The sequence below is a fragment of the Lissotriton vulgaris genome, chromosome 7 (genome assembly GCF_964263255.1).
Source record: "Lissotriton vulgaris chromosome 7, aLisVul1.2, whole genome shotgun sequence".
NCBI classification, from domain to species: Eukaryota; Metazoa; Chordata; class Amphibia; order Caudata; family Salamandridae; genus Lissotriton; species Lissotriton vulgaris.
Window position 1 is genome coordinate 1,627,120,664 of NC_141695.1, and position 144,179 is coordinate 1,627,264,842.

Consider the following 144,179-nt stretch of genomic DNA (forward strand, 5'->3'; position numbering starts at 1 on the left):
AGGGATGCATCGCATAGAATAAGCACCCCGCAGAACGGAATCAACATGCGCCAAATGCCAGTGTCATCATTATCACAACCCCAGTCCCACCCCCCAACAACCCCAACATTTGAAACTTTGACTTGAACCCCCTCAACCCCCCCACCCACGAGCAATAGGATAGCAACAACCAAAACCGCCACCCCGCCCTCCCCCTGCCAGTGCCAGGACGTGCACAGCCACCCCATACAACACACTCCACACACACTCACACAGAACAAACCAACCCCACCCACCCACCCTCCCAGCTCCCCGAAAGACCCAGTGGATCTGAGATAAGAACCCGGGCACAACTCCCAGCCGTGTCAGCAATGCGGGAAGGACCTCTGCCCACCCCACCCCCTTCCCCCCTGCAGCACATGATCCAAATGCCAATCCCAGGGTACCAACCAGTGTTCAAGAAGGCCCCAACAACAATGGTGTAGTGCGTCAGATCAAAGAAGTGCAGGACCAAGGAGGGTCACACAAGTAAGGACGGAGTCACAGAGTGGCCATTGAAATTAGAGCAATGTTCATTCCAACCCTGGTGCCGGTAGGGCAGTCTCCGGGACCACCGGGGCCGTAGAATCTGTGTTTAGCGGGGTTTCCTGCAAAGTATCCGGCACCAATACGTCATTAGGAGCAAGCGCCCCAGTCGAGCTCGAGCCAGGTCTCGACGGCGAGTCGTCCATAAGGATAGCCCCATCCGGTCCCACCACGGGTCGGGCCTCAGGAGAACCACGGGACCCAGAACGGCGTTTCTTCCTGCCACGCCGCCTCCTCTGTGGCCTGGTCCCCCAAGTGTCACGCGTGCCACCTCGCTCACCCGGGGGCAAGTCATCCCCCCTGATCTCAAGCCACTCCCACACCTCCGCTGGTGTCTCAAAGAAATGTGCTCGGCCTTGGGAGAGTACCTTGAGCTTGGCAGGATAAAGAAGCATGTACTGAAGCTGCATGTCCCGGAGTTTTTGCTTGACTCCCAAGTAGGACTTCCTTTGTTCCTGGACATGCTGGGTATAGTCAGGGTAGATCGATACGCGACTGTTCTCAATCATATGGGGCCCCGACTCCCTCGCCGCCCTGAGAATACAGTCACGGTCTTTATAGTTTAGGATTTTCGCAATGAGAGCCCTAGGAGCCTCCCCTGGTCGCGGCGGGGGCACCAGAGCCCTGTGTGCCCGTTCCACCACAAAGACGCCGGACAATCCATCTGGACACAGATGTTCTCGGATCCAAGTCTCTAGGAAGCGCTCAGGGTTCCCCGCCTCCAGTCGTTCCGGTACTCCCAGCACTCGTATGTTGCTCCGACGCGCCCTCCCTTCTGCGTCCTCGGCGCGCCTCTCCAATGCACGGGTAGTAGAGGTAAGTTGGGCAAGAGACTTTTGCAGGGTAGCGACCTCCCCCTGAAGTTGGGTGATATTGCCCTCCGCATCTGAAACTTTGTCCGACACTTTGCGAAGGTCTGTCCTCAAAAGGTTGACATCAATAGAGACCGTCTCTATCTGGCGTTCCAGGGCAGTGTGTGAACCCTGAATAGCCTTGAGGAGTTCCGCTCTGGACGGCTCCGATGGGCCCGGACTTCTAGCGTCAGGCTCCGTCTGCCGCGTGATCCTTTGTGACGGCAGGCGAGGAGTAGTGTACTGCTCGATTGTGTTGGACTGGGAGGCCTTCAACCCACGGCCCGTGCGGGCCGTCATAGCACCAAGCTTGCGTCCGTGCGTCCCAAGACGCGCACCTCAAGGGCAACCGGCCAGGGAGGGCCCCCCCAACCAATCCAGATCAGGTCACGGAGGCGCAGACCGTGGCGCTCAGATGATGCTATATCATAGTATGCAGCGAAGGTAGCACCCAAGGCCGTCCAGTCAGGCTGAGAGTTAAGGCAGCACAGGAGCAACAGGTATCCACTACCCACCGGTGGGGGTCTAGAATTCGGGACCCCAGCAAAAGCAGGATCGCGGGCACCACCACCTCCTCACCTCCTCACCTCGTGGTTCCCACTGCGTGTGAAACAGCAGCACAGGATCTCCCAGGCCCCGCAGTTCCAGGCAGGGAGGGACACAGGTTGACTTCGCCCCCAGCAGCCCCGGACGCCCTGGAGGCCGTCCGGTACAGTCCTCAAGATGGCGGGCACGTGGGGGGAGGGGCACAGGTCGGTTTCAGCCCCAGCAGCGCTGCCCTTCAATCTCCCTCGGTGCTGCAAGGCAGCGACGGGCAAAACCAGTGTCCAAGCCGGAAGGTGGTGGGGGGAAGGAGCAAGTGAAAGATCTCCGCAGGTTGCAGCGAAGGGGCCGGGTCCAACCAGGCACGCAGCAGTCCGGGACCCCCGCAGTCACCCCGCGCTAAAATAGAGAGCCAAGGCAGGCAGTACTCACAGCACTCCCTGCGAGGTGTAGTCGCTCCGATGTCCGGGCCCGCAGTCCCCAGTAGCCCCTCCGAGCTCCGTCAGGGGATCGGGTCACAAAATGGACGGCGCCTCCGTCCCGTCTCCCTCGCCGCCTCTCAGCAGTAGGATCTCTGCGCCGCCGTCTCCCGATCCACCGCCTACATTCAGGGAGCCCCGGTCAGGCCACAGGCGCTCAGCAGGTAGCCCGCTCAGATCGGGAAGCCCTGGGTGGTATGCCCGCAGTCCGGCCCCACCGTGCAGGCCCAGTCTGCGGTGTCGCGTGAGTCAACGCGACAGCGCCGCCCCCAGGAGCATTAGCTTTGCCGCCTACAGAGGAGCGCAGGTCGCGGGTCCCTTCATTCGGGCTCAGGGGTACCGGCGGGGTTACCGCTTCCCTCGGCACGCTTTCCGGCTATCGGGAGAGCCCGGGCAGGAGAAAGTACAGGATTTTGCTGGTCTTCGGGACGGAGCTGGTGGAGCTCACGTCCTGTCGGCCATGCTGCTTGGCCACGCCCCACTGTGTCTGAATACTTAACAGGATCTGTAATGTTGACAGAGGAATAGGACTGAGAAGTAGATGATTGGTGATAGTTCGGGCACAAGACCATCATCTCTATTTATATTTTGTTCCATTTAAAACCATCAGTTTCCATCCACTGCAGTCTTTGCTAGGCACCAGCCGGGTCCAACACCTGCAGATGGAACAGAGTATAGTCCTTGTAAGATGGAAATCTGAGACCTTCTTCGTGAATCAAATAAAATCATGGCCTATGATAGATATTGAATAAAAATGCTCAAATCGACGACTCCTGATGACCGCCAAGGTCAACTTTCTGTCACTATGAAAAGATCCAAACTGTACTCTTTAGGGGGCCTTTCAGAAATTAGGAAAACTCTTTGGTGTCAATTCAGACATGCTGGCACTGTCTACTAAAGGAGCAAGTGGGGAACAGCATTGAATATTTCGAACAAATATAGCATAATTGGCTGGTGATTTTCCCTCATCTGCAATGTCCAATAACTCATCCCGAAGCCATCTTGCTGTCCCATGTCTCGGGCGAAAACTTGGTATGGTTCTTCAAGATCTTGATTGCAGATGAATGCAGACTGCATTTTCTAAGATCATGGTGAGTCAGGATAGTCCCACACTGGGCCAGGGGATCATATCCAATTCAGACCTAGAGAGTTGTAGTTCTTAAATATGGCTTTGATACTCTTTGAAAAGAAGTCCTAGAGGGTAAAGGAAATAAAATGAAAATGTGTCCAATGCACTTCTATCCAAAGGTTTCTAGGTGCCTGAGAGTCTGGACTGAGAGGTGAAGACAGTGATGGAGCCTTAGTTGTTAAACAGCCATGTTTTAAAACATTTGCAAAATGACAAAACATCGGTTTTAGTTTTAGGAAAAATTGGAAGAGCATTCCAGATCCTGGTGGTACCAACTATGAAACTCCTTCAACCCAAACTGTCCGTTTTAACTTTGTGGATGACAAGATTGAGGGCCGAAGAAGATCTGAGTTGCAGAGGGGGGCATATCTGTGAAATGTATTCTTAAAGCAGTCGTGGCCCAGGCCTTGTTATGCCTTACAGGCAATGCAGAGAGACTTAAAGTGAATTCGTTTTTTCATGGGGATCCAGTGCAGTTGTGGTAAGAGATGAGAGACTGATTGAAATTTCGGAATTGCCAGGAGCAGACGAGCAGCTGCGTTTTGCAGAACCTACAGTTTATTGAGATTTTTAATCTGAATGTTTAAAAACAAAGCACTACAATAATCCAATTTCCATAGGATTAGAGCAGAGATGACAGCTTTTCGAAGATCCAAAGGGATGAATGTAAAGATTTTCCGGAGGATCTTTAAGGTTAGATAGAAAGAGGAGGTTATGGAATTAATTTGACCTTCAAAAGAGAGTTTGTCGTCAAAAAAGACTCCTAGATTTTTTTACCTTTGCTACCGGTGAAGGGGGTTCTCCCATCTCTGCAGGCCCCAACCTTGGTGACCAAAAGGACCAGTCTTTCCCAAACAAAAGGACCTCTGTCTTCCCAGTATTTAACCTAAGACAGTTTCCTGACATCCAATTCCCCACTGTACGCATGCAATTCCGAAATCTGACAGCCGTAGTATCTGGGTCGCCAGTCAATGACACCACAATCTGTGTGAAATCGGCATAAGAGACCACAGAGAAGCCGAAAGTCTTAATGAGCCTAGCTAACGGCGTCACGTAGATATTGAATAGCGTAGGGCTCAAAGACAAACCCTAGGGAATTCCGCTTGGGAGAGAAAAAGCCTCAGACCTAAACCTGTTAATTTCTAGAAACTGCTCTCTATCTAAAAGAAAGGAGGACAAGAGATTTAGCTCCCTATCTCCGATCCCTATGGCTGAAAGACGGTCAATGAGGATAATGTGGTAAACCGTGTCAAAGGCTGATGACAGGTCCAATAAGATTAGATCAGCCCACCCTCCCTTATCCATGGTTAACCTGATTTCTTCTGCCACCGTGATCAGGGCAGATTCTGTACTATGTTGAATTCTGAATCCATATTGGGATGAATCTAATAGATTATTGTTTAAGATGAATGTGGATAGCTGAGTTTATGGCCTTTTCTACTAGTTTAGCTAGATGGGGAAGGCGAGATATTGATCTGTATTTATTAGGGTCTTTTGCGTCAAGGTTAGCTTCCTTTAGTAGTGGGAGGATGGAGGCCATTTTCCATTCCTTGGGAAAGTAACCCTTACAGAACATCCTATTAAAGATGTCTTTAGGATAGTTGGTAACCGTCCCTGATACCAAATAAAGAACTTTCGGTGGGCAAGGGTCGAATGGTAAACTGGACTTGGCTTGCATAAGCAGGGCCTATACCTAGTCTGCCTCCAACGAGCTAAACTCGTTGAGACCGGATGAAGATTTAGAAGAGTGAGAAGTTATTGGACTTTGCCCTTTTTGCATCGTCTTCCCAGAACTTTTTGCCTTCCTCTTGGTATTTTTTCTGACCTAGTGTTGGTGGTTGTAGGACTCTGGGCGCTTTATCACGGCTGTTCAGTGTTAAAGTGCATGTTCTGTCTATGGTAAACTTGGTAAGATTGGTCTATATCTGTTTGGCGTATTTAATTTACCTATCAGTTCCATGTAACGTGGTATCTCATATACCCGGGGCTAGTAAATTAAATGCTACTGGTGGGCTTGTGGCACAGGGTATATTTGTGATTACGTTCTATGGTGTTTTATGGATAATACAAAGGCTATTTTTACATAACCTTGTGTGGAGTTTCTTTTGTGGTGTGCCTAGTGTGTTGCTGCTGTATGAGTGTTGCATAAATGCTTTTTACCTTGCCTCTGGGATAAGCCTGACTGCTATGCCAAGCTACCAAGGCGTTGAGCAGGGGGTATCTTCAGGGTGTTAGTCCCTTGCACTGACTAGAGTAGTGGGTTCTGCCTGGCGTAAGCGCATGCCCTAGCCAACCAGAAATCCCAATTCTAACCGAAGGCAATGTAGCTTCCGAGGAATTAGAGAAGTCATCTCGAGCATGCAAGTCCCGCGGATGGGGATTGAAGAAAGATTTACTACAATAAGAGGTGTGGAATTTATATCTTGATTTTGACTCACACTAGGGTGACAAGTAGCCCAGGAGTTAAAAACCTATTCAACCTCTTGATTTATGTCAACAGCAACATGTTTAGGCTGTCTACTTAACTTTCTTACTGTTTTAAAAAGTTATTTGGAAACGTTTACAGATGCCTGAATTTCGGCTGTGAAGTAATTAACTTTTGCATTGAAAATTGCAGTTTTGTAATTCTGGTGGGACTTTCTGTAAGGTACTTTATCAACGGGATCATATTAGACTTGCCATTATCTTTTCCGCTTACGACACTCCTGTTTCAAACTTCTAAGGGTGTCGTCAAACCATGGCTCAGTCCGTGCGGACCTATTGCTCTTAGAGATCTTGGGAGGGCCAGTTTGTTAAGAAGGAAGGAAGGAAGATTGAGGACCTTGGCCTCAACTGGAGCAAAAGACTCTGCATGAGTTTTAGGTGCTATGACCAGCAGGGTATCTTCTTGCTTGCAGAGACTCCATGCATTCAGGAACAGATGTCTTTCAGCTGAAGTGTTGGAGCCTAGCTAAGAACAATGTTATATGTTGTGCCGTATATGCGGCTTGCACCATATGCCAAAAAAATAATACTAGTCTGTTATTACACATGCATGCATTACTTAGGGTGTTAGGATTCGGACTTGAGGGATAAGTAAGCCTCTTAAATATAGGTGAAACTCTTGGACCAATGGTAAATGAGGTGATGGAGTAATTCTAGAAGGTCACATACCCACACACGTATGGGTCTTTGCAACACGCAATTCAGGAGACAAAGGGCATGCCTTAATCATTGGCTGTCCTTTACCACAGTTATCAGGCTTTCCAACACCACACATAAAATCAGTTGTAGCAACCTCAATATAGGGCGTTTTTATTGGCACTAAAGATTCTAAGTGCTTTAAGGCAGAGGTTCATCTGCCTCTAAGCAATAACTTCATTCTCTTCCCCCAACCATATAACATTAGTCGTATGCAGATGGGAGTTGTTTCTCCTCCGTTCGGAAGGAATTCCTGTGGATTGGTGGATTATCGCGAGCCTGAAACCAGATTTTATTTCATCAAGTTCAAGGAAATATCTCTTGCTGGCCTACAGAGAACAGATAACACCCATTTACCACAGCTACTGGAAAAAGTGGCAACTGTTCTAAGCAAAGGTTCATAGAAGAGGAATCCACATCAGAATGGCGGAAAGAAGTATGTTCTGCATACATTCTCATACCAAAAAGGGATGGTTCACTACAACTCATCAGGAAATAACTAGGTGCATACTCTGCCTTTCAGGATGTCTCTCCAAGAAGCATTTCCTTCTATGTGGCATGGGTCTTCAGAACAACACGTGTTTTGAAGGACACATATACCCTTTCTGATTCATCATGCTCATTGCCAGTATCTGAGGTTTGTGATGAGTAGAAAACATAAATTTACATCTTCCCCATTTGGGATAAAGTCTACTCCAAGAGGCTTTACAAAATGTCTGGAGTTGTGGATCATTGACAGTGGCAGCCTATATCTGCATGAAAGGTTGGCAGAGCTAAACATAAATGCAAAAAGCTATTAATTTGTTCCACTGTCTGGCTAGAGGATAAGCGGTACAAAGTTCCACCTTCAATCACAGAAAGTACATGAATTCCTGGGGGGCAACCCGAAAATGTAATGTAGCAAAAGCATATTCTACAGAAGTTTGAAGTTAGTCATTTCTGAAGATGTTTGCTAGATGTATCAGTTTCTGACTGTAAGGAAGGATACAACTGTTGGATGTGATAGCTTCATAAAATCACGGATGCCATACATGTGCCCACTGCTAGAGTGGCTCTCACAATAAAAGTTACACACAAGAGGGTCTTGGTAGGAGCTAGTTTTGGTATCTCCAAGGTTTCAGCACAAATGAACAGGGTCTTACTGGCCTACAGGTCAATCGGACAGTGACCGACAGGCTGGTGTGACCTGTCAGTCTATGGGCCAGTTTTTTAACTGTTGTGGGCCAGTTGCACTATTGATTTCCCTGATAATAAAACAAATATTCCCTGCAGCAATCTCAAATCCATGCATTCTTCCATACCTTTCAAAACACATATACAGTGTATCTTTATAAATGTAAAACTGCCTCAATTAGGAAACAGAGACCACATTTTTAGCTTTCTAATTCACTAATGGGGACTTGGTTTATTTTGGTGCCCGGGCCTATTTTCTATCCCAGTCTTACCCTTGAAATGTACAATGTTTAATATATATATATATATATATAACGCTCCGATTCCTCTTTTCTTCAAAAGAAGACAACAGCACTCGAGAGGTACTTTCAAACGTGCAGGTTTATTTCATGCAGGCACTCTCCACAGACGCGTTTCGGCGTGTTGCCTTCGTCAGTGTGGTAACAGTGATTTTTTACTTTTGGATGGATTAAATACACCATTTTCACTTTCTTACTCTGTACATAGAGATAGATAGAGGACAACCCCACTATACACGCTATAGGCGCCATCTTAGAGTGTGAAATGTGCAACCTAAAAATTATCACAGATTGTACAATAAAGCCCATTGATGGGCAAATCCATACAAGTAGTGGGTATAAACAATAGATTATGAGTTTCTGATGTAAACAACGAAAATATATATATATATATATATATATATATATTTTTTTTTAATATATTTAATAACCTTGTCCAACTTTGTACACTGATTGCGAGCAAATATCATGTATCACATTGATCTATTTTCCCACTGCGGCATGCTCTTTGTAGGATTATACATCATTATGACGGCTCTTCGCATTTTTTATTATTCCCCGCATCTCATTATCATATTCTTCTTTACTATAAGAAAGGTGCTGTTATACAAATGTACAAGGGTAGAACAGTCGCGGTCTGTCGATGGTCAGACCATTTACAGAGCCACAGGTGACCTTAGCCACAGATGCATTCCATATAGGGTGGGCGGACATATGCATGTCTTTTCAATGCTAGCCAGGTAGTCCTTGAAAGAGACACAAATATGAAATCCAAGATGTGTGCACTTCTTTGCAAATGGCATACAGATATGGTCCGAGATAATTTTGAAGTTTTTAATCAAGCCTTGGGTGTTTTATTCTTGGACCCCAAAAATACTGAATCCACATACCTTTGGAGTCTCATCAACATTGCCTACAACAACCTGCATTCACAATCAACTATCTACTCACTGACACACCCACACTGTTACACAATATTCTCTCTCAGTAACAGACTGCATCCTTCGTTTAAGTCACAATTAGAAGTGAATCGATGGATATACTCTTATTTGCGCCACCTCCAACCACGTAAGCACTCTAGACCCCAACAATGCCGTTCTGCTCAGCTCACACACTTCGCAAAGCATCACCCTCCGAGCACATTCCCCTTAATTAAATTTGCAAATCCATCATGGGCGTCATTCGACACTTTCTAACTTCAAACTATCACACCTCTAGCTCTCTCTACCCACTAGAGGTCTCTGTAGAAAATCTTGGTCTAATTACAAAGGCAAGCCTGTCTGCGCCCGTCCGTGACCCGCCGTGACCGGCGCCAGGATCTCTGGACCTCTGCCTGCCATCGCTACGACCAAGCAGCACTCCATGCACTCAACCCAGGCTGCAAAAACAACTGCAAGCCAGCATTACCAGCAGCCACCCACGGATCCTTCAGCTGTCACCGCTGCCGGCACACCTGCAGCACCGCCAAGAACACGGACCCAGCACAACCCGCCCACAAGAACAAAACCAAACTGAAGACCCTGCAATGCATCCTCAACTTCCGATCCCTCCACAAACACGCCACCAAAATCTGAGACCTCCTCGACAGCACCACCCCAGACGTAGCGGTCTTCACCAAAACCTGGACCACCTCCTCGGGACCAGACATCGCCATTCCCAAAGGATACAAGATCTCCAGGAAGGACCGCCCCACCTGCCCGGGAGGAGGAATCGCCATCATTCACAAATCCACCCTCCGCCTGAGCACACTCCACGACGAGCCCACAGACCTGATGGAACACCTTCACTTCAAGATACTGGCCAGCCCCACCGCCGCCCTCCGAGGAACCTCATCTACCGACCCCCTGGACCCTGCCGACCTTTCGCCAACTCCATCACCGACATCATCTCCCCTCAGGCCATCACATCCACCAACTACACCCTGCTGGGAGACTTCAACTTCCACCTTGACAACCAACTGGAACCCAACACCACATCCCTCCTGGACAACCTCCACAACATTGGACTCCGGCAGATCGGGGCCACGCCCATGCACTCAGCAGGACAAGCCCTCGACCCCCTCTTAACTACAGGAAATTCAATCACCTTAAGCCACACCACCAAACTCCCATGGACTGACCATTGTTGCGTCCACTCCACCTTCAGAATCCCCACCATCCACAGACACCAGCACCTGCTCCCACAAAACTGGACCAAAATCAGACGACCAGCTCACCTCCTCACTCAACAATTCCACCCCAACCATCGCGGAAAACGACAACCCAAAAACCACAGCCCGAACCCTACATAGATGGATCTCGGACAGCGCCAACACCTTAATCCCCTCAAGAAAAACAACAACACCCACGCCAAGAAAGCCAGATGGTTTACCACCGAACTTTAAGAGTCCGGACGCACTTGCCGCCACCTCGAAAAGGCCTGGAGGAACACCAAATCCACAGAAGCCCACAACACCTTCAAAGCCGCCACCAACGCCCAACACCAACTCATTAGAGAAATGAGGAAAAAAGCGATTGAAGACAGAATCTCCACACACGCGCACAACAGCAAAGGACTCTTCAACATCATCAAGGAGTTCGCCAAACCCACCAGCAAGTCTACTAACATCTCTCCCTCACAAGACCTCTGTGACAAACTCAGCACCTTTTTCCACCACAAAATCAAGAGCATCTATGACAACGTTGAGGAAGACAACCAACACACTGAACCCTCACCAACCACCCCGACACCCGGAAGCCAGCGATTGCCAACTGGACAGCCCTCACTGCCGAAGAGGCACTGAAGACAATGAAGTCAATCCACTCCGGGGGCCCCACGGACCTCTGCCCCCACCACATCTTCAACAGAGAAGCCAACACCATCGCACCGTTGCTCTGCCACACCATCAACCGCTCCCTGGCGACCGCCTTGTTCCCCGACGACTGGAAACACGCCGAGGTCAACCCCCTCCTTAAGAAACCCTCGGCAGACCACACAACCTCAAAAACTACAGACCCATCCCCCTGTTCACGTTCCCAGCGAAAGTCATCAAGAAAGCTATCAACAGCCAACTCACCACATTCATCGAAGAACACAACATCCTCGACTCCTCCCAATCCGGCTTAAGAAAAAACCACAGTACGGAAACCGCCCTCCTCGCCGCAACAGACGACATTGGCATGATACTGGACAAAAGAGTAACAGTAGCCCTCATCCTCCTCGACCTCTCAGCGACGTTCGACACAGTCTCTCACCGTACCCTAATACGCATACTCCAAGATGCAGGAATCCAGAACAAGGCCCTCGACTGGATCCACTCCTTCCTCTCCGGCAGAACACAGCGGGTCAGACTCCCCCCTTTTTTCTCAGACCCTACACCTACCACCTGCGGAGTCCCCCAAGGTTCCTCCCTCAGCCCGACGCTCTTCAACGTCTACATGGCTCCCATCGTCAGAACCTACAGACTCAACAATGTGTCATACACTGAGGACACCTAAAGCATCCTCTCCCTATCCAACGAACTCAACACCGCCAGACACAACTTTCAAAAAGGCATTGCACCTGTTGCCAAATGGATGAAAACTACAACTAAACACCAACAAAACAGAAGTACTCATCATGGGCCCAAACCCCGATGCCTAAATCGACACCTGGTGAGCCCCGCCCTCGGAAACCTGCCAATCCCCACGGACCACGCGCGCAACCTCGGAATCATCCTCGACTCAAAGCTCAAAATGGACCGCCAGATCCACTCCGTCTTGTCCTCCTGCTTCCACACCCTCTGCCTCCCAAGTAAGACCTTCAAATGGGTCCCCCTTGAACACAGAAAGATCGTCACTCACTCCCTGGTCACCAGCAGACTCATCTACGGCAACGCACTCTACGCCGGAATAAACAAAACCTCACCCGCAAGCTACAGAACATCCAGAACGCCACTGCAAGACTGGTACTCAACCTGCCAAAACACTGCCACATCTCCCAGTACCTGCGCACACTCCACTGGCTCCCCATCGAGGCTAGAGTCACTTTCAAGATGCTCACCCATGCACACAAGGCCCTCCACGACACCATCATACCTGAACAGCCAACTCAAATTCCACGCACCCAAAAGGACCCTATGATCAGCCCACCTCTCCCAAGCCGTGGTCCCCCTCACCAGAAAGACCAGATCGGGACGCCGCTCCTTCTCCTGCCTCGCGGCCAGAGCCTGGAATGCCCTTCCGCTCACCTCAGACAGACATCACTCCCCATCTTCGCAAGAAACCTCAAAACCTGGCTCTTCGACAGATCCTTGATGGGCTGGAACCTGCACCCCAACCCTAGCACCTAGAGACCCTTATGGGGGAGTAGTCAAGTATAACAACGCCTGATTGAATGATTGGTTCTCCCAGAGATTTATTCTTGGGCCTTTTCCTTTTTTCTCTTCACACTGCCTTTCTCTGTGTCATTACTGGATTATGGTTCTCCTACCATCTAAATCTAATGATATCCAAATAGGTTTCCCATTAAAACCTTCACGTATTTTACCAGTAGCAAATATCCACTTGTTTTACTGCTGTTCATCACTGGCTGGTACCACCTTCCTTCATGCTGAACTCACTTAAGACCGGCATGCCCTCCCTTTTTTGTGCTATAAATATCACCTAGCCTAAAGCCACCCACCACTTGCCTGATCCCCAGACTTTTCCCTCCTGTGGTAGAACCATAGGCATCCCGTACAGTCACTCCAGGGGCATGGAGCCCTAACGTACTACCACATTTACTGCTGCAAGGTATTACATTTTTAGTCTTTTTTTAGGGAACTCCAAAGCACAACATGTAATAAGAGAATGTAAATTAAAACCAACTCAATTGAGCAATAACTCTGAATCAAAATACTCCTCTTCCACCCTCATGGAGGTGGAAGATGGGTAAGGGTTCATGGACGCAGGGGAAGGTGAACACAATGCTAAAATTAAAGGGAATCCAATGTATAATTATTCAGAAGGACCAAGCTGAATATGGACACAATGTAATACGACTATCTCGAATTAATCGAAACTACAATGTGAGTTCATGTGTGGTCCAGCTTCCCACTTCTCCACTTTTAGCAACTAGGAAGCCCCAGATAGACTGAAGCTATATGAAAATTTAAGTCTTGCCCTCCCATATCACTCTAGTCTTAGCAGTGATCCACAGTGAAGCTTCAAGACGGTTTGCCAACTTTTAACTATCTGCAATGTGTGCCATCTCTTGTGGGTCAAGCCTTTTTTCATAGTGTCCAAGCAATCCACCTCTTGCATTAATCTTTAAAGGTATATCACAGTGCAGTTCTTGAAATCCTTGCATTCTCAACCATTTTTCCCTGTGGCCTGACCTACGTCCCAAGATTGACAGCTTCTGATCCAGATGCCTAACCTATTTCTCAATGTGTTCAACCTTCCCTTTAGTTTCATCCTAACTGGTTTGCGTCATTTAAACCTAATGGTCCATGCTTTTGGTGGAGGTCCTTGTTTTTTTACAACTGGTTGTGGACCGGAGATTCAACCAGAGTAAAAGAAGCCAGCCAGGAAGAGTCCCATAGCGTCTCAGGATCTTAATGGCGCTGTTGACTAGAGGATAGGCGCGGGGGAAATAAAGGGAATCCAATGATTCCCTTTGGATTTCTCCGTATATGCTCTTAAGGAGCTGTGATTGAGACTTAGGAATAGTCTGCGGATATTGGAAGCGAGGCCTGTTCTGCTAGCCACACAGGCCTCCCCACACATTCTTTCTGGACACAGATAACACATTGGGGTCATATGGTGGGGCAGTCAAAACAGATTAATTGATCCTTACACCAGAGATACACAGCACTGGCTGCACCAACAAGGGTGAAAAACTAAAGCCTGTCTCCAAAGAAAGTGTTATCATGCACTGCATTTACCTTGATGCATCGGGGCAAACTGAGTTTTGGGATGTGAGGCAGTGTGCACTCACCATCCTTCTGTTTGAAAAGGCTCCCTTGGCCTAATGAGCTGACAAGCTCTGGTTGATGTACCTGCGCTCAGCGAAGACTTTGGGCATCATTTCCAGCACCCCCAAAAAGAATGTGTTGCTCTCTACTGAAGAAGGACAACTATCCTGAAACGCATGTCTAGAGATACACAGCACTGGCTGCACCAACAAAGTTGAAAAACTAAGGGGCATATTATCAAGGGGGTTTATCTCCGCTTTTTTGGCTTTAAAAGCCAAGAAAGCGGAGATAAAATTATCTCCCTATTACCTAGCTGTCGCTAACACCAGTTAGTGACAGCTAGTAGGAGATAGCAACCATTCTGGGCTCCACTTTGCATGTCAGGGAAATGTATCACTAATGACATGCAAAGTAGACGTGCCAAGATGTTAGCGACTGGAAACAGTCGCTAACATCGCGATCTCCTATTACCAACTTTTGGAGATATTCGCGCTAAACGCGAATATCTCCAAAAACTAACACCTGCCCTGAGCAGTTCTTAGCCATGTTATCCAATGGGAGGTGGATAACATGGCTAAGAGCATTAGCTCGGTAATGCATGATTATCGCTAACTTTTCAGCGATATTCATGCATTGCGGCCGATTTTTATCGCATTTGCGATAAACCTTGGTAATACCAAGGTTTATCTGTGATAAAAATCGCTGCAGCTCAGCGGTAAATTTTTGTCTCTAACCAAGCAATAGCGATAATTATCGCTATTGCTTGGTAATATGCCCCTTAAGCCTGTCACCGAAGTAAGTGTTATCATGCACTGCATTTACTATGATGCATTGGGGCAAACTGAGTGCTGGATGTGAGGCAGTGTGCGTCCACCCTCCTTCTGATCCTTACACCAGGGTTTCCTGCTAGAATAACTGGTCACACCAGTGGCATGGCTAGTGGCTCCAATTCAACTTTGTCATATTCGACCCACCTCCAGTTTCTCCCAAGTCTAGATGACCTGAGGGTGGATCATCCAGATCACCAACGCTCCACTGCCAAGCTATTCAGGTCTGAAGCAGTCTCCACGTTGCTGCTCATTCCGAAAGGAGGTATGTGGCACCGCTGCTCTTCCAAAATGTGAACTCACAGGTTACCATAGCATCTAGCAAAATTCATGTCTCATTGGTTTTGTTAGTCAGTTCTCCACTCTTTCGAGTCTACCATCAGCCGCAGAAATGGTGCAACAGTGGAGATACAAAGTAGGCATTAGCACAGTAGCTCAGCAAGGTATATCCTATGGCTTCTTGTTATAAATATTGCAAAGATCCTCCAGTTTGTACTTTGCAACACAGCCAAAGCATTGAAAAATGTATTAATGCTGACTAAACTAGATTTGTGTTCACAGACCTTCCTCAACATTAGTTCTCTCCTTTGGATAAGTTCTTACACTTTGCTACCCGAACTTCATACAGTAGTCCAATGCACGCACCCCACATTGCTCATGTTATAGTAACCAAGCTGCTTTACTTTGCAAACAAGTCCATTTTCAAGATAGTGATACTACTATTTAAGTCTGTCCGTGACACCCTAGTTACCTGTTGATACCTTAGCCTGATATACTCCCATCCTCAGTTTAAGATAGCTAACCAGAATGTTAGTACTTCTACGTGCCAAGTGTGGATTCCAGTACTTTAAAAAATGTTGCTGTCTCACTGGGATTCTTTTTCATCAATTATGCAGGCAAGCCTGTCTCTTATGGGGATTACAACAGGTTTTAAGAATTGGTCCTAGATGTTAACATTGAGAACCTCCTCCTTTGGCCCACAGATGTGTAAATATGTATATTTGTGCACATATATATTTTATTTAGTAATGCTTAAAATAACTGGATCTCCTCTGTGTGATTTTCACACTATGGACTCTTAATCCAAATTCCTAATCCTCACTTTCCTTCATGTTAACCACCCCTGTCTGTCATGTGCTGAAACTGTCCTTTTGTACAACAGTTCTGTTAGAAAAGTTGGAACTTAAATATAATTAAAGTACCAATGTCCTGTAACTCAAGGCAAATGCCCTGGTGGGGGCAGTATTTAATAACCCCTCCTTCAAAGGGGCTGAGTTAGTACACACAGAAAACGTTAAAGCTCTGTACTATTTAAAGAAACAGGTATACATGCACTCCCTAGGAGTATTTAAGAACCCAGTGCATGCTTATAAATCTACTGTCACAAAACATGCCAGGGACAGACCATGATATTGCAGAAATCAGTGTACACACAAGAAGGAAATAAAGTGCACACTATTTCCTATCTGTGGGATGTGAAATATAGATCTGTTTGCCACAAGCCTAACTATGAAAAGAATCTTCGCCTCCAAGTACCGGCACTCCCAGTCTCAGGGAAATGCTGTGTGGCCTGACTGCCGAGGGACACTTGCCAATGGTTTTTCTTTTCCACCTCATAATCCATTTGTGGTCTGATAAATGTGCCAGGCCTCAGCAACTATGGTTTTCATACCTCATGGAGCTATCCATCCATCTGTTAATAAATCTAGACGCTCATTATAGATTGTTCAGTTAGCAGGCTTGTGAGGTCTTACATCCCAGCGCGACCTGTAGTTGTCATGCTTTTCCAAGCTCCCATTCCACATGCAAAAAGAGAGTAAAAGCGTTTAAGGCATATACCTTTAGCTGTCATTTGGAAAATAGCTACATTGACCTCTGAACATGTATTTACTAACCATTACTATGTTGCAATAGCAGCTAGAGTGTAGTTGTAATCCATCATCTGCGATAGGAAACAAATGTTAAGGAACCGCCTTATTGTGTGTGCATAGCATATGAATCTGCAGTAGATTCATTCTGTAAAGAGCAAGTGTTACTTACCTGTAATAATCAGTTTGCAGCTTGTTTTGTAGATTTACACTTGACACTCCTACCTCCCTGGGCTTAAATGAAAGAAAAAGTATACTTTTTAGCATGGGCACACACATCACAATATGGAACAGATGAACATAGTCTGAAGTGGGGTCTGTTTCTCGGTGCACTGTGGCTTTCAGGGAACTTGATCTCAAGGTTCTAGTCTTGCCTGAAGCTGAAAACAAAGACTCAATACTAAATTGTAATATTCCAGGCTCATCACTACATGGCAAGGCAGTACATAGCATTTGAATCAACAGTAGCACATTTGCAAATTGAAGGATACAATTTCCATAAATTACAGCATCCCGATTTGGCAAGGATGATGTAGCAAATAGATGATTCCATGATTGCATCTGCATTTTATGGCTAAAAGTATAAAAAAAAGTCTTTGACATCCGGAATAAACCCAAGTATATCAATTCAATTCAAATAATCTTTATTTCGATCGTTGAGATCATAAAAGATGTACAAGTAAACGAGCATTAAATCATTACAAATTTTTTTTTTTTAAAGATTCAGCAATTTTAAAATTCGAGAAATCATAGTTCATAGTTACAAAATACATTTTTAGATTAGATTAAGAACTAATGGATCGTGCCGCATTGGAGTCCCTTATAATTCTTGCACGTGAACTCCACATTGCCGTCAAACATTTCGCCATTACGAACACAGTTGGAGCTGTAAGGTCTGTTTTAAGCACTCTATAGGCTGGGGCATAAGTTCGAAAGCCCAAGTTCCTTAAGTAGGGGACCAGCCAATAGCTCCTGGTTTTACTGTAGGCTTTGCAGAACAAGACCACGTGTAGGTCACTTTCCAGCTTGTAATTGCACGCTGGGCAGTTGCCCGAGTCTAGGTTACCGTCCCAAGTTTTGGTGAAGGACCTCAAAGGGAGAGAGCCGTATCTCCATTGCAGAAAGATCTTTCTTACGTACACTGGGGGCATAGCGTCTAAGACATATTCAGGACTGTTAGAGTCTTTTGCTTTGGTGAATATATCAGTTAAAGAACCTTCCCGGATTAAACTCATCGATCTTTGTAGCATAAGGCTCTAGAACAGTTTGGAAAGTTCTTTCCTCGGGAGCCTTACAGACATTAGTTCTGGGTTACACCGTAGCTCTGGGACTCCGAGGGTCGTACACATGTCCCTAATGTACTTGAGCCATGGAATTTTAGTCACTTGTATTGATCTGAGGAGCTCCTGTAGTTCGCTTCTGTAGTGGCCCAGGTCCTGGCTGCTCCACAACCGCCTCCAGTAGGTCAAGGGTTTGAGGCTCAGTTCTTCGGTAATTGGGCGCAGTGCCAAGTCCATTCTCAAGGGGAGTAGGGGAGTACTCAGTGGAAGGGCCGCCAATTGTCTGATAAAATTGTTCTCTGTGACCTGTATGGTCTGTAGCGGTGTGTGTCCCCATAGCTCAGCCCCATAGGTGATGCCCCCTCGTGCTTGGGCTTTATAAATGTGTATTGCAGGTGCCAGTGGACGAAGGGAGATTTTTTAGCAATTCTTGTGATAGCACCAGCCCTCTGGATTAGTTTTGTGGTTGCCTTTGTTTTGTGTGGCAACCAAGTAAAATTTTGATTGAGGGTTATGCCTAGATACTCAATCACTTGGACTCTCTCTAGGGGTGTAGATCCCAAGCGGGGGTTTGGGCAACTTTTGGGTTTATGGCTGAGGATCATGAATTTAGTCTTCGAGGGGTTTATTTCTAATCCCCTTTCATTACAAAACTCCAAGAATCCGTCCAGAACCCTCTGTAGCCCCATTGGTGTTTTTGACAACAGCAGGGTGTCGTCTGCGAACATAATCGCTGGCACCCTGCTGCTGTTCAATTGCGGCGCATCAATGTTAGGGATTCTGCACAAGTGCTCTATCACTCCGTTCGTGAATAGACAGAACAGGGTCGGCGCCAACACACATCCCTGCCTTACCCCGCGTTGGACAGGAAACCTATCTGTCAGCCTACCCCCCTTTCCATATCTTACACAGGCGTAGTTGTCTGTGTGTAGCCTGATGAGAATCTGGAGAATGTCTCCAGGGACACCCATATCCCCCAGTACCGCCCACAACTTGGCCCGGGGGACCAAGTCGAAGGCGGCACGGAGGTCCACGAAGACCGCATACAGTGACCCCCCTTCTAGATGTGCTGTCTTCCAATATAGGATATTTAATCTGAGTATTTGATCCACTGTTGACACTCCCTTCCTAAATCCCGCCTGGAGAGGGCTTAAAATATCAGTCTCTTCCATCCAGCTTTGGAGCCTATCCAGGATTAGTCTTCCAAACAACTTTTGGGTTACATCAATGAGGCTGATTGGGCGATAGTTGGCGGGGAGCAGGGGCGACCCTTTTTTGTATATCGGGACCACCTCCGCTCCCAGCCAAGTATCCGGTATTTTCATTCCCCCCAGCGCTGCATTGAATAAAACCATCAAGAAGGGTGCCCAGATCCCAGGTTCCTGTCTAAAAAGGTCACCTGGCACCCCATCCAGGCCCGGGGCTTTTCCGGAAGCAAGACCCGCTATAGCCACCTTAATATCTTTTAAAGTGAAAGGGGCAGATGTATATGTGGTGAGGCTAATAGATGTTGGTGTTACTAACTCATCGTTTTCAGGGGCATATAGTTGTTGGAAGTGATCCTGCCAAACATTGGCAGCAATGTTGGGTTCAATTGCAGAGGGAAGATCCCCGCTCCCATGGTTGATTATTCTCCAGAATCTACGGGAGTCCCTTTCAGCTAGGGACTCCGATAGATTCTCCCAGTGCTGTACGTCCCACTCTATTTTAGCATTAGCTATAAGTGATTTGTAGGCACTCCTTTTAGAGCGGATCTCCTCCCTGGCGCCTCCTTCTTTTATGGTGGATAGGAGGTCTCGTTTTGCCAAACGACAAGTGCTGTTGTACGAGGTGTTTTTTGTTTGTCCCTGTGCTCTTGGTCGGCCTGTGCTGAAAAGGTCAGCTTCGAGCTTCTTAATTAGATGTGCATGTACTTGAGCTAGGTCCTCACTTCTATCTGTTGGGGAGTCTAGATTCCACAGGTCAAAAGCCTATTCGAGGATGGGAATAATCCCAGCATAGAGAGAGGCAAGCTTTTCTCCACTGGAGGCAAGCTTTTCCCATTTTATCCGCCTCCTGTTGTTCTCCAAAAGGTGTACTCCTTTCAGTTTCTCCTCGCCTGTCACAGTCTCCCAAGGGATGGTATACTCCAGTTCCAAGGCATTGTGGTCACTGTCGTGCCTGGGTATTATTTTAAAGTCCACCACCCTTTTCCATGCCTGCAACTGTACCAGGAAGTAGTCTGTTCTGGATTGCCTCCCTGCTTTATTAAATGTACATTTGGACAGGATGTCGGACCTAATGCGGCCGTTACAGGCTCTCAAACCATAGGTGAGATTTAAAGTGTTTATCTGTACGGCAAGGGATGTCCATGCTCTGGGAGGGGGTGCTTCAGTCTGAGGGACCTGCCAACTTGAATCCTCCTCTAGGGAGGGTCCATCAAGTAGACCAGGTAGTGGCTCAAAGTGTGAATTGAAGTCCCCCCCTATTAGGTAAGACATATATTCGCAGGGATGGTTTCCAGAAGGCATGACAGAGCCTCTATGGTTTTGGAAGTGGACGCTATTTTGACTGGCCTGGAATAGATGTTTATAACCAATAATTTAAAAGGACCCGCCCATTCAAGTAAAACGGCCAGTATGTCTACCGAGTCCACTGGATATCTTGAGGCTCGGCATCCTAAGTCCGAAGCCACCCAGGTTGCTAAGCCTCCGGAAGGTCTGCCTTTTCTACCCCAGACAGCGGGGATTGAAAATGTCTGGAAGCCCCCAAAGGAGGTCTCATCCCTTGTCCAGGTCTCTGAAAGAGACAGACGCTTTTTGGTTGCGTTAGATCGGCCCATGTGTCCGAGTCTATTTTGTTGGTCAGGCCAGCCACATTCCAGGAAAGAATTTTTAGGGTTTGTGGGGCATTCTGAGTTTCAAATTGTTTGGCCGTGGGTCTTATATTTTCTAGCAGAGGAGCACTATCCATTTGCCCTTCATCCATTGGTGGGCCATCTAGGCTAATTTCCCTTTTATGTAGCTCCTGGGATAGGTCTGAAGTCCCAGTAGTGGATTTCTCCTGCCTGCGGATAAGGGGGGCATAATTGCCACATTCATACCCTGCCGATTGCGCTTGTGCCCCATTTATGGAGGCCAACTGTCAGTCCACCATTTCAAGGCAGTCATAATGATTGAACAGTGGTAGAAATGGTGGCTGATAAAATCTCGGGGGCCATGGCTCCTCTCTATCAAATCCACCCCTTCCCATCCCTCTTCTCTGGACAGTTTCCCATCCCTGGGGATCACTATATGTGTTTGGGCGGAAGGGGGGTATTCGTGATTGGTTAAAGGGAATTCTCCTCCTTCCCTGGTTACCCTCCCAGTTATCCTGTGAGTTCTGATAATGTCCTCTGCTCTGGGCATTAGTTGCATGATCATTAGGTGGGTAAAAAAACGAGAGGGGGACTGGATGAATAGTGCTCCCTTCATCTTCCAGAGATGGACTACAGATGAATGAGACTGTTCTTGGTTCTCTAAAACTCACCAATAGACAGTCGCCACTGATTGTTTTAGGTCTCTTGCCTACCCACGAGACTCTTCTTACCATGCGAATATCGCTGGTCATGCCTCTGGGGAGGGGTCTATGTGTGGAGAGCCAATTGATGACTTTATTTTTTAGAGACTCCCCTGTTTCATATGAGTCCAATTTTAATTCGGGTACCCCAACTAGAATAGCAGTATATGGAGCAACCTCAGGTGGAAGATTGACAGTGACTGTTCTTGATGGTTTTACCTTTGAATGATTCGAATTGTGTGTATCTTGATTGGTGATCAAGGGGGGTATGGGGGAACTCTTATGTTGTGAATTCAGCTGCGCGTTATCATTGACTAAAGTTGGTCGCTGTTGCGTAATAGGGAATTGTTTGGTGGGGCCAGAAGTCGCTAGCATTGCTGATTTGGGTTTTGATTTTGGTGGTTGATTACTATGTAATTTGGTGTTTTTGTCACCCGCTGTAGTTGTTATTACTGCCTCATTAACTTTTGCAAGTTTGGGAGGAACCGAGTTACTGTTATGTTTTGGGTCAATGTTGGGAAGCGTGGGGCGGGAAGCCCCCGGTTTCCAACAGTCCATAATCTGTAGGGCGGTTTTCTCGATTTTGATTAATCTCGCCTCCATTTTCATCAGGCGTGCTTCTAGAGGGCTTATAATTGACTTCAGAAGGTGACCTATGTCAGCTAATGTTATGTCCTCTTCTGCTGACTCAGAATTGTGTTCCATGGTGGGAGTTGGCTGGTCAGTGAGGGTGTCAATGGGCGGTTGCTGGGAGGGATCAATCGCTATCACAGGTGGGGATCTTTCCTGGTTAGTATGGTCTGAGCTGGCTGTGTTGTGTGTTTTCCCTATTTTTTCATTTGCTTTTTTTGTCTTCCTTTCCTTAGTGCTCTGTTTCCCCGCTATCCTTTTTTGAATGGCACCCTCCCTTAACCGCCGATTGGCACTAGGTGACCCTACTAAATTTGGGGTATCAATTGTTGTGGCCAATTCTTCCCTGAGTAAGGTGGGGCATTGGATGGTTAGATCAGTATCCTCCCCCATATTTATTAGGTTAGGTGGTTGGGTGATTTGCGTTAGAGGCAATGAGAGAAGACTCATGTCCTCTAAATCACTTATTGTTCCCTCAGAGAGATTTATGCTAGTGGGTCGTTGTACCCCACCACAGGCACCAAGTTGTGAACTATCTATGATCCGCCTATCTTCAGGAGTTTTTGCAATCGCTAGAACACCCATCGATGACCTCCTGACCCACTCTATTTCCTGCGAGATTCGTCTTTCTAGAAGGGTGATATCATCTATCAAGAGAGAACCTGCTTTCAGAAAATAGTTGTCTATTTTACCTTGATTTGGGGCAGTTTTTGTGGGGCCATTAGCTACCAGGTTGGCTTTACTCCTGGTCTCCATTTTGCTCATAGTGGGCAATATGGCTCAGGGGCGACTAAGAAGAGGGCGGTGATATGAATTTTGCCGAGAGGTGGGTTTTGGGGTAATACCTGATGTAAATGGGGTGGCCCAGTCCAGTCTCTAACGTTCTCGAACGGCCTCAAACGGCCCGCTCTTTGCCCGGTCTTCGCCCCGTGCTGCGGGAGTCTAGAACTAAGATATAGGGGGCGTGATGGGCGGGGGGAGGGCCAGCAGGGAGAGCAGACCGGAAGCTGGCTGTCGGTCTCGCAGGGACTCCTGGTTGTTGGAGTCCCCGCACGCTCGCAGCCCCGCTGATGCCTCTCACCCGGTGCCGCCTTTCCTCGTCACTCCGTTGATAATGCTGCCCTGCACCCAACAAGGCGATGCGGCACCCGCAGAGCGGGTGCGGCGAGGTGTAGGCTGGGTTGATGTAGGGAACGCCGCTGTACTCCTGTCCTTGCTGATAGTGCCTCCGTAGGAAACAAACTAGTAACCCCTTTACACTCTGCTTGGAAGTAAACACCTAATTGATGAGTTTGTTGCTATCCTATAGCCGTGACCGTTCTCAGGATTATCCACTGTTAGGGTGGTTACCCCAAACCCATAGGAACTATACCAAAAAGTTGATTATTTTAACAAATGTGATCAACAATGATGTAAAAGGGAAGGCACCTATGGAGTGGACCATCTGTGCCTCAACCTTCTGCTAGTTCAGTTCCGGAATATTCAAACATTTCAGTGGCGACAATACGTTTTAAATTCAGGATTTTTCCACATCAAGCTGCCACTTTTTAATTTACAGTTGCAAGATGGTAGCTGCCATCTTAGAATGGTAAATGTAAAAAAAAAAAGTACACAAAGTGTACAAAAACGAATTTTGTGAAAGTAGTGGCCCAGCTGAGAATTGAAGAAGCTGAACTCTCATTAAAAGAAAACCAAATAAATACAAGAAAAAAAAAAGAATTGAGAAGAGCGAGGGACCAACAGAGGAGCCATGAGTGTGGCAGTGGCTTGAGAAATCAAGTAAATGCTGGAAAAGAGCTGCGGAGAGGAATGGAGGAACCTTCAATTAAAAAAAAAAGAACAGATCCAGCGCAGAGTGCCAAAACGTGTTTGTTATTACAAAATATCTCCTCCCAAAATGTAGCAATACCATGAACAGTCTGCAGCCTTTTGAGAGAAATTAGCATCAGAGGTGACACCTCTCTAAGGCATGCGAAAGACAATTGCAGGCCTTTCTGGAACACGCCTCTGGGAGTGTAGTATATTCTTGGCAATAAACTCAAAATCTGAATAAGGCTGTTGGCAAATGTAACTTAACGCACCAGGGATGTGAGAGAAGTGAGGTGGGAAGATGAGGTGGGGGGTAGTACTATGCACCATTTCTGAGAAAGGGTGAGAGATGGGATGGTCAGAGAGGTCTGAGGTTTAGTTTACACCAATCTTAGCCTTCAAGGGTTGGTTTCGCAGTGTCTCAACAACAGGTGGCCTTTAGTACCAGGGTTTCTAGGTCTTGGTGGTCCCTTTTACCTGAGCCCTGCAGGCTGCATGGTAGAAGTCATGGGATGTCCCTGCTTGACTCTAAGTGTTCAGCCCTCTGGGTCATCAGTGAGCAGCGGACGCCCAGATGAGCTCTCCACGTTTAAAGGTCTTTTCAGTTGCACACATATGTGATCGCCTCTTCCAGAGATAGGTGAACAGATGTGGACGGTAAGATTTTAGATAACCGAACCATGCTATGTGGAAATGTGGGCATGGATCACGGGCAGAAGAGTGGTTGAGCTGGACTAGATTGGAGCATCAGTCTTGGATCGGGAAGCAGGTTTCTTCTGAATCAGGTTGCTGCTGAGTTGCCATCATCAGTGGTTTACATGCCAGCCACGGAAGACGAGGAGCCTGGTTGCTTTTGAAGTTTGATTGATTTCTCTTGAACCTGAATCAGGTGACCTGCAGAGCTTTAGAAGTTGGCATGGAAGTTTTATGGTCCGAAAACTTGGACCAGGCCAGGGATGCTTTCGTAAAGTGTGGACAGCCGGAAGTTCTGGCATCAGCAAGGCTTCCAGGGCAGCCATTTACGGAGGCTAGGTGGAAGTCTGCCATCCACCTATGGAATTTACAGAAAGGGCAGAGTAAGAACAGATTTTTATTTGCTGTGTTTAGTTACCGTACGGATTATCGGATTCTCAACCAGGCTAATCTATCTGAATTTGCCCATGTGTATGTAATACATGTACTTTAATGCCACAATTAGCCTATGCATGCTTGCAATTACCAGACTTGGGGGAGAAACAACATTGGTTGCCCTGTAGGTCTTAGCTGTGACATTGCAAGAGGTACAACAGAAGATGTGACATGTACAACAATAATTGAGATGCATAAAGTATCAGGTTTTCGGTAATTACTTCAGAAAACCAAAGGTGTAAATTGAGGTTGGGAGGAGAGGAGCCTATATACATGGATGTACAATACAAAGGAGATGAGAATCAGCCTTGAATCAGGAATTAACGCCGTTGGAACCTAAGCAGCCAAGGAGGAGGTCTGGAAAGATCATTGTATTCAGTAACATTTATTGCTTGTAAAGTACACAACTATGCATTTGGTACATGGCTCTCAATAGCAATGCTTGAAGCATCCTGGATAGAACACACCTGGGAAAACTAAAGATATTTTAGTTATCAAAAAATGGCCATTAGACAAATAACTGGCTAACGTTGAAGCTGGCATTGTGATGCCAGGAACAGAAAAGTGGCACATAGTGCCCGAACAGCAATATACATCACAGAACTAGCACCACTCAAATAAATAACATGGTAGTATGAAAAGCGAACATTCCTCAACTCCTTCCTCTTAAACACACTACATTCAACTCCTTCAGACAGAAATACTTTTTTTCAGAGGTGCAGTTTCAAGAGTTGAGAGATCTTTCCCATTCCTGCTGTTTCTGCAACAGCTCCTAACAAGAATGTATTAACCATTTTACAAAAAAACACAAAAATATAGATTTTAACAGTCTCTTCATATGAGAAGTCCCTTTTACTCCCAATCCCTTCATATTTTTTTTTGGATACGTGAAGTCCCTTTTAATCCTAATCGCTTCAGAAATGGGTTTGTGGGTTCGATCGGTGCTAGTGCTATTTTGAGATGGCAGTGCAAGTGCAACAACTGTTGACACTGGTGTCCCAGCGGCATTTGTAACACTTTCACTAGGGAATATAATGCCAGAGACCCGAGAATACAACCAGTAATATCACTAGGAAACATCAGTGCAAAGAGCATATTGGAGTATTGGTTTCATGGAGCCACATGTGATGCTCTGGATACTAATGACAGGAAGGCCAGGGGCTAATGTTTTCAGTCGCACATACACCTTAATGTAGCACTTCTGTAGCACTTCTAACATTTTCTCCACCCGGCTGTGTTGTACAGCCGGGTGGAGAAAAGCCACAGGCTCCCAGGCACTGGACTATTCCCAGCAGCGCTTCTCTCATGCTGGGAAAACAATACCCAGCATGAGAGAAGTGCTGGGATAGGCATCTGGGAGCCCGCGCAGTGTGCACCAGCGGGCCCTGGAGTCGAGGATCGGGGCAGGAGCAACGTGGAGACTGGTAACGTTTTATTTTTTGTATGTGCTTATCTTGGTATCCTTCCTCCATCGTCGCCTCACCACTTTGGACCCCGAGCAGCCGCCACTGACAGGAGTTACAGGTGTTAAGAGGCATTGGTGCCACAAGCACCAAGCAGTGTGGCATCAGAGGCCCTTGGTGCAACTGGGGGTTAATGATAGTGGGAAATTGGTACAGCCAGAAGGTGGAGTGTTTGGGAGTCATTAGTGCAAACAATGCCAGAATTGATGTGTCAGGACTGGAGTAAGTGCTAACATTGAAAGTGGCAGAAGATATGGGGCAAAGGAAGTGTTAAGGCAACCAGTGCGATGAGGTATCATTAACATCAGGGCCACTGGTTAAAGGGTAAGAGAGTTATCTGGGAAACCAGTGCAAGGCAGAGGTCATCTTGGGGGAGGTATTACATTGACTAGCATCCGATGGACCCACAGGGCATACTGCAGTGAGATATAGCGATTGTAATATCTGGTGTGAACTATTGCAACCAGCTCTGAGGATTATAGTTCAAGAAAGGTAATGCCACTATGGTAACTGGCGAATCCAGCACTACTGCCACAAAGGCAGTATTTTTAGCTATGGCAGGAGATACACTAAGAGAACTGCACAACAACAGTGGAGTGCAAGGCCAGCAAGCCATTATGGCGAACAGCACCAGAAAAAATATTTAATCTCTCTACTCTTTCTTAAGTGCCCTTCATGTACATCAGACTAGACCAATCTAGTTGACAGAACTAAAAAAATATGCCAGACCTACAGGGTGAAACCAAAGGTGCATGTGCGTCCGTCTGTGCACGCTGGTCCTGCCACCACGTGCAATCCCTATACAAATCAGCAATCGGTTCCGTAACAACCACGACACGACAAGCATGTCTGTGTTGTGGTTACAGCTATGGAGAGTGGGTTGTTGCAAATGGCAGGTGGTCAAGATCTAAGAGTAGGAGTTACTACATTAGCTGATCAAATTTTTACTATTTATTTCTAACTTAACTTCAAATTTGGCAGATGAATTTAAAACAGGAAAGGACAAGGCCTAGAGATTTCAGACAAACGACTACAAAGCAGCATTTGTGCACGGCCACTTAAAAGGGCCAGTTAAGGCAAAATAAATCAAAAAGAATGTGCGGTGGTTGAGAAAATTAATTACACAGCAACACCTTTAAAGTGAGTAGTTAGAAGGGCTAATGTGCTTACATCTCACTTTCTGATTATGTCAGAGATAATGAATACAAAAGACATCCTTCTTGTGTAGCATGAGCGCTCCAAAAAGGTATTTTGAAAACACTACAAAAAATATTTTATGATCACGCGCTCTATGGGGCCATTTTTCACAGGCTGAACAAGAAGGGAAACGACCCTCAAAACGCTTTTTGATTACTTTGTACAATGATATCGTTCTTTTCTGGTGAGTTTCTGTAGTCTCAGTGGTGGTCGGTTAGCACTTGCAGGCTTCCCTGAACACCCCCTCCAGCAACACGATGACCAAACAACAGGACCTGGGAGGGTGACTGATCTTCCCCATCAGTGCCCAACCAAACCGGCTTGCTTCTATACTGTAATCGAATGAAGTGTCCCATAACTGCTTCCGTTTCATTTGGTTTTAACCTGAGGAACCAAGCAGTGCAGCAAAGAGGTGGAAAACCTCTCTCCGCCTTGGGAGAAGACACTCCACTATTGAGGTAGCTGAATTATCCGCCTATTTACAAAGGCAGGGGTGTTAACTGCAGTGTTGTGCTTCTGCTCAGTTCCAAAGTCTATTGCACACTTGAAGAATCATGGCACAGACTTCATCCATGGCTGCGGGACCTTGCTCTTGGCATGTTCACACTAGGTAAGACCATTCTTGATGAGATTCTTCAAGAGAACCATCAGTCATGCAGGTCCCCTAACAAATGCACCCGGTGTAGCAGTTTATTGCTCTGCGATGGGCACAGCAACAGATGGTGGGTTTTGTGTATATTCTGAAAGTTGTTCTATCCTGGTACACTTTCGTTTTCCTCTTCGCTGTGCCTTTATGAATGTTGTGCCCAGCTAAAAAGTATAGCCTCCGGAGGAACCAAATACCCATGCTGTTAGGCCACTCTGACAAAACGTACTTGTGGCTTCACTTATCAAGCGTACGGGGACCTCCTCCACCGGTCTTCAAGCAAGACATGGCTCTTTGCCAATGGATTGAGTCATGGGAGGCTGGACAGGTCGATGATCCAGAAAATCATTCTGAATTTCAGTTCACATCTGTAAGGGACCCGCAAAGCATTTCCTCTCCACATCTAGCTAAAAAGACAGAGACAACCGACATGAGGTGGTCCGCTGCAGTCCCAAAAATCCTAGGCTAGCTTTCATCGTTGGATGGATTGTATGTTCTCCTGCTTGTATAGCAAGCACCTTACAGTGGTATCAATTCTGCATTTTTTGGGAGAAATTGGAAACATGTCTTCGCTGCCAAGTACATAGGCTCCCAGATGATGACCCGATTAAACTGGTCTTCGGCTGACTACTGAGGAGGAGGGATGTCTCTCCCTAGTAAGTCTGCCATGGCCCGCCCCAGCTGATGAGCTGGTGATAATCTGAGCCTGGCAAACAAGAATGCATAATATTTCTGCTTCAGAAAGGGTTGTACCGGTGCCTTACGTAACAAATTGAGAAAAAACAAAGATGGAGGGGTGAATTTGTAGACGTTTGCAACCTTATCTTTTTAGAAACGCAGCTGAAGCTGAAACTCTCACTTTAGCCTTGCTAAGCCCCTAATATAACCCCTCAGGCCACCTAAATCTGGAAATAGTGCATGCTGTCACCCAGAAAAAGCCCAGATCACTGCAGGGTTTGCCTTGGCTTCAAAAACATATTTGGCTACTTCACTTGGACCATTGTGGAGAGGAGAGTGTACCAGAGCAGGCTGTGGAGTATAACTTAATAGAGACTTTGTGGCCAGCAAAAACAGACTGTACATGTATACCTTGACGGGCACGAACCGGTTGAAGACTCGTACACTTGCATTTAGGCCAGAAGAGACAACTTTACATTAGTAATGGTAGCCACATGCCATAAAACTGAAGGTTTCTGATGGTTTTACAGTAAGAAAGCACCTTTTCTGAGGAGAGAACTGAACTGACTGGACAAGCTCACAGTATTATGGAACATTTTGAAGGGGTGACAGTCGTCCCCTTGAGAATGTTCCCCGTCCTAAACTATTCTTTTTATAGAGATGCAGTTGGACACTGCAGCGTCTTGAGTTCCACCGCGAGTTTCTCCAGGTGGAAATCTTCCATCTCAATGGGCCTAAAGGGGTGGAAAGCTTGTTACACCCACCACTTTCAACTATTGCATGAAGGCAGAGCCCCTCGCTGATTCAAAGCTATAATCTTAGAAGGGCCACGCGAATGAATAAACTGAAGAGGCAATGGAGTTGTGTGTGTGAGAAAACAAAGTATACGTGTGGAAATCTGGAGCAGCACACACAGAGCTCCACAGAGGAGTGTGCACATCCTGTAGCTGTACTTTGGGGGATTGGTTGTGAGACATACACTGATCAAGCTGGCTGATGGAGCAATTTACTGGAACAGGGGCCTTGATAAAGGCTTTTGGAGTTATAATAAGTTTTTATAGGTTAATTTCAAGAGGTACTCAAGCGTAAGCTTTGGAAATGTTCTATTGGTTCAGTCACATACTCTATTTTTACTGGGTCTGGGTCGCACGGACCATGTCTGATGCGCAGACCACTGGCCCTCACACCATCCTCCTGCAACCGATGGCACCATTATTGTGACCTTCTTTTACTTCATTCCATCATTTCTCAATGAGCCTGCGTGAGAGTAGAGTGTCCATTCCCCTAAAATAATCTCAGTACTGATTAATATTTTGTGTTTTGCCTTTCTTGACCTCAAGAGATGTCCGAAGGGTCTACAAGTAAGTCTACTGCATTCAAGGAAATACCCTGACGATGAGCGGCGATCCCCAAGGCTAGGGACCCCATTAGGATGGTTGGAAAAATAACAGATAGCATAATGCAAGAACGTATTCGGGACGTTGGGGACGCAGAAACACCTTTGTTGTCACTAGATGTAGTGCTGGCATATTTTTACTCGTGTCCCTAAGGTAGACATATGTTTGAAAATAGTAATGATGTACTGAAGTGAAGAATAGTGAGAAAGAGGACACTGTTCATCCCCAGAGGACCTACTGTCAGCAGTAACTTCATAATGTAGTATACTAGAGTCTGACTGCAATGTCATAAATGGAGATTATCATTGAAGACTAAACTTGCAAACCTGTCATAAATGGAGATTATCATTGAAGACTAAACTTGCAAACCTGTCATAAATGGAGATTACCATTGAAGACTAAACTTGCAAACCTGTCATAAATGGAGATTACCATTGAAGACTAAACTTGCAAACCTGTCATAAATGGAGATTACCATTGAAGACTAAACTTGCAAACCTGTCATAAATGGAGATTACCATTGAAGACTAAACTTGCAAACCTGTCATAAATGGAGATTACCATTGAAGACTAAACTTGCAAACCTGTCATAAATGGAGATTACCATTGAAGACTAAACTTGCAAACCTGTCATAAATGGAGATTACCATTGAAGACTAAACTTGCAAACCTGTGTAGGTATCTACTCTTCACAGACTTAAGTACTGCCCCTTGCTGCCATTTACACTTTAATATGAAATACTGGCCTATGCAGCATGTACACAAGTCTGGAGTGTACCTTGTGCTGACTTTTCAGTCTAAGTTCAAGGTATAGGCCTGCACTCGCATTTATACCTCTGCAGTATACTGCTCTGTGCTTTCAAAGTTTGAAGTAGTACCCTGTACTGGCAATTACCCCTCCTAGCTGCAGTTAAGTTATGTGCTATGTCTTGTACAAGTGTACGTGAGGTTCAAACATATATTAGGTATACAGTTGGGTGTCGGGTATATGAATTCCAAAGCTGTGGTTTCTTGGAGTCTCCGAGGTTCGTGTAAAACAGTGAATTCCGCAGGAGCTCAGCTCAAGGCCTCCTTGATAAGAATCTCCTTTAGGCTAGGCCCTTTCTGGCTGGCGACCTCTGAGTCTGTCAGTTTTTGGAGTTTTGCCTCCGACTGGCGCTTGTCCTTTCCCACCTTCCACGACAGGTGGATGTGAGCCCTCAGAAAGGCTGGTAGTAGCCGGTGCCTGTCCTGAGACTCCAGCCTCTGCACCGCCTCCTGGCAGAACTCCTGCGCTTCCGGCAGCTGGTCCACTTCCTGGTGGCAGACCGTGAGCCCTGCTAAGTTCAACAAGACGTGGCTGCCGGCGCCGCTCGCGCCCAGCTTGTCCTGCAGGTGCCAGGCATTGGTCCACATGGCCAGAGCCTCCCGGTACAGCCCCGTGCGCGTCAGCCGCTGCGCCACCTGTAAGTCCCGCAGGTAGAAGAACTCCAGGAACTCTTTACACCGGCAAATGTCTGGAATGGCGGACACCTGGGACAGGAAGTTCTCAAAAGCGCGGCTGCGCTTCACAATGGTTTCGGCGGCAAAGTTCTTGCGCATGCGCTTGCGGGGAAAGACAACCTCGTGCATCTCTTCGTGGAAAAGTCTGCGCAGCCGGCGGTTCAGCTTCTCGAAGTCCGAGTAGCGGCGGTAGATGATGCCAGGGCATTGGTCAAAGCTACCCGATTTTATCAGGTAGATGGTGTAGACCTAAGAGAGAGAGAGGGCACATTGAGTAATTAGCAAGTTAGATAAAATAAGATAAGAACAACAAAATGGGTGCAAACACAAGTAATAAAAAGGGAAATATAAAATGGAATGGGTGGGAAAGAAAACAACAGAGCCATGCTAAACTAATAACCAGACAAGCAGTCACAGTGAGACATGCACATGCTAAAGTCACCGCAAAGCATACTAGTATCACAGCAGGACTGGCTATACTCATGACACAGCACTCCACAACTACTACCAAACATTCTATGGTCACTGCCACCCAAACAAGCGTAGACGCTATATTTCTGTGTGACTCCCAGTGCTTTAAATGGGCCGGGACTCAGTACCGGCACTTCTCATTTTTACCACTCTGAGCACCGGTACTCACCAAAGGTATGCTCATTGTTACTTTGGCTCATGCGCACGAACGAGGCTGTCTGACAGCCAAACAGCCTTTAGCCCAAGCTGAGTCACCTCTAAACAATTCAGCAGGGCTCATCTGCATAATGTCCGGAAAGGGGAGGAGGGGATGGGGGAGGGGGGGGGGGGGTTAAATTCAACACCTTCCCCACTATTGCACAGATTGGAGTTGGGATAGTAAATTATACTATTCCAAATTCCAGCACCCCCACCCCAAGTCATTGTAATGACTCGCATTGTAATGGTATGCGGCGTAACAACGCAGTCTTTGTAATGGCATGCATTGTAAATGCATGCGTTGTAACATGGCCTAGTCTTGAAGCACAGATGGGCGCGGTGCAGTAAAGATTAAGCTGCCTTTGTGGGATTGTAACAAGAAAGATCACCATCTCGAGCCTTTCATATAGAGCTGAAGCCCTTTGAATGCCTAGAATGTTTGACAGAAGTTAGGCAAGAGCGTCATGTCAGTGAAGAGCAGGAAATGAGCGAACTGGAAAATGTGACTGCGGCGAGAGGAAAAGGAATTTGGACCTTCGACAACTGAAATGACGTTTATGGAAAAACTATGAAGCCATAATGTTAATTGCCCATTCCCTGCACATTACATGTATTTGTTTCTGTCACAGAAAAGTACATAGTGATGGATGTTAAGTTCACAAAGCCTCAGGATTCACATAATTCTATAATTTATGTACCCATGCATAGGCATAATTTAGTGGTTGCTACAAGAAGGAGTACACGAAAAGTGTAGTTTTAGTGTTTGTGAGTCAGCGATGATGTTAGGTGTTACAGCTTAATTGTCCTATGACAAATGACTGATACCGACTGTCAGAAGGCCTGCAGGCTCCAGGAGCAAGGACTGTGTGTGTGTAATCAGAGAGAATGGCCAGAGGGTGAAGTACAGTAACACGTAAGATATTGAGTCAGAGACCAAGCTGGGAGGTTGTGCAGCAGCTCCCCAAGGCTCTTCCGGGTGGAGCCCTGGGCTTTAGCCATTCTATTCTTAGAGCAGGGGAGACCTGAGTCATTTGCTATAAACAGATATTGGTTTTGGCACATGGTACTGTAAAGAGGCTGCGAGATAGATCCGAGGAATATGGCTCAGCTCTATGGATTCCAGGACGCCAGTGTAAAGTTTTTAGGTGGTAAGCGGGAAAAGACTGACTTATCTACAGTGGGGCAAGTAGCATATACGCGAGTGACGCTGAAAGGGACAATTTGCAGTGGGAATTTGCCCACAGCAGGGAGCCCTTGTGACTGTAGGTAACGCCGCAAGGGTTTCTTCTAAGAATACATAGATCAACATCTGCCCAGTGATTATTGCCAATGACGAGAGAGATAATTAGAAGCCTTTTCAAAATGTGTAAAAAAATAAAAAAGAAAGAAAATTTGGAAATTTGCTTTACGCTCTCTTTAGTAAGCGTTAAATACGTAAATGTAGGAAGCGGTGAAGCATTGTGGCTTGTCCAAAATACATAATAAAGTGTAGGTAATAATGTAGGTGGTCTTTGGCAACAGAAATGAGGTGATGAAGTTCACTTATGACAGAACGCGGTCTGAAACAAGCGCAACATAGTTGATTCTAGCTCTGCTGTTACATATGTAAATTACAAATGCCACCAGGAGCACCGATGTCTCTCCTGCACAAGGCAAGGAGACGAAGGGCCTCTGTTGCTAGAGCTGGCCAACACCCAGCTACCCTGGGGGCCATAGCAGTCCACTGAAAAGCAAGGACACCCTGTGCAAAGCACAGTAGCATTTGCAGGAGTGGAATGGTTGAGCAAACAAAGATTACTATAGGAGGTGGTTGTACGTTTGTAAAACACATACGGTATATCATTAACAATACATAAACATACATTAATGTACAGTCCCTTCAAGAACGTACACTATTAATAGCTAATGCCTTTAACTATGTGAAATATGGAAGAGTTAAAAGAAGAACCTCCAAAAAGTCAAATCTGTCACTTTCTGGGGCTGGGATAGGACCCGGAACATCACTCCAGTTGTTAAAAAAATCTCTGCAGCCTTAACAGTTGAAACGGGGCTCACTTAAGTGGTAGTCTCTACTTGCAGTTACTGACACAGGTTAACTCCTACTTACAAGGGTATGGCTATTACACTGTAGTCAAGGAGTGGGTGCAGGTATAAATAGTTGGATCTGCTTTATTGTTCAACTCAGTAGTCAAGTTCTCTCCCAAAACGTAGCTGATACTATGACGTATGTCATACTAATGCGCTGCCTTTCTGTTATTGTCAGTTTTCCTTAAGCTATATAGATCAATAGAAAGTTAATGTAAAAAGGAGTGGGTACAGATTGCAGGTTACTTTTTTCATGAGTCTGACTGGGGCGGTCCTGCACAGCAATCTACAGGATATGTGGGCGATTTTAGAGACAGGTGGCATCTACTGTGCTCAGGGCACAAGTCCTAAAAAAAGAAGTGGCGGGACTGAACTAGTTTGGCAGTATGCAAGCGACATCACAGCACACGACATCATGGTGTGCGACATCATGGCACTCGACATCACGGCGCACGACATCACACATGGAATCACAGGAATTGACATCATAGAAAGTGGCATCACAAGCCACTACTTTACAGGAAGTGGCATCACAAGAAGTGACATCAGATTTAAAGCCCTTACATATATGTTTAGCAGGTCTATCCATATGTATGTTTGAACGCATTGCGAGGATATTAGCACAGTGAGCTACGGAAGATGATATGCGACTACTACACTTTGCAATCCCCCAGTTTTATGTAACATATCTTGTACATTCATTTAGAAACGTATATATTTTATTGTACATGTAATATGCATGTGTTGATGTAAAGCGCTCTGACACCCTGCATTGGAATGAGTAGGGCTATACAAGAAAAAATAGTGGTACTTAAATTATTTCAACCACTTCTCCAGGAAAGTAAGCTCTATAAAATGCAATACTGGGAAAGACCTAGACATCTGATATTCTTACAGTCATGCATATCTCCTAAACAGGGACTGAACAAAGTGAAAAGCTGCCTCTCTTAAGTATGTGTGAAGTGCTAACAAGGTGTGAGTCTTTGTTTCCCCTCTCCTTCCTTTGCTTCAGGTGAGGCTCCCGACTGCTCCCAGCCAAGAGACTCCAACAAAAGGAGGCCTGATGACCCTTCAAATTTGGCCTTTGTTATGGGCCCAGCAAGAGTCTTAAATAAGAAAGCCTTGTCCCCGCCTGCACGTTGTTGCTTGATGCAGACGGAAAGCAGACAAGGTGCAGGTGCTGCTGAAAGTGTCCCAGTGTTTGGAAATGACACCAGGATGAGTTCAGCACATTATCAGTGAGTCCCAAATTCTTGGCGGGGTGGACGATGTTCACCCTGTGAAAAAAGTGGGTGGCCGCCGTTCACCCGTGTGCACCCCCGACTCGTAACCTGATAGTGCCTCAAAGTTCTTCTACCATTTGTGACATGATCATGTTTTTCCAGTGCGTCACCGAAGGGACCCCATTGTAGTTTAAGCCTACGGAGGTTGGGTAATTGTTTTCTTGCCCTAGCTTTCAAGAAAGCTATAAAAAACATCCACCAATGCTGTAACATCCGTTCAGAAGTTGGGCTCCGTCTTCTGAAAACGTTAAACCATGATAAAAAGCTTCTTTGTCTCTATAGCTACCATGTAAGACATCATTTGTCCAGGTGTGTGCTCTGCATGTTGAAGCTACAAGGTCCTCAACTGTACACATGAGTGATCTGTCGCGACGAGCAAGAGTCTCTTTCCTTTTTGGCATGGACAGACTTCTCTGAAATAGACCATAAATGATGAAAGGGGGTTTGCATGTCTTTTTTACTCCTTTTATCAACTACAGAAAGTTATCAGATAACTATGGTGCTAATCATGGGTTTTGTACCCCCTTTGTGTGTGTAAGGGGGTGGGGTGTGTGGGTGTCTCCCTATGAGTACACACAATGTGGTCCATACATTTTTTTCCTCCAAATGTTTTCTAATTTAGCAAAATAAGGTTGTCGTATAGGTGGTGCTATGTTTTTTTCTTTAGCAAATTAGACAGGTCAGAACTTTGAACCTATCTGCAGCTCTAAGGAAATGGCAGGTACAAGGGATGAAAACGGTTTGACCACGTGAATTGAGCGACAGCACACAAACCCAAATATTTCATTTACGACAAGGTAAAGCGTTTGTCCTTGCGAGCGGGAGTTGATATCTACCAAAGGTTTAAAATGCGGACCAGGGAGATCTCCCAAAAACCCAGAGAATTTTTTTGTCAGGATATTCACTGGTTTATTAAAATCTCTATATAACGAGGATTAGATACTGACCTTGGGTTTTGGTGGTTAGGTGACTGAATATATAGGTGGGGGATGGACTTAAGGCACGAGGTCTGCAGCATAGGTATACAACCTTTACAACAAAACTTTTACCACGCACTACCATTACAACGCAGTCATTACAACGCAAACCATTACAACGCATTGCGCTGGGGGGCGCTCTAGGATAGGGAATAAGTTTAATTTACTATCAAACACCTTCCCTAGTGTCCACGGGGACTGGAGTTGGAATAGTAAATTAAACTTTTCACTATCTAGCACCCCAAAGCGCTATGCTTTGTAAAGGCATGCGTTTTAAAAACTGCATTGTAAAGGCATGTGTGGTAAAAGTATGCGTTGTAACGTCATACATCCGCAGCATAGCACCATTCAAGTGTTTTTAGGCTCCAAAAAATGGGTGGCGCCAGACCACAGGATGGATGGGCCTACGAACATAATGGCTGCCTCTGCCTTCTCTTGTTGTGCAATAGACTCAGACAGTACCCTGAAGGTACAGTGTTTCCAAGGCGACTTGTGTGTATTTAGTCATAAAATGGAACACTTGGTACAATCAACTGACATTAAATAGGAGTTTGTTCAACGTGGAAACAAACTTAATTTAAATGTGTGGTTTGACTGGCTGCCAGGGTTTAAAGTCAATAAAGTTTGACACACAGTAAAGGAGAAAACATTTCCCTTTCATCTCGGATGCAGTGCAACCCAAAATGAAGTAAGTGTTTGCCTTGGTGAGCAATTATACATTGAGCGAGTTCGCCCATTTCACATGCTCTTGTTTACACATCAAGGGAGCCAGTCATTTCACACGGGATCTTTAACGTGTTCAAGTGCTCAGAGTTTTGTGGGAAAATTCAGCACAAACTGCACAGCACGTACAGCTGTACGCAAAACAAAGCTCTGCAGGCATGGCACCGTGGACACAGCTCAGAATTAGAGGCGATAACCCAGGATCTACAAATGCCCACAGTTGTGCAGAAACATCACGGATGATAATTCACTAAAATGCCATGGGGTATCGTATGTGACATGTTGCATCCTGTCAATTCTAATGACCTAGCTGAATGGACCAAACCCATGTCCCAGCCTTAGCCCCTCAACATACCCCAATTTGCTGCTTAGTGGTCAGGAGTAGAGCAAAAGGCTGGACATACCAGAGGATAATCGCCTTCATGACCACTGAAACCAGGGGTAGCAAGAGCAGCGGCATGGTTACCAGCACAAACGTGGGGTGGTAGCCGCTGCACCACAGGGTTGCCCCCAAATGACGTGCACTGGAAACAAGACGTAACAGCATACACTATTCTCCACAGAAGGCTTTGCCAAAACTGCAAACAGAACCCTACAGAGACATCTGAGATCGCTCTGCAGAAGCAACAAAATGCTTTGAAGAAACACACAAACTAATAAAAAAAAAAAAAAGCTGAAGGATGCCAGCACAGCCGGAATTCAAGGCAGGAAACAGGAAGCAGCAGTAGAACATGAGGATTACCTGAACAGCTTCTTCTGTGGCAGCAAAAGGAAAGGACGAGAAGAAGCATGAACCCCCACATTGCAACTTCTTGGCACACAAATACAGGTACAAAGGCTGTTCATGCTCCTCATTGGCCATGGAGACCAAGCAGTGTGTAACAGTTCTCAATTAAAAGCACAGAATTGTCCTCTCAAGTGCATAACTTTTCGTAAGGTGTGTCCTCCCTGGGCCGTGCTTTAAATGGGCAGGTACTAGGGAGTACCCAGTACCTGCACCTCTTTAATTTGGAAGGGATTGTACCAGCACTTCTCAAATGCTTTTATTGGGGCATTACCCACACTTCTCAGCAACAAACAGATACTCTGGGACAAGGAGTACCTGCGCTTCTATATTTCCATTTCAAGCACAGTTCCCAGGGGCTCATTTTTTCGATCAAGGGCCTGCGTTTACACCTTAGTAAGGAAGGAACAAGACTCAGATCCATACATATGCAAGTTCTGTCACTCCTCTGCGATGGTCAAGATTCAGGGGGGTGTCTCTCTCAAACCCCATCACAGGCAGTGCGTCCTGCGTCCATTTCTCCACAGTGGATACACAAATGTTAATGGAGCATCATATTGTTCTATATTCTATCGACTGATTTGCGCCAGTGACACAAACAACCCTGCCCACCCATGGCCCAGTTATCGACGTCCACTGTTTTAAAAAAGGATGTGGTGAGCACCTGGCTGAAGAACACCTTTGCGCATCCCATGAAAAGCAACATTTTACTCACATGATCAGTGCCTCATGCAATGCGTCAGGAATGAAGCTGTGCTCTTGGTGGAAATGTGTTCAGAAACATCATCTGTGATGGGACAGGATTCTAATTCCTGGCTGACAATACATTCTACACGTAACAGATACATATCTCATAAGAGAGTCTGCAGCATTTGCACAGTAGACTTGCGTCATTCTGTGTGAATACCGCAAAGTTTACACTTTGGTCACAGATCTCTTCTGGAGGCATTCTCTAGCTTTTAGTTGGAATGCACAGCTTCGGAATATGTCCTGCATTGTTTACACTATGGATTCAAATCAGCTTCGAGGTTATTCTGCATTGTAAATACTGGATGCAAAACGACTGTAGATTCTGCATGGGTTACGTTGCAGAAGGAAGCTCTTCTTGAAAAATCATCCAAATTGGACCTTCTGAAGATTGTACTTTTTTTTCTTCACTATGCATGAGGGATTCCTAAATGAAATTGTGCATTTTTTGGCAACGTGTCTAGAGAGTTCTTCTGTGCGGTTTTAACAGGGTTTACACTATAGTCTGATATCTGCTTCATGGACTAGGCCATATTTTCTCTGGGAGCAGATCCTAATACTGGATCGGCTGGGTTAAATCCGTTGACACAGATCCTCTGTAGGGATATTGCAGTATTCAAACCAACGAGGCAGACTTCAGCTCTGGAATTTTGCAGGGTTGACACTGGATTGATGTGTCCTTGGGAGAACTCCCCTGTGTTTCCACAATGAGGATGGATATAGTCTCCTAGGGCATTCTGCACTATTTCCAGATTGGGGATGATCCTCTTCTACTGAATATTGCTGTTTGCACTGACAGAGCAGTGCCTCCCCCTAGGAGGGGATATATTCAGGTGTTTGCACTAACCTGCTCTGCCGGGATTTTACAGGGTTTACGCTACTGGCCTTATAACACCTCTGAAGGGAATCGCAGTTTTTACATTGTCAATGTGGTTTCGAAGAATTTTGAACCGTTTGCACTTTAACCACTTATTTGATTTGCTAAGTTTGCAAGCTGGCCATGTAGAGGCAGAACACTGCCGAGCTGTTTTTTGTCCCAGAGTTTACAAATCAGATGGGGCCATCTGTGACAGCATATGCAATGCTAGGATTCTTTCAGCCTGATTCATCAAAGATCCGTTTTGCGAGTCTTCAATAGCGATTCATAAGGAATCGCTATTACAGACTCGCAAAACGGGATTCATGTAGGAATCGCAAAATAAAAAGCGATTCCAACACAGTCCTTATTTGCGATTAGCAAATTGCTAATCGCAAATAAGGAATAACTCCCCATTCATTCCTATGGGCCAAAAGGCCCATAGGAATGAATGGGGAGTATTCCTTATTTGCGATTAGCAATTAGCTTATCGCAAATAAGATAGCGATTTAAAGGGTGCCAGGGGTGTCCAGAGGACACCCTGTAGCACCCCTTAAATGCTAATTTAAACAGGTGTTGCGCACACACATGCCCAAAGGACATGTGTGTGTGCAACATGCAACTTAGAAAAATGCTTTTAAAAGCATTTTTCTGAGTTTTCGCTATTTACCACGAGGTTTGACCTCGCGGTAAATAGCGGGCCGAAACTGCGATTTCGCAATTTGAAAATGGATGATGAATTGCATTTAAGGAATCTCAAATGCAGATTCCTTAAATGTAATTCCTCGCAAATTTGCGAATTCGCTATTACCGAGTTTTGCATTTGGGATGATGAATCCCAAATGCAAAAATTGCGCTCGCAAAGGGCCAGATTCTGAGATTCTGGCCCTTTGCAAGCACAATTCACCTTCATGAATCTGGCTGTTTGTTGTTTACACGTGAAATGCACATCTGCTCTTCGGGATTCTTCAATGTTTACACTGTCTATGTGGAGTTCCTGAAAAGATTCTCTAGAGTCTACGAGAAAGGAGACAGAGGATATTCTCCAAGGGTTTCACTGTCAATGCTTTGCGTTTGCTCTGAAGATTCGGTAATGGGTGCAGATCTCCTGAAGGAATCCTTCTTGATCTACAAAATGGATGTCACTTCTATTGGAGGGTTAAAAACAATGTTTACACTGTGGATACACACCCTCTGAAGGGTTCTTGAACCATTTATACCTTGGACTTCTCTGTTGTTTTGGACAGCCGTCCCAATAGCGTTGTTCTTTTTTTATCATATCGACCATTGGCATGGCCTGCCACAAGGCGCTTTTATAATATACAATAGGAATTTCTCTTTAGCCCCATAACACAATTCAGAGTCACAACAGGCGTTAAAATATGCATTTGGTGACACCTTGTATAAGAAAACACCCTCGCCCCCAACAGATATTTTGTTAGCGCTGATCCATCAAAACGTGTGATGTTCCCCGGCTAGACGACCAAGACCAATCTACTTATAAACAACAACAACAAACCTGGCTACTTTTAGTCTTTATTTTTTCAAAACACCTCTTTAAAAGGTATGCTCTTGAATTTTTCGCACATTCTAAACCCAATGAGAGTGAAACAGACCGAACAGTAACTGACTGCCCCTGCTTAGGACACAGGAGAAGGGATGCTCACCACATATCTGGAGGCCTTGTCACGGACCACGCTGGCATCAGTCACGTCAAAGGCTAGCCTCTGCGGCATGGTGCGGATCTGCGATTTCCTCCACGACTCTTGAAGCTGCTTTGTTAGCATGGATGCCTGGCTACATTCCTCACCTGTGCTTTGCTCTGAGGAGGAAAAAAAAAAGTATAAAAAGACTATCTTGTCTTCTTTACAAAATCTTAGATGCCCGCACTCCCCAATCCCCCCTGACCAGTTAAGTGTGAATAAGTTAGCACCGTAAAGGAAGGGCCTTTTGAACAAGAAAGCTTTCGAGCAGAAGCTTCCTGTGCAGTAATCTATGTATGTATCAAGCCGCGAAGGGTGTCGGATACAGGACTTTGGAGTCCAAAGCTGCACAGCATAGGAAGGAACTCTGTCCATGCGAGTGATCGGACAGAACTCCATTGCATTCAAAGTATCCTATGTGTGACAGCGTAAAAACACGACTACCCCCACTAAGGGAACTGCGAGATGGCGGCAAGCGTACAATAGCTTGCAATAATTTGCTTCAAGTGGAGAACATTGTACCTTGAAAGAAGGCCACATAGACACAATGAATGTCGTTTAACACCACAGGACCCAACACCGTGTACTCAAGAGTGCACACGTACATTATGAACATAAAAAATGCACTTAAAAGGTCTCAGACGTCACAAGAGGTTTCAGACGTCCTTCTTATAAGAAAATCTTCTCTTTGTGAGTAGATACACTACACAGGAGACATCACACACACACCAAAGTCTGTGTGGAGTCACCGCACAATCTCGCACCAGTTTACTTTTAGAAAATTGTGTTTTGAGAAGCAAATACCTCATTTTAACTAAAAACCATTCAAACCTCCTCACCATATATAAAAGGGAAGTGAATGGAAACTGCACACCACACAACTTCCTTTGTGTGCCGTGCATGGCAAAATACAGACAAGAATATAGGCAGAATTCCGTCCACCAGGGCCTGGCCTGGTTTTTAGGGGATCCATGTAAGGTAATCTTGTATTCAATGCATACGGACAGCAATTATTTACATTGTCTGTGAATAGCCAGACAATGTGGCATAGGTCTGGCCCATTTGCGCAAGCTTTTAATCGTTGTTAGGGAAACAGTGGCTTTCTCTGCTTCCCTCCATTTACGTACTTTTGTACACTGTATGGTGGCTGTACCAAAGAACTAACAAACTTACCAATGCGAGCCTACGGTTATTACAGTCCTGAGAAAGTCTATTGGATGAAACACGCCTTGGTTGTTCACAGATGACATAATGTACAGAGGACAAACAAAGCGACAAAACTAAGAAGAAATTCAGAAGATCTTCTAGCCTTTTGTGTAGAGGACAACACATAGTTGGAATAATTTAGCTAGTGCATATGCCTGTAAATCAATGGTGGAACACATTAAATATATCTAGTATCCACTCCAAGGGTTCGATATCGTACTACAGAGAAATATTTAAAGTACCCTTCTGTGGGGGACAGGCAGAGAGAGGGATGTGGCTGGTGGAGAATAAGGGTTTGCAGTTAGACCCCGGATCATGTGCCAAGGCAGGAGGAAATTCAGACTTACAGGAGCTGGGATCATGCTGCTCTCTGAACTTCCTGGCCCACCATCCTAAACATGGCCTACCTTTTCTCATAGTTGCTGGGTAGTAGACTGCAGCGTGCATGCAAGCTTCACGCCCTAGATGGGGAAAGCAGCTGTGCTGCGGTCACCAGGCTCTGCAGTAAATAGAACCTAGCTCCTTCAGACGAGGGAGAAAGGTGTTGGGTGACACTGTGGAGCCAGCTATAAAAAGTTAGAGTGCAACTCCAAAGATGTAATAAAATGTAGCGGCCCACAGGGCAGACAAAATTTATAAGAATTTTGAAGTGGGGTTCCCTCCCTACTCTCACATACAAAGATATTAAGTTAAAAATATTTATATCAAAATAACGCTCAAAATAAAAGTCTATATTCTATAGAAACATATAGCAGATCATTTCAACTTGTTATTACCAAATCATTATTTTCAGATTAAAAAAAAAATCTGTAACATTTTTCTTTGTTTTTACAAACATTCGATTGAAGAAGCTCCCATCTGCAGTAGTTGCCAAGAGTAAGAAGTGAACCTCATAGGTTGAAATGAAAATGCCATTTATACAGGAGCAGAAAGCAGAGAAACAGATTTTCAAACGCTCCACGACTCACAAAGGGAAGAAAGAGTTGTAAAACAGATAGGGTACAACCGAACTAGTTCAGGAAGATTGTAGAAAGAGACATACTAATGAACAGAATGAAAGGAGACAGTGCTTTGGTGACTAGGTCCCTTTTCACTCCCTTCCTGGGAAGCAAAATACCATATCTATATGCAGAGGTCGCACCATCTTTATACCTGCTCCCTAGCTGCTGAACTAGCATGTAGAGACTGGATACACACCATAGCACATTGTTAAACAGTACACCAGCTGTTGATTAAACAAATGTGTCCTAATACACACAAACATAAGCACACTGCAACACCTCGACCACCCAGGTTCCTTCATCAGACAAGTGTCAGGACCTGCTATGTGTGTACCCCAGAAATGCATGGTGTCTGTACCCACTGTCTCCTTGTCGGCCTCGGAGTCTTGTGGGAGTTCCAGGTCACAGGACGCTTCCAGGCTTGGACAGTCTAGTCCCTCGTCTTCTTCGTCTTCTCGGTCACTGTTGAAGCTGAGTGTCCCGCTCAGTCGCATGGACAGACCGTCGGTGTCATCCACCAAGTCCCGGCTCTCAGGACATTCCTCCAGCACGTCTGCATCGAGGCCCCCAGTTTCAGCCTTTTCTTCATCCTTTTCTTGCTTTGTGATGGTTCGACGAAGCCGGTGCAGGATCCTGGACGCCATAACCTCTGGCCCAGACCTGTGAAAAGAGCACAGAGCAATAAACAACAAATGGAGAGAAGCACTCTCGCATCCACTTCACCCTCTCGCTGATGGTAAAGGCCACGTAAAAGGCTCTGGGAACTAGAGGAAATTGGCACAAATTCTACTGGATCCAGTAAGAAATCATCATTTACTTTGTAGCCAACACATCATAGCTCACGCCAGGAAAAAAAAACTTCTAATAGCACAATGATCCAGTCTCTCCCTAAAAACAACTGTTAAAGGCTGAGTTTCTGCATACCTTTTGCAAAATTATTCCCACAATATAAGAGGTCCACATTCTGCCCACTCACTAAGACCTGCTTCACACGAGACCTGGAATTGAAAGGAATAAGGGAATGAAACTGCAATACCTGGAACACAGCCCCACCCAAACGATAGAAACGAGACAGACTAGGCGAGCGAGTCTGGCACCTCTGTCCGGTGCTCATAGTACGAGCCGCCATGTCAGCAGCTTAAAAGGTGAGAGTCCAGGTTGTTTGCCGCCAACTTGGAAGTAAGAATTTAGCTTTCTTCTTACTCTTACGGTGCAGAGATCAGAGTCTACACACCTCTGTCTGCAATGCAATGTTCCATGCCAGTTTCCACCTCCCACTTGTGATAAGTTGAGAGTTTAACCTGTTTTCCCTGGCACTGAAGTTAAGGTGTCCTTCACCCTCATACTTCGAGATCTGTAAGACGTTATCTTCCCAAATGCGCTAGGTCACCTTTGACTGGCCGTTCCATGGATAAACCACAATACATATCACTATAATGCCACGTTTTGCTGAACATAGACATTCCTAGATACAGGATTGAGAAAGCCATCCAGACTCAAACAATTGTACATGAAGAGCACTTTCTAAAAGATCTTACGTATTCTGCACCTCCAGTCTTACCGGTGTACCCCTAAACTGGCCTGCAAAGATCTTACAATCTACTGGATGAACTTGATTCACGTTTATGAACTGCCTATACTGGTTTGTCTGAAAACCACACCACCAGGCTGTGCCCAGGCCTTTGACCGTAACAAGAATCACAATTAAAAAACGAAAACAAACCACTTGTACCAGTATTAATTCCAATCACCCCTACACTCCGGTCTCAGAGGCATGTAAAGGCCTTCTCCTCCCCCGACATGGTGGAATGTGGCTCCCTCCGCCCCCTGCTCCGATGTTACATTGCAGCTCTCTGTTTCTCCTTGGAGGTCAGAGTCCAGACTCCTCCTCAGGCGTGAGATTCCTGGTTCTGGCCTTTTTCCTTAAGTTTTAAGTTCAGGGTCCTGTCTCCTGTAACCTCAGCTTAAAGATCAGTATAAGGCCTCCTCTCACTCCAACCCATAAAATAAATTCCTGTTTTCTTCTGCCTCAACTCGGACACCAGAGTACAGCATCCTCTCCTTGCCCCCTCTGTACAAACCTACTCATCACTCCCTGGCATAAGTCCTGGTGGACGCTAGAACCAGTCTGTACAACACAGCATCTGAGATGGGTCGCCATCTCTATGATGGGGGTCAGCGAGGATTTACAGTACTCGGCTGGCCAGCAGCAACATAATATTTGTCTAAAATAATGGTATTAAGGTCCTTTGTTGACAATTACAAAATTAACATTAAGAATAGATTATCACAAATCTTCCTTAAAAAATAATTCTTCGGTTCTATTGTTATGTTGATCGTTTTCATTATTTGGACAAAAAATTGTCTCACTGGGATATTGGATCTTTGTAAGCTGCTTTTAATTTTAATGTAATTCGAGAAAGTAAAGGCCTTATATCCCCACTGCTGAGCATCAGGGGTGTCCGGCCTTCAGTCTGGGAGGTTCTGATCCATGCCACATTAACAGGACAAACACTGACTATGTAAATAACTTGCATTTAGAATCTGAATATGAAAATGTGGTGGATCATGCCCCTCTGGACCCTTGTTAGACACTTCAACTTTGCAGAACTATCAACATTTCGCAGTTCCAAGTGCAAGTATCTCATTCTTTCCAAGGGTTTTATGTAGCATTCTGGGATTTGTAGTCCTACTTTATCCCTCAATACAATCGAGACATCACCGAATGTAAATATAAAAAACTGGTCGGGATGAGCTACCCACGCATGGGCTGGGAGACACTGTTGTTGCATAAAAGGGCAGAGTAGGTGATGCTTGCTGCTCTCTGGTACCCTCAGGTGAAACCTTGATGGAGACTCAGTAGATTCACAGCTAGCATACCACGTAGGAACCCTAATCAAGGCGTATAGCAGACACAGCAATGCTGAACTTGAGCTCAGGTTAGCTTTTAACACCCAACAAGAGATGCCTGGGGAGCCTTAATACCTACACTCTGGTGCAGAGGCCCGAAGGAGGCTTATAGGGCTGCTACTCGACCCTACACCCGTGACCCGGGGAGCCTCACTGCTCCCTTGCAGTCTGAACGAAACTCACTCTTCAGTGACAAACCCTAACATAGGCTGATACTCAACGTGAACGTACTGCTCACCGGTACCATAAGGAGGATTCCTGAGGGACTCTTTCAAAAGACTTACTGCCTCCTAGCCTTATCTGAAACTCTCCAAATCATTACAATATAGCTCCCAATATTCCCAGATCCATGCACGAGTAGCACATCCAATTTTATCTTTGCCGGGTTCTTGTAATCCTGATTTTACAATACGACTAACAGGACTTCAAATCCCAGAATGCAGTGAAAACATCTGGAATGGATGAGCTACTTTCAAATACACCTTGGAAATATGAGAACTGTACTACACTAAATGGTGGTTCTGTGCTCCAAGAAGAACGCGTAAGGTAGCGCGTGGGGGAGCCCCTACGTTTAATTTGTTCTTCAGGGGCATCAAGGTGGTTGTGTTCAGACTGGTAACTGGAAAGAAAGATCTGAGCCCGAATTCAAAGTGGTTGGGGTCTAATATAAAAGGTATTCCCACGCTTCCCCACCACCACCATTTTACCAAAATAATTCCCTTTTTTTAATTATTAAAAACACAACTGTTCCCTGATCTGTTTATGTGATCTTGAGTTGCCTCAAACTGAAATGGAAGGAGGGTTTCTCCTGTGCTGCCAAGGCAAAGAAGGGACAGACAGCTGTCCTCTCCAGGGAGAGAAGCTGCTTGACAGAAACTTAATGACTGCAACAGGTTAATCAGCTTGACAGCCAATGTGAGCTTTAATTGATGGGGCCATTTGAAGATTCAGGCGTCAAAGAGTAATTGTTTTTCAGAGGTGCTGCCAGGGTGTTACCAGTTTTGGAACTCGACCTTTTAATTGAAACTCAAACAGTTTTGCAATAGTAACGTAGGGCTGTGTATTACTAAAAATATAAATGCACGTGTAATATGTGGGATGGGACAGCTACCATGTCAGGACCTTAGTTTTTGTGTGCATATTTTGTAGCAACTTCTCTCATATTGTTCGCCGTCTATGGATTCGTATTCTGTGTGTAATACATTTTTAAAACTGGCATTTTTTTATGATACTGTATGGAATACATTTTTTTTAATAATTACAGTGTTTTTTGTCAAAGACAGGGTTTTCCTAGCATTGTAAATACACATATCACTATCACCCATAGAAACAACCATGATTCAAATCCGTGACCCTCCCGTTACACGCACGGATATAGGAAGTGATCTTATTAACCAAAGTGGGTTTACCTACAAAAAGCAACACATTCACACAGATTAGTTTAACTCCCTCCCCCCCCCCCCCCCCCCCACCCCACCCCACCCAACGCGTCTCTGGGGTCGTCTCAGAGTGGGGAGATTTGCACGGGGGTAAACAAATGAGGAAAAGAGGTTGTGTTCAGAGGTCACTGTGGGGTCCGATGATCAACTAGCAGGGGGTGAATAGGTTAAAGGTGAAGGCACTATTAATAGGGGAAGGTCTATGCTCAGTGGAGTCAGTCAGTGTTTCACCTCAGAATAAAGTGCGAAGTAGCCAATAAAGTGAAGGGGCACGCGCCGTGTGTTGAATCTGTATGGAATGATATATCAACACCTGTAGCGGAGGGGCGAGGAGCGCACCTGCTGAGCTCCCCCACCAGTCCCCCGTATAGGGCGAAGCTATCAATTGTACCACATATGCGGTGGCACCAACGCCCACGGGTCCCAATGTACCCAAGTTACACTTGCTTTTCACTGCTCACCCAGGTGATGGGGTGTATTTTCAGGGACTGGGCTAGGGCCCCAGAACACCCGTTATTCCGCGAGTCTGACCACCGGTCTCCCCTCCCTGCACCCCGGATCCCGGCTCACCCTCACTCACCGGTGCGGCGTTAGGCCGCCTCCTCGGCCGGGGACCGGGACTGCGATGTTTCTCTTCCCAGTCTCTCCCTGTCTCCCTCCTCCCTTTCCGGGGCGGCCGGCAGCTGACACGGCCGAGCCCGCCCCTTTCCTCCACGGACTCGGAGGGACAGAGCCCGGGAGAAGGGAGAGGACGGGGGCTCCCAGCTTAGGCCGGCCGGGCCCCTGTGACGGGTGGGGCCGGTGTTAAAGGCGGGAGAGAGGGGAATCTCGAAATGATTCTGGGGCCAGCAGCGGCTGAGAGGGTGAAGGGCCCGGAGAGGGGGCAACATGCCAGTATTTATTTATTTATGCGATTTTATATAGCGCGAACTTTACCCGAAGGTGTCAGAGCGCTTTACATAAGAACCAGTTGAAAAACATACGGATTTAGGATTACATGCGTTACATAAAGGATACCAACAGAAAAAAATTGCAAATGTACAAGATGTAAAGTCACACAAGGAGGAGATACAAATGGATATACTCTAAGAGTCACATAGGAATGGTAGATTGTACAACGGTCTACTGCATATACTAGTGATTAGAGTTATCTCTATATACATAGGGAAGGGATACAAATGGATATACTCTAAGAGTCACATAGGAATGGTAGAGAGCACAACGGTTTACTGCATATACTAGTGATTACAGTTATCTCTATATACATAGGGAAGGGATATGACTGGATATACTCTAAGAGTCACATAGGAATGGTAGATAGTACAAAGGTCTACTGCATATACTAGTGATTAGAGTTATCTCACATACATAGGGAAGGGATACAAATGGATATACTCTAAGAGTCACATAGGAATGGTAGAGAGCACAACGGTCTACTGCATATACTAGTGATTAGAGTTATCTCTATATACATAGGGAAGCAGGGATTTAAGTGGGATGAAAACACTGGGGTGCGGCGGTATCTCAAAGGTGCGTGGCCTAAGTAATCAGGGCGTGGCTAAAGTACGCAAAAAAGTCTGTACTTAGCATGCTGCTTCTGTCATTGCATCCAGATAAATAATACAAGTTACATTACACCGATAACAAGCCAGGACTATTGGCTTTGCTAATGGTTGTTATTTACATAAGATAAATAAACAGCAGCTATGTCTTCGTTCTGTAAAATATTGAAAATGCTTCAGTTCTGAAATGAGACTGTGAAAGAACTATAACAAGTGCTTTAAATGGGAAAAAATAAGTGCAGGTACTCATTAAATTGAGCTAGGGGTGTGGCTAGTGGGCGGGGTTAGAGGCGGGCGAGACATAATACAACATTTTTCCCTTTCATTTCCTGGATAGTGGTCTCAAACTTTCCATATGTGCAGATTAATAGCAGCTAAAATCCTGAATGTGCCAAGCCATCAACAGTACTTTTAGCACTTTCAGGCTTATAATCAATATGCTCTAGGGCAAGAGAGACCCTGGCACTTACATTGGTTGCAGGACAGAGCAAAACATGAGAAATGTATCAATCTAAACAAAATGTTTTAATTCATTACACAAAATGAAGGCCAAACACCAAATGTTCATGTTTCCTTGTTTTGTAATATTTACAGCTCCTTAAAATAATAATTCTAATGTTCCTACTTGCGTGCATCTGGCGCAATCCTTATACATACAAGAGTGCACACACACAAACAAGCATTCCTCGCATTTCTTTTCAAATAGTTCCTGATTCTGTTCCTCTCAAACACACATCTCAAACCTCGCGATCCCTCCCACACTCACCTCTCTCCCATTTGTAGCTAATTCTGTCCCCTATTGTATCCTATCACTCTCTACCATCACTCCTTCTATTTCTTTTTTTTGTGTTCAAAATATTTTACTCCTTCTAATCTTCCCTCTCCGCGCCTCTCTACCGCAATCCATAACTGTTTGGATCTCTTACTTATCTATGTTTGCGCTTACCCCTTCTGCCTCTCTACCTTTCCCTACTTTAAGCTCTCTGCTCCTTACCCTCTCACTCTTCACCTTCACTCACCCCCACGTTCCCTCCTCTCCCCTACGTTCCCTCCTTTCCCCTCGACAGAAAGCTCCAGGGCTGGAGAGCTTCCAGTGGCAGACAGTGAACACTGCAGGGTCCCCAGAGCGAACAGAGTCTAGCAGGATAGAGGTCAGGGAAAGGTACAATACTGGCCTCCCATGGAGAAGTCATTTGACCCCCCACCTCATCTGGGCGCCAAGGAGCCCACCACCTCATCCTCGCCCATCAAGGACTTAATGTCCCAGCAGGTGGGCAGGGTGAGTTGGATTTGCAGGGGAAACAGAGAGGAGAAAGAAAATCAGACCCCACTGGGAGGCAATTGGTGAAAATGGCTGCTTGTACCAGCGTTATTCCAAGGCACTAACAAGACGACCCAGCGGCAGGCCTCCAATTAATTGGCCATTCAGGCCTCACCAAGCACCCTGCCAGTTGTCACAACTGAATAATACAGACAGCCACCATGCTGACAAAAACCGTCACTCAGCTGGCCCTCGGCACCAGTCAGTGCCCACGTTATCAGTCAGAACCTGAGTACCGCTACTCTCCTTGACAGTGGAGAAGTGCCGGTACTCGGCTTGGTAAAAATAAAAAGTGCCGGTACTCAGTACCGGCGAGTACCGGCCCATTTAAAGCACTGACTATAACTAATTTCTTTGGAGTTGCATAAAAGGTAGGGAAGAGTGGTACTGTTGCAGAATTAATATTTTTTTCTTTCATCCTGAGGATAAGGGCAATAATGGAGCGCCCGATAGAGACACATCTCAGCCAGTACCGGCCCGTTACAGGAGTTCCGTGGGGCGGAAAGGGGGGCGGTTGGGTAGTAAACACCGGAATATGGATGATCGGAGGTAAGGAAACAAATAAATAAATAAAACAAATTTCGTAGCGCGCACTGCAACGCAAAATGCGATGCAGTGCGCGCTATGAAATTTGTTTAATTTATTTAATTGTTTACTTGTTTAACTTGTTTCTAGAGCCTCTATCTGTAATAATTCATCATCTGACAGCCCAGAGTCCTGTCCTTATTGTCGAAAACGGTGTTCTTTGGGTAATTTAACCTCTTTTCCCAGTAACTCTTCGACCCAGCACAACCTGTATCCTCCACCTCCATTCAGCCTTCTACCCCTATGGACATCTCTAACCCAGTGGATCCTTCCAGACCCAAGACCACCCCCCTGAGTGCAACACCACCTGAAAAGATGACTGAACAACGGCAAAAATGTCCTGCTCTGTAAATATGTAATCTATAATTGTCTAAGCCTTATCGCTGTTAAAGTGTAATCCTGAGTGAATTTGCAATTTGTATATATTTATAACTCTAACCACTAGTATATGTCGTAGACCTTTGTACTTACTACCATTCCTATGTGATTTTAGAGTTTATCTGATTGTATCTCTTCCTTGAGGGACTTTACAACTTCTGCATTTGCAATTTTTTCCCTCCTTTCACTCCACTTGTGTATATAACTCTCACCACTAGTATATGTAGTAGACCTTTGTATTTACTACCATTCCTATGTGATTTTAGAGTTTATCTGTTTGTATCTCCTCCTTGAGTGACTCTTTTACTTGTACATGTGCAATTTTTCCCTTCCCTCGCTCCGCTTGTACATTTGCAATTTTTCTCCTGTTTATATCTCTTATGTAACACATGTAATCCAAAGTCCTTATTTAATGCAACTGGTTCTTATGTACCGCACTCTGACACCTTCGGGTAATGTTAATTAAATAAATCAATCAATAAATAAATAAATAATGGTATATATTGCTGTAGTGAATGCCTCCAGATCAGCGAGTCCTGTTCTAATTTGGTCCGTGGAGGAGCAATCTACCGTCCATGCCATAATTCTGAAAGGCAGAACACCCGGGGTGGAATAAATGATGATTCCATCTGATTCAAAATTAATGGTCATATTTAATTTGGCCATCGAATCTCTTCCTAACAATGTAGCTGGGGCAGCTGGAGAGAACAGCAGACAGCCATCAATATGCCGCCTTCCTACTTCCATCTCCACTGGTTTGGTAAAAGGAACCCTTATAACTTCCCCAGAGAATCCTTGTGTGTCCATTGATTTGTTGGAGATCGGAAGGCCTTCCTCTCTAATACAGAATTTGGTTGCTCCTGTATCTATGAGGAATGCATATCTCTTGTCATTGATGGTCACCATCACAGTGGGTTCCTCAGCTGGCCTGTGCATTACTGACAAAACTGGTCACATAGAACTACGCTGTGGGCACCCTTATTCTATGTATCCGTCCACAGAATTCATTTCGAAAGGATTCCCCTCATAACTACACCTCCCAGTCCACTGTGAAGTGGAGTCCCCATGGGGGGGTGCTTTGTTGTTTTGCTGAGGCAGTTCCTGCTGTGCTTGGGGCATCACTGGTGGCTGCACATTTTGCTAGGGTGTCCTGGGCATGTATATGATTTGGGGACTTGATTGTGGCTGTACTGTCATATTTCCTGATTGATTATAAAGCCCTACTCTTCCATTTTGCTAATCCATCTTTTAGTGTTGTAGTCTTTAACAAAATGCCCAAAAGTCTGACAATAATATCATGCAACATCCCTTCTTGGTGGACCCATCCTACCTCTTCCTATTCTTCATTGTCCTCCTCTACTACTTTCTTGTGTCCTTAGGGTGGTCCCTGGGGCTGATCCCACATACATTGCAGTTGTCCATTGCTACTTTCTTCGCCAGCTTCTACTGCACTAACTTGCCCACTGTTTTCTTTGCCACTTCCTGTTTATTCTTTTCTTTTTCTTGCAAAAATAGATTTTGCCCGCTTATATTTCTGTCCAGGGCTTGGCTTCTAATGTCACTATGTTATCTAAGCTGCCCTGCACGTCAGAAGGCAATTCTTTCTTAACAACATTATAAAATAATACAGAATTACCTCCTGTCAGCTACCAACCCTGACCTACTTTCTGGGTCAATTTTTCTTTTATCTCATTGTCTATTCTGCGGAATCTTCATTTGGCTGCATAGACTGAGTCATGAAAGATCCGATGTCTGGCCTGTCTGGGTACATTTTCCCTAGCTGATCCCATACAACAGTTCTGAGCAAACTAAATGGAAATCCACCACATCTGGTTTCAGTGAGGGTAACATTCCTTACTCCAGCCTTTTGAAATACTGTGTCTGTCTCATCCCCTATGAGGGAACTAAGCAGGCTCTTTACGTCCCATACTGCTAGGGTGATACCTGCAGTTTGTTTTTCAGATGCCCTGAACTATTTCCCTGCGTTTTCTGTAAGCAGCGGCAATTGTTTTTTGTCCATCTGTGGCCTAGGAACATAATGTGGTGCCTCAGGTCCATTACGTATCAGAGGCATCTGATGCAAAGGGGTGGTGGCATGCTGGAAATGGTGTTGTCTGATGTACTTGTGACATATACGCAGACATGTTCTCATGTACGGGTAATCTCAGTCTGGATCACTCTCACAACAGAGAATGCAATCTTCAGCATTTGCCATGTCATGGGGGTCAAAGGATCCTTTTTGTGGCCATGGACTCATATGTGGAGCTAACCATTCAATCTAATCTACTAGATTATCTATATATGGTACAGCACTCTACCAGATATTCTCTCCCTCAGCAATGATCTCATTTGGAGTGTGATCTACGCTGCACAAAATAGTTTGAACAATCATTTGCTGTGCTGGTCTGTTGTGGGGTGTCAATTGTCCCTTAACCTCCCTGGATCCAGTTCTGGGGTCTAGCTGGCCATGGGTACCTTGAAACTGCTATCGCTCAAGTTCTGCTGCTCGAAGTTTTCTACTTCCAGAAAGCACATTGCGCTCTCTTGCCCTATTGCCAGCAGGTTTAGGCAGTCACCATGCGCCCCTTGTGTGGTCCAAGTCAATAAGTGGTCTCTCTTAGATATCATAGGTGGGCTGACTTGCTTCTAGGGTTTAAAGCCGTATCCCCATGCTCTCCATATTCTGGTATATAGATTCTATCCTACCCGTTAGTGTATCAAAACATCTCTGAGCTTGTTTCAGCAAGTCATCATTATATCCCTCTCTCCTTACCTCACTTGTGTCTCTCCTACTCTCACTGTGTGTTAGTCAGTCCTGTACACTCGCTGGTGAGACTATCACATTCCCTTTCTCTTTTTGCCAATCACTGGCAAGCGCACCCTCCCAGCCCTGATACACTATCTTCAGTTCTTCCATACTCCTGTTCTCTTTCTTGAGATGTTGGTCGCTGTGTCATGCCTACGGTCCTATGCATGTAGACACTCCACCTTGCATCGTCCCTTCGCTATGGGGTAGATAATTGTTCTCTAATTACCCATCCTGTGGTATCCCTTTTCTGTAGCAAACGCAGCGTTGCTGATGATATATGTGATAGGTCATTGCTAGTCCCTATACGCTGTTCTTCACTTCTGTCCTGCTAGGGAGAGGCTGGATCAAGATGCAGGTCAAACTGTGCTTCTAGTTGGCCTGAAAATTGGGAGTCTCCTACCCTTGCTTGCTACCTAGGTGTACTTGCATGTTTGGGCCTTGTTGGTCATCAGGTGACCTTGGGGGCGGCTCTCGGGAAGTGTGGAGGGATTCCAATATCAGGGTTCTCAAATCACACTGTGGCTTCTTCTAGCTGTATCAGTGGGTACATGCTATGCGCCTGTTGGAGAGCGTTTAATCGTTTCATATGGGGGTGGGGGAATAGATGTGGTACGCGAGGTATCTTCTGTTGAACTGTCTTTTGCCTTTTCGCAAAAGGTCCTCCACAGTGCTACAGTGGTTTCCCATTTCTGCAACTTAGTTCCTGCATATTTACTTCATAGGTATGTAACAACATATTCAATTATATTATCGTTGAAGGTTCCTTCTTTTTGGCCAGGGAAATGTGTGCTTTTGGGTAGCTTTAAACCACTCCCAGACTATACTTTTGTAATTTCTTCTTATTATTTGAGAATACCTTCTGCATATACTCTAAGAGAATCCTAATTATTAGACGTATTTAATATTTTTTTACTTTAACCTCTGTTCCAATTTGATCAGATATTACTTAGTTTCTAATAGGCTAGCATGAATCTTAAAAATTGGAACATTTTGTCTAGTATACCGACTTATCCCTTTTGTGATATACAAGCATCTTTTAAAATTTTGTTTCACCAATTATACGGAGCATATTACAATACAAACCTTTATGCAATGTATATTAAAAACAAAATTGCATAGTATACGATATTACACAACATACATCATACTTTGGCTACTTTTCACTCAAACCCACACACGCTCATCTTCAGCCAAACAATATGCAACAAACTTCTATTCTAAGGCCATAATCTCATCTCTATTCTACTTTTCGGTAAATGCAACTAGCAACCCCTGCCCACTTCCATCCACACCCCAGAGGAGATTCCTTTCAAACCGTGCATCTTAGAGACCATGGAGTGGCTTTCTGAACATTAGGTCCAAGACCATGAGGTCCAGGACTGGTAATTTGAGTGTTTAGATTTTAACTGGAGGTAAAGTTTAGCGACACCAAGCTTTCAGCTGTCCCTCGGTGTCAAATGGAACACATATTTGCACCTTTCAATTTCAAATAAGCCAAACTGATCACTTCCAACTCGTCGTTGAGAATCACAGGTTAACTAGTCAGGTAGACGCCATAACGTTTTGTGCTTTACATGTACACAATCCACAATCTTACATGAGGTACACTTCGGTCCCTTTCAACCTTGTATCTTATATTTATAACATATCTACATCTGTATTTAGCAATGCCAAGAAAGACACATTTAATGCTCAAACAAGGATAGTGATATGCTCTGTCCTCATTTTTAAAGAGACTGTAGTCCCCGGTTCCTCCCCAACCCCGTGCACAGGCATAACTTCAGTTAAAAAAGTGTCTGCTTACCTCATCACTAAGTGCGCATTGGTCTCAGTGGGAGGTAGGTGGTCTTCTGGTGCCCGCAGTCACGTGGGGGCAAAAAAGTATCTCCACGCTGGCTCACCAATGGCTGCAGGGTGACTATGGACCCTTCAAAATGGAATAACCACACATACTCTTTGGCAATGCAAAGACAGTATTTACTAACTACCGCAACTGGGAGAAAGACCTTTAGCACACAACACAGACTGCCCCTCAGTCCTACTCAGACTTTCTCACATTCCTGCTTGTAGGCAAGCTGTGAGAGGCCGGCCTGGTATATGCTGTCCACTAATGTGAGTGGAAAGGGAAATAGACAACAGGAGTATAACCCATAGACCAGAATGAGATCTGGGTGTACATGTGTGAAGAGCAACAATATCTCAATAGGATTCACTTTAGTAACAGAAACGTTTATATGTACAGGACATTAGAGACTCAGATTTTTTGTTTATTTGGAAGTGCATATAGCATCATATACTTGAAGACATATTTATGCAAAAACAGTCAAAAAACAGGTTACGGTATCAGCACTAGAGGCATATAATGCATTTGGAAACCCAAGGGGGCTTTGTGCGCTACGTGATAGTGAGACAAACAGTGACGGCACAAGTGACATATGGGTGAAAAACAGAGAAGGACGCAAAATGACAAGAATGAAAAATACAAAATATACAAAGTTGCTGGTTCCTCCTTGGTGAATGGGTATTTACAATTAGTTTGAGAACCAGAGGAAGTACTGCGCCATGAGTCGTGCTGTATTGGGGGTCGATGGCGTTTCAATCCTATTGATTTGGGTTATTCATCAGGACCGGGTTGCTGATTGACGGTGGTGGTGAGAAATTGCAAGAACGGAGCCCCATTCTGGGAAGGTGGTGATTGAAGGGAAAGTTAATCAGAGAAGGCAGGGTCCGGCGATCCACTACCCGACTCTCGGTGTGGGAGCGTGGATTAGCACAAGAACAGAGCCCCGTCCTGGTAGGACAATGTAGGGACTGAACTCAGGCAAGGCAGGGTCCGGTGATCCGATGCCGGACTCCCGGCGTGGTAACCGCGGAGGCGATGATTGATTCCGTCAAAGTACGGTGATCGTGAATCGGTGGGGCGGTCTGCTCAGTAGACCGCGATCCGCTAAGATGCAGGATTCCTGCATCTTAGCGGATCACCGTACTTTGACGCCAGAGCGGGAGCCAAAATAAAACATAAACAACAACACAAATGCCAGTACTGGACTTAATAACTACTTTTTATATATCAGGTAGTGGTACGAATGAAGCATACCAAACCACTTCTTACTTACGTCAGTAATTTTATTTTAGTCAATTCGACACGGAGTGGACTGAGCGGAGATGCCGTTTTACATGACTAGAGAAGAGAATATATCAAATCATTACCTCCGTGCACACAAGTTGCGTGACTCGCATTGACCTCCAGCCCGGGGGGCACACTTTTCAAAACCGGAAACGTCTAATACGGATAACATGGCGTCCAGACTATTGTCCACACCTTCCCTTTGAGACACTAATACTGCAGGATTCACAAGAATCTTTTGGTCCTGAGGAGAATCCCATAATAGGGGATTTCGAAACGCGTCAACCACTTCAGTCTCTCTGTCACTGATTAATGGTTTGGGCCTAAAAAAAGTTGTCTAGATAAGATAGGACTTAATCCTTGACGAATTTCACTTTCACAATGTCCAATTTAAAAGACTAGACAAACACAATTCATGACCGTTGTTGATTTAATAAGACAGTGACAAAGGGCTTTACTCCAAAAGACTCAAAGTTTCTTGGTTGGGTATGTAAGATGTATGTTTGAAGAGTGAAAGTGATATGTATATGTGTTGGTATATTGTAAATTTGTAAACAATTCTATGTAATTGTTTAAATATTGTGTCTCTGTATTTTTTTGTATATAATGTTTATATGCACAAAAAAACTGTCTTGTGGAACAAAATGAAAATAATTCAACTAGTGACTCGAATTGACTAAAATAAAATTACTGACGTAAGTAAGAAGTGGTTTGGTGTGCTTCATTCGTACCACTACCTGATATATAAAAAGTGGTTATTCAGTCCAGTACTGGCATTTGTGTTGTTGTTTATATTGTTTATATTGTTTATATTGAATTGACTCAGCCTTGCTGGCAAAGAGTCAGGACCCTGTGTTGTTGCTCAGAGCGGGAGCAAAAGGCTCCCAGGACTGGTTTGAACTAGACTATGCACAGGGACACTAAATGTGTCCCTCATGCAGACTTTCAATCACTGGCAAGCGCACCCACACAGCCCTGATACACTAAATCCTGTCTGGGAGGTGGTCACACCTCCCTGTGAAAGGATGCCTATTGTTCTGCCTTCCCCTGCTCGAGCATGGCTCAGCAGCAGGAGGGCAGAAATGTTTCTCTGGTCGGCAGCAACCACTTTCTGCTATCCAGAGCTAGAAGGCTGGTACCGGGAACACCAGGGGCCCCACGAAGGACACTTCTGCGGTGTGGAATCATACGTATGATTCCAACATGTTTGACACCAAACATAATAGGGTTTGTTTCAGCCATTTTAGAGTTGGTCATCACGCGTTCGCATAATGCCCCTCTATAGTAGTCTATAGCTGATTCACCCGTAACCCGTAACCCGGGATAATGGACTCCGTAGGCTGCAGGGGTGTCCTTTTCATGCAGGGGCACCCTCTCACTTAGAATCAAGCACCCTGCCATCAGGATTGTAAAGGCCAACTAAAGAGGTGACTTACAGGTTTTAAGTGCAGTGACCCTTAGACATAGTAAAACTATATCGTAAGTAAGTGGTGCATGCAGCATTTTACACAGGCTGCAATGGCAGGACTGTAGTTTCATTTTGTATGGCCACTCATGGGTGGCATAATACATGCTTCAGCCCATGGGAGGCCTCTGGGGTACCTATGCCTTATACATGGGTTCCATATACTAGGGACTGACAAGGGTACCCCAGTATCCAATCTGGAGTGTAACTAAGTACATAGCATAATAGTTGAGGGAGAATACAGATAGACTGAGGTCCTGATTAGTAGGATCCCAGTCAGACTAGTCAATAACAGCATTACATCCAATTTAAGATGGAAAAACACTTGAAGACAAGTGACCTCATAACTCCAAATTCCGACCAAATCTGTTACGCATTGTTTATTATTCTCTCAACAATGCTTGGCAAAAGAGCGTTCTTCTGTTGTGAATGCATGTGTGCTTTATGGTAAATGTACTTTAAATGAAGTGTATGCTTCCCGCATTGCAAACCTAAGATCTCCATGTGCTCATAACTTATTTACTTCCCTGCATTCATTGTCTAATGAGGCACATTAGATCTCCGTGTGCTCTGTACTAATTTGATTACCTTTTCCCATTGTTTCATGGGGCCACGATCTGTTTGAAGGCACGGCGTGTGTGCCGGTAGACTTGTGTTAGAATCAGAAGTGCTTATAGGGCTTTTAATTATGAGTTGGCCTTTAACTTTATATCCTTTTAAGTTTCCTACTCCATTGTATCCTTAAGCAATCTTTTCACCTTACTTGTGTCAAAGGAGGATTTGGGCCTAAACTGTTTTTTAACCATGGACAGCTGTGCTGATTCTGCTTGAGCTTTTTGTCACACTATATTTTTGTGTTTTATATTTTCTTCAGTGTATTTATCTTTTATATTTCCTTCAAGAAAACCTTCAAAACAAAGACTATGAAAGGCTCGATTGAAATGTCCATTCATTACATGTACAGTATGAACACCTTTGGTTTGGGACAGAGCACACTCAATCAGTGCTTTAAGTGGGCTGATACAGTCAGGTACTGAGTGCTTAATTTTGAGAAGTAGAGTACCCGGTGATGCCTACTGTAAATTAGAAATGGTGGAGTGCTAAAGCGTTTGGCTCAACATAAATTCAGGAGCTCGACCGGTGACCCTCCACTTACCTTTCCACAGCAGGAAAAGGAAGGACTTCCTTCCTGCTTGTGGAAGGCTTCGTCAACCAATCCTGAGGCTGTTATCATGCTGAGAAAGCAGCTCCAGGATTTGTGGGAGCAGGCTCACCCAGCGCTCATTTTGATGCTTTGAAGTGCTGGTGTTACAGTGCGCATGTCGGATAGGACGGCTGTAGACATCTGCACTATAGACCAGTGCTGCCTTCCTGCGTTGCTGGATTCAGCCCTGCACCCAACCCTCAGGCTGTACACAGCGCGGGCCAGTATGGTGGCAAATAAATAAAATGACATGGACATGCCATTTTATTTATTTGTGTTTGACTGCTCTACTCGCAGGAGGTGGGGCGATGTTCCTCCGCTCGCGAGAATGAGCCCCCTGTCTGCAACTATCAGCTGAGGTGCAATACTTTCAATTGGGGACTCTCACCACTTATCTGAAGCAAGCAGGTACCTTGGTACTGTGTACCCACACTTCTATTTCTTCCATTTCAGGCACAGCTCTTAAAGATGCTAGCTTGTTTGTGATGGAGTAGCAGACTACAAGTTATCTCGTTCTCTCAATCACTGGGTGATGGTGGGTCCTTCTAGAGGTGGGCGAGCCAACAAATTAACAGGGAGACCCGAGCCAAGGGCTGACTCTGGCTCTAAGAGCTTGAGCCGAGCCTTGAACATATTTAGCATGTTAAGTGTTACACCAAAGGGTATGGATTTTAGCATTGCATTCTCCAACTAATGGAGGGAAAAGCTCTCGTTCATTGTAATGGCAATTGCCCTGATCATAAAATGCCAGTTTACCTTGTACAGAAAATCATGCTGTCAAGAGGAAACCGAAGCACCAGGAGCAAAGACGATCTACTTCTGAAACAAGCTCGTTTTCGCTAGAAAATAACTTATGATCGAGTGTTCTCTAGGGCAGCACCACGAATTTGGAACACACTCCCCCCTAGCATTAGAAGAATTCCATCCATCGCAGCATTCAAAAAAGAAGCAAAATCGTTCTATATGAGAACATTTCTACAATAAGACCTTGCAGCAGTACCAATGGAAACAATCTTTCCATGTTCACTTGCAGTCATCCGCCAGCCTCTCACTTCCCACACATGACTGGGTATATATGTAGCACATGTGGTGGTGTGATTTAATGCGCTTTGATACTAACTCAAATGTTGATTGTTATATATGTTTATACGCTTCCCTGAAGTGTACTGTTGTAAAGAGTTTGTGATTTGCAATTTATGGTTCTAAATGGTTCTAATGTTTAAATACTGCTGTAAAGCGCTCTGATACCCCTTGCAGGGTCATGTTCGCGCTATAGAAAACACTAAATAAATAAATAAATAAATGATGCGGCAAACATCATGTACGAATATAATAACGTGTCTTTAACATTTTTAAAAAGGTGAATTTCTATAACACGCAGAAAGCTTTTTCCTTAGTACATCAGATGAATTGATAAGTATTTATTAAAAGTGAGGTTTTTAAACCTGAAGTGAGAAAAATTCGTGCCCCGGCCCAGGCAATAAAATTAGTGAACTAAGAGGTAAATCAACTATCAAGTACTAAGAAGTGTAAGTCAGTTTTCACGTACGTTTATTATAGATGGCCCAACATTATAGGCTATTTAATCAAACACAAGGGTTTTTTCCACAATGCCATCACATATTTTAAGTGCTCAAATAGGTGATAAAGTGATTTGCCCAGAATCACAGGTTGTTGAGCGTGGTTGCCGAGACTCGACCCCGGTTCTCCAGCTTTGACATCGACTGCTCTAGCCGTAAGGCTACATCCTCTCCCTTAATTGAGCTCACATTTTCCAGTTTCACACTGTAGAATTCAGCCATTAGATGTATATTTCAGACAACAAAGGTTAATTAATAAGGTTAATTAATTCTTTGTCCTGGAGGCTGAGCGTGGGTGACAGGCAGAGTCTACATTTTATTTCTGGCTGCTTTACAAAGTGGGAACCTTGCCCAATGATATTACAGTGCTTTACAACCGATACAGACTAAGTTACACATATTTTTTCAGCAAAGGGAGATTTACCCAGCTTCACAGGATGCCAAGTGGAGACTGTGATTCAGACTGCGTTCCCCATGTTACATGGTCAGCAGCTGTAGCCACTTAGCCACATCACCTACTGTGAAATCTCAGCTCGTTTTGGGCTCAAGGTTCCAAGAGGACCTCGAGCTGAGCCAGAGCCAGGCATCTGGCTCGAGCTTTCAGTGGCTAGCCCACCTCTATGTCCTTCCATCACTTTGTTCACCCAGATGGAACTAACACCCAACACTGGAGATGGGACCCCTTTCCGCTGAAAAGGATAAAATGTCCTGATGGTGGCTTAAGCAGTGGCAGCAACTTACAGGGGTATTATAGAGGCTTCGGATGGGATTCGAGCAGTCAGCGTGCCTAGGGACGTTGGGGGATTGAGCTATCAGCGCCAGGACACCCCCGGTAACCGCGCGCTCTATAAATATAATTAACATAACAAGCTTAGGGCTACGGGCAGCCAGGAAGCTCGGACTAGAACCAATATACCTTTAAACCCTTACTTGGTGACATTTAAATCAGTCTTATTTGGTCAGAAAAAACTAAATAATCATACCTGTCAGCACTTCTTATTTAAGCAGTAGACTTAAAAGCTATAAAATATGCTATTTTTGCTTTCTCTTATCTTACAGTAGGTTCCTAAAAAAGACTAATAAAGGGAACACATTACTGCTGCATGCACCTTCCTAAAATGGCTGCCGATTGAGTATTGCTCCACAAGGAATACCTCCTGCGTCATGGTGGCACTTTCCTAATATGAAGATGGTTGATCTTCTGTGTAAGGCATAATGGAAGAGATGTTCTAAATTTTATTGTGGGGTTTTAGGCAAATGCTCTACTGCCACAGCGGAGTTGGTGGTCCATGGGTAGAGGCGTAACACAGCAGGCATAGAGCAAAGATGATGACACGCTGATATCAAGCAAAACTGTTGTAGAAAGACTACACCAAGGCTATATGAGGCTTTGTGAAAAATGGTCAGAGCCTTGAATATGACCCTTGATAAATGTAGAGCTAATACAGATCATCAATTCAATAGGCCTAAAATAAATCAGACTGCAGCATTTTGGACCATTTTCACTTATGACATTATACATTTGGGGAAACAAGGCCAGACAAGCTGATATAATAGCTGGGTGATAGAGGTTTAGCATTTTTAAGCAAGAGAAGGGGGAGAATCTTCTCAAATGGTGCAATCTTTCTACATATGAGAATCAAAAATAATGTTATGTTATGTTATCTTGGCTTGTGAAGCGCGGCAGCTGCTCCAGCAAAGGGGCGTCCCGGCGCTGATGCAGGAAAGATAAACACAGCAAAAGGCAAGCAGGGAACTAGAATGCAGGGAATAGGTAGGTCTTAATGGCCTTTCTAAATGCAGTATAATTGTCAAGGCCGCGAATCTGCACCGGGAGTGAATTCCAGAGGGTGGCGGCTCTGTAGCGGAAAGAGCGGCCACCAGCCCGGACTCTGCGGGCCGAGGAACCACCACCAAGTGCTGACCCTGTGAGTGGTTGACCGTGTAGGGGCATAACTCAACATGAGATCAGCCAGAATGGAAAGTGAGGCCAGTTTCAAAACCTTGAAAGCGATACATAAGGTTTTGAATTCAATGCATCTGGCCACCGGTAACCAGGTCAGACGGCGAATAGCATTAACCACAGAGCAGAATTTGCTTAGACCTAGGAGCTTTCTAGCAGCAGCATTCTGTGCCCTTTGCAACCTCGAGACCTCCGCCTTATTGGACCCTAGATAAAGGGAGCAGGCATAGTCGAGTCTCGATAAAACTGTTGCCTGAATAATGACCTGCCGCGTAAAAGCATCAAAAAAGCCCAACAAGGGTCTGAGCCCCCGAAGGAGTCCAAAACAGGACCCAGCTGTTTTTTTCATTTGGACTCGATAGTTTAACGAAGAGTCTAGCCAAACTCCTAAGTTCTTTACAGCCTGTTTGGGGGAAGGGGGTTTACCAATACTGGTTGGCCACCAGAGATCACTCCACCGACCATGGCCCCTACCTCCTAACAGTACCTCTGATTTGTTAGAGTTCAATTGGAGGCAGTTGCTATTCATCCACTCGGCCACTGCCGCAAGGTCACCCTGAAACTTGAGGGCGTCCTGCTTGATGTTATTAGAGAGTGCCACCACCAGCTGAGTATCGTCAGCGTAGGAAACCGAAACCATGGTCAAACCCCTGCTGCTTGCAACTGCCGCTAATGGTTGAACATAAATATTAAACAGCAGGGGACTAAGGGAGGAGCCCTGAGGCACCCCTTGTCTAACTAGATGTTTGCCAGAGGCAAACGGGGGGGGGGGGAATAACCGTGAAGGACCTCTCATGAAGAAATGAACTCAGCCACTCCAAAGCCGAGCCCGTAATTCCAGCCTCCGCAAGACGCCTCTGCAGTATATCATGCGACACTGTGTACCAACATTTCTTTAATAGTAGGACAAGAGAGGCACTGCCAGGGTTATCTTTGAACAGAGTTGAAGGGCCATCCGTGTGGCTATAAAACGAGATATTCATGCAAAAGAAATTAATAAATTAAAACTGAATGAACAAATCAACATAGTCAGTGGCAGAACATAGACATTGAATAAAGTGGGGATCAGGAGGTACTGTGGTTGAAAGTGGTCTGTCAGAAAAGAGATAAACCATGCTAAGGCACTTCCCAGCTTCAGCTAAGAGTTGCAGGGGGATGGGATAAAAGACAATGTCAAAAGCCACTCGGAGATCCAACAAGATCAAAGTTGAGCACCCCATCCACCAAAATACTGATCAGAAGTAAATCATCTAGGGCAGAAGTAGAAACTGATTCAGTGCCATGTCTTGGATGGAATCCTTTCTGTGCGGGCTCAAGCAAGGAATTGGATTCAGGAAAGTCAGACCGTTTTCCTATAAAATGTAGATGTTAGTTGCAGAAAAAGAAATAAGGTGATGGCTTGACTGAAAGGATGGATCTGCAATAATTCTTTTTAGCAAAGGTCATACTAAAGATTTCATTAAAAATAAGGGAGATGGTAGAGGAGACCATCTACAGTACGCTAGGAGGACAAGGCGGTAAAGGGGAGCTCCATTTTTCATTGGTGAGCTTAATAAGCATAATTCGTCTTTGTGCTAAAAACGAGCTATATCTGAATTAAAAAAAAGTAGAACAACAAAGTGGTACAGTGGTTCCAAGAGCCCACAAGATACAAAGGAATCAAATACTAATTAATTAACATAAAGGTAATCAGAAGTTGCAAGGAGTGCATGCTGAGCAGCAAGGCTGCGAGACACCCACCAGCAGAGGTTCAGAAATCTCCACCACCGGTATCCCGCCATTCCGTGGTGGCTGGTCTTGGCTTGCAATGTTCGGCCAGTTATAGCTAGGCCTGGAAGGACTGTGGGGTGCTTGTGACTGCTGAGACAACACAGGGGTCAGCAGACGCAGGAGAAGTAAAGAAGTTTTGGGGAGGTCTACAAGAAAGTGCAACTGTGCTCCAGGTGTGATCTGAGCTTCTAATTGTGCGTTTCAGTAGACTTTTGGTTGGTATCGGTGGCAACTGTGGGTGCTTGAGCCCGGTGGGAGGCCAGACTTTGTGGCATGGGTCCACCTGATCCTTCGACCATCACCAACTCGGGGATCCCTCCAGGCCTAACATTACCGCCCGTGAGTGCAACAGCACCTGAGGCCTGGCTGAATGTGCATCGCAAGAACCCCCGCAATGGTGAGAAGATCATGCTGTGTAAATATGTAATATATATTTTTCCAACGCTAATCGCTTCAACTCTTTTTAAAATTTAACTTTGAGTGAATTTACAACTTGTATATATGTAACTCTAATCCCTAGTATCTGTAGTAGACATGTGTAATTACTATCATTCTTAGGTGAGTTTAGAGTTTGTTTGTTTTGTATATTTTATGTTATTCATGTACTCTGAAGTCCTTATGTAATTTAACTGGATCTATTGTAAAGTGCTCTGACACCTTTGGATAAAGTTTGCGCTATATAAAAACGCATAAATAAATTAATAACAAGACCTCTCTTTGTACTGGGCGGACATTGCTATACAAAATGGAGAGAGCAGAGAAAACGGATCTGTTTTGTACTGCGGTCTTCCAGGGTTGAGTAGGGCAGCAGTAGTGACACTCCAGTCCCAGTCAGATTCCTATCTTCAGGCAGTGGGTCCTCGTGACAGTACTTCTCAGCAGCGGAGTCAAGTGGTCTATTAGGTGTGTGCAGGCAGGTTCTCAGATTCTCCTTTCCCTCAGGTGCAAGCAAAAGCTAAGTTGTCATCCTTCATCCTTGAGCCTGGTCCTAACTCCTGCAGTGAGACAGACAAGATTCCTGTTCCATTTTGCTGGCGCAGAATGCTTTATTGAGTCAAAAGATTGACTGATAATTTGGCTCATGAGGTCAGCTCTAGCCTTTAAAGACTAGTTGTTGAGGCTAGTCCGTTACGCCACTGAAAACTGGTGCAACACACGAAATTTGCAAAGGAACCAATTCAGACCTAGTTCGACAGCAACCAGCATCCCACGACAAGTCACAATGTTCCTAACGATATGGCAGATGCCTATAATGCTTACAGGGAATGTGCACCTCTTCTCACAGTCCCTCAACCAATCTATGAATGTTCCTCCGGCTTTAGCCCTTCCACCAGAGTTGGACACAAAGTAGGGGAGAAGGACAGCTAGCAGATATCTTTTTTCCAGTTAAGAGCAGGCGCAAGGACTCTGGCTATAGTCTTTGTAAGGTCTTACCTGTCTCAGGCCGCAGGCTGGCCGATATGACCCGCTTGCCCTATTGAGATGAACGATGTTCTTCCATGTTCCATTGAATGTTTTGTTGATCTGAACCAGACACAAATAACTGGCTAGTATACCGCAACAAGACGTGGGTGGTGGGGGGGGGAGCAGGTCATTGCCATGCAGGGGGACAAAAGGAGAAAGCTACCTAAAGATCTACACTGTCTATCATAACAACACAATTTCTAGGGGCTACACCCATACCCTGGAAGTTTGGGTACACCAGCACATCATTTACTCCACAGCTCACTTAGCACACACCTCACTCACAGGGGGAAGGGAGTGGCCACAGTCATGACAGCCTGGCAGGTTTACAAGGAAGTGTCAGTTTGCACCTTTTCCAAGCTTGAATCCAGGTAAAAAGCAGAAAAAAACACAAGGAGATGATGGACGGAGTGCTGAAACTTTTCAGACACTCACCCCCAGTCACAAATCTGGCTTGAATCCATCACCGTTCTTTAGCCCACTTCGCCACCCCAGTTCGGACCCAGCCGTATGTAAATCAGTCTTGACCCTGTGCCTCGTGGGAACTGTCCAACCCGCACTGCCAAGCCAGGTCCTCCCTGGACTGGAAACAAGCATCCTGGGACAGGTTTCTGGGTAACACCCCTCATCAGCCAGGCTAGCTTGAATCCAGTGGCAAAGTCAGCAAGGGACCCACATTTGGGCATACCCTGCCAAATTAGGGCGAACAAAGCATACACAAAAAAACCAGAAAAGACCTGTACTCTGTGATTATCAGGCAGTTGCCACCGACGTTTACGCTTGTCGTAGCCTGGGCATGCAGATGGTGGGTGATTACCATATTAAAATTTACATCGGTTTGGAGGAAACTCATATCCAGAAGACTTAAGTACTCTGTTGGAAGCAACTTACTGCAAAAGGTAATGTAGAAATCTTAAAAGTGCACGTCACTGGAGTTCCTGTATAGGAAAACATACCAAGACAGTCAGAATATTGACACGAAGACCACGGCAGCACAGGTATACTGTGCCAGGTACTTTAGAGCCAAGAGCCTCATTTATTCACATGAATCATCCACAAAAACCTACACAAATAACATTGCATTACAAAATAAGCTTGTGACCTTACATGAATGTTTGTTCCTTTTTGCACCTATGCTTTAGGGCTTTACCTGGAATCCACACATTTTAAAAAGAGATAACCTTGAAATGAGGCTCCTAATACTGTTTTTCTAGCTTGGATAAACATACTCAGTGGTAGTTGACTGATAGCTTTCATTGGTGAGAGTCCGCCTCTGAGGAGAGACTCATAACAAAGGTGCATGTGCGTCATTCATGCTAGGTCAGTCTGCCTTCATCCAGTTTAGAATGTATTTACACATGTTTTGAAAACAGGTTAGGGCGAGAGAAGGATATGATGTGAGCTTAAATATGAGTTGCGTGTTATTAACAATCCGGCACAGATCTGTGTAGGTGTTAAAGAGAAAAGCTAGGAGGCCTAACGGGTGCACCAAGAGAGTAGACAACAGTCTTATGGAAATCAATCTCTGGCATTTCCAAGCACAGTGTTATCCCTTCCACCAATCTAAGAGCAGTTAGTGGTTAACAGTGTCAAAGGCAGCAGACAGGTCTAGCAGCATTAACATTACTGCTGCCCCTCGATCCAGTGCCACAGAAGAGACCACTCTGATAATCCAACAGAGTGACCTCTCTGCCACTTCCTGGCCAGAATCTACATTGGGTTTCAACAACAGGAGAGAGAGGGAAGAAGGACACTCTCTGTCCCCCAGGTAAATGTATTCAAACAACAAAAGAGTGTCAGTCTTTAATGTGTGTAAGAACAGACACGTGAGAAAGGTTATGAAAAAATAAATAAATAAATCACATTGGATTTTTCAGGAAGCCCTCACCCACCACCCTGGTTGGTGACATGCTTCATCATTGGGCCCACCAGGAGAAGCCGAATGCCTCCCTGGTGTGCTACAACGCCAGGATACTGCGGAGCTGGATTTTGTGACAATAGTGTGAAAAAGTTAATTAAAAATGTCAAGTTTGAATACCACACAAAAAAACTTTAGTGGTCAGCCTGACATATTAAAAATATGTGTAGGGAAATTACCAAGTAGATTGATTGGATATTTCCACTTATAGTGGGGTCGACATGTTTCTGCCCGTTATGTGTGATTTACTGGGCATTCTTCAGGACCATGGGGAGTGTACCTCGGTGGTATGGACATGCTAAGGCCCACCCTAACCAGAGGACGTGAAAGTTAAAATCGTGTAAAAACTATTAAGTGCAATGAAAGAGAACAAACCAACAAGTTGTGGGATTTACCTCGAAATCAGAGGAACCTGTATAGTCTGAAAAAGAAAAAGACATACAAACATGTAGAAAGACAAACACTGAGTTAATGAGGCCTGTCTTTTGCGTTCTCTAAAGGACCGATCTTAAAGTAAACGTGCTAAAGGTTACAATTGCGTGACCTTGGTGTAATAGTAAGTATTGTTGTGCCTGATCTATCGGTCTGCAATGCAGACAGATGCGTGGACATGCACTATGCCTGGAGGAAAAAAGGCTTAGCCGGTGGCCCTCCACACCTATTAGCCTCGCTTTCAACTACAGCCGCCCATTGGCTGCGAGTCACTGTGACGACGCGAGGCACCGCGAGCGGGCTGGCCCTCCTCCAAAGGCAACTACTTTAGCGCTACACCACCGGCCAAACGCTATCCACGAGGTCTGGTAGAGAGGCTGATCGTAGGTACCAAGAGGGTGCACTTAATAGTTTTTACACGATTTTAACTTTCACGTCCTCTGGTTAGGGTGGGCCTTAGCGTGTCCATACCGCCGAGGTACACTCCCCATGGTCCTGAAGAATGCCCAATATATCACACATAACGGGCAGAAACATATCGACGCCACTATAAGTGGAAATATCCAATCAATCTACTTGGTAATTTCCCTACACATATTTTTAATATGTCAGGCTGACCACTGATTAAAGTTTTTTTGTGTGGTATTCAAACTTGACATTTTTAATTCACTTTTTCACACTATTGTCACAAAATCCAGTTCCGCAATATCCTGCAGTTGTAGCACACTAGGGAGGCATTCAGCTTCTCCTGGTGGGCCCAATGATGAAGCATGTCACCAACCAGGGTGGTGGGTGAGGGCTTCCTGAAAAATCCAATGTGATTTATTTATTTATTTTTTCATAACCTTTCTCACGTGTCTGTGCTTACACACATTAAAGACTGACACTCTTTTGTTGTTTGAATACAGAATCTACATTGGTAATCACCATGCTGCTCAAGGTGGGCTTGAAGCTGGATAGTGGCCACAATGTCTTGAAGTTTCAGCTGGAATGAAAATTAATTATTGGCCTATAGTTAGCAATTTCTGTGTGCCGTCAAGAGAAGTCCTGCTAAGCGACAGAGGGCTCAACGTGTTTTTTTTTAGCATGTTGTATCCTTACAGCATGGAAGGAGCCGATCACCTTCCACACGAGATAAAGAATGTCACCCGGCTCCCTAATGCTTGATATGTAAAACATGACATGGACCAGAGAGGGCTGACTGCAGTGATTGGTTCCTTAAGGAAGATATCAACAAAGTGAAACGTGTCTTAGCCTCTTCACTCAACTCACTGGTAAACGGGGATGACGGCACTAGTCTACTAGCTAAATCCAGGTCAAACTATCAATGAAATAAATTATCGAGCCTCGTGTTACCACTCACTTCATCTGTGGTCTACAGATTGTTCATGTTGATTTTGTGTATATAATTTATCCCGTTATGGAGGAAAACAAGCCTACATGGGGGATTTAAGATAAACTCATCTAACCGTGGCTATTTTCATGTACAGAGGATATTCCTGGATTTGACCTAGAGTTTAACATTCCTATATTTTGATTTTGACCATGTCAGAAGTTGATTATACCACTTGTTTAGGTATTACTATGGATTCCACTTATTTTCAATCTAATGGAATAATACATTTGTGGCCTTTGTTAAAGTGTTATCTCAGCGATAAATTCAGGGGAAGCTCAGCGATAAAAAAATTGCTAATCCTATTTAGCGATAAATATCGCTACTTGTTGGTAATATGCCCCAAAGTTTTTCAGAAATGTGCGAAAAATTGAGCTAGGATTATAGATGAACCGGCCTGAACTCTCAAAAGACCTTTCGTTGTAAGACTTTTCAACTGTTGGAGGACGCTGCCCAGCATTTAATCGAAACATATAAACAGGATAGCATTTTGGTGAGAACAGCCAAACCAGTGACACAGCTACATGTGTCTAAGATCCTCATCTAAGGTATCCACCTTAATGGGGGCAATCTGCTGAATTGTGAGGCAAATGCAATATTGTCTATTCCACTACATTACGGGCAATTCTGTCCTCATTGACATCATACAGAAGACATAATACAAGCAAATTTAGACTACTTTAAATAGGAGGGCAATACATTGTGTCTCCCTATTAGTTGTCAAAAAGGTATACCAAGGGGTAGTTTGCTGAATTCGGTACATCTACCAGGCATTTTTCTGTTTGACCCCAAAGTGAATGCTATGTTGAGCTTCAAAATGAAAAAGATCAGTGACATGGCCGTACAAGGAGCGACGATAGGCCGATGCACAGGAAGTCCCTCTAGCTGTTTTGTGGCTGACATTGGATAGGGTCCTATTATCAGGATATAGCTCCTCAAAAACTTGAAGACCAGCTCTGTGTTATCAGCAGGATATAAAAGGGGTGCTCGAATAGTTATGTTGAGGGTGGCTAAAGGTTGATGGAGGGATTCTGATGGTAATGTGTCCTGAGCCACTACGCAAGGATGAACAGTGAGTAAACCTATATTTGTCTGCTATGCTGTGATCCGCAATGCTATCTTGGCATGTCATGTTCGCTGAGATTGAGGCCTCAGATGAATCTCCAGTGTTCTCATAAACAAGTACAGAAGGGGGAGCAATAGAACAATTTTATCTTGGTAGTCGAGTCATGGCCAACATCTCCATCAGCACAGGCTATGCGGGCTGTGGCAAAATCATGGCCTACAACTCAATCAGTGAAGGCTATATGGGCAAATGCCAAGGTCAGCTACTCCATCAAAGAAGGCTACAAGGGTTGTGGCAAAAGTCACGGGCAACAACTCCATCCATAAAGTCTATGTGGGCTGCGGCAAAAAAAAAAAAAAAAGTCCCCAACTTTTCATAATTGTATATGATGGCCCTGGGGTATGTTGTAGGACTCCTACAACATACAACATACCCCAGGGCCATCATATACATTATAGATGAAGAAGTGATTAGGCCACCACAATGTACATCGCTTTCTGCACGGTGGGAAACCTACACCTCAAAGCTCTAACTCTAGGACAATGAGCCATATGACACCTGCAACAGATGTCATCCTCATATCACATCTAAATGGTTTAGTCGGAAAGTATGCGAGCCTTTGGAAAATTGCACACCCCATCCATTCCTTATGGCGGATCCCCAATTAGATAAGCCATTCTCTGCAACCTGTAAATATTTAAACGGACTGGTGGTGTGGCAGGCTAACAGGCCCGTAAGCGCCTACACAGGCCTAAAGAGGTAAGCGCTTAGTTGCTGCATGTTACCCGAGACCCATAACTGCAGTGAGGTAAGATGGCGGCAGTGACGCATCAAAGTCGGCAGCAGCAGGGAGACGCAATTCCCATCTGCGCGCGCTGTGATTCCAGCAACTGAAGAGCCAGTAACCGAGTATTTAATGTAAATTGTCAAGAACTATAAGTAAAATGAGTAGTTAAACGCTCTTTAATTCCACAGCAATAAAAACGTGTTTTTTTTCCAGGAAAAGCATGAATTGAACAAAAACAGACCCTTGTTTACTGAATATACACTAAGCCTGAATACGTGTGTTTTTCTTCATGATAAACTTTTTTTATTTTTATAAAAATTTAAATGCGTCTATGTTTCAACACAACTCACAGTGGTTCTGAAATATGTTTTTGCGCAAGATGAGCATTTTTTCTATGTTTTTAAAATTAAAACACAGTAATTTTTTTATGATTTTGACCACAATGGATACTGGGCCATGGTGGCCCAACCATCTTATCCCGCTTCCCAGCTGCTCTGGTTCCATGGCGTGACCCGGGCTACATCCCTGCTCCTCCCTTGACGCTGCGTTTGGCCTTCTTCCCTTTGAAGTGCCATGTTAGTTTGGTCACTCCTTCCCTTCCTATGCTCCTATTCACATTCTTACCCTTCCTTGTAGGGCTTCCATCAATGGCAGCAAGGTTAAAGAGGTCTTAGTGTGGTGTCATCCCTGACTGGGCCTGTGAAAACCTGACCAGCACAGTGGGCCTAATCCTCTACTTTCCTCCTTCTCTCCACTCACTCCTTGGTGTCTTCAGTGGGTTGCATCTCTTTTTCTTCTGAGTGGACTCGATACTACGCTCCCCAGTTAGCTTATCAGTTCCTGCAATGGGTGGGTGTAGAAAGTGTCCTTTTTGACATGGTCGTCCCCCAGTTATTTGCTCGCTGGTACTGATGTTGTTGATTGGTAAGTGTACAGGGACCCTGCTAACCAAGCCCTAGTGCCAGAGCTCCCTCCCTAAAAACAAGAAACCTGTTCAATTGTAAACCAATTGGCAAATACATTTGCAGGCTAGTAAGTCCCTCGTAAATGGTACCTTTGTACCAAGGGTGGGGTACTAAAGAAGGTCCCTATGGCCTGCAGCATGTATTATGTCACCCAAAGGGAGTCCTGCAAATACTGCACCCAGACTGCCATTGCAGGCTGCGTGAATTGGTTTATACCATTTTTTTAAAAAACAACAAAGCATGCTCACTGTGTGCCATGCCCAAAGACACTGCCTATACTAAATGTAAGTCACCCCAACAGCAGGTCTTGGACCCCTAAGGCAGGATGCATTATATTACATGTGAGGACATATCTGCATGAGCAGATATGCCACTGTGAAGTCTATTTCAAAAACTAGATTTCGCAAGTGATCAGGACGCCATTTTAAAGGCATGTACTGGGCACTGGTCATTGCAAGGTACCTAGCTACACAATGGCTTCACTGAAACCTGTGGTGTTTGGTATCAAACATCTTGTCTTGATAAATCTGTACCGATGCCTGGATTTATGAAGACAGGCACTCAGAGGGCACCTTAGGGTGCCTCCTGGAACCTACTAGCCCTCTGGTGTATTGAGTGATGGGCATCGCCCACCCTGCCCCCACAGACAAGTTTCAGAACCTTCTAGGTGAGAGGCTGCTCTGTCAGAGGCAAGAAACAATGTCTGCTCCAGAGGAAGGTGTTCACATCTCGCCCACCAGGATGGCTAGTGATTTAGCATATCAGGGCCAGAGGCTTTAAAGCCACTGCTGCCTTTGATATGTGACCCTGACTTCCCCCAGTCCTGGGAAATGCCCCCTTTGCCCTGGTGCCCAATTGGCACCAGAGCAGGCGGGAAAATTAGCTGGTCGGAAGGCGTGTCCCACTTACAGGCTTTATTAATAACTACAGGAGACACTGTAGTCCCAGTCGAGGCCTGGGTTATTGCAGTAACATGCAGCAATGTCTCCATGGGAATCAATAAAGGGATATCATTTGAGAAATAACTTAATTACATTGTATACATTAAATGATGACAAAAAAGTCCCTGGGACATGACTAATGCAGTTGTAGACAAACAGATTGGATTTACATAAATCAAATTGCAACATCAACTGTGCTCTTGAGGCTGTGTACTAAGTGAACAGGTGAACACTTTGTGCTCGTGAAGAAATATTAAATGGCGCACGTGGAAAAAGTGAGAAAATAAAAAAGAATGCAACAGCATTTTGGACCAGAATTCAAACCGAAGTTATGCATGATTTAATACAGGAATGAAGAAGTTTATAAAATCATGTCATAATTTAGAGTCTAAATTTGGCATGTGCAAGTCGACAAAGTTTCGACTTTCATGACTGGAGGTCATCATTAGGACATAGATAACACAACATTGGGTGTTAGCTGCCTGGAAGGATTCATAGGTATGTGGAAGGATTCTGGCATGGCTCAAGAATCCAAAAGCCTGGGAACCGGTCACCAGCGCACGTCCTAAAAGGCATGGATGGATATCTGTGATCCATGGGTGACAGAGTCTATTCTCACACTCCCTGCCTATCATGTGACAACTTTCAGAGTACCACATGCAAACCCCTGATTACATTTGTGCCAGTAACATCCTCATCTGAATACAGTGTCAGTCCAGCCCCCTTTATGAATATAGACAAATCTTTGCCAGCCAATCATAAATATTGTGCCAATCAATCAGCCTTGCACCTCCTGATCTTGGGAAAACCACTAACAGCCAATCATGCTATTTATGAGTGAAACAGGGCCAACCACCCATGCTTACAAACATTGCCAGACTCCTCTGACAAGCAAAACCCACAGTCCTCGTATAACAATTCTGCCAACCCCACAACCATTATAAGCACTGGGGCAGGATGTTACATTGAAATGCTTGTATGCTAAACCATTGAAGTGACAGATACTGATCCACACTTAATCGTTTCCGGAATATTAACACATATCATATTGTCGTGGTAAGCATACAGCATACATCAGTATGGATGTACTATTCTTAATTCCACACCTTCTTACCATAATGATAGGGCTGTATTGTGGAGTCAACCGTCAATAAAAAAAATGTATATTTTTATATGAAACCCAGGTCAAAACAAGGCGCCACCTAGTGTCGTTTCATGGTGTCCTAAACATAATTTATGAAAATATAGGCATTGGTAGTAAATAGAAAATCTACACCAACTGGAACAATATTTTTAGAAGCAAAATTTAGGACACAATATTTTTGTCAGATGATATTTTTGCTAACAGTATTCGGACATACAAATCCCTCTAGGAGTACTATGGAGTCAAGACAGAACTTAAAACCCGATGGCTACCCGCTGTGAGCTCTTGGACTCATCTGTCCTCAGATATCATAAAGGCCCTGCGTGTGAACACGCAGGGTCCCACAACCGGATCCACACTCATTGAAGCACTTTGGAATGCAAAGTGGTGTCCTTGCATCGCCAGAACCATTCACAGAATTACGTTCAGCGCCTTTGGACAATCGGCGCAACTCCTGTTCAATTTATAACTAAAACCATTACTGTGTAGCAGGGGTGTCCAACGTGGGTACAGGAGGGCCAAATCCACTAAGCTATGCAAGTAAGTACCATTTAAATGGATGATATGTAAATTCATCTTATTTAGTTATCCTGTAAGTCTGTGACGACGAGGTCCTCCAGGACCTACTTTGGACAGTCCTGCTGTAAAGGGTAATATTAATAGCATTGATTCCTATGGAGCATCTATTTTTCCCCAAAAAATAGTTTATAAAAGATTCGAAATGTACCCTACACGTACAATCACGACTGTGACCATACTTCAGCATGTACATCAGAAGTCACATAACATATTCACTGAAATGATGCCCTTTACATTGACCTACTGAGTCAGATAGCATTTAAAAATCAAAGAACAATAAAAACAATTCAAACTATGAGCCTGGTCTCATAAGTCGGGTGAGAGCATGTTATTATGTGCGCAACTTTTGGGTGACTGTCGGTGTATGACTAGCACAGTGTTACAGTGGTGAGTTGTATCATGACCCATCAAGATGTGCATAGCACAGTCTATCCACAACAGCGTAGCAACAGTAGACGAGTATCCTCCTCAAGGTGGCTCTGGAGCGTGTGTAAGAGATAGTCCCAGGATGTAGCTAAGGGTGCTTTCGTAGGCCTCTCATTTACACCCTACGAAGTCCCACTGATTCCACCATAGCCTAGTGTGTCACAGATATCGGCCATTAAGGGGACCCCAGGAAGTGACATTGCCTTCCATCTCCTTGTAATCGCCATCTAGCCAGCACCTTCGCCAGATCAATAAAGCGTGTAGTGGCCCCTTCTAGGGGCGTAGGAAGGGAAGTGCGGTGGGCGCGGGCCGCCCCGGGTGTCATCACTGAGGGGGGGGGGGGGTTGACAAAATGGCAAAAGATGTGTTTTAAACATATGTTTTTGCCATTTTGTCAAGCCGGGGGTGACAAGAAATGTTCCGCACCGGGTACCAACTGACCTTGCTATGCCACTGGCCCCTTCCGCCCTTTGATGGCCGTGGAGTCCTAGTAGGCAAGTTTCTAGCCTATTTAGATCTAACCTAACAGTAATTCTATGGAGGAATGTGCAAATCGCATCCCAGAAATGTCGCGCCATAGGACAATCCCAAAACATATGTAGTATGTGACTGCAGCAAGGATAGGCAGAAGATGCAGTGGGGTAAATTTTATGTATTCTAGCCGGTGTCAGGTAGGCTTTACATAGGATATTATGTTGTATGTACTGAAAGCAAGCATGGCGCAAGGCCATAGGCGGGAATATCAGCACCCACTTCCACTCCTTTAGGGTCAACTGTCGTCCCAGATCTCGTTCCCAACAGGCCTTCAGGCCAGATAAGGGGTCTGTGGTGCCATCAGGGGTGGCTCTCACTGTCCATGTAATGAGCCGTCGCCCTGTTTCCAGGGTGAAGAAGGCCTGCGTCAGCGGATACCTGATTGGCTTGTGGGTCGACTCTCCCTACAGGCGTTCCACCTCTGCTGTCAAATGTCTATGTGATGAGAATTGCCCCAGTGGTAAGTCAGTTTGAGCCGACAACATATCAAATGGGATTAGATTATGATTGAGTTCACGCCAGCGATTTCCCTTATCCCATATCCCATATCCCTATCCCTCCATACCCACTGCCCTGCGAAAGATGACCAGGGAGCTCAACAGTGCACCCGGCGCGTACGGGAGCATGTTTGCAGTAAATTTCAGGTCTCTGCAATAACTTCTGTGAGCAACTCTGAGGAGACAGTTACAATGGGTTGGCGTTGGTAGTGGCGCGAGGAACATAGCTCGTTTTCCATTCAAGGTGTCATGTCCGAACACCGACGTCACCTCTGATAATTTAAGTCCCGTCAGCCAACAGGCAAGCAATTGCAATTGGGCCACAAGGTAGAAGTGCTCAAAGTTAAGGGCGCCAAAGCCCCCAGCCTCCATGGGTAACTGCACGTTTGCCAGAGAAACCCAGCGGATCACTGAATTCCAAATGAGGTCTCCTAGCATTCAGTACAGCAGATGGAACATCCCCCGGGGAATAGGGATTTGGAGGTTAACAAAGCAAAAAAGCAGTCTTGGCAGCATTATCATCTTTGATAGTGCAACAAGCCCCTGTACCGTCAGACGGAGAGATCTTCAAAAGGCAATCCGAGCCCACAGGGCACAGATAGCTTTTCATCAGGTTGCCTTTGGGGACATGGCACCCAAATAGCAAAATGTGTGGGTCGCCTACTGAATGTGGTGGGTGTCCATGATAACTGTTTGGGCAGGGCAGTCTGGATGCATCGGGAACAAGCACGTCATCGCCCAGTTTATTCCCAGACCTGAGGCTGTCTTGAAATCAGGCAACCCTTTCAAGTATGTCCCTAACATAAACAAGGTCATCATCCGCATAGAGGTAAACCGCACGCCACATCTCAAAGTGGGATGCACCAGATCTGACATGACTGGCACAGTCACTGTGCAAGGGGCTTAGTTGCCAGGGCAAACAACAGTGGCGATAGAGGGCACCCCTGTTGTGTGCCACAATGTACCAAAAAGGGGCAGAAGTCAGCTGATCAATTTTTACTCAAAAAGTTAACTCTGTGTACAGGAGTTTGACTAAGTGAAGCAGTAGGTCTATCATGCCCACTTTCCGTAGCACTGCGAACATATACTCCCAGTCGAGCATATCAAACGCCTTTTCAAGGTCTAGTACCAGGCCCACAGAGTAGAGTAGTTATAAAGGGGCTTCCTCAAGGATTCAATGGAGCCCACGCAAATTCAGGGTAGTGGACTTCCTGGTTATGAACCTATTCAGATCAGCATGAATTAGCAGTGGCATGCTGTCCAGGCAGTGCATAGCAAGAACTTTGCTTACAGTTTTATTCCTATGGAGCGTGTAACCATATGTTTATGTAAACACTGAGCGAGATCATACCTAGCGAACTGCTAGTTTTATTTGAATTTGCACTATTCTTTTCACCTTTGTAATAATTTCCCTATGTGCTGTTCATAAAGTAATTTAAGAGCAATTTTTTTTATTTTTTTACAAATACATCTGATTGGACTATTTTGAACTGTTGACTGTGGCGTTGTTGTGTACACTGTGTGTCACTCCACTCCACCCTCCTTCTCAGTGCTTGGTTTGTAAAATAATATAAGGGCAGGGCCCAAATATTCCTTAGAGTCTGTCGCCTATCCTGCCAAGTGCCTCGATAGTTGAAAACCAAGGCTGCCTAGTCTTGACTCCACCTCATGCCTCTTCCACTGCCCCATACTTCCCACCTCCTTATCTCACTTTTGCAGGTTCTTTCTAAACCATGCTCTATTCCTTGGTCCAGAGTTTTTTGGCACTCTCTTGCTCCTCCTTTCACTATTTTCTGCCTTGCTGTGGTGAAAGTCTTATGATGAAAAATGAGTCCTGCTCCTCAAAAAGAGTTCCAGTGCCCACCTTCTGCAACCGCCGCCCCAAACCAAGTATTGGTGTAAACCATTTGTTAGGTCCTATCTCAAAAACTGATAATTTTATTTGAATACAAATAACCATTTTTTTTTGTTTTTACTGTGAGGGATTCCACTGATCTATTCATACAGTGGTATTTATTTTCTGCTGGAAGAAATGCCTCTGACAGGATGGTGTTGGTTTGTTGACTTCAATGTTGTCTTACACATTATCTCAATCGACTCCAACCTCCTTGCGTAACAGGTGGCCCTGTGTTCGACAGCGGCTACTGTAGGTGAGTTAGGCAGCTTGGAAGTGCGGTCGTACTGTCAGCGGTGGGTAGCTGCTGGCAGCTATTCTGGAGTTCTGGGGTGGTGCCAGATAAATGTTGATTTTTTTACAAAGAACAAGGGAACCCGAAGAGTAGCTAAGGACCCCGGGTGTCAATTATTATTATTACATTTCCTCTGTTCTAATTCTAAGGACCATTGTTTCTTTTAATAATACATAAATGTTGATGGCATTTATTTTCCTCCATCCTTCTCAAAAAACATTGCTGTATACCTCAAACTTGGGTCAACGATGCTGTCCAACCCCTCAACCAGGGGCTCTTAAACACTATTACCCCCAAGCTAATAAGAAGTTTACCTCCACGGGTGCACAGTTTAGAAACACTGTGCTGCCCTCACCCTTTTTGTAAACACAGAGCCATCTTAATCTCAAATAATACATACTGTTATCCCTGAACAATTAGAAGTTCTGTTCCCCAGGTACACTGTTTAACCCCTTCACTGCGGCGGCTATACCGCCGAAGTGCTAAGGGGCGGGGCGGAAATGCGGCGGGCGCATGCTGGTGACGGAACCGCTCCGTCACCAGCGTCGGTTGCGCTGTGCTTATGACGGAGCGGTTCCGTCATGGCCCCGCCCGCTCAATAGAACGCTCAGAGCAGGCGCGGAATTCGCGCCGCGCATGAGCGGCTGGCGGGCCATGACGGAACCGCTCCGTCATCAGCACAGCGCCACCGCGGCTGATGACGGAGCGGTTCCGTCATCAGCAGGGGAGTGGTTAAGAAACACTGTGCCACTCTCACCTTTCCCGTAAACACTGTTGTAAGAGCTGTTTTCTCTGTCCATTAAACGCATCACAAGTTGGGCTTACGCTAACCTAGGTTGTGCTTTTTCTCTGTCTATTAAACGCATCACTAATTGGGTTTATGCTAACCTAGGTTGTGCTTACGTTGTCCTCCATCTTGCACTGACATCACAAACTATCACGGGTTAATCGTGTTGTTGTTCTTGTTCTAAATAAGGAATAACAAGACTCACACTAACAGAGCGATCTTAGAAACGTCTCTCCCACCGCACCCAACCAAGGACATTCCAACTGTCCCAGGGTTTTCCTGTACATTGTATCAATTGAATAGCTTGAACAAACTGTGAGAACATCTGCAGACTCAATGTAGTACTACCATGAGAGAACTTCAAATGTGTTCTGTGATAGAATGTTTCTTCTTGCTCGTTCCCTATTGGTGCATATCCTGAGAACCATGTGTTCACGTAGAACGTATGAATGTCTTTGCGAAAGTCCTAAAAAAGGACGAGTACATTTCTATATATAGGACACTCTTTCCCCACCTGTAGAAGGCAAATCTATGTCAGATTTCACTTAGAAATGTACTAAGTTCTTTGTAGTTATGACTTATATGCTTTGCTGCTAAACTTACTCCTGGGATGTCCTATGTAAACTGCTTAATACTTTTTATATAAAGCTTTGAAATGTCTGTCATTCTACCAGACTGTATATTAGTTGCTACTATACTTAATCTATACAGAAATTGACAGCTCCAGTCGCCGCTCACCAAAGTCCGTATCAGGACTACTACATTCCCGGTCCTAACCGTTGGCATGCCCTATGAGTTGAATTTCAGGATAGGTTTATGCACTGGCACTGTGCCACCCTCCGTCTGATATCATGAACACTGTGCCACCCTCAATCCATTCAGGTCTGTTTCATGCATGCTCTGCTCAGAAACAGTATGCCATGTCCACCCTTCCAGTAAACACTGTGCCACCCTCACATGTTTCTCTGCACCCCAGTCAGAGACACTGTGCCATCTGTGGATTTAAATTCAGTTTTCACTCTGGAGATTTTTATACCTGTTTTTAACCCCTTCGCTGCGGCGGCAATTCTGCTGCAGAGCTAGGGGTAGGGGGGGCCGAGCGGCGCTCACATGCTCGTTACGGAGCCGCTCCGTCACGAGCCGCGGTTGAGCTAGGCTCATGGCGGAGCGGTTCCGTCATGGCCCCGCCCGCTCAATGGAACGTCCAGCACAGGCGCGGAATTCGCGCCGCGCAGGCGCGCCGAGCGGGCCATGACGGAACCGCTCCGTCATGAGCACAGCTCAACCGAGGCTCATGACGGAGCGGCTCCGTCATGAGCATGGAAAAGGTTAAACAAGGTGTTGTTTTCAACAATTTTGGGTAAGATCAGAACGATTCCCTTTTAATGACTGAAATACAAAGCTGTCTAAACCGCAGTTTCCTTCTTGTTGCCAGCACGTTTCGTTATGCATTGTCACTGCCAATGGCATGGAAACTATGACACATTCAGAGACTGGCAGCGGTTTTGCAATTTTGTAGTCATTTTTTTTGCAAAGCCGTTCTGCGCATGCTCAATAACACCTAATACCAAGCTTGAAACGGGTGTTACTCTTGCTACAGAATTTATCTGACAACCTGTCAGCATTTGTAGCTGCCTATGCCTAGCAAAAGGAGACGTGTGGGTGCAAGGGGGAAAACACAGACATACCACAGACAACAGCTTAAGCTGCGGTCAAAATGTTTATTTATTTATCAGCTCTATAAAGCCTCAACATATCACATTACACCCACTCCAGAGTCAATGTTAGTACGCTGCCACTACAAGCAAGCATTGGCAAATCAATAGGTCTTGCCATTGGGATGTACTGGCTTCTCCAATATTTTTTAGCCACAAATGTTACACCTTTTAATTTTGAGTAAAGATGCCTGGGTCATCAAAGTGTGCCGTCTTTCGAACCATACATATGCTTTAGATATGAGTTGCAACATTTATTACAACAGAATTAAACTGAAGAAGCTCTTCTAGGCAAGACCGAAACGCATTTGCTGCAGCATGGTGCTTGTTAGAAATGCTATATAAAAATAAAGAATATTCTTATGCACTACCGTATGGGGAGAATTCTTTGAGACTAAGGGCCAGATGTACCTAGGGATAGGTTTGAGAATTCCAAATAGCGATTTTTTGTGATTCGTTATCTGTTAACTGCAAACACCAATGTATGAAAGTGTGTTTTACACTTTCTGTGATTCCCAGTGTGTCGCAAATAGACCTACCTCATTAATGTTCATCAGGTAGGTCTCGGTTTGTGACCCCATTAGGAATTGCAAATACCACAGGGATGGTTACCTGTTGTGGTAAGCAGACCACCATGTCTGTAATTGCTTTTAAATAAAGCAATGTTTTTTTTAATTTGGCCCGTTTTCATTTAAAGAAAAAAGGATGCATTTCGTAGGCAGTGGTCTGTGGGTCCACTGCCTCCTCTTAAAAAATGTTTTTACAAACATTCACAAAGGGGAAGGGGTCCCTTGGGTTACTTGAAGTAGGTGGTTAAATAGCAATGTTTTGCGACCGCATTTCGATCGCAAAACGTTCATTCATATTGCTGCGATTTGCTATTAGGAAGGGATGCTCTAAACATGCCCCTTCGTAATACTGGATTTCAAATCTAATTTGCGATTCAATAATAGGTTGGCGAATTCCAAAATAGGGCTTTGTACATCAAAAAATGCTTATTTGCAGTCGCAAACAGCCCAATTCTGAGAATTGGGCCGTTTGCGACGTCAATATTGCTTTGTACATCTGGCCCTGGATGAATGGAGATGGAAAATTCCAAATGAACGGTGATACTATGAGTTAGTGACTCTTCTACATTTATATATCTGAAAGTTAGGACTGAGGACAATCAGCTCCTGGACGTGAGCACAATAAAAAATTAGGGGAAACTTCTTTGGATCATGCAGTATATAGGCCAAGAGTTGTCCTGCTGTATCTTGGTGCATTGCATCTGATAGTGACTGGAATTGTGTCTTATGTGTACTCTTGTTGTCGGATGATGTGTAAGTGTGGTTTGCACTGAATGCACTGCTTATCTAGCAAACAATGCGCTATCTAGATGGCTTTTAGCCGATTGGTTGCACCAGGAGTTGTCTTCTCACCCACAGGCTTGTGACAGTACCCCAAGATGCAATGACTTGAAGGGAGGTAGCAACAGTAGGGTAGATGGATCAGGCTGAGGCAGGAAGAGGATAAGAGACACCAAGTCCAAGTTAATACCCCCAACGCCACCCCAAGCACTGCAGATTATGCATGGCCTTTGGAGGGACGCAAAAGGAAAGCAGCAAGTGAGGGAAAAGATCACACAAGGATATCTGTAACAAAAGCCTCTAAGCTATACTAATTATACCTCAAATGTGAGATTTAACCTTATTTGTAATGCTCTGGTGCAGGTACATTCATCAAGCTACTTCACGAGAATTGTTCTAGCCAGTATTTTCCTGCCAAGGTAGATTTTTAAAAAATCACAAAAATCTTCAAAATTCCAATATTTTCCCATTTGAAATATAAACAAAGCAGTAACAACAAAATCAATCACGTAAAAAGTATTTTAGAGCTGCCAACTATTCTCAATACCTTTATTGAAAGCAGAGGCTGAATTACAATGTTAAAGAAAAATAATACAGAGGGTTTTACACAAACTGCTATTTCCGCACCATCTCATGGCCCTTTCATAACCTCAGAGTACACAGAAATGTCCAGTATTTTCCTACGTGGAGGTAGCAACCCTCCCGTAGGTCTTTAACCCTTTCGGTGCTGATGACGGCTCCCAGTCGTCAAGAGTCACGGTGGGCGTGTGCTGATGACGGCTGGGAGCCGTCATGACCACGCCCGCGATCGGAATGTCCAGCACCGGCGGGGAATTCCAGCCACAGCTAAGGTGTTAAAGACGATGGGGGCACCCACTGGATGCTCACAATCATGGTTAGAATCCACAGTCAGGTGCACCCCCATGGTATCGACCGACAGATACACAACAGTGAGTGTAATTAATGACCATGATGCTGGTACGTTTGGAGCTGCGCCACTTGTGCGCATGCTGAGCTGGAAATAGGGGAAAGGAGTTGGACTAACGGCTAGGGCAGTCAACCTCAAATCTGGGGAACTGGGTTCGAGTCTAGGCAATGACGCTGAACATCCTGTGATTCTGGGCAAATCACTTACTCTCCCCATGCCTAACAAAAATGAATGTGTGTCCTCATGTAACGTAACTGGCGCTATGTAAAGCACTCTGATACCTAATTCGGGTCACGTTCGCGCTATATAAAACTGCAACAAAAAAAATAGGGGTTACTGACTTTGACGGGCAACAAAAGCACAATAAATCTGTGTGACGGGGAAGCACTGTTATGGAATCTGATCAAGAATCTTGAAACTGGAGGAGGAGCTACGACAGCAAGCAAGATGGCCGCATAGTCTCCCGGCTCCGCTGACCTCCGTCTTTCGCTTGAAGATCCTGTCATCTATCCTGATTTCCCTCCCCATATCCGGGTATATGAACTAATCTGCAGTCCGATGGAGCGATCCCGAGACTTTTCCGACATTGTGGAGTGGAGTAATGTCGAGGTTTGATTTGAGGCCTAACCCAGTCTGGAAGCCGGGGTCTCGAGTGCTGGTCCAGCCGGGTCCTAGTTGAACAACAGCGGCCGGTGAGGGCGGCAGGGTCCGGTCCATGGAACTTTCGACATCTTTTGGATTGCTTTGCTGCCGATCTGCTGCCTGATACCGTATCGGAGGTGAGGAGACGAGGGACGCCCGAGGCGGTGTGGCGGGGGTCCCTGACCCGGAGGCCTAGCGTTTGCATCGCCGGTGCCTTTGGGTTGGAGACTTGGCGCGCACTAACGCGTGTTGACGGTCTGTCCCTCACGGTTCATTCCTGCTCCGACTAATCTTACCCCGGGGAAGGCGACTCTCCGTGGGGATCACTATGCCTGATGTTATGCGGAACCCGGCGGAGCGGGCTAAGTGCGGCCCGTCATTGCGGTCAGTGCTGGCAGCCCTCGAGGCACTTCAGGTGACTATGGAGGCCCAGGTCTGGAATCTGATGTCGGCGGCGGATGGAATTAGAGGGTCGGGACCGGACCCCGACTCGTTGCCCGGGACCGGGCGGCCAGCTCACCTCCCGACAGACACCCTAGCGGTGCATTCAGACCCGGTGCTTGGAGCTGTGCCTGCCCCTACAGAAGTGGAACTGTTCGAACATGCTGAGATCGGCGTTTCAACTATATGGTCGGAATCTTTGGTTTCGCAGCCGGCGGAACATTTAACTGCTGTTCCGATTCTGGAAACTTTTGGTCGGAACTGTGCACTGTGTTGGATTGTGTCGCACCCCCTTCCCAGCTGGTCCATCAAGATGGCGGATGGGACAGTGCCTGGCCTTGGAGTCGGGGAGGGGCATCGTTGGAACCAGCTGTCTACTTTGGGATTTGCCATCCTTTCTCCATCTAACAGACCATATTTCGGCAACTTCTGTGTATATTTTGACAATTTGACGATGGGGCTCTACTTATCGGAGGGAATCAGCAAATTTGATCGACGGGGCCAAGGCTGAGACTGTTGTTTGGGGTTTCACACTATGGTTTCATCGGTAACGGGATTGCTTTACTAGGTTAACGGAGACCGGGGCGGGGTTTATAGTTTCCTCCGGTGTACTTTTCTATTGTGGTCTGCTCGATTGTGTCAACTTTGTGGGGGATTCTATGTTAAGGCGGTGGGGAGAGACCGGGAATGCGTATGATATAGCCCTCCTCCATTTCTACTTTTAGGGTAGGGGTTTAGTTCTTCTTTCTTTCTCTTTGTTCTTCCTATATTTCGGGTTTCAGTTATTTGGGGCGACAGGCACGCTGCTAGGGGGGTAGGCCTTAGTCATCTGCAGGGGTGCAGGGTGGGGGGTTGGGGGAGGGGAATTTTGTTTTTCCTTATTGTTTCTATGGCCTTTTTTCTCTTTCGTATCTTTCCTTGCCTTTTCTTTCGCTTCTTCCCTTTTCGGGTCAGTGTAGTGGGTCCATTCTTCTGTCAATTATCGACTTCTTTATCTCTGCCTATAAGTTTCACGGTATTTCAGTATCATTGGGCGGGCGCTTAACTGGTGCGAACTGTGATTGTATGCTTGTTTATCCTGAATTGTATGCCTTAGCGCCACTGTCTTAAATGAGATCGATCTAATTGTGGAAATCCTACTATTTTGCCCGCCCTTTATGCGACTTTGTGATATTGTATGGCACCTGATCCTTCTATTTTTATATTGTAAAATGGAGCCTTTAGAATTCTGTCATTCGCATGGTATGTTCTATAGCCAGTTTTAATTGAAGTTGTGGTACATTCGCTTACCGGGAGGCCGAGTCTTGTCCTAACTGACTTGCTATGATGAAACTGATTAGCGGCCGGCCCTGGTGGTTGTAGGCCCATATTTGTAACTGGTTGAAGTATTAATAAAGGTTTTCCAAAAAAAAAAAAAAAGAATCTTGAAACTGCACAGTGACTTAGTGCTGTCTTATGTGCACTTAGCAATCATACCCCAGTAACTGAAGATTCTATAACAAACATGATGTCTTTGATACATCTCTGTGACTTGAGCACTGGTGGCTGTAACAGCTCGTAACAGAAGGAATAGCAAGGAGCCATCTCAGGATGATGCATAACATGTTGTTCACATGTACGTTCCAGCTCTGAATTCACACATGCAACCGTTACTCCAGCAATCGTGTTAACCACGTGCCCCGATTTATCAGAACATTCATTATTTACAGAGCTTCAGAATGACATATTACAAAGGTGCTATCAAGCTAAGGTACCCCCTGTTTCTTTGAGGTCCAAGAGGAGGGGATTAAATAAATACAAACCATAGCAACCTCTTGTCAGGCCTATCTGATTTAAAAATGGCACTAGCTCTACTCACAATGTTTGATATACAGCACAGATACAAAAACAAGGAAAAAATAGGGAAGTGACTTTCATTTAGATTGTGTTTTATTTATCAAAACACATTGTTTCTCTTTCTTTTTTGTTATACTTATATATATATATATTTTTTTTTCTTTTTTTAATAAAAATTATTTTTTCATCAAAGGATACATAACATGAAGCATATTTACAATGACTTATGAAGATAAAGGAGAAAAATCATATTCTGTTACTTCTCCAATCATGGATTATTATTTCAGTAACCCCCACAGATGAAGAACAAAAGTAAAATCATACACATTCTCTCATCCTCTCATTCAACCATTCTCACCGTTCATTCCTCTCAGACATACTTACTCTCATACTGTACAAACATATTCACAAAGAAAACCACATCTGAGAAAGAGACCTGTTACAGAAATTCTGTTTGTCTTATGTATGTACATATTGCATAGGGCCATAGGAAATAATCGCATGAATGTTATTGAACTATCAGCAAAAATACCTGTTTGTGCTGCAATTCTCAGTGCAGATATGGAACCACCACAAACACTAGATCTGTGACCCACTGTCATACTGCAGATACAGATGGGGGACATCTATAGGCACCTCATTTCGCATAAAAGAGTCATATGTCATGAAAGAACTACAGACAAATACTCTTAGGGAATGCAAGATGAAGTTAAAATGAAACTTAGATAGGGCTGATTCGCTGTTGTGGATTACCACAAGGCTTACTAGAGTCCTTGGGAATTTGGGCATTGTGTTTTCCTATAAAGGACACGAGTTTAGGACTCAGGAGGGATCCATGTCAAACACAGTTTTTTAATTACTACTGAGACCTGGCTGGACCTAACCCACTTAAAGTCATGCAAGCATCAACCTGATGAGGCGTGAGTGACGGGCAGGGGCTAAATCAAAATCTGTGCCAGTGTTCCTACCCGTGCTACACACATATCTTTGAAGATCACTCCGCCGTCCCAGGCCTAGTCTTAGTGGTGAATGAGCCATTAAAAGCTCGAGCCAGGCTAGAGTCAGATGCCTGGCTCTGGCTCATATTAAGGTCCTCTTGGACCCTTGAGCTCATGTGGCTTCTGCCTGCCCTCACATTCTAACCTAATGTGCCAAGAATTAAAGGCAAAGCAGAGGCTTTTGAAGTAAAAGAGGTGAAAGAAAGGGATCCTCATCTAGCAGTTGAATTGCACAGTGTGAAACCAGAAAATATGAGAAGAATCCCAGTTTCCCTGCTAGAACAAATTGTGTTATCCTATGCAAATATTTTAGTTCACTGAGCTTCCTTTTCCTTCATTATCACATATGAGAGTGCCTTCAAATGTTAGAGTTCAGGAACTGCACTGCAGAGAAACGTCTTGGGTTTGATTTAACAGACTTTGATGTTGCTCCATTTATAATAAGAATCACAGCCTCATGTTAGGTGCAGAGAACTAAGGACTTTCCTCTGATGTGACTGGTGGGATTGTCGTCAGGGTGGGGGTGGATGCCTGGGTGTTTTTAAGTTCATATTTGAAAACAATCACTTTTAATAAATACCTCTAAATGTAGTGATATAATCTGATATATTAAGGTGAAACACTTCAGCATCTTAAAGAAATTTACTTTTTTTGTAAATGTGAAGCAACTTTATCATACTTCTAAATGATGCTTGTTACATGATTTGCATACTAAGAGCCTCATTTAGGAGGTTTTGGTGCAGGGCAGTTCCACAAGGAATCTTGCAGAGCTGCCCTGCATCAAAAGAAATGAGCAGGAATACGCTGTACCTGTGAGATATGGCGCATTCCTATCCTTTTCCCCTGTGCTGGCACACAATAGGCTGCCATGCTCCAACGCAGGCACTGTTGCGCCATGGTGCAAGGATGCCTGCATTTCAATGCGAATTGATTTTGTGCTGGAAGGGACACCTTCTTGCACAAGATCAATCAATTCAGGCGATTTCCTCTTTCTAAGAGGAAAAAACAAGGAGAAATTAAAACCTTTCTCCTCGTTGCGTCTCCTTAATGCCACTTCTGGAGTGGCGTTAGAATCTGACGCATTCCCTTTCCTCGTAAATATGGGAAGGCTTCAGATTCCATGGCTGTTGCAAGGGAACACCCACAGCTACACCCATGGAACACCCTTTTCACGCAGGCTTCTGTTTGAGAGAGAAAGAGAGAGAGAGAGAGAGAGAGAAAGAAAGAGAGAGAGAGACTGATGCACCAAAGAAAGAGATTAGGAACATGTAGGAAGGGACAGACTGAAAGCAGCAGACACAGAAGGAGAAAGAGAGGGAGAGTTTGAAACAGGTCTAGGCTGTGTATTAAAACACGGACACAGGCGGAAGGAGATGCACAAAGAGAAGTGGAAAGCCACCCAAAGAAAGGGGAGAGAGAGAGAGAGATTTCTGCACAAACACTTGTACTCTGCGCTTCATCTGGACTTTACAAGCAGGATGCTGGAGCCAGGGTACACCTGACCCCTGGGATCTGTTTCAGAGCCTTTTCAAATGTACAAAAGAGAACAAGAGGTGGGCAGACAAAACCATAGAAAGAGACCAAACTTGCGTGTGCATGAAGAAGGACCACTAAGGGGAAGAGGCAACAAGAAAGCAATGGGAAGTGAAAAAGAGAAGCAACAGTAGGAAACAAGGTCTGGTGTCTTAGTGCATTAGGGCATCCATTCTACAAATCTGTGTTTGACCTCATAGTCACAACTCTGCTCCGCATTTCAACCTTGGTGTCAATAAAAGGAGCCAGAGAGAAGAAATATATGGGTAAAAGATATTAGCAGAAGAATGTAAACTATCAAATTATGTTTCATCTCCCTCTTTCCTGGCTACTATCTATATTTCATTAGCTGGACTGCAGTGTGTCAACAATAATGATTGTCTCTCCTCCAAGGCGTTCTGTTTTTTGTTTGCTGTCCAAGCGTTGGATTGGGATCAATAATAGGCCCGGGCACCCAAAAAAAAGTGGCCCACATTTGCGGTTTGTGCCTTTTTACAATACACAGCTTGAGTGTTATTATAAAGAGGAGGGGGGAGTTCTCTAAAAGAGGTATGCTTTCTTAACTTCACTGAGATAAAAAACAAACGTGTATGTTGCCAGAACTCTGTGCACGGATTAGTGCACAATGGTGAACCACACCGGAACATAAGTGAGACCACTTCTGCTCTGCCCCTCCTAGGTCTGCATATATTAATGGGCCAGCCCAGTTAGAGACTGGGAATGACCAGCCGTGTCCCGTGCAGGTAAGAGCAGTGGGGACGAGTGGGGGGGATTTTAAACGGACAAAGATGAAGGAAAATTAAATAAATAATTAATTTCCCCTCGTCATGTCAAAATCCCACCCACCCAGCCCCACTGTCCCACCGCTTGTACTAGCACGGACCACGGCTGGTAATGACAACTCCGCCCTCTTGGTAAAAGGGAGATAACAGTGGCCCGTCTGCCTCGGGAATGGCCGCTCAGGGCCCCACTAGGCCGCTGATAGCATCTGAACAGCACAGACACAGCCCAAATCGGCCACCGCGCTGGTAAAAAAAAGCAGCCCACAGCTACGACTCAGATACCGAGCCGTTGCCCAAGTGCCCGCCTTACCAATCTGACCCTGTACTGGCCATGAAAGTAACTGACGGAAAAAGAGGTGACCGTGAGGAAGGCATCTGCTGTAGTTCCTGATATTATATGTATTTTGGAAATGATTCCTTGCTGTCCCTGCTGGCAAAATGCGCACTGAGTGACTTTGTCTGACCAGCAGAGATACTTCATATCATTCACACATATATTGTATACAGTTGCTCCACAAAGCAAACATCATGTGAAACAACCATTACAACGCAGTCATTACAACGGCACTACCTTTACAACGCAGTCATTACAACGCAACATCCTTTACATCGCATGACATTACAACGCAGCCATTACAATGCATGTCACTACAGCGCATGCCATTACAACGCATGCCACTACAACGCATGCCTTTACAGTGCATCATAAGGTAAGTAATGGGAAATAGTAGTTCTTACCCCTACACTATCTAACACCATACTGTTGCACTCACTGGAGTGGGAATAGTAATTGTTACCCCTACACTATCCAACGCTTACCCTACTGTTGCACTCACTGGACTGGGAATAGTAATTTTTACCCCTACACTATCCAATACTTATACTACTGTTGCCCTAAAGGTATTATGCGTTGTAATGGTATGCATTGTAATGGTATGCTTTGTAATGGAATGTGTTGTAACTGTAGTTTCTAAAAATGAGTTGTGATAACTTGCGTTGTAAAATCATGCGTTGTAGTGGATGTTGCGATCTCAAAACCACGTTGTAAAGACATGCGTTGTAAAAGTTTGTGTTGTAACGTGTCTTAGTCAAACATCATGATGGAAGCCTTACGTCGGGCACACCCACATCATCATACCATTCCACGTGCTCCAATTAATTTTACTCGCACTCCAGTTTATTTTGTTGCAGAACAATTTGCATTGATATACACTAATTTAACTTTTGCCTTAAGCACTGGCTCAGAAGGAACCTGGGTATTTCAAAAAGAACCTTCATAAGCTAGGTCTTCCCTTTCTCCCACTTAACAAGCTGATCCTACGTGTTAGACTCATTTACACCAACTTTCACCCAGATTTTTATACCGAGGATCGCCAAGACGATTGTTGCTGGTTGCCCCCATCGTTGCCTTGATTCCAGGCAAGACACCTCAGGATCATGTCTTCAATCCAACATAGGGAATTAGACTTTCTGTCTGATCCTTGCATTGGTTTTCACCACCACTTTCTGGCTATCATGAGCCAAGTACCTGTTGTCAAGTTAGCAACTTAGGTATTACAGTAATCACTGAGAAAAACATCAATGCCAGACTATCCTCATTAAGGTCTGCAGGTATTTCTTGGTCACTGTCCGCCCTTCAAAGGTGTTTGTTCTGTTGAATGTTTTTCCAGCGGTTCTTTAAATTGTCCTTAGGTCTCTCCAATTACTTGTCTCGCCCGCTTTTCTGTCTCTTCAGCTTTAGTTTATTCTGCTGCTATGGTAGGCCTGGGATATCAGTAGAAATAGTCAATGGAATGTTCGAAACTACCTCACATCCATCACACCCAAATCTGAACCCACAGCACCCTCACTTTCCTCCTCACACGGCATTGGGTCACCCACTTGACTTGGCCATGCCTGAGCAAAGGGTAGGCCCAACTCCTTGCATTTAATCAAAAGTCTTGCATGGAAACCGATCGAGGAAGGAATAATCCAATGGCTTGGTAAACTTTAAGAATGGCAGCTCAAAGCGGTTCAAGAATGATGATTCAAGCCATTGTCTGCTCCCACGGTAGCTCACAAGGGAAGATGATGGATGAAAGCGGTGTCCTCACTATCTGAAATTCGCAGTAGGAAGGTCAAGCAGTCTTCCCTCTTATTGACGGGACAAAGTGACAGACTTCAACAGTGATGAGACAAGGTGGTGGGCCTTAACAATGTTGTGATAACGAGATGGGCCTCAACAATGATGAGACAAGGTGGTGGACCTCAACAACGATGAGACAAGGTGCTGGGCCTCAACAACAATGAGACAAGGTGCTGGGCCTCAACAACAATGCGACATGGTGGTGGGCCTCAACAATGATGACACAAGGTGGTGGACCTCAACAACAATGAGACAAGGTGGTGGGCCTTAAAATGTTGTGATAACGTGATGGGCCTCAACAATGATGAGACAAGGTGGTGGGCCTCAACAATGATGAGACAAGGTGGTGGGCCTCAACAACAATGAGACAAGTTTAAGACCCATTTCACTCCTTCCATATCTCGGAAAATTGACGGAGAAATTTGTCAATCTGCACTTATCAAATTTCATTGAAAGTGCAGGGGGGCTGGATTCCTCCCAGTCTGGGTTTAGACCTAGGCACAGCACTGAGACCGCCCTGTTGTCCGTCGCTGACGATCTTCGTATGCTACAGGATGGGGGTTTTTCCGCTATCCTGGTGCTTTTAGATTTGTCAGCGGCGTTTGACACAGTGTCTCATGACATCATGACCTCCAGACTAATTGACATCGGTCTGGGAGGCAGAGTGCTGTCCTGGCTAAGGAGTTTTCTCACTAAGCGTACCCAAAGTGTCACCATGGGGACGTATCGGTCGGAGGAGGTGACGATCTCTAAGGGGGTGCCACAGGGCTCATGTTTGAGCCCCACTTTATTTAACATCTATGTGGCCGCCCTGGCGAACATCATGAGATCTCACGGTTTTATTCCGGTATCGTATGCGGACGATACTCAACTCCTCTTTCTGTTTAAAACTCTGACATCTGAAGTGCGAAACTCCTTTGCCCGGGGTATGAAAGAAGTGGCCCACTGGATGGCCTCGAACTTCTTACAGTGCAACGTTTCCAAAACGGAGGTGATGCTCTTTGGGGAAGCTAAATGCCTGTGGACTCCTGACTGGTGGCCGCAAGATCTGGGCCCAGTCCCTGAACCTAAACAGTGTGTGAAAAATCTTGGAGTAAAACTGGATCAGGAGCTTTCACTGAAACAACATGGAAACCAAGTGGTTGGCTCCTGTTTCCATGTCAATGGGCTTCTCCGAAGAGTGTTCCCCCTGCTCCCTGATACCACTAGAAAAACCTTGGTACAGGCGCTTGTGTTGAGCAGGCTTGATTACTGCAATGGCTTGCTGTTTGCTGCCAATGAGGGGGTCATCTCCAGATTGCAGATTGTGCAAAACACTGCTGCACGCCTTGTCCTCAACGTCCCTGCACGTACTCCATCTGAACCCCTGTTAACTAAGCTTCACTGGCTTTCAGTGAAACAGAGGGTACTGTTTAAGACATGTTGTGTCATCCATAAGTGCCTTACAGGAAAAGGCCCTGAATACCTGACAAAAAAATGTAATGCTTACGTTCCCTCTCGATCTCTTAGATCGGGAGATCAAGAACTCCTATGGGTTCCTAGGATTAAGAAGGCAAGGCAAGGGGGTAGGGCCCTGTCAGTGGCTGGCCCGAAGCTGTGGAACATTCTCCCCAGAGAGATCAGACAATGTAGGGATCATCTTCCTTTTAGGAAGAAACTAAAAACTTTTTTCTTCCAATATTAGTTATCCACCTTACCGTAATAATTCTACTTTGTAGGACCTGCTCTGTTCAAAGATGACGCCAGAGGCGCGGAGATACTCCTTCGGGAGTCGATTCCCAGCGCGGTACAAATATGTAATAATAATAATAAAGGTGGTGGGCCTCAACAACAATGAGACAAGGTGGTGGGCCTCAACAATGATGAGACAATGTGCTGGGCCTCAACAACGATGAGACAAGGTGCTGGGCCTCAACAACAATGAGACATGGTACTGGGCCGCAACAACAATGAGACATGGTGGTAGGCCTCAACAATGGTGGGACAAGGTGGTGGGCCTCAACAATTATAAGAAAAGTTAACAGGCTTTACAAGACGCAGTTACAGGATTGCACCAAAAAAGATAGAGCCACCGGGGTTGTGCGACTCACAAATTTGTTTTTGGAATTCAGTTCAGTTTAATTGAGTTGTAGAATGATCAAGACTCGTAGACATTGGACTTTTATAGTTTCTGTAGTATTGTTTCCTTCTACTATATCAGCTTTCCAAATCATCAGTTGGAATACTTAACTGTGAGAGACTTTTTAAGGCCTGGGCAAAGTGGGCAATTGCCCAGACCCTCACCTTCCACAGGGCCCTGTGAAAGTGAACTTTTTCACTATCTCTCTTCTGTCTGTTTCTCTATTTTAACCTTTCATGTGTAAGTTAATATTGCCCAGTATATTGTTTTTTGCATTAGTAGAAAATGGGCAATATAATTCAAAGCTGTTCAGAATATAGGCCCAAAATATTTTCTGCTCAGGGCTCCTGAAATCCTTAAGATGACACTATTCATTGCCTAACAAAGGCGTATTTCTACCCATTGATAAAAATGTACATCGTTCCGTTTTTATGTATATCAGTGGTGGCTCCTCCGTTATGGCGACGAGCGTCGGCCCACAACTGGAACCAGCAGATGCACATAAAATAAAATGATAATAAAGCAGTTAATAAAACTGGTTTATTATCATTTTATTTTACAATGGAGCTGATGTCTACTTCTTAAGGCGGGTCTACCAGTAACTGGAGGACTAGTGATCTCAGGCACTGCCAGTGCGCATGTAGGTTTTACCGGCCATCCACAGCTGGCCAAACCGACTTGTGCACTTGGATATCTCCAAACTCTTGCTTGGAGATATCCGCAGGGCTCAGGATCACAGGCTCCCAGTCCCTGCTGGAGCGTGGAACCAGCCCGCTCCGCCCAATCCCCACGCTCCTCTCATGCTGGGTAATACCAGCATGAGAGTAGCGTCTGGATTGGCTCTGGGCACTCTGTGAGCCTGTGTGAGAATCATGATGTAGGAGCTGAAGAGGCGGCGCCCCACCGATTTCCCAAGCTAGTGGCAACTACTGGTTTATTTGTATTGGGTTATGATGCTGAAACGGGAAGGTGCATGCCACTCTGGCTTTCATTCACCCTTGTTCTGAATGGTGATGACTCAGAACAGATGCCCATTAACACATAGATGAAAATTTTGTGAGTTTGACAGTATGTAGTCTGCTTTTTGGATGTCAAATCCCGCATGGCATTGGTGCAATTATTCCTATTCATCTTCACACAGCAGTTTAGCTCCCACTCTACAGGTACTGCCATACAACTCAAATTACGCTAAGGTTCAAAATATGCCACCATGGTATCAACAAAGAGTCTGTGGTTGATTGTGTGGATGTTATATGTTATCTAGGTTCCTCTGGCTTGTTACATTGAAGCTCCCACATTAGCTGTGCAAGAGAAGACAGGTTGAAATTGAAAATATCCTAGTATGCAGTGCGGCTCAAAAACGCCTTTGTTCTTTGTATTGGTTGTGTCATGTTATATTTTTTCAAAGTAAGATAAAAAAACGGGGGCGGGGGTAGAGGTTTGTGCTAGGTCCACCCTCCTAATACAATAGTAGACCTACGAAACCCAAGATGTTGGATAAAGAACCTAGCAAAAAGGGAAATGATTTTTGCTCAGTCTGAGTCGGAAAATCTGCAGGAAAGAATGTTTTTCTTTCTTGAGTCCCCTCACTCACCAGGGTTTCCCCTTGGTGACATGCTTCATCACAGGGGCCATCTCAGTCCGCTGTGGACTGAGGCGTTCTGCGACTTGCGGAGTTACGTAGGAGCATTTTTGTGAAAACTATGTGTAGTGCAGAGGTGTTGTGGAGTGGGAGAGGTGAGTTCAAAAATACCTAACTAGTGGGAGAAATAACTTTATTCTGGCTCCTAGTCTGTATGTTTAAAAACGGGGTAAGATACTGGGAGAAACCTAGCTATAATGGGTTAGGGGTGTCTAGTATACGTCAAGCACCGACTTGAAAGCGATGGAAATAGTCATTTGCACATAACGTTGGGTCCCCACAACTATGCGGGCAGAAAAACCAGCCGCATTGTTTATTAGAAAGAGGGTCCCAATGTATATAACTAAACCCGTTATCCCAACCCTGGTTGTTTATTTCCTGTCTCTGCTTATTTTACTAGCCAACATCTGACATTGGAGAAGCACTTCATACCCTCAAGAGGGCTGACTCCTTTACCATTTGGCGGCGGCCATATTGTTTGGGTTCCTGCTCCAGTCTTCTTGCGATAACCAGGCGGAAACACTAGCCTCATATACCAGCACCCGATGTGAGACGCTCTAATATGCGTTCTCGAGGGAAACGAATAGGTAGTGTGCCATTGAGGAGAACTCACAGGAGAGCTCACTTCAAGTAAGTCCTTTCCTTTTCAGGTGACGATGAAAACCGGGAAAACTGCGGAATCGACCAAAGCAGTCCCTGCGTTTTTTTCACAGCGTTTTCGAGAGAGAGAGGCCATTAATCACGCTGTGTCCTTCCTTTCAGAATTCGAATAAGACTCCTTACCTCCTCCAGATCATGGGGCACAATTTTGCCTTCCAATGAGTATGTGATTGAGTGTTTTGTACATACTGGATGTTTGTGTGTTATGTTTTTAGAGTCACACGGTGTATGTTTTATTAATGTCACTCACTATCGCCACCCGAGCAAACAGCAATGCGTTTTTCTTTCTACCAAGCATGGCGAAACGCGATATTACTGCTAGACTCACACACCATGGAGGAGCATTACGTGTGAGAAACCGACATTCACATGGAATATAATTACCGACCTCGATCGGGGGTAAATGTAAATGTACAGGAATTTATATAGCGCAAATCACCAACTGGTCTCTAAGCGCTTGCTTAGGGAACCCGTCCTGGTATTCCCCTGTGAGATAACCCCGGCAGGGTATCCGCAAGGTGAAAGCCAGGCATCCCGCCGCGAGGGGCCGTTGTGGAGATTAAGCAAGCTATTTCCCAGAGTCGCAGAGCGTGAACCTGTTAATCGAGTAGGCACCGGAGCGAGAATTGACGAGTCCATGGACATTTTAGGACTCAAGACCCCGCCGAACCGGAAATTGAACCCTGGTCCCAGGCTGACCTCTGCTTCCCGGTCTGCCTCCTCTAACCAGTGAGCCACACTTCTCCACTGGGGGCGGCTGTTCCCATACCTATGTTCTTTTTTATCCTACAGATACTACGTGACAATTGGTTTATCGTATGTATTAATTAACGCATGCTTATTAGTTGCAGCATGTTTTTTGATTATTTTCACTGTTTACCTAAATTTAGGTGATTTTTGGAGTTTTACACACAGGGCTGGACCCTGTGTAGTCTTGAAGAAGAGCTCTGGGGAGGCTCGAAACATGTTGACTTATACTAGGGACACCTAACCCATTATAGCCAGGTTTCTCCCAGTATCTTACCCCGTTTTTAAACATACCGACTAGGAGCCAGAATAAAATTATTTTGCCCACTAGTTAGTTATTTTTTTACTCACCTCTCCCACTCCACAACACCACTGCACTACACATAGTTTTCACAAAGGTGCTCCTACGTAACTTCGCAGGTCGCAGCACGCCTCAGTCCGCAGCGGACTGAGATGGCCCCTATAATGAAATATGTCACCAAGGGGAAACCCTGGTGAGTGAGGGGACTCAAGAAAGAAATGTTCTTCTTTCCTGTAGATTTTCCGACTGAGACTGAGCGAAAATAATTTCCCTTTTTGCTACATATTTTTGCAAAGAACAGCTACTACCTTGAACTGGGGCTCGTGGTGCTGAGAAGCCGTCAAAACACAACACATAACACATCTAGATGATAATTTGGGGTAATTGGCTAAAATGTTCTTCTGTTGATCTGTGGACCATAAGGGTGTTATTCTACCTTTACAGGGCTTAAACTTAGAATCCACCTCATATGGCTCTCACCTTTTTAAGTCTTAGCTACTACCAGTTTTAGCTGTCTGTTGGCAAGACCTATTGTGTCCAAAACCTAACCATACTTGGAGGGGACTTTGGGTCAACCCCCTGCTGATGATTGGAATGCTTTTGGCTTTGTTGACTCTCTCAGACGCCTGCTTTTGATTTGATGGCTTTCCTTCCTAATGTTCTGTTTTTTACGCCATGAGCATTTCAGTCTCACAGTTTTCTGACAGGATGAGTTGTATCCTTCCACTGCTGACTTGATGAGACTTGTGCACTCCAGAGGAGTACATGTGTTTACTTGCTGCCTCCCCCTCTTGTTTATGTGCCCATGAATGCTCAGTTTTTACTCCTCTCTTCCTCCTCAATGCCTGTCCCTCTTAATATTTTTCTTTCATTAATTTCTTATTTTTATGAGGGTCTGGCAAATGCCAAGTGCTGCTAATCTGTTTGCCATTTTTATTGCATTTGCATGTGCTTCTTCTTACTATTTCATTTTAAATTACCAATATAATGTGGCCACTGTTAAAATAAAAATTGTCTGCTGTGCCTCAATATGCATGTTTACAAATGCGTCAAGACCACAAGGCATATGTATCGCCTGCAATTGCATTTACATAGTGCCTACTACCCTTTACAAGTCTTTGAAGGTCCTCACTGCACGATGCTCTGGAACCCATGGTTAGTGATTAACCCAGTGTCATTGGTTATTATTGTTTATAGGAACTAGTCTTGTGTGCTCAAGCAAAACCATCCCACCCGGTCACTCCAGTTTCCTTGTGATAGATTACATTAACGGGAGTTAGGTGTGATCATTAGTTGGTCTGGGGAAGTGTGTGTGAGTTCATGCAGATGGTTTATGGGGTTAAAAATGCACTAGAAAAGATTTGGGCAGTACTTAATTTGACCCGGTGGTATCCGGTGGTCAAACCTGGCACTTAACCCCTTGTATGCTGATGACGGAACCGCTCCGTCATCAGCTGCGGTGGCGCTGTGCTGATGACGGAGCGGTTCCGTCATGGCACATCCGACGCTCCTGCGCAGCGTGAATTCCGCGCCTGCGCTGAGCGTTCTATTGAGCGGGCGGGGCCATGACGGAACCGGTCCGTCATAAGCACAGCGCAACCGACGTTGGTGACGGAGCGGTTCCGTCACCAGCATGCGCCCACCGCTCTTCCGCCCCGCCCCCTTAGCACTGCGGCGGAATAGCCGCCGCAGTGAAGGGGTTAATTATCAACGCTGGCGCTTGTGGCAATCTGCCACAAGGTGGTGCTGTCTGAGATGACCACAACTGCAGTCAATTAATAATTCAATATACATTAAAAATGACTATTACCTGCTGCCCAAGTGATCCTTATAGCTTTGGGGGCCTGCAATTATCTGAATTGTCACACTTGTGGGAGTGTGATGGTTAGTGGTTGTGTTGTTAATATCACTGTCAGCATGGCAGGGGCAATATGTGATGCAAGCTGCAGAGGCCTCCTGACGAGAACCCTGGTGCGTATTTTTTTTCTCAAATTAAGCACTGGATTTGGGTACTATTAGGTTGCAGGGCATGACTTTCAAGGAAGGAGAGGTAGTGATGTTTGAGTTAAGTTAAGGGCAATTTGCAAAAATACTTTAATAAAGATGATGGCAAACATGCATGTGACTCCCAGAAGGTCCTGCTCAAAGAAAGGAGGACTGAAAAGAATGGAAGGGAGCGAGAGGGCCATTCGAAAGAAAAAGGAAATCGACAATCAGAAGTTTTGAGGATTGGTCGGTTTTCAAGCTAGATTTTAGAAGTACAGAGGAATATAGCATGCAATATGTTGGGGGGTGTAATACTATAGAAAGAAACACACTGTTTGCATGTGATGCTTGCACTATACCAGGTGCTTCGGATGGACACCTGGTCTTGTGCTTACTTAAATATCCTGCGGCACACCGTGCTCTGAAACTTACCGCTATCTTTATTCATAAACGTTTTAGTGGTGTAAAGATTCAGAAAGTCGTTTCCGAGCATGCACTGCTCTTTACATAATAAATACTTAGCAGAATCGTTTCCGATGCTTACGTATTGGTCATGCTTCATGCTTTCACATGCGGCCAATAAAAAAACATTTTAAAACCCAATCGCGCATCCTTTTAGGGTCGAAATCCATTGCCTTTACAAATGCTTAGTTTGCAGCTAGATCGGCAACAACGACGCAGCCCATGTTCCGTCACTTGGCGGCGCTCAAACGCCATTCTACTGATTGTTGCTGCTTCACCATGCACATGACGTCTCTCTCCACTGCAGCACTGGGCGACGCTCGTCTGCTGGTGAAGCGGGAGACATTGCCAACAAGAAACGTTGTTTACCTTGTAAACCTATCCTTCACAAACAGCACTTCGTGCCAGCACTGCCGGTTCCTTGGATTCAGAGCACAAGCCCGCGGGTAGACGGCGTCCACTTACTATTCTCGCAGGGTAGACGCCGTCCCCCCTTCCAAGGAGCTGGGCCTCACTGAAATAGGCTGAACTTGGCCCGGTGCAATTTTCAGACACGGGACGTGTTTAGCTGGGCCTGCACACTGTCTGCATTCCATTCCCAACAGCAAGGTGCGGGCAGTGTGGTGGGGGGGGGGGGGGGGAGGCTTTCATTATTGTCACCTCCAGCAGGGCCAAATATAAAGGCCGAAATTAAGGGGCCATGAGGCCTCTTTTTGTTTCTGTGTCCTGGCTGGGCGGCATTCGGGTGCCTCGCACTTAGATTCAAATGCACATAGCTTGTTATATCACTCAACATATACTTGAGAGTCATGCTTTTGACTTTGTTCAGTTCCATGAACAGACCAACATTTTTACAGTGCATACATATGTCTCATATCTGCATGCACTGTAAAAATGTTAGATGTGTTGGTCTGCCCCGGTATTTACATAAATAAGAATTTAAATCCCGTTATTTTTTTTCCTTTCATAGCGCTACTCACCCGAATACATGGTGTCAGAGCGCTTTATATCACACTGAAATATTATACATTGACAATAAACCAGTGTGTAAATCAATGTACAAGATGCATTATGTAAGGCAATGAGGGTTACAAGGTGCAGGAGTCACATGTCCTCCACAGCTTATTGTGCTATGTTTGAAACTTGGCCATTTATGAACTGCAAGTAACAAAGATGTCTGTGTTAAAATCAGTAACACACTTACCGATCTTTATAAAATACAAATCTGTCATCTGCATGTTACGTGATGTGCCCAGCAGGAGACACGTTAACCCTCTGTGCTACTTTGACTCCAGACTGGCCTAGACAAAACACAGATCTCTCCAACAAATACATTAACCCCCTGAGTTATCTTTCCATTATTAGTATTCCCTGAGATTTACTGGGCACAGAAAGATCTCTGCAGCAGGTAACCCCATAAGATATTTAAATGCCATGTCTCCCCTTGTTGCCTGTTTGTTTGTGGCAGTGTTTACAAAAAAATGTATGAGTTGACGCCCAGATTTTGTGTCGGTTTGCGCCACTTTTTACGGCATAACCCTGACACAAAATCTAATTGGTTAAATTATGTAATGCGTTTAAATGTATTCACAATAGACCTGCTAATCATATGTGTGAGATATTAATATATGATCTCACTTCTTGAGAGGTCACTTCCTGTGAAGCCACTGCATGTCACCCGCTGTGACGTCATGCGCTTTGACATCACGCACCATGATGTCACTTGGATACTGCCTAACGTGGTTTATCCTCTCACTTCTCTTTTTTTTGGGACTTGTGTCCTGCTTGGATATGATACAACTATTCATATCTTTGCGAGGAATGACAATCAGGGACAGTGGTCCGGGATCACACAGGGTGTCCGCTGAGGAGCCAGGCCTCAAACTCGTGAAATCCCAGACCCAGCATCTCTGCTGAGGAAGACAGAAAATACCACGGTCCTGCCTCATTTACACACACCTGAGCAGAAAGATGCATACCCTACCCAGGAGGAAGAGCCGGTCAGCCACCTCCCACCCTGCACAAGGAAACATCTGGCGCGTCCCCCGGTGTGCGCCACGCGCCTTTGACTTAAAAATGCCCCGGCGCCCAGGCAGCTGCCTTAGAGCCGGTCCCGCACATAGGGAGTAACGTAGAGTTGTACTCACCCGGCCTGCCTGTCCTTGATGCAGACGTATGTCCGCCGCTCGAATCCCTGCCTCCTGGCCCCTGCTCGTACCCTTGGGCCACATCCTCCTTCGGTGTCCATCCTGTGCGGGCGCACCTGCTGCTTAGTGTGGTGCGTGGGGCCTTCCAGCAGGCACACGTTGGATGGGGCTCACCCGGCGAAAGCTGCAGGCCCAATGGGTGCTTCCCGCCCACCGGGCCGCTCGTGAGTCACCGGGTACTCCCACACCAGGAATGAGGCTCCTGCCACATCTCACCGCACACCTGCTCCGAGCATTCCTGTGGTAAACTCCGCCGTCCTGACCCACTTACAGAGCGCCCAGGGGAGGCCCGGGTCCAACCATTGTGCGACTGGGGGAAAGAGGGTGTTTAGTGGCAATTTCCTTTAGTGCCGCTGGGATTTCCCTGTGTTTCATCCACGCCTCTTGGAAATTCCATGTTTAAATCACGCGGCTTTATAGGAAACTTGTCCCGGGATAGGTACTCGCCTAGCGCCAAAATCTTTTATTGGGTGAACACTGCGCTTTATAAATGCCACCATTTCTGTGCAAAACCCCCAGAAGGGCATTATTGGTACGTTGTATACTTCTGATTTTGGCTTTTCTGTTATTTTTCCACCCTTGAAGACACATCACCTACTGTTTTGTTTGAAGGCGGTGCCACGCCCTTCGACTGCCCATTCAGTGTGTAAATAAATGTCAGCGCCGAGTTCCACGTTTTCATTTGTGGGAAATTCCAATTTAAATGTCCGAATTCCTCCAATGACTGGTATATCCAGTTTGGCAGGCCGGGGAACAGCAATAGCTACAGTTATGTGCGCGTGGGAAATGTATTGTTCTGTAAAAGGGTGTTGGAGATTTTATAAACACACTGCGAACGTGTACTTGTCATTTAATAACTTTTATTTAGCACTTCCTACTACACGCCTGCCCTAAGCGCTGCAAATAACAGATGCTGCTATTACTTAGTCCAAGAATATTGGGACACAGTTTTCCGACCTCGGAAGGATAAAAGGCCAGATCTAGTGCTTGACGTAACCTACTGAAAAACCACCTGCTCAACACAGGTATATCATCGATGTTACAAAGGGTGGAGAATGGCTGCGGCATTTTAAAATGTGGAAAAGGGCACTTTGGGGTCCTATACCATATCCTATTTACTAGAGATTTTGTGAGCTGCAACATATTCAAGTCTGTGGTCTGCCCCCTCTGGCGGCCCTGGGGACAATTCAGTTCGGGATATTTTCCGAATGACCTGTGCGTTTGAAAAGGCAGAGTATATGCCAGGCATAGAAGATGACGCGTAAATAGGGTGACCGGATCTTGCGAACCCAAAACCGGGACATTTTGGAAAAATAGAAGAAGGACTACACTTTATCATTCAGGGAATGGCGCAGAATGACAGCTCTCATCAAAATAGGATCACAGAAGATGCATAAAGAAAATAAATAAAATGTTATTTTTACAACCAACCTCTTAGTTAAATTGCTTACTTATAACTGCTGCTAACTGGTACAGCTTTCGAACACCCAAAAACGTGCCTCTCACTGTTTTCAGTCGTCCCCCCTCTAAAAATCGGGACATGAGCCAAAAATGCCGAAATCTGCATGGACAGCTGGTGAAAATCCGAGACTGTCCAGGCAAATCCGGGATGTCTAGGTAGGGTGACCAACCGTCCGTAAATTTCAGGGACAGTCCATAATTTCGGCCGTCTGTCCGTTAAGGATTCTTTAACAGACGCCATTTGTCCGTAATTTTAACCGGGCACGGTCGCACATCTCTAAAGCAGGCACAGCTTCCACCCACCTCCCTTCTTGACTTGGTTCAGGGCTGTTTGCATCTGAATAGATGCCCCTGCTCTTGAAGCTGCAGCCCCCACACCTCCAACCCTTGATGAGCTGTTAAGAGGTGCTTGAAGGTGGCTGAGAGGGAGGGGCTGCCGCTTCAGGAGCAGGGGGCATCTATTCAGATGCAAACAGCCCTGAATGCGTCTTGTATCTGCAATTTGTGTGAGACATTCCCTTTCTGCCCAGGGCCCCAAACATCCTACAACCGGTCGGTCTGGATTACACCGAGGCAGCACGTGGTTCTCATCACAGCACAGAGCTTAATAACTGTCACTAAATTGTAAACAAACCTCGATTCTTCAAACATGCAGTCTTTAATGTAATAAAATAAAGAAATGGCACAATCGCACCCACACTGATTAACAAAGTAAGGAGGACAATCGGAGTATCTCCTTTAAGTACTGTACATCACAGTGGGGGCTGGTAAAAGTAACATTTTGGAAAGAGAGACTGACTTCTCATTGTCTTGTCCAGGAGGGGGTGAGGAGCCCTACCCCACCCTGGAAGAGACCAAGATGATACTAGGATACCGCATGCCCACCCCTGTGCCCACCCTGGTGGATCCTGGTCCCCCTCCTTCCCACCCCCTCCCCCCAGTGATGGCTCCTGTCCCTCCCCCTCCCCCCACCTGTGGTGGATCCTGTCTCTGCCCTGGGTGGCTTCTGTCCCAGTCCAGGAATGGCTTCTGCATTAAAAAGGCTCAGCTCAAAATTAATATGAAAAGGTGGGCGAGTAAGTAAGTGAAGGGATGGGTGGATGGCTGGATGAATTAGTGAAAGGGTGCATGGATGAATGAAAGATTGAATAGATGGATAATAAAAGAGGATGGATGGATTGATGAGTGAGTGGTGGAAGGATGGAAGGGAGAAAAGGTAAATAGCTGGATGTATGGGTGGAAGGGTAGCTGGATGGGTAAAAGGGTGGATGGTTGAGTGAAAGGATGGATGAGTGAAAAGGTGGATGAGTGAGTGGGTGGATGGATGAGTGAAATGATGGATGGATTGATAAATTGATAAGTGCAAGGGTGAATGGATGGACAGATGAGTGAAAGGGTGGATGTAAGGATGGATGAGTGAGTGAAAGGGAGGGTAGATGGACTAAAGGATGAATAGATGAGTGAAGGAGTAAAAGGATAAATGGATGAGAGAAAGGATGGATGAGTGATAGGGTCAATGGATGGATTCATGAGTGGATGAGTAGATGGATGGGTGAAGGAAGGATTGCTAAGTGAAAGGGACGATGGAGAGAGAAAGGGAGGATGGTGGATGACTGAAAGGGTGAATGGGTGGAAGGATGAGTGACTGGGTGGATGGATGAGTAAGAGAAAGGATGGCTGAAAGGGTAAATGACTGGATGGATGAGTGAATGGATGGATGGGTAGAAGAGTGGATGGATGAGTGTACAGATGGCTAGGGTGAAAGGGTGGATGGATGGATAAAGGATGGATGAAGGGATGGATGAGTGAAAGGATAGATGGAATGATACATGATGGATAGGTTTGCAAATGGTTGAATATGTTTGGATATGGCTGGGCTTACTTATATACCATTGCGCGACCTCTGATGTGTCTGTAAAACTTATCCAATTATCCTGAAGTTTTGTCCTGAATTTTGACCTCCTGTCCTGAATTTGTGTCCTGAATTTTGACCCTTTGTCCTGAATTTTTACACTCACCGTCCTGAATTTGCACCAATGCCAGTTGGTCACCCTAATGTCTAGTCACCCAATGTGTAAAGGAAGTTTTCTATGGCGCCACCTGCTGCAAATGCAGGGTAAAGGAAGTTGCCTATGGCGCCACTTGCTGGGAATGCTGGGTAAAGGAAGTTGTCTATGGCGCCACCTGCTGGGGGTGCGGGGTAAAGAAAATTGTCTATGGCGCCACCTGTTGGGGATACAATGTAAAATAAGTTGTCTATGGTGCTACCTGCTCTGGGTGCAGGGTAAAGGAAGTTGTCTCTGGCACCACTTGCTGGGGATGCAGTGTAAAAGAAGTTGTCTATGGCGGCACCTGCTGGGGATACAATGTAAAATAAGTTGTCTATGGCGCTACCTGCTCTGGGTGCAGGGTAAAGGAAGTTGTCTCTGGCACCACTTGCTGGGAATGCTGGGTAAAGGAAGTTGCCTATGGTGCCACCTGCTGGGGGTGCAGGGTAAAGAAAGTTGTCTATGGCGCCACCTGTTGGGGATACAATGTAAAATAAGTTGTCTATGGCGCTACCTGCTCTGGGTGCAGGGTAAAGGAAATTGTCTCTGGCACCACTTGCTGGGGATGCAGTGTAAAAGAAGTTGTCTATGGCGGCACCTGCTGGGGATACAATGTAAAATAAGTTGCCTATGGCGCTACCTGCTCTGGATGCAGGGTAAAGGAAGTTGTCTCTGGCACCACTTGCTGGGGATGCAGTGTAAAGGAAGTTGTCTATGGCGCCACCTGCTGGGGATACAATGTAAAGGAAGTTGTCTCTGGCGCCACCTGCTGGGGATGCAGTGTAAAATAAGTTGTCTATGGTGCCACCTGCTGGGGGTGCAGGGTAAAGAAAGTTGTCTATGGCGCCACCTGTTGGGGATACAATGTAAAATAAGTTGTCTATGGCGCTACCTGCTCTGGGTGCAGGGTAAAGGAAGTTGTCTCTGGCACCACTTGCTGGGGATGCAGTGTAAAAGAAGTTGTCTATGGCGGCACCTGCTGGGGATACAATGTAAAATAAGTTGCCTATGGCGCTACCTGCTCTGGATGCAGGGTAAAGGAAGTTGTCTCTGGCACCACTTGCTGGGGATGCAGTGTAAAGGAAGTTGTCTATGGCGCCACCTGCTGGGGATACAATGTAAAGGAAGTTGTCTCTGGCGCCACCTGCTGGGGATGCAGTGTAAAATAAGTTGTCTATGGCACCACCTGCAGGGGGTCTAGGGTAAAGAAGTTGTCTATGGTGCCACCTGCTGGGGGTGCAGGGTAAAGGAAGTTGTCTAGGCACCACCTGCTGTGGGTGTCATGGACAAAATAAGCAATGACGCAGTAGTTCATGGTTTAAAATGACAGCACGTGCAAACCAAGGCATGCAGAAAAGATTTTGTCATACAATCACTTTAAAGGCCAGCATACTGTACTTGCCAGTGCTCGGTGGTGTTGGCATTGCTGCTGTGGTACTGGTGGTATTGGTCGAGGTGATGTTGGTGATGGTGGCACTGCTGGAGGTGATATATGTGGTATTGATGGGGTATATTATTTGTGGTGGGATTAATTCATATTGGTGGTGAATGGTTTGTTGGTGGATTGTTGGGAGTCATTATATTGGTGGTGTGTGGAATTAGTGGGTTTGTGGTATTGTGGTGGTGTTTGTGGTAGTGCAGACAGTATTTGGATTGTTGCTAGTAAAAAAAAATCCTTTATGTATACAACGGGTGACTGGGTTTGAAATTGAATGTGACAAAAAGAGGTTTGGTTGAGTGTACTTTTTAAAATGAAAAATAGTCCCCCTTGCATTACAGTTCAAGCACTCTTTAGGTGGCAGAAATATAACCAAATAGTCAATGGCAATAGATGAGAAAGCTGTGCTCCTCTGAGGTGAGTCAAAGTGTGATTGACAGTTTACCAAGCCAATGATTGTAAGAGTCGGATCCAAATTAGCCAATGGTTAACAGGGGGCTGACCCAAAGCCCACTCTATGCAATTTATAAAGGATAGGTCTTACAGTCAGCTGCACTGTCAAAGCAGAACTAAAAATAAAATAAGATGGCACAAAATGCACATTGTCCAAAGAACCAGGATACATTGAAGCTGAAGAAGGAAGTAGGTAGTTATGAAGCTGACATAAGGATCTGAGCCTGGGAAGTTGAGAAGCAGGCTTCCTTCTCCTGTTCTGTGATATCTGGTCGTCACAGAGTGGAAACAGAGGTTGAAAATAAAAACTGTGAGCAGGGCCCGACTGGGAACTTAAAAAATAAAGTCAGTCCCATGTGCAGAAGTGCTAATGCATGCTAGAACTCTTTCAAGTTGCCACCGGGATCGCGTAACGTGCACCACCGCTCCTGGAGGCTGAATTGGCCTCCAAGAGTCGAAACTGGCCTCCTGGAGCTGCAGCCTCCTGGGGGATTGCCCGCTTGCCCGGCTCGCCAGTCCAGCCATCACTGTGAGTAGTCAGACTGTTTCTCCTGTTATGTATCTTTTATGAGCTGGGATGGCAATGCAAAAGGCAGCAACTTTATGAGACAGAGAGACCCATTAAATGGAGAGTGCCGGAAAGATGCAATGTCCAATGTGTAAGAGTTAGGGAGGCGAAAGGTACGGTTTATTATTCACAAAGCCTCATAATGTTCATACACTAAGAACTTCAGATTATATTACTCCATTTTGTCAATAAGAACAGGCAACGCTACAATAAAAAATGCGATGTAAAGTAGTGACACTAATAACGAGTGCTAGTACAATTTATATTCAACTCCTACTAGGTACTATCGTTTAAATAGTGCAAATTGCCTTTGTGTCCATTTTAAAATTATGATTTGTATTTAAACAAATACCCGAATGATTTGTCTGGAATCACAGAAAGCATTAAACGGAGCAGCCGTGATTAGCATTGAACTCTCTTCGAGCCAAAGTGTCAACAAGGATTACTTTCAAACAGGTGAAAAGAAACATTAGAGAGACTACAATAGAAGCAGAAGACAGAGGAGCAGATTTATTAACAACCATTTACAATGCAACGGTTTCGCCTTTGGAAAAGGTAGAGCTATTGGCATTGTAAATGACAACATTTGTATTTATGTGTTGGTTTTGAAAACAGATAAATAAATGGCATTGCCATTTACATTGCCAATAGCTTAATCTCTCGCAAATGTGAGACCTATTGTACCCTACGGATGAGCTCAGCAGACAAAGATTACTACCACACACACACACACACCCAGAGCCACACACACACACCCAGAGCCAGCCACACACACACACACACCCAGAGCCAGCCACACACACACACACACCCCCAGAGCCAGCCACACACACACCCCTCAGCCAGCCACACACACACACACCCAGAGCCACACACACACACACCCAGAGCCACACACACACACAGAGCCACACACACACACCCAGAGCCACACACACACACACACACACACACACACCCAGGCAGCAAGCAGCACCGCCTCATATGCAAAGAACGCGATGTAAAAGCACAGCCTAGCCTACTTGCCACCAAGCACAGCCCCGGCCTCTACTTCCGGAGATTCGGTATAGTACAAACCTACCCAATGTCGTTTCCCGAGGGTGGGATAGATATTGAATGGAATCCATTCTAAGATCAGGCTTGAAGAACGCCGCTAAAAAGCCGATTCAGTTAAATAATTATCGTGTTATAGTTGAGGTATGAATAAAAACGCGTGGTTTGCAATTAAACAAAAGTGTATTTGGTTATGAATTCTTAATTCATAACTATTTTAATGAATATTATAGAATAATACGCTTAAGAATGGGAAACGTTAAAGCATACCACTTCTTATGATTGCAACGAAAAGTGTGTATTGGAAAACGTGGCTAGTTTGACTCCAGTGCTCACAATTGGTCGGCGGATTCATGCTTATTGAGAACCTATACATCCTCTGGATCATTCCAGGAGCCGCTTAAACAGACAAAACATAGGCAAAAGTTATTCTATTAATAGCTGCTATGCACTCATTCTTAGGAAGAGTTGGGTAAGAAAACCTGCCCACCTCGGGCTTGGCAACAGCGTCAGCCAATGACAAAATTAAAACGTCACCTTGGCAACGCACAAACAAATGTGCTCTGCCTATCCACAGGAAGGAAGGGGCGGAGAACGCGTGGTGAGATCAGGGCAAAGATAGTGTGAGAAGCAGTGAAGTTGAAATAAAACCCTACGTTGCAGACAACTCGACCCTTCAGTGCCAGTTTGATGAGCCGATAGTGCAAGAAATCAAACCAGAGCCGGAATAGATCCCATCCCTCGAATGTACCCAGTAATCAATTTAAGTTGGTTTGAAACCATGCGAGAAGAAAACTGAAAGTTCCGTTCCGATCATCAAACAGTAGTAAATGGGAATCATCATTCTTCGCAAACACAAATTAACAGTACAATGTAACTTTGATCAGTATTAATAAAGGCAACTTAAGACTTGTATGTCGCTGTCTTATGTAACACTCCTGGAGAGGTCAGCAACACATGATGCTTCCAGACAATGTAAGGCAGAGGCCCAGCAGCCCCCACCCCCCAGTCTGCCCTGGAACCACTGGTCCCAAACAGGATTGAACCGCTTTTAACAAAGGGTAGAAACTTGAGAACAAGCATATACAAGTGGGGCCGGAGACACGGACAGCAGGAGGGGGGGCGGGAACGGGCACACGCACAGCGGGAGGGGGGCGGGAACAGGCACACGGACAGCGGGAGGGGAGGGGAGCACTCACCTGGACTTCTTCCGGCGGCGGTCGGCCTGGAGGAATGACAAAAAAAAACCTCTGAAGAAAAAAAAATAAACAACCGCCCACCGCCGCATGACGTACGAAAAGAGGCGGAGAGCGAAAAAAATCGCCGGAACGCCCACAAATGTGCTCCCACAATGACAGACGCATCTCTGTTCCAATGGTTAGCCTCCATTTATGGAGCTAGCCAATGGAACAGGGAGGTGGATTAAAGCCCCAGACTGAAACTCAAAAGATTTCACCTGCGCGAACACTGCTGCGCAGTGGACGACAGGTGAAACTTAAAAAGGAAACATTTTCTTTTCGACCTACTGTTCCATAAGATCGATGGAGTTGGTTTGGCTCCACCCAGAGGAATAGTTAGCTTTCACCTCACATTAGTGACTGTTTCGTAGGTCATTCTGCCTTCTTCAGAGTGCTGCTATGGAATGCATGAGGGGCAATTTTTCATCTCAAAAGTACACTGAGTGATCACATATTAAATTACTTAAATGTCATAGATGCATTGTATGCAGAAAACAAAAAATATTTATCATATTTTCACTGTAGCAGGTTTTTTTTCATACTAAGAGTTAAAAACTACGAGTTGAATTGCAAATCAGGCCTATTGACTTTGCCAATGCTTGTTCATCCAATGCCTGTAGAAATATGTGTAATATACACTCTCAAAATGATTGTACCACAAACAGTACCTTAAGCCTTTCTGCTATTTAGCTTACACTATTCTCCAGCATTGCAACAGCTAAAAAATAAATACATTTAAATAGACAATTAATAACTACTTGGACTGGTGACAGAATCTAACCTCAGTTGACTTGCTGCAATCACTTTTAGGTATCACTCTTTGTGTAGTTACATATCAAGTCCAAATTCAAAGCATTTGAAAATAATCTGCATTTTATCAATTAGAAATGTTGGTGGTAAAGTAACATTCTTTTTTTTTTTATAAACTTGAGTGGCTTTTGTTTCACATTCCCGTAGAATTTTTACATATGTCAAACTATGCAGCATAGAATTTCGAAAGTTTTGATGAAGCAACATTTTAGTAAAAGTTAAATCCCACGCTTTACAAAGAAGACAAACGTAGAGGATTAACTGAGATGGGGAGGAATGTGTGGTGGGAATGCAGAGAGAGCAAATTACAAGATTCCTTTCAAAATGTACAGTAATTCTTTGTTTATTCTCGAGGTTGCTATAAACAATTAAAAACTAAAAACTAAAAACCTGTTGGGAGGAAGAAATGGTTTTCGACTCCGCAGTTCAATAGGAGATATGGTCCAATGTTTTCTTGTCGAAGTTGAAGTCCAGTTCTAATCTCAACTCCCGCATTTCAAAAAAATAAATCTCCCCCTTTGGCAAATCAGGTTTCCTTCCTGTGCTTACGAAACAATCTCAACTCCCGCATTTCAAAAAAATAAATCTCCCCCTTTGGCAAATCAGGTTTTCTTCCTGTGCTTAAAAAACAAGCTTAATGCACTACTGAGGGACACATAAGAAACCTGGGCATTCACATCTCATCTGACCCTTGGACAGCTTGTAACAGCACTTCCATGTTTTTTTTTAATACTGTAAACTCACTTTTTTATGTAAGTGATCCTTGTATTTTTATACGAATATCCATATTATTCCAATGTGGTACCTCAACGTTATGATGTTCTCTCTTTTTGTCTTAAATATAAAGAATTAATGTTCCTGTAATGCACCTCAGTAAGCGGTTTGGTGTAACGGCTGAGAAACTAATTCTAATCTCGGCATAAAGATGTCACCTCAAACGTGTGATCCTGGGCAAACCGCTTCGCACCCGTGATGTTTTTTTTTCCTTAGCTGCCTAAACGTGGAAGTGCTTGGAAACAGACAGACCATCAGCATTGGGCTCTATAGTGTAATGAACCGGGAAGACCATTGTGTTCAGATTGGAAGCGCCAGGAGGTGGTTAGGTCTGCTGTGGCGCTGCATCCAAGCCCTCGCACTCACACTCCACCCCCGGCCGGGGCTCAGATGAGGCCCTGCTGGCCCCGGCACTTCTTGCAGGCGCAGGCCACGGTGGACAGCAGGTAGAGCAGGCAGCAGAGGCAGGCGAAGAAGGAGGCGGCCAGGTAGATGTGGTAGAGGCAGTCGTGCTTGTAGGCCGAGACGCTGCAGTACTCGTGCCGCAGGGTCTTGTGGATCATGATGCTGGCGGCGGCAACCTGCAGGCCGGCGGCCAGGGCGTCGTGGGCGGCGTTGGTGGTCAGCCAGCGCTCGCCGCCCAGAAGAGGCACCAGGTCCTACTTGTCCAGCAGGGTCAGCAGGTAGAGGGCGATGGTCAGCAGCCAGAAGAGCACGGCCACGAAGAGGGCGAAGTGGATGGCGCCCTCGTACTTCTTGCAGGCGATGGTGATCCAGAGGGCGGCCCCAGCCAGCAGCTGCAGCACCCGCAGCACCCCCAGGAAGCTGCGCAGGAAGGCCTGGTTCGCCCGCAGGGAGCCCTGCGCCGCCTGCGGGGGCGGGTGTGCGGGCGGGGGCGGTTGCGCTGGAGGGGGTGGGTAGGGTGGTGGGGGCATAGCAGGCAGTGAGAGGTTAGGATCCTGGCAGGGAACGTCTAAAGAGACAGCCCGGCGAAGATCTCCTGAGGAAAGAGTTCTGTCCGAGATCAAAGTTTCAGAGAAGAGAGCACCGCGCCAACAGCACCAAATCTGGACAAGTTGTCTCTGCAAACAGCCACACGGACAGCGGGAGGGGGGGCGGGAACGGCACACAGACAGCGGGAGGGGAGGGGAGCACTCACCTGGACTTCTTCCGGCGACGGTCGGCCTGGAGGAATGACAACAAAAAAACTCTGAAGGAAAAAAAAAATAAACAACCGCCCACCGCCGCATGACGTACGAAAAGAGGCGGAGAGCGAAAAAATCGCCTGAACGTCCACGAATCTGCTCCCACAATAACTGATGCATCTCTGTTCCAATGGCTAGCCTCCATTTATAGAGCTAGCCAATGGAACAGAGAGGCGGGACAAAGCCCCAGACTGCTTCTCAAAAGATTTTGCCTGCGCGAACGCTGCTGCGCAGCGGACGCCAGGCGAAACCTAAAAAGCTGTGCAGTGTAGTGCAGCAACCAAAGAAATGTGCTGTATTGCACAGGAGGAAAAACAGCACTGAGACAGTCCACAAAGATATGGCACTGCTGCTGTCATCTCTTGCACTGCTGCTCATACATAGCTCCATGCATGTACCTTTGTATTATGGTGCAAAAGTGTGTGCCTGAAGTATAACACAGGTTTTGTACTGGGAGGGTATTCTTTCATTACAAACTACAATGTGGGAAAAGTGTTTGTTTAAGTTAGTCTAAGCATAGTATTTTGTAATGAAAGAATACCCTCCCAAATAGGAGCAAAGCTCTAAGTGTCTGGGTGTATGAGCAGAGCTCTGAGTAAGTCTGTGTTTTAGGGGAAAATGTACGAGTTTGGATTTAGGGGTAAGGCTCTAAGGGACTGAGTTTTAGAGTCATACCTAGTAGTGAGTCTAAGTATTAGTGGCTGAGTTTTAAGTTAGTCCGGGAAGAGGGCTGGACTGTGAAAAAAACATAAGGCCAGGCACCAAAATAAAAGTGACCCCCATTAGCGAATCGGATAGCTAAAAATAAGTGGCTCATATTTGCAAACAAAAAGGCACATAAATGATGGACGAAATGCGGAACAAATCAAACATTCACCCCCAGTCAAGAGATCTGGGTTAAATCCATTGTTCTTTTGTTCACCATGCCACCTTAGTTTAGAGCCAGCCATATGGAAATCATTTTTGACCCTGCTCCTCATGGGAACAGTTCAGTCCAAACTGCAAAGCCAGGTCCATTTTGGACCAGAAACAAGCATCCATGGACCGGTTTTGGGGTATCACCCCTCATCAGCCAGGCTAGCTTGAGTACAGTGGTACTGTGAGCCCGGGACCCACATTTGGTTTTCAAACCAGTGCAGTTTTGAACTTGTTAAGAGCTGCAATATAGCTGTTTTGCAAGGTATTGGAGACTGCATGCATATGCGCTTGCTGCCGGCACTGTTTGTAGTAAGATCAGGGAAATCAGCTGTAAAACCCAGCCTACTAGACCAGTGGTTATTAACCTTTTGACTTCCGTGGACCTCCAGTGAATCACTGGTGGAACCGTGGACCCCTGTCTAAAACATTTCTAGTATGTGAACCTCAAAAAAATACAAAACTCCAGAAACAAGTATACGTCAAATAAATAAACAAATTATGAAATTTTTTCTTTAATTCACAAACAACATTTGAAATTATAATTTTAATGGAAAGGTTGGAGGTTTTCAGAATTTGGGTTTATTTGTAAGACAAGCTATATGCTATGCTCCACCGTATCACTTTTTATTTTTTGACATGATTGCATTCATTCTTTTTGTCAGAGCATGCTAGTGCTTCAAATGAGGCCACTAATCATCCATACCACTGTTTGAAGTACTTGTGCTGTTTCTGGTAGTCAAGCTAAGGATATCATCTCAACTTTTAGCCCCCAGTTTCAAATTCCTTCACATTTACAGAGCATTTAAAATTTTTCAATGTAGCTTTGTTTAAAAAAAAAAATTATATATATATCACACACACAAACATATATATCTCTATATAAATATATCTATATCTATCTCTCTTTTTCTATCTATCTATCTATCTATCTATCTATCTATCTATCTATCTATATATATATATATATATACTTATATCTTTATATATACTTCTATCTATATATATATACTTTATGAATCCAGGGCTGGATTTGGCACCCTATATCTTTATTGACACTCCCACAATCACCTTTTTTTCCATGGATTTCTCACTAGCAACCACCAATGGTGCCCTTCAATTATTCATCACCCCTCTCTCGTATTTGTTGATTTTTTTTTATAGCGCTACTCCAAATATAGGGTGTCAAAGCATTTTTCATTTCACATACACAAATTCATATTATGCAAAGACTATGATTCCTACAAGTGTGTAAATCAATATATAGGAAATGAGGGCTACAGGGTGTATGAGCTAGCTTATATACATACTGGTAGGAATTGAATGTGAAGATTGCTTGGCCTGTAGTAACACAGAGTCAGAATTTAAAGTGTAACACCGTGGTTGGAGATGCTTGCCCTGATAAAAGTTTTACTACACAAAGGTGCCTTTTTAGCAACCTCAGAATAAAAAAAGATTGAGGGAAAAAAACAATACGTTTTTAAGACCAATGCAATGACGTTTACATTCAGCTGTTTGATGCTGGTTACTGTGCCATATTAGACGGATTGTATTTCATGCAAGTAATAAGAGGATCTCTATGACAAAATCATTAGTCCACAGGGTTGATCAACATGAAATACAAATCTGTGCACTGCATGATAAAAGTTGTGTTTTGCAGCAGGCTCATTTACCCTCGTTTTATGTGATGAATCAAAACTTAAACTAGACAAAACTTAGATCTCTCCAGCAAGTATATTAATCACAACAGTTAACTTGACATTTTTATTATTGCCTGATAATAGCAAATCACACGAAGAACTCTGCAGCATGTGCCTACAACCTCATAGGATATTTTAAAGTGAAGTGCTCCTGAACTTGCCCCCAGTGCGGTCAATCAAACATAAAGCCTGCCCTACTAGCGGAGAAGTGTGGCTCAGGGGTTAGAGGCGGCAGACCTGGAGCTTGAGTTCGGCCCTGGACCAGGGTTCAATTCCCCGCCTCGGCGGGTCTTGGGCTCAATAATTCCACGGACTCGATAATTCTCGCTCCGGTGCCTTCTCGACTCACGGGTTCACACTCTGCGACTCTGGGCAATAGCTTGCTTAATCTCCACACCTGCCCCTCGCGGTGGGATGCCTGGCTTTCACCTTGTGGTTACCCTGCCAGGGTTATCTCACAGGGGAATACCAGGACGGGTTCCCTAAGCAAGCGCGGAGATGCCCCAGGGTAAGTCATGCGCTATATAAGCTTCATACATTTACATTTACATTTACTAATATTATTTAATTTTCTGAATAGTTTCAGACCCCCGGAGTGAGATTCCCGGACCCCCAGGGAGCTGCAGGCCACAGGTTTAGAATCACTGTACTAAGCAATACACAGGACCCCAAACAGCCAAAACCATTGGCCCACACAGTCAACTACCAGACTAGCCCTTATAGCACTGCCACTGTGCCTTATAGGCAGGACCGCTGGAATTATGTGATTGTGCTGCTGCAGAAATTTTTGCAGAAATTTTGATTTGCTACATAATCCATCATCTGCTTGATAATCTGCAGATTTTAACAATAAATCATTTGTTTCTAGCTCAAACGATTCAAAAGTTACTAAAAATGCAGCGAGACATGATGCTGCACAGTGAAGACACTTTTCAAACATGACCTGTCCACCTTTCTGTACCTTATTACTATATTTGGGTGTTAAACTTGTGCTAAAGAGGTGCAACTAATACCCAGACAGTGTTAACAAGTTTAAAAATGATGAAATAATGAAGTAATACTATCAGAAAATATGTTGCATAACTTGCCTTTTCTTGCCGCATAATTCACTCAACCCTGCTGCATAATTTGGCCCTCTCCTGCCACATAATTACAGTGGCCCTGCCTATAGGCCAGTTTAACCTTGTATTACTGTTAGAGTTCCAGCGGAGTCTGCCTGTTTAGAGCAGAGTTCTAAATGGATCTGTATTTTGGGGGCAGAGTTCTGTGTGAGTCTGGGTATTCGGGTTAGAGCTCTAACTGAATCCTATTTAGGGGAAAAATGGCAGGTAGATCGAGGTGTTAGTGGCAGAGCTGTAAGTGACTCTGGATTTTAGGGGGAGAGCTCTAAGCAACTCTGGTTTGAGGGGAAGTGTTCTAAGTTAATTCTGGTATTAGGGTCAGAGCTCAAGGCAGGTCTGGATTTTAGGGGCAGACAGGGCTTTAAGTGGGATAAAAAGAACTGGGGGGACTCTCAAAGGGGCATGGCCGATGTAATTAAAAGCGTGGCCGATGTAAAGAAGGGCATGGCTTAAAAACACGTAAGCTGAAAATCTGTGCTTAGCTTAGTGTGCTGCCCGACTGGCATTTTGCTACTTCTGTCATTGCATCCAGATATAATACAACGATCAACATTGCACCTACAACAAGCCAGTACTATTGGCTTTGTCAATGCTTGTTAGTTGCATAAGATAAATAAGCAACAGCTATGGCGTCGCTGTATAGCATATTGAAAATGCTCCAGTACTGAAATGCTGAGACTGAACAAACTGTAATGAATCTCTTTGAAGTTGTAGCGAAGGGTGGGACTGCTGAAGAGTTAAGATTTATTTTTTTCATCCTGAGGGCGGGGGCAAAAATATCGAGGAAGATAGAGGCCCATCTCAGCCCCTGCTTTTTAGAACTTCAGGTGCTGAGCACCGACAAGCCTGACCCACTTGACCCCTCCCATGCTAATGACGAGCTCAGCACGTCATGAGCCACGGTGGCCGTGGACTCATGACGAGCTGAGCTCATCATAACGGTCAGAACGCTCGCACACGGGGCTAATTCCCCCGCTGTGCTGAACGTTCTGAAGAAACGGATGCCACCGTGGCTCATGACGAGCTGAGCTCGTCATGGGCACCGCGGTGCGGTGCGCGCCCCCCGCCCCCCAGCACAGCGGGGGAATTAGCCCCGCAGGCAAGGGGTTAAAGCCCGTAGGGCAGAATATAATTTTGCTTGGGTTGTACGATCAGAGCTCCAGGTCAGGCAGTGCCCTCAGTCACTGATGTTCTGGACTGTATTGTAGTATTTATATAGCGCTTGCTACCTCTGACGAGTGTTTGGGGGATGGATAGCATGCTACCTGGTGACAGTGAAGTCTGCTGAGATGTGCACATGCAGTACCATCTTAACAAGTGATTCTGTCAGTGCCCGACCACACTGTTATCCATGAGGTGCAAGAAATAGCGGTGCACAAAAAGAGGACGCCCTGTAAAATATGGTGACGTCCCTTAAAATTTTACTTAGGCCTGGCGCCTCACAGAAATACTATGTGACTTCAAGGATACCTCATACCTGGGGCTTCCTGGACACCGTATGTCCCTGGGAGAAAGGTGATAGATACGTTTCTCCACTTCAACCACTAGAATACAGTACTGAGGGGCCCACTCAGCATCATTTTATTAGGCGGACTGACTGGTAATCGAACCATCGTACCACAGGTGGTGGCCATCATAGGCATCACTGTCATAATTTTTTTGGGGGGGTTGCGCCCAACAATTGACATCTTTAGGTACGAGTCACCACGGGCCCAAACTACACAGAACGAGTGGGAGTTATACAGACAAACCTGTAGAATATCATAATTTCTGTGAGGTGGACATGTGAGCACCAGGTCATCGGTTCTGAATGGTCACGCCGGGTAGCTAGGCTGAAAGAGCTCAATGGTTTTTAGGTCGAGCCTGGGCAGCGCATACGCTTCGAGCCATGCTGTATTGGAGTATTTACTTGAAGTCCCGCCCACTATCCGCCCATATTTTTATTTGGCTTGTGTCATTGTTCTTCGTAAAAGCTGGCTTCTGATTCCTTATTGAGCTTGTTGGTTCCTCCTTAGTACCGCCTTGTCTTCATTTGTAACCTCCCATGAGGTCTGCCCCTTTTACTTTGGTTGTTACATAGTGCGTCTTCTTTAGGCTGTAAGCACTATTTTCTTTAATGAGTTTCTCTAACCGCAGGAGGGTCTCTTGTGCACACTTGTGACCACCGGCTTGTTTATTTAACTCGCAAACGGGGAGCTCTTCAAGGGCCATGGGAGTCAGAAGAGGGCAACTCAGCGATGCCTTCAAGCATCTGCAATGCAATAGGTCTCGCATTTACGATAGTTTAAGCTACTGGCATTGTAAATGACAATGCCTTTCATTTATGTTTAACCCGTTCCGCGCTGATGACGGAACCACTCCGTCATCAGCCTCGGTAGCGATGTGTTGATGACGGAGCAGTTCCGTCATGGCCCGCTCGCCGCGCCTGCGCGGCGCTGATTTCGCGCCTTTGCAGCGCGTTCTATTGAGCGGGCGGTGCCATGACGGAACCGCTCCGTCAGAAGCACAGCGCTACAGAGGCTGATGACGGAGCGGTTCCGTCATCAGCAGGAGAGCGCTGCGCGGCCCCCCCTACCCCCTAGCGCTGCGGCGGAATTGCCACTGCATCCAAGGGGTTAAAAAACCAAAACATAAATAAAAGGCATTGTCAATTACAATGCCAACAGCTCATACTCGCGTAAATGCGAGACCTATTGCATTGCAGATGCTTGATTGGGTTCGAGTTAGTGGGAGTTTGGGGCTGATAAGTGCTCTGGGCGGTACCGTGGTGCCCCTTTGTGCGCAGTACGCCCAGGATCAAACCTTGCATCAGAGCTGGGCGACGGGCCGCAGTTGCTGGTCAGTCTTTCCCATCCAGCGAGGAGCGGCGCCTCCTTATTTAGCAACAAGACGCGCGCGTGCTCCTTCCTCGCTGGTTCTTGGGACGCCCTATTAATAGCAGGAGGATGATGGTTCAGCTGTCATGCCTCTTCACCTCCTCCTCTTCTTCACTCCCCACTCCCCCTCAGAAGGGGCAGCTGCAGCACCCCCATGGGACGGGGACCCTCATCGGATCTCGCCCGCCTCCCCGGTCCATTCCCACGCATACCAGCCTGCAAATCCCGCCCGAAGGTTCTAGAAAGCGCGTGCCTCGGCCGAGGGCGCTCGAGTGCTTTTTTTGAGGCGCTCTCCGCCGCGCCAAGAAGCCAACTGACTAGTGGCGTGTAGTTTGGATTGTGGGACTCCCTCTTTACTCTCTCGGCAGTACGGAAGCCCACTAAGGCCCTTATTACAAGTAATGGCCCCGAAAATTGTCCTCCATTTCCCCACCTCCACAGTTACAGAATACCGAGGTTACCAGTAAATGGTGGCAGGGTAAATAACCCTTCCCATTGCGAATTGGACCCAGAGGGAACTCTAAGAAATGGGGAATAACACGGTTCAATTGGTAACGGGTGTGTTTTCCCCAGTAATCCCTTGTTTCAGATCTGACTTTCACCGGGTTCAAAGTAATCAGAGCTGCACCATTCTTGCGGGTCTCAAAATCCTGATGGAGCTGGTAGCGTGCATAGGCAGAGCCGGGGTTTGGCATGGGCGAGCTTCGCCCAGGCCCAGGGCGCCAATTTTCAGAGGGGCGTACGGAGCTCTCTGCAGTACGTTCCAAGGCCCCTCCCTCTTCTTTCTTTTACTAAAGCGATTGAGTTCAAAGTTCTAATAACTTTAACATCTTCCGATCGCTGTATTTAATACCCTTTCAGCCTCTTCTCCTCCCTCTCATCTACCTTTCACCCCCTACCACAACACACCAACAACCCCTCCCCTCCCCACCACAACAAACAGTTTGGAACCAGCCTGAGTGTGGACGAGTCAGGGGAGCTGGGGAGGTGCCGGATGTTTGTGCTCAGAGGCCAGTCACCAGCAGCAACGAGGTCAGCAGCTGCTGCCAATGCTAAGTATTTCTTTTTTTGATGTACCCAGCCAAGGACTTACCCAGGCAAAGGTGCAACCATGCTGCCTAATTTTTTTGATAACTAAACTGACATTGAAAAGGAAACAAAGGTGTTCTTGTATAAAAATGTAATGAAATATGTTGGAATAGAAAAGGAAACACAAGGAAAAGCCAAACACAACGCTGCCATTGGCACCACAATCATTGCCCCTCCTTAACACGTTCCAAAGAAGGCGGGAAACATCCGTTACAACGCGGATGTTTCCCCGCGGTGCTGTTACGACGCGTCTGTTAAGTCGTTACCACGGACTTGCGCTGGAGGGCGCTAGAATATTAAAAATAGTAAATTTACTATTCCAACACCTTCCCTAGTGTCCACGGGGACTGGTGTTAGAATAGTAAATTATACTATTCGAAATCCGCGCCCCCAACGCAAGTCGTGGTAACGACTTGCGTTGTAAGGGACGCGTTGTAACAGCACGCGTTGTGACGGTACGCGTTGTACCGTCATGCATCCAAGAAGGCTATACGAACCAGGGCACAAGTCCTACAAAACAGAAGTGGGGGGACTTACCAAGTAGGACATTATGCAAATGACCTCATGACGTCACAACGTAGAGCTATAAAATAAATAAAATAGTGCTATTTGAATTATTTGTGTAAATACTTGGACAGACTAACCCATCTGACAGTCTTACTGTGTCTGCATTTATATACAGGGACAGAACAAAGGCAAACGCAGGCCTCTCTTACGTACCTGTGAAGAGAAGGCAAGCTGTGTGCCTTTGTTTCCCTCTGTGGCATTTACATTTAAATGTAAGGCTCCAGGCGGCCCCCAGTCAGCATATACAAACAAATGGAGGCCGGTTGGCCCCTTAACTTCGGCCCAGCTGGAGGTGAATGCAGGTGCTGCTGAACGTGTCCCGGTGTCTGAAAATTACACCGGGACACGTTCAGCATATTCCTGTGGGGCCCATCTTCTTGGCAGGGGGGACGGCGTCCACCCTGTGAAAAGAGTGGGGGGACGCCGTGTACCTGCGTGTACCCCTGACTTGAGCCCTGATACGCAATGTGAAGGTATCAACCCAGGCTATCTTAAGCAAAGAAACATACTAGCTATGTATTTAACAAATAAAATTATGAGCATAAACTATAACACAACAAAAAAGATAGGTATGAAGAAGGATATTTTTAATTTAAAAAAGAGAGAAAATATTTGCATCGTATATACATAATAAATTGATATAAAACATATATTTCTCAAGCTTAAAACATATATGATAAAAAAGCATTCAACAAGTAATATTGTTGTCTTGTGTATAAACGCTGCGGTAGTAGTGTGTCAACGCGTTTCGACACGCCGTGGTGTCTTCCTCAGGACAAAAGTTTTCAGGGAAGGGATTTGAAAACCGGCTTCCTATTGGTATTTATACTCTGGGTTTCTACAGGCTAGTATTCTAGGCCACGCCCCTATTCTGTCTCTTAGCACCTCCAATGGAATATCTGTTTGTTTATATAAACCTAATACTATGCTATGTTGAAAATAGAGAGACATTGCCTACAAAGAAATGAATAGAAACTAATATTCCAAGAGCAATTTCCTCTCTACAAGTGTCAAATAAACAAAATGTAATCATGCACTATAACACTTCAGTTGTATGTAAGAACAAAAACTGAAAATGTCTTGTTTTTTCTAGAATATTGGGCTGCAAAAAAAACTTTTGTCCTGAGGAAGACACCACGGCGTGTCGAAACGCGTTGACACACTACTACCGCAGCGTTTATACACAAGACAACAATATTACTTGTTGAATGCTTTTTTATCATATATGTTTTAAGCTTGAGAAATATATGTTTTATATCAATTTATTATGTATATACGATGCAAATATTTTCTCTCTTATTTAAATAAAAAATATCCTTCTTCATACCTATCTTTTTTGTTGTGTTATAGTTTATGCTCATAATTTTATTTGTTAAATACATAGCTAGTATGTTTCTTTGCTTAAGATAGCCTGGGTTGATACCTTCACATTGCATTTTTCCCTGACCCAGGATCTGTATCCTTACCAGGGGGCCCTTGATATATCACAAAATCTTGAGCCCTGATACGAACAGTCCTAGTAAAAGCCCGTAGGCCGTAGTATTCCATCTATTTCCATGTAGACGCTCATGTTTGCAAGGGCACCCCCGGGCCACTTAAGTGGGTTCTTCCAGTGTGGTACACTTATCCATTCCCCTCCTCCACTCAGTCAACGTTGGTGCAGTGACCCCTTTCCAGTTCCAGGCCAGAGCTTTAAGGGGGCCAGGTCCTGTCGGTGCTCAGCACCGGCAGTTCAGCAGTTCAAAAAAGGAGGTGCTGAGACGGGTATCTATCTGGCTCTCCAATTTTGCCCTCACCGTCGGGATGAAAAAACAAACCTTAACTCTGATGCTGCAAGGCCTATGTTGTAACTTCAAAGAGACTCTTTGTTGTTATATCACAGTCTCGTCATTTCTTAATTGAAGCATCTTCAATATTCTATACAACAAAACCATGGTTGTTGCTAATTCATCTTATGCTACTAACAACCATTGGCAAAGCCAATAGTCCTGGATTGTGGTAGGTGTAATGTTACTTGTTGTATTATATATCTGGATGCAATGACAAAAGCAACAAATTACCAGTAAAGTGGCACACTATGCTAAGCACAGATTTTTAGACTATGTTTTTTAAGCCATGCCCTAATTACATTGGCCACACCCCTTTGAGAGACCACCCAATTTTTCATCCCACTTAAATCCCTGTTTCAGGCTGTGTCTCTTTTAGCCACTACCATAGCCATCCTGATAACCTTCCCCCCTAGTATTGTCAAGGTCGTCCAATATCTATCTATCTAACTATCTTCTTATATATATATAAAAATGAAAGTATGTCTGTTTGTCCTTTATGCATTACTACACCATTCATCCGATTGCCATGAAACTTTGGGAAGTTGTTGAGTACATTCCCGCGAAGGTTTCTGGCAAAAAAAATAAAAAAATGTTAAAAGTTGTTGTACACTTCTGCGAAGGTTTCTGGCAAAAAAAGAAACATTTGTTAAATATCGGCCACCCGGCCCCCCAGGGCCCTCATAATCTTTCCAATACTGAACGTTTACAGTTTCCGGTGCGACTCGCTTTTGCAATGACCATCAACAAAGCACAAGGACAATCACTGCAAGTGTGTGGACTAGATTTGGAGAATCCGTGCTTCTCACATGGACAACTGTATGTGGCCAGCTCACGCGTCGGAAAACCTTCTGATTTATTCGAATACGCACCAGACGGAAAAACAAAAAATACTGTGTATCCGCAAGCACTCAAATAAATAAACGGAATTAAAACAACACTTTAAAATGTTTTCCATATTAAAATGAATAAGTTTCAATAAAAGTGACACAATGTAAATTGAATGTTATCATAACAAGTTTCTTTAAATTTCCTTTCTTCTGAGATCGCAGCAATGCGCGACGGGTAAGCTAGTGGATATCAGCTAGGCCGGCGCTAGGCATGGGCAGTGTGGGCAGCTGCCCAGTGCATCACACTCAGACCACCAGCATGGGGCCTGCAGCAGTGCAACACATAAAGGGTCCTCTTGTACCCCTGCCGATCCAACTGAAAGAAAGGTGTCTCCTTTCAATTGGCCTTTTAGGGATAGGGACGGGAGGCCCAGGGGAGGGAAACACTTCCACTTGTCCCAGTTGCAAGGAGACACATTTTGCAGGTTTGTTTTGCAATTATGCCTCCTGCCGGGTTGCTCATTCAGAGACACACGGGACGACCTTTGTTTAATACTTAGCAAACCATGGTTTTAGCTTGCAGCAAACAAACAATTCTCACACCTTCAGGTCGATAGGAGCTGTAAAAAGGTGCTTGTAGGTGGCTGAGAGGAGGAGCTGCGGCCCAGGAGGAGTCTGCACAGGGCTGTTCCTGGAGCCCTAAATGTGTCATTTATGTAAATTAGAGGGTCCTCGCACACTCCATTTCTGCCCAGGGCCCTGAAGATCCTAGAACCGGCCCTGGATGTCAGTGTAAGTGTATGTCCTAAAACAAGTGAAAGAGCAGAGGCTATGCCTTCCCAATAGAGGGTGATCGAAAGGCAGGACCATGTCATGTCTGCATCTGGGTAGGGGCATCGGAACCAGGCCAGAGTCGATTGCTTCCCCATCTGCCATAACATCCGGGGGTTATGTATGTGTAGTGGAAATAATACATCTGGATTAGCCTGTGACTGTAGGATATTGCTATCATGTGGGGAACCATATGGTCTAGATGCCAATCCACATCTTCCTAGGCACCAATCCAGGCCTCCCATTTACTTCTCAGGGTTTTGAGGACATCGGGGGCTTTGTTAATCAAGGATACCCAGGTATTGACACTATTTGTAACTGACTAGAGCTGTGTGCTGCTGTTTTTTCTAATGCAGAATTGCTTTTGAAATACCTGTTTCTTGTAAAAACTGCTGTGGGGAATTGCTATGAATCATATTGCTAGGGGGCAGCATGAAGGAAAGTGAGGATCTTTTTGTGGTTTTCTTTTTGGCACCGTTTGCACCTAGAGTTGCCATTTTCTTGTGCTCTAGTTGTTGTGGCTGGTGCGCATTAAATGAAGGACGTGGCACGGACACGCCGCTGGTGAGTGAAAGGCACGCCTAAGGCAAGCCCGTCTGCGCCTTTCCGGGACCAGGGATGCTGCCCGTTTTCCATCAAAAAAGGTAACCTATTCACGTGGCCATTTGCGAGCACTTCGTACAACACCATTGGATTCTTGTATGCATGCTATCAACCTTAGTCGACCCTCGTGGCCTTGTAGCACCTGTGGATTGTCAGTGCAGCCCAGCTCGAGTCAGCTTTACACAACCCCCACTTCCCCTCCCACAGACTGGTGCTTTTATCTAGTTAACTGTTGCTCCTTGGCAGGCCATAAGCTGGATCTCTTTCATCCTTTAGTTGAGTCGAGTCCGGATGTATGTTTCTTACCAGGCGGGATATGGCTGTCGGAGGACCTTGGGCATGATGTCGCTCAAGACCTCCTGGTTGTGGCAGCTCAAGGATAGATAGGCAGGGCAAAGCCAGCGGGGAGAATAGCAGTTGTTTACAGGGAAGTACTAAAATCTACTTCATCGCTGTTTAACATCCCAAACTGTGAGTGCCTGGTCTTTATAACACTATGCCCCACCTTCTCCCTCTCTGGAATCTTCTTGTACAGACCCGCAGGGCCCTACTCACAATTTGTCTAAGCTCTCCCAGAGTCAATCGCTGGATTAGCTACGGAAAGGCCCAATTTCACTCTACTTAGTGATTTCAATCTCCATGTGGATGATATGAAGGACAGGGCTTCCAAAATGCTATGTCACAACATGGCCTCTGTACAGGTGTTGCAGCAAGTGGAGGGCCTGACTCATGATGAGAGTCACTCCATTGACCTTGTTTTTAGTAACAGCTGCAACCTTCAGGTCCAGACCCGTCTTCCCTTGACCTGGTCAGACCATTTCTCCTTCATTTCACCCTCCCCATGCCTTTCCCTCTTCCCTTGGTCAGATGGTTGGAATGACCATGGCCCAAACTCAATCTGGTAAATTGGTTAGACCTTAGAAGCCTCAAAACCCAATCCCTTGGATCACGTCATTCTGGCAGCTCTCCAGTTCAATGAGTGAGTGTCAAAATCATTGGACCTGGTTCTCCCATTAAGGTGGCAAAAGACATCCAGCATACTCATGAACCCCCCAGGTTCACTGCCCATTTAACGTTTCGGAAGAAGGAGTGCAAGCGCCTGGAAAGTAGATAGAGAAAGACCTATGACGTGAATAGTAAATCAGAATATAGGAACTCCATTAGGCGATATTATGCCGAGATAAAACTGTCTCAAGCTGCTTTTTATTCCACAAAAATTGGCAACTTCTCCAACTCCCCTAAAGAGATTTTTAAGATTCTCAAAGATATCATAGAGCCTACAGCAGCCAGTCCCATTTCGGTGGCCTTTGTTGAGCACTGTGATGAATTGGCTCACTTCTTCCAGAAAAAAATTATGGACATCTACTGTTTCTTCCCAGATGCCGCTAATCTGGTGGATTCTGGTCTCTGCAAATCTCTTACCTATTCACAAGAGTGTTCTCTCTCTGTGTTTTCAATGTTCACTGTGTGAAGCAAAAGATCTTCTCAATACTGTTAAATCAGGCTTGCTCTTGGAACCTGCTCCCATTCACATTTTTGTCCAAGGGTCTGATCACATTGCCCCAGTATTAACAAAACTGTTACATCGTTCCCTTTCCTTTGGGCTGGTCCCTGTTCAGTGGAAGCATGTGATAGTCAAGTCACTCTTAAAGAAATCGAATCCTAACCCTCTCAGTCTGAGCAACAATAGACCTATTTCCTTTGTTACCCGGAGCCTCTAAATTGCTAGAAAAACATGTCAATAAAAATATTTCCACCTTCGTCGAGTCTAAGGAATTCCTCCATCCTACCCACATGGGCTTCCACCCATTTATACAGCACTGAAACAGCACTGCTGGCGGTGGTCGAAGAACTTAGGCGTCTCCTGGATCAAGGATGAACTGTAGCCATTATTCTGTTAGATCTCAGTTTTGCATCAATAGCAAGGACCATCAGATTCTCCTGCAGAGAATTTCTAAAGTCGGTATTGAGGGCAGAGCACTGGACTGGCTTTCCTCCTTCCTGAATAATCACACCTTCCAGGTCAAAGATCAGTCCTGTCTCTCTGCCTGTCTCCATCTCTGCTGTGGGGTTCCTCAGGCCCCTCCCTGAGCCCCACTATTTTTAACCTTTATCTGCTTCCACTTGCTGATATTATTCATTCATATGGGCTGTCGTTTCCTATGCCAACAGCACCCAGCTGGTTGTGTCAATCTCTCCTGACTCCAGTTCTGGTCATAGATCCATGACCTCCTCACTTCAGGAAGTAGCCAGTTGGATGTCGGGTGAAAACTTAAATTCAATGAGGACAAGACGGAAGTCATGCTGTTGGGTAACAATTTCTGTAGCACTGTCCGGAGCCCACTTCCAGATTGCCTGAGTCAGTTGCCATCCTCTAAAAATTCGATAAAGTGCCTTAGGATATGGCTTGATTTTGGTCCCACTATGGACCATCAAGCCAAAAAAAAACTTGCTGGCAGCTGCTACGGTGTCCTGCGACTGTTGAGAAAGGTTCAGGCCCTTGTGCTGCCTCGTCTCGATTATGGGAATGCCCTGTTTCTTAGTTCACCCCGTTGTGTTGTCTGGAGGTTGGTGACCATGCAAAATGCTACAGCACAACTTCTGATAAACATTCCCAAACATCAATTGGCCACCAAGGCTTTGAGAGAGCTCCACTAGCTTCCAGTGGAACGCAGAGAGCAGTTCAAGACTCTTTGCATTATGATCAGTGCAATCAATAAAAAGACCCTTCTTTCTTAAGATCTCCAGCCTACTCATACGTCGAGGAGAGTCCTTAGATCCACTTCAGCACACTTACTCAAGGTCCCCAGGATCCGGAGATCTCATTGGGGTGCCATTCTATTTCCATCCTGGCCCCTAGACTCTGGAACACTCCACTACTGGAGCTGCCCCTACTGGAGCAGCAAAGCAACTTCCCTTCTCCAAGGCCTTGAAGACCTGGCTTTTCTGCAACTAACCTCCCTGTAAGTCTGGATTTACATTCTATTGTGTCTGTTGCAGCGTTGGGAGGCCTCTGGGTAGCCTTGCGCGATATAAGGCCGTAGGAATAGACTAGAATAGAATGTACAGTAAATATGGGCGATTCTCCCCTTCTCTAGCTTGCCCATTAGTAGTTGAGCTTCCAGCAGGCTATGTTCCGACAATGAGGTCAGACAGTCCCTGTACATGAGGAGAGCATGTCAAAGTTGTAGATATTTATAGAATTGTGTCTTGGTGAGGTCTAATTGTGCCTGGAGATCTTGAAAGGATTTGATGTGGCTCCCCTTTCAGATGTCTCATAGGGTTGTGATACCAATATTGTTCCATCCCTGAAATCTATGCAGACCGGAGGAATGAGTGAGGTAGAGACTGGCATTGTAGGGTCTGTTGTGTGAGCTTGTTGTGCCAGCAGAGAAAGAGCAGAGCCGTCCTCCAAACCTGAAAGACTACCCTTGTTACCTCTGGGAGGTGTTTCGGGATTGGGTCTCCATAGCAGACCCATTACTTTATCCATATTTAACAAGGAGAGTTCTGCTTGATATGTAGGGTCAATCCACCTACCAGTCAGCCAATCATTACTCATAAGTAATTGCATGGCTCAGTAATATAATTGGCGGTCAGCTATTGCCTTTCCGCCATTGTACGATGAAAGCCTGCACGTAGACAAGGCCACATGGGGTGGTTTAGCAGCGTAAAGAAGGTCACGGACAATAGAGGTAAGGTCTCTAAATCACAGGTCAGGAATCGACAGCAGGAAATTTGGAGATATATAAAAATATTGCAGGAGAGCCATCATTCTGAAGGGGTCGCCCCAGCATATTAAGAAGCAGAGAGGACCACCGGGTTAGTCCACCTTCACCCGGGACAGGAGGGGTATCAAGTTGAGATTCCAGGTCAACTCGGGAAGGAGGGCTATGTGAATGCTCAGATATTTGAAACTCAGTTGCTTCTTGGGTATGTAGGATTGCCATTTCATGGTTTCGTTGTCATCATGGATCAGGACCAATTAGGACTTAGAGTAGCTCATTTTGAGCCCGAAAGCCTTTTCATTGGGTGCTAGAAGATGATAACATCTAGGTGCGGTCAACCAGGGCTCAGCCAGGCACAGTACATTGTCAGCTTAAAGAGAAATTCTACAGTCCGTGCATCCCTCCCAATGCCATTCCTGCATGGGCATCATATCAGTCGGGCTAGCGGTTCAATAGTGAGAGCGAACAAGAGGGGTAACAGCAGGCACCCCTGCCTATTCCTCCTACCCATAGGGAAATAGTGAGAGAGCCCTCCATTTATTAACACCCGGGCCGTAGGCTGGGAGAATAGAAGATCAATGTATGCTCAGATCCATGGGCCAAGGCCCATCTTGAGCAGGACTGCCCGCATGAAGCCCCAGTTCACCGAATCGAGGACCTTTCTCGAAGTCAAAGAGCAAGAGTGCAAAGGCCTTAGTTTAGTGAGGGCCTGGTCTAGGGCCACCTGCAGTGGGCGTACACATTGCTGAGTGCTTTGGTGGGGCATGAACCCACATTTTTTAGGGTGGACCAGCGTGGAAATCACCAGACCAAGCGTGGCTTCGATGAGCTTCGCAAAGACCATTACTTCTGTGTTTATAAGCGATATAGGCCTATAAGAGCCAGATCATGGTGAAGGCTGGTCGGATTTGGGTATCATCAATATTGTTGCCATATCAAATTTCAGTAGGAAGCATCCCACTTGAGCTTCCTCTACGTACATAATGTGTTGATGGGGGATAGAAGGTCCTGGAACTTACTATAATATTCCAGGGGTATCCAACTGGCCCCGAGGTTTTCCTGGACTGACTCTGTGTTATGGCAGATGTTAATTCTTCCATAGTGATGGGCGTGTTGAGGTCCCCCAGGCCCTGGAAGGAGAGTCGAGGGAGCGGTATGTCTGCCAAGAGGTTGCTCATGGGGGTTCCGGGGTGGGGGTTGAGGGCCTTATAGTGCTTGGCGAACATGGCCTCTCTCCTTTCCGTGTCAGTGTGCAGGACCCCAGCCTATTTGATGATTTCTTGAAATGCTCTGGCATCCACCCCTTTCGTGGCTAACCAGTAAAGCAGTTTATCTGATTTGTCACCCATCTCATTGACCAGCTGGGTGGATGCCTTCCAGCACTGCCTGTCCTCCTCTAGGGCTATTTGTCTAATGGCAGTGCTGGCTTTTTCCAATGGGTGCCTAAGGGTCTCTGTGGGGTAGAGCATGAGCTGTCGTTCCAGCGTGAGTATACGGTGTTCCAGGTGAAACACGCATTGTTGTTTGTCTTTCTCTAGCCGCCTAACATACCCTTTAGCTATTCCCTTCCTTGTAGCCTTCACGGCTGCCCAAAGCGTGCTCGCAGATGCGACGCACTCAGGATTAGCTGCAAAGTAGGCCTGTTGTTCTGTGTCTAGAAATGCCATGCATTTTTTATCCTGGAGAAACCAGGCATTGAGACGCCACATGGCACCGTGAACGTGTTTGACTCCCAATTTGAAGTGCAACCCGGAAGTGGTTGTATATGCCCCTAGGGAGTATGTCTACCCGGGTAACTAGCAGTACATCAGCTACTGGTAGCTAGAAAAAGTCTAACTCCAGTTTGTGGCCAACAGGTCTTCACAGACTCATCTCAACTGTTCCCTGCCACTGGGCTGCATACAGTGGCATGGATGATGATCGATATTGGGGATGGCTGGAAGCACGATCAAAGTGCGGCTGCCATCTTGCTTGGGGAAGCCAGCCCCCCACACCCCTGTCTCATTTTATTCACCAGCAGCAGCGAGGTGACAAATTTCTTTCCATCCCAAGGTGCACTCTGAGCGAGGGCTCTCAGGCTGAAGATAAGCATAGTCCATTTCAAATGAATGTTTGGGGGCTTATCTCATAACACAGAACAATTGCCGCCACCACCAAAACTAAATTGAATTGATACTAAGCACTTGGGGCCAGATGTACAAAATTTCGGGAAAGCAATTCCTAAATACCGATTGTCAGAAAAACGCAATAAAGGCATTGTTATTCCTAATGTATGAAATCATGTCCCTTCGAAATACTGAATTTGTGTTGGGTTGCAAACCCAAAGTGCATGTAACAATTTGAGGTCTATCTATAAAAAAAGCATTTTTGAGATCACAAACAGTCCGATTGGGCTGTTTTCGATCTCAAAAATGTTTTGTACATCTAGCCCTTCATTTTTTTATTGGACGGGCAGGGGACTATGCAATTATGTAATCACAGCTCCCCCAAGGCTGGATTGTCCTCATTTTACTGTCTCCCTCACCCTGTCACTATCTTGCTGTCTCTTTTAACATCTCTGTTTCACTCTATTTAATTACCACTTTATTACTTCTGTCACAATCATTGCATTAATCTGCATTCTTTCTTGTCATTTCTCTCTCCCCATACTATTATTTTGCTGACACATTCTCTTCCTCTATAACATTCTGTTCATTTTATTATTTTCCTGTCACTCTTTTTCCTTTGGCTCTCTGAATCTGCCTCTCTTTCTACCTTTATGTCAATGTCTCTTAGTTACGCCTACCTTACCTGTCACACCTACTTCCTTGCCACAAAGATTTCCTTGTCACTGTTTACCTGTCACTATTATACCTTTTTTTCCTCTAACCTTTCTCCCCCTCATTGTCTGAGACCTTCCTCAGCTCTCTTTTCACATATAGATCATAGTATGACCGGCTTTGAATAGCAGTAGTACATTTTGCAACTATTATTTTTCCTTTTTTTCACACAATACACATCTACATTTGAACAGCTAAAAAACTAATGCTGAAACCCAATATTTGTAGTGCTTTATTGTGGATTGATTCAAATCTTATAATAATTAAATACAATCATGAAAAAGAATAAACACATAAGGGAGGGTACCTCGGAAGAGAAACTGAAAACAATGTAAAAACTCGGAATTGGGATAAGGTACCCTCGTCAATGACGTTTGCTTACTCAGTAACTGAATCATATATCCTAAAGTCTTAAAATTTTCATTTTATAATGTGGAACCTTTCCCAAATTGTTTGCTTACATAACCAATACATTCGACAAACTACCTAAGCATTTTGGGATCACAGCCATTTTGCACAAATAATACACCTTCCCTAAAGGATTGAATGTCATTTCATTAAAAACATTTCTCAGCCATCTCCTTCTGTTAGCTGTTAACTGCAAACATAAAGGAATTTTATGCAAAAAGTTTTCTTTCCTTAAATGGCACAAGCAACAGTGATCAATCATCATTTTGTAAGATGGCGAACCAGAGCGAACTTAATATATATATTACCTCAAAAACATAATTTTATAAACTTGTTTCTACTCTCCACTGCAAGGTTCTGGATTAAATAAATTGGCATTGAACATTGACCATAATTGTCACTAGCAGATCTAGAAAACTCGCAGGAAGGTGCTGCTGTTTGTCAGACAGGTACGTCTTTTTATAAGAGTTTTGAGGGAAGGGAGGATTAATGACAGAAGTTTAAAAATTAGTTAAAGTGACGTTTGTTGTTTTTTGGTATATTTAGATCTATTGCTGTAACTATATTACACTAATTTGTCTTTTGCGGTTTTTACACTGTTTTAATGATGTATTACCACTTTATGTTATGTGGTGTTAGTTATATTTTGATGCTTACCTGTTAAGTAGAAGTACTTTTGGGAATGTAATTTGTTTTGCGGTGGGGTTTGTAAATTTCTTTTACAGGTTTTTTTCAACAAATGTGTTCTATGGACATTTGGAGTTGTTGTTTCTTTTACTATGAAAATCAGTTTGGTGTTTAATAAACCAGTAGCTTTTACTTTGATTTCATTTTTTGTGTTTCCTGGAGCAGTTCTTTTTCTAAAATAGTTATTCATGTTTTTATGGGACCTTGATACACTGGATTAACTTGCAGGACTTCAATTGGAATTGTTATATTTTTGGATTTTCTTTTGGGAGAGTTGGATTCATTTACCTTATTTTTGGTGGAATACTAATTTATGTTAAATAGAGTCGGAGAAACATCTGCAGCTACAGAACAGGACGTTTTCATTCTTTTATTTATTTTGGGTGGGAAAGATTATATTACATTGTTTATATTATATATATATGTGAATGTTATGTGGAATTGTTTGGATTATGTGTTGTTATTATTTTATGTGATGGATTGAATGTAATATTATCTACTTTGGTTTGTGACAGTTACATTTAAAAAAAAATGTATATACATTTTTATTGTATCATTTTTTATTAATATTGTTGTTCTAAACAGTTGTTTGACTGATCGACAAATTTTGAAACCTCTCCTATTAGTCTGGGGATTAAGAAAAGCCAGAGATGCCTATAATAGATTAAGGACTTTAGACAATTGCCTTACCATTAGCACAGTGAGCTCCTATTTGAATGCAATCTTAAGAGTGAGAAGGACCATAACTATGGAATAGCAATAGCCAATTAATTATAAATAATCAATATGTTTGTGACCCGATTGTATTGTTTTATATCTCTCTTTTAACCCTTTTTAAATATTTTTTAATGTTTGCTTAAAGCTTGAGTGAAAAAGATGGAATTTTAACTGTGATTTTATCTGTATACTTTTATGAATTGTAAATTCAATTCGAATAAAGCTTTGAACTGAACTGAACTGATTATATTACATTGTTTATATTATATATATGTGAATGTTATGTGGAATTGTTTGGATTATGTGTTGTTATTATTTTATGTGATGGATTGAATGTTATATTATCTACTTTGGTTTGTGACAGTTACATTAAAAAAAAATAATGTATATACATTTTTATTGTATCATTTTTTATTAATATTGTTATTCTAAACAGTTGTTTGACTGATCTAATTAAATATTTTATTTATTATTTAAAAAAAAAGATTTGGTATGTTGGTTTACAGTTTGTTGTACTTTTTGAGGACTTTAGTAGGTTAAAATTTATTTTATAGTCTGCTTTTGGCTATAATTTCTATGTAATATAGTCCTTCGTTATTTATGAAGAGTTTAACTTTAAATTGTAGCATGTCTTACACCCTTTTGGGTTGCTTGCTAAGTTTAGGGCCATTTTGACCAACAGATTGCTTCATTCTTAGTTCTTGCTAGATTTGCTCTTATTGTGCCATGGTTCTATACATTTGTGTAGTGTAGGTTGAGTTCTACCATGTATAGATTGGAATGCATTGTGCTATCCTTCCACTGCATTGTTTGTTTTGGCTTCCTGTGCCAAGGTGCTTTCATAGACATTCCACCATGGTATTTGGAATTTGGGTTGGTGTCTGTATCCAGAGCGATGCCGTCATGCCAAACCACGTGTCTTTGAAATAGTTCATTAGGGGACTAAGTTTGTCTTCATGTTGTTGGTAGAAATGTCTTCCAATTAGTAGCTTGTAGTGGTTGACTACCTCTGTGACAAGGTCATAGGCTAGTGCTGTAATTGTTTTGATTTCAAAGGCAAATTGGCTACTTGTGGAATATTCTACACTTAGAGCGGATTTTTGGAGCTATCTCCATATACGTTGATTGAAATGATAGTAATAGCCTTGTACAGCTGTGTGAGGGTATATTTTTCAAATTGTTTGAATCATGGTTTGTTCAAAGTCTATGATTATTTTTCGGGGGTAGTAGTTATTTGTTGCATGGTTTATATGGTTTAAGAACTTGTAGTAAGTGCTGCTTTGTTTATTTGGTAGTCGGGCATATCTAAAAGTGATATTTGTGTTTTGATATTCACCATTTATGGTGTCTGTCTGAGTAAATGGTTTGGGCCACATTTTAAAGTCACAGTCCATCATCCAGGTTTGACATTGGCTAAGGTTCACTAAGTTGTTTGATGTAATGAATATTATAATTCATTTTTCATTATTTAGGTTGTCATGAAAGGAAAGGTTCCGCACTATGTGTAATTGCTAATTGTTCAGGTATGTCTATGTCTTTGTATCTTCTAGGGGCAGGTGCAATATCACTGGTGGCTTCTTTTAAATTGTCCAATTCATCTTTTTAAAGTGGAGATAGGTGATAGTTGCCCTGTTAAGTGTTCGGGGACTCAAGGTAAAATATCCTTTAGGATTTCGCTTGAGGGCTCTTTGAAGCTAGGGCTTGCTTCGCTTAAATTTTGCAATATTTCTTGTATTTCCATTTCTGTCACATTTGTGGGGTAGTTGAGCTCTTTCTTACATGAATTACTATACTATCTTTTGTAGCTGCCCTTCCAATAGTATGCATTAGAATAATATTTAGTACATTTTCAGTTTATAATTTATGATGATGCACTTTCTTGGCTGTAGGTGTAGCCCTTTTATTAGTAACTGCTTTCCTTTCTGTGAAGGGATACATTTGGCAGTCTCTGTCAGTGTATGTGTAACTATAGTAATAATATGAATATATAATATCTTTAAACATTTGCACATTTGTCATTAACATGTTTAAAAATGAATTTACTTCTATTTTGTATATTACATGTATGTTTTGGTGAGATGTTTCACCTAGTTTTGCAGCTATTCCCTTTGAAGTTTTTTAATGTGCAGCAGGTGCTTTTGTTTCTGTTGTTTGAAAAAGGAAAACATAAGTTACAATTTAAATCGTAATTTGTTGTTAGTTTGTTAGGGCTGAGGTCCTTAGGTTTGCTTTTGTTTACTAATGGGTGGGTGTATAATTAATTTGCTATTTATGTATACTTACTTTCTTTTTCTTTTCCTGGTTTGTGATATTTTCTGGTAGTTTGTTGCTTTTCAAGTTGAAGATCTGTTCCTTAGGAGGTCTGTGTAAAAAAGATGAAAGTTGGAAAGTATGATAATATTTATTTGCTGTTTCATATTTTTAAATTGTTAATAGTTACATTTTAGTTTAATTATAAGTGTTACATACTTGGTTATGTAGTTGTTAAGATGTATATTTTCTTTATTGGTTTGTAGAAAGGATCTGGCAGAGTATCTTCATCTTGCAGCGTTTGCCATTTTAGACAGTATTTAGTTGTTCTAATTAGTGTGCCTTTTATATTGTTTATTTAATTGTTTGTTTGATTTTATTGGTTAAAGTTATTTATAGTTACATTTTATTGGTTGGTTTACTATACTTAGAATTTTTTTTATCAGTTGAATCCTTTTATGGTAAATGCCAATTTGTATCTTACTATTTATGTATAATATATATTATTGAAAATAAAAATATTGAAAAATGTAAATATATATATATATTTGTTTATAATATTATTTATATATGTATAATTGGTAATATTTAAGTTGGTGTTTACTTGTTTGTAGTCAATGGTAATTATTTGGGGGTTTTATTATGCATATTTTAGATTTGTACATTTTTTGGGTGAATGGAGAATATTTTGTTGATGTATTATATTTTTATTTAAATTAAATATGTGTATAACAAGTTTTGGGTTTATTTAAAGATATTGTTTTATGTGAAAAGTGGTTATTTAGTGTTTTATTAATGATTATTCAATTATTTTGGCGATAATAACCCAATATTGTGTGGATTGATATTTTTGACATATTCTGTGTTTATATAAATGTGATGATATTTTTGTTTCCTATATTTTTGTTTTTGATATATGCAAAAATCGTTATTTTTAACAACGATATTTGCGTTCTCGATATTTGTGTTTCTAGTACTGAAGTATAAGGAGTACATATTTTTGTTATCAATATTAAATTTCCTATATTTTTGTGTTTCGATATTTGTTGGATCGATATTATGTCAGTGATCCGATTTTGCCATGACTGAATGAAATGGCTCCATGTTAAGAGGAGTTAATTTGTGGTGTAAGGAATGTAAATAGTCACATTTTCTTAGCATTGGTTACCTCATGACCATGGGTTAACAAAGAAAGAGTGAGAATTGTATTGATGGTGCCACTGTTTCACCTGTAACCAGTTTGATACCAAGTATGGGCAAAACCAATAGGTCTTGCCTAAGCATGATCTATTGGCTTTGCCAATGTGCTTTAGCCAAGTTGTACACCAACGTGGCTGCCGTTCAGCATGACTTAAAGTTAGTTGCTTAGAGGAGAGTGGCTTGTAGCGGAGTTTGGTAGAATGGAGTGGCGTAGAGTAGAGTGTCGTGGAGTGCCATGACGTGTCGTAGAGTGTCTTGAATCGGTGTATAGTGTTGCTTGAACGGTATACAGTGGCGTACAGTGGAGTACTGTGGAGTGGCGTAAAGTGGAGAGTTGTATAGTGGCGTAGAATATTGTGGAGTGGCACAGAATGGAGTGGAGTGCCGTGGAGTGGCGTTGAGTGGGGAGTGCCATAGTGATGTGAACTGCTGTGGAGGAAGTGGAGTAGAGTGGAAGGGTGTACAGTGTGGTAAAGTGGTGTGAAGTAAAGTGTCATAGAGTAGTGTGTCGTAGAGTGGAGTGGCATAAATTAGAGTGGTGTAGAGTGGAGTAAAGTGGTGTGGAGTAAAGAAGAGGGAGTTGTTTACAGTGGAGTATAGTGTTGTGACCTAAAGTGGAGTAGATTGTTGTAGAGTGGAGTGGCATAGAGTGAAGTAGAGTGTCATAGAATAGAGTTGCATAATGTGTTGGGGAGAGGGTAGAATGTCCTAGAGTGGAGGGGTGTATAGTGGAGTGGTGTAGAGTGGAATAAAGTGGCGTGGGGTGTTGTAGAGGGAGTTGCATAAAGTGGATTAGAGTGTTGTAGAGTAGAGTGGCATAGAGTGGAGTAGATTGTCATGTAGTGGAGTATCATAGAGTGGAGGGCCATAGAGTGGAGTGTCGTAAAGTGGAGGGTCGTGGAGTGTCATAGAGTGGAGTTGAGTGTTGTAGAATGTCGTAGAGTGTGGAGTTGCAAAGAGTGTCATAGAGTGGAGTGGCACAGAGTGGAGTAGAGTAGAGTGTTGTAGAGTAGAGCGGCATAGTGTGGAGTAGAGTGTTGCAGAGTGGAGCAGCATTGAGTATGGCAGAGTGTTGTAGAATGGAGTAGAGTGTAGTGGCATAGAGTACAGTGGTGTAGAGTGTAGTATAGTAGAGTGGAGTAAAGTTGGTTGAGTGTTCAGTGGAGTGGAGTAGAGTGTTGTAGAATTTCGTAGAGGGTGGAGTTGCAAAGAGTGTCATAGAGTGGAGTGGCACAGAGTGGAGTAGAGTGTTGCAGAGTGGAGCAGCATTGAGTATGGCAGAGTGTTGTAGAATGGAGTAGAGTGTAGTGGCATAGAGTACAGTGGTGTAGAGTGTAGTGTAGTAGAGTGGAGTAAAGTTGGTTGAGTGTTCAGTGGAGTGGAGTGGCGTAGCATAGAGCAGAGTGGTGTACAGTGAGTAGAATGTCATAGTGTGGAGTGTCATAGAGAGGAGTTTTAAAGAGTTGAGTACAGTGTCGTAGAGTGGAGTGTATTGAGCATCATGTCATAGAGTGTCATGTTGTGTCGTAAAGTGACATAGAGTGGAGGGCCGTAGCGGTGAGGCAGAGAGTGGAGAGGCATGTCGTAGAGTAGAGAGAAGTGGCATGTTGTAAAGTGGAGCGTCGTGCCGTAGAGTGGCGTGGAGTGGAGAAGAGTGGAGTGTCATAGAGGGGAGTGTAATGTTTTAAAGTGGTATAGAGTGGAGGGGCATAGAGTGTAGTAGAGTGTTGTAGAGTGGAGTGGCGTAGACTGGAGTGGCATAGTGTGGAGTATACATGCAGTTTTAGTGCACTGCCATTACAGTCAACACATTTTCATTTGAAATGACCATTACATTTGCACAGACATACAGGTTTACTTATTAAAGTATACAGTGCACAAACAATAATGTGGGGAATATCATCACCTAGTGAACTATTACAAATTGCAGCAATGGAAAGATCAATCCGCACAATCACACCCACAGTGTGTGGTCAGTATCAATCAATTCTAGTGATGAGTGCTAGAACAGACAACACTCCTGCTGAGTGTAGACAATGGAAATTACAACAGTAATTACCAAATATAGGGGCCGATCAGGATCGCGGACGGACTTGCGTCCGTCCGCGACCCCAGAGCAGGAGGGAACCTCCGCATGGCATGCGGAGTTCCCTCCTGTGCAATTAGGATGTGATCGCCACCCTGGCGGTCACATCCTCTATTTTTAACATTGTGGCGGGTGCAGCTTCAAGCTGCACCCGCGGCAATGTTAAAAATGCACGCATTGCTTTTGCATGCAGAAAGAGGCAGGCACCGTGCGGTGCCTGCCGCTTTCTGCATGCAAATGCAGGGGGGTACCATAGGTACCCCCATGTGCACCCCCCACCCCCCCTTCACCTAGGGGGCCCGCAACGGGCCCCCGCAGTGAAGTTCCGTATGCTTTTCCACGGCGGGAAACCCGCCGCGGAAAAGCATAATTCACTGCCCATCCTAATATGGTGGACGGTGTCTGAGAGACACCGTCACCATATTAGAGCTTTTCCGGCGCGGTTGTAAGCCGACCACGGCGGAAAAGCTGCGGACGGAAACCAGGACCCACCAGCCATCCTAATGGCCGGCCCCGAGGATGCGGAAAAACCGCAATCCTGATCGGCCCCATAATGTTTTATATTCATCTGGAGTACTCCAAATAAACAAATCAACCAAGAAATTTCAAAAAGTATTGCAAACATTCTCCTAAGTATGGTTGTTGGTTCAGGAGACCCTATGTGCCAGTTGTCATCCAAGCGTGTGATCTTTTAGTCAGAGTGGCTTTGTCAACGGCAGAAGAATGCTTTTGTCAGCTGAACTGATTGCTCTGTTAAAAACAGCCTGTATGAGGGATAAGGCATACAGTAGCTCAGCTTTCAAGGTTTTTAGAGCCAAATTCAAAAATTCATGTGCCCAGGCATTCCCTGGATCAGATATAGTACCCCACAAGACATTGCTTTGTGTGCAATTCTGGCTCTTTTTAAAATTTGTAGCAGGTTTTTAAGTAGGCACCAAAACTGGATAGGTTTTACCTCTTTAGCCCAAATTCTAGTCTTATTTGGGATGGATAGGTATGTTGTTGAAGGCTGAACACCCTCCTGTAAGTACCAATAGATACATTATAAATTACTTTGTCTGCTCTTCCCCAGAGACCTTCTGCTCCATACGCTACTGAGGGATCGAATTTTGAGGCCATAACTTGTAGTAGTGGATGGAGAGAACAACCTTTTGTTGTGTTCCTTAAGGAGCAAAAGGCAGACATTAGGGTATTACGTTTTCTTAGTATCGAGTGACGGTGCATTTTGAAGGAGCCTCTTTAGTTATAGATTACCCCCAAATACTTATACTCTGTCACAGATTCCAGGCTAGGGCTTCCAGGTGGAATGATGGTGCTGGGCTTCTTGTGATGACTAGCATTGATTTGGTTTTCTTAAGATTGACTAGGAGCCCATGCTCTACCACGTAAGTTGCTGTGGCATTTATTAGCCTCTGCAGGCCAACCTTCGTGTAAGTGACCAGTACTGATCAGTACTATGTCGTTGGCATACAACTTGTGGAAGGGATGAAAACCAGACAGTGTTGGGGCAAGCGAGTTTACTTTACTAAGATTTGTTGACAGATCTGCTAAGTACATGTTGAACAGGAACGGCACAAGGACGCATCCTTGCTTCAGGACGTTACTTGTGTATGTTTTCCCTGACACGCGGTACCAGAGCCCAGTCTTACCTGTGCCCAAGTGTTAGTATATAATAGTTGGATGGCTTTGAGGAGCATTGGAGAGATTCCCCAGTTTGGAAGTTTGCACCAGCGAGTATTGCGCTCTACTTCATCAGAGGCAGAGCGAAATTCCACAACCCAGAGGTGCAGATTCTGGGAGCAAGATAGTGCTTAATCAATTAACAAAGTAAGCATTAAGATGTTTGTAATTGTTACTGCATTTTTAATAAACCAAGTTTGATTCACTGGAACTAATGAATTTTCGGCTGTCCATTCGGTTAGTCCTGCCCAAATAAGTTTGGCAAAGTATTTTGCCTCCCCGTCTAACATAGAGATCAGCCTGTAGTTTTACGGTAAAGTCTTCTTTCCAGCATTGCAGATTGGTGCAATGATCAACCCCACAGCTGCTAGGTACAGCCTGATGGAGGAGGATGTAGTTATAGAGGTGACACAGTTGTTTGATCCAGTATTGGGAATTTTCTTTAAAGATGGCTTTGGACGGCCACTGGGGGCAGGGGCTCCGTCACGTCGCCCTGAAGAGATTACTTTCTTTTTATGTTATCCAAATTAATGACTTTATATAATAATTCCAATTTGAAAAGCGCAAACATATCGCCCCCTTAAGTGTTTCAAGGCACTGGGGACTAGCCTGGCTGATGAGGGGTGTTACCCCGAAACCAGTCCCAGGATGCTTATTTCCAGTCCAGGGAAGACCTGGCTTGTCACTTCGGGCTGGAATGTTCCCATGAGGCCCAGGGTCAAGACTGATTTGCATATAGCTGGATCTGAACAGTGGTGGCAAAGTGAGCTAAAGAACGATGATGGATTCAAATCAGATCTATGACTGTGGGTGAGTGTCTGAAAAGTTTTAGCACTCCGTCCATCATCTCCTTGTGTTTGTTTCTACGGCAGATGCCACAATTTTCAGAATGGTTAGGTAAAATGTTCAACAATAACTATATGAAAACAGAATTTGGAATATCAGAGGCTCTGTGAGTCTTATTTGCAATGGGGTCAGCAGGCAACCTTTGTACGATTATGACTAGACTATATATGATTAACGCCTGGACGGGGATGAGCAATCTTATATATTTATTTATTTTTCCACCAAGGTCTTCCATAATAAAATGTTTGGGATATTATGTATTGGAATTTGTGTGTCGGGCAAATGTTGCATGGTTTATTGCTGTCACAAACTTTTTCTTCCAATTTGTACCTCCATGCATCAAAATAATAATTTTTAAAAAACAATCTTCACCCGGGTGCAGAGATTTCCCTATAGTAAAGTATAGGGAAAAGTAAAGAAGTTTATTAAACCTGGAAACATGTTGTACATTTTATTTTTAATAATAATAATATTGTAAATTATTTGTATATATTTATTTTAAATAGAGAACTAACAAAAAAATGCTTCTGCCCTAA

General features: G+C 44.8%; 1 protein-coding gene and 1 pseudogene across 3 annotated transcripts; both read right to left on the minus strand.

The window, feature by feature from the left end:
* Positions 1 to 25,580: 25,580 nt before the first annotated feature.
* Positions 25,581 to 103,860, minus strand: SNX21 (sorting nexin family member 21). 3 transcript variants are annotated; one of them, XM_086932576.1, is made up of 5 exons: positions 103,757 to 103,860; positions 44,467 to 44,768; positions 41,866 to 42,020; positions 31,263 to 32,323; positions 25,581 to 30,918 (listed from the first exon to the last, which is right to left on the minus strand). In XM_086932576.1, the coding sequence occupies exons 1-4, from the start codon at positions 103,855 to 103,857 to the stop codon at positions 31,649 to 31,651; spliced, it is 1,233 nt and encodes a 410-aa protein (XP_086788702.1). In that variant the 5' UTR covers positions 103,858 to 103,860; the 3' UTR covers positions 25,581 to 30,918; positions 31,263 to 31,648. The 3 variants fall into 3 exon arrangements, with proteins under 3 accessions (XP_086788702.1, XP_086788703.1, XP_086788704.1); XM_086932577.1 differs by lacking the exon at positions 103,757 to 103,860 and adding an exon at positions 49,038 to 49,142 and having other exon boundaries at positions 25,581 to 30,807; positions 31,197 to 32,323; XM_086932578.1 differs by lacking the exon at positions 103,757 to 103,860 and adding an exon at positions 49,038 to 49,101.
* Positions 103,861 to 113,512: 9,652 nt separating this feature from the next.
* LOC147706143 (MARVEL domain-containing protein 1-like) lies at positions 113,513 to 114,594 on the minus strand (annotated as a pseudogene).
* Positions 114,595 to 144,179: the final 29,585 nt, after the last annotated feature.

Excerpts from the sequence above, each read along its gene's own strand:
- SNX21 (XM_086932576.1), bottom strand. The coding sequence starts at position 103,857 with ATGGACACCGAAGGAGGATGTGGCCCAAGGGTACGAGCAGGGGCCAGG. Across the intron at positions 42,021-44,466 it reads GGCCGACAAGGAGACAGTGG|AGCAAAGCACAGGTGAGGAA; the intron begins GTACAGACACCA and ends TTTCCTCCTCAG. Across the intron at positions 32,324-41,865 it reads ACAAGGCCTCCAGATATGTG|GTCTACACCATCTACCTGAT; the intron begins GTGAGCATCCCT and ends TCTCTCTCTTAG.